Source organism: Arctopsyche grandis, chromosome 13 (genome assembly GCF_051622035.1).
Source record: "Arctopsyche grandis isolate Sample6627 chromosome 13, ASM5162203v2, whole genome shotgun sequence".
NCBI lineage: Eukaryota > Metazoa > Arthropoda > Insecta > Trichoptera > Hydropsychidae > Arctopsyche > Arctopsyche grandis.
The window spans coordinates 2,021,261-2,165,439 of record NC_135367.1 but is presented as its reverse complement, the minus strand read 5'-3'; the positions used below and the strand labels follow the sequence as shown (position 1 = coordinate 2,165,439).

Sequence of the window (144,179 nt, the reverse complement as noted above, 5' to 3'; positions counted from 1 at the left end):
GCTTAACCATTTTAATGTTTATATGAAGCACATTTTAGCTCATATTTTCTCATAGTACTTGTATGTATGTAGCTCACATTAACTGCCACACATATCTTTAAATGAAATACATACGATGTAAACGTTTCCATAATACAATATATGCTGATTATATAAATCCTTATGTGCATACATTAGATAGAGAAAGAGTACGTAATGTGATTCATTACGAATTGCATATTTGAAATTGATTTATTTAAAATATTCCGTTTTTCGATACTCTGAATACGTGCATTCAGAATAAGTGGCTGAATATTGAATCGAGCTTTCAAATTATACACGCTCTCGTTTCGAAGGAATAAAACAGAACCCGTTATTGAATTTACTAGTACTTTTATTCAAACTTATATATCATATATATAATATATGTATTAGTTCATCATGCGTTGCAATCGCTTCAAAATATCACGATATTTTCAAAATATCCATTTGTTTTCAATCTTATCATCCTTCAATAAGAGGTCAGATATGTATAAGCTTCATTATGTTCTGAACTTACCACTTCCTAATCTGATTAATTTCATAAACCGGTTATTATTAATAATGAATCATATTGAACTTAATACATACATTCGTACTAGGGATTGAAATTTACCGTATAATTTAATAAACCGGTAAACAGTAAATGATTTTTACTACTACCGGTATTTACCGGTAAATGAAAAAAGTTTATTTTATGTGTATTACATAACTATATGTATGTGGTTACTTTTTCAAAAAGCCTTTAACCTACATAGATTGAATCGTAAATAATTAAAAATAAATCTTTGAAAAAGACTTTGTATGTATGTATGTATGTTTCTTTGTTTGGTTCGTAGAATCCATCGAACAAATCAAAATTCCTATGCCAACGATATTAATATCGTTGAATATTATTACAATTTAATATTTACTATAAGATTAGCCATTTGTTTATGCGGTTTATAATACAAACACTGAGCAGAGCCGGGTAAAACCACCAGTGTGATATAAATACATTAAAGTAAATTCGTAATATTAAATAAATTTTAGTCTTTTTTATTTTTTATTTTCTAATTTATAAGCTATCATATTCATTTATTTAAAGTCTGAACCATTTGAAAGTTTATATCATAATTGAAACAACTGTATGAATGCATTTATTTCGGGTTGCCAGTGAATATTTCAATTTGAAATTGCTACATTTAATACTGAAAATAGACAAATTCCACACAACCTTAATCCACAATACGCCATTTGCATCGATTTTTATTGTAATATTATGCAATTATATGCCTATGTACATACATACATATGTATGAATGTTTCCGGCGAATACCGGTAAATTTAAAATTTACTTGTATTTACCGATGGCAAAAATTTGTCGATTTACCGGAAAACCGGTATTTATTTATTTATTTATACAGGTAAAAAATCCATTTAAGTAAATTACATTAAAAAAAACATATAATGAAATCTTATAATATAAAATTAACAATGAAAGAAAAATTAAGGAAACACGATATATTCTGAATGGATCCTATGAACCGACCAAGAGTAACATTAAATATGTCAATGTCCGTCTGATTAGCTAAATGGTTAAAAAAAAACCTATGGCTGAGCATATAGTAGTATTTAAAAGAATTTTTATTTTCGCTATAATTGGCGAAAACAGAACACGTTTGCGTATTCTAAAATATTTTTTTGGTGCATAGAAAGTGAATTCGCTAAGAATTGGTGGATTATAAATATTTCCACGAAGAACAAGGAACATGTGTCGTAATAATAAAATACGACGACGAGTTTCCAGACTGACTAAGCCCGTCATTCCCAAAATAAATTTGCTTGGATATAGCCAAGGGTAGTATCCATACATTTTATAATAGAGATAGGTATAGCGTTATTGCAATCCTTAATTCTTACATATGTATTTTATTTTATTTTATTTTTACATAGATTGTATATACATTTTTACATAGATATTTATATTTTGTTTTATTTTATTTTACTTTTTTTTTCTTCTCCTTATGTACATTTTTATGTACTATTTTTCTTTTTTTCAATAAGAAACTAAGAATGTGATTTTTGGATTTTATTTTTGATTTTTACACTTTTGTACATTTATTATTTTTTTTTTTGTTTTCTGTTTTTTTATTTTTATTTTTTCATTTTATCATGTTTTTCTGCTTTTGCATTTTTGCTTTTTATTTTATGTATATTATTTATCTGTTTTTCATAATCAAATGTAGGCCATTGTGACGCATTAGGTTCTTCCTGTAAAGCCACAATGGTCCAAAACTACTATAAATAAATACCAGGAAAGCTCGACAGGAAGACCCCATTGCGCCTTCCTGGACAATTAATTGCCAACAATGCAGCATTTTATTATTATATAAATCACTGTATTTCGAGAAGCTGAAGAACACGAAATAACAATTGATTACAGAATTAATCCATTGAGACATCTATGGATTTAGATTTTGTACACAATTTTCACAAATTATACACACGATAAATACAGAAAATTTGTGACAACAGGAAAGATGATTTTTTGCCAATTTTTAGGAACCGTTTCAACAATAATCAGATAAAATTGGCAAACTCTGATAAGAAACGACCGATTTGGATTCACAAATACCCCCAAATCTAAACAGCAGTATGGCGGATCGAACCCACTGATCACTTGGTGCTAAATATACACGCTACCATTAAGCCATACTGTTGGCTAATATGTATGTATGTATGTATGTCCAGATTTTTACTTAAATATGTACAGCAGTTTCTGCATGCAATGATGTGAGGCTTAAATTGGTGCAAACTAGTCTCAATCGCGATATTGAGCTCGAAAAAGGCCAATTTAAAGGCATCAAAATCATTGGCAAACAAGTTCGATGTCATATTATAGTACAGGATATCAAAATGGTATCGTGATTATTTCAGTGCGTGTATTAGATTTGCACGTGGGTCACGTCTATAGCATAAATCAGGGGTGTGCGCCCTTTGACAAATGCGAAGGGTGAGGAGATGTCCTCTGGCTTCCGGTGTAGTTCTAGGCTGAAAAACACCCACCACAATACACATCAAAATTCCACCTCTGACTCTGTAGCTTTAAACGTACCTCCCATAAGACGTGAAGGGTGGGAAAAAAACGAGTCGACGGCCTTAAAGATATACCAACCCTTTCGGAATTCTGGTCGGGGGGAGGGTTTTTGAAGTGGCGCGTGTCACTCGTGTAAAGAGACGAAGGGCGCGCAAATACTCGCCATTTTTCACCTGAACCGTGGCTTTTCATTCTATCCTTGCGATATATTATGCGAGGTTAATGTCGGAATGTTATTTCGTATCAATGTTCAATGTTTTCGGCGGAAATTTACATACTTAAATTTTATTCGACGAAATTAGGGTTGCCGACTGTAATTGCTGTATAATTTAATCATTCCATACAACGTGACATGAAAAAAATTCAATACACGTAAAGATATATTTATACTAGCACAGAACAGACGAAAAATATTCTTTAGTACATTATATTTACATTTATTTATTTATTTAACCTTTTGAGTGCTGACGTGTTTTCTGTTGGAAGCCCGCCACGCTGAAAATTTTGCCAACATTTCCAACTATGTAGAATTATTTAGAAATCCGATAGAAAGCAGGTATCAATATTGTAGGTAATCCAAACAAGCCCTAGATAACTACCGCCGAGGATTTTGAGTTTTATAAAGGTGTGTTTAGACTCTCTAATATATCTTGCAAGAATATAAAATAAACAAAACAAGTCTATTAATGAATGTATTCTTCCAAAAATAGTTCCATCTTCTTCATTGATGTTAAAATGTAATGCAAACAATCTAAAATACTCAGCAGTTAGGGATTTCCATCGAGAAACTCTGCTATGGTTATAAATTCAGAAACTCCTGTGTAAACCAGTCTTTATAAACATTGTCACGGATTACACGACCCATGTTCAATGCATTTTTTTTAAATGCTACCTGGAAAGGCTTAGCGGGTAGTATTCTTGTTTATTTTTTACATACTCAATATACAACGCCTATTGGCGTATTTCAGGCTCATGGACTTGTTGACAAAACTCCGATCGGCGTTGGTCAGCGTTCGAAGGGTTAAGTGCCTAGATAATAGACACATTAATGGATCGGGGAAGCTGCGCTGGGCAACATGTCCATTATAAGGAGGCAGATATGGCAGATCAGATTATTCTGAAGGAGCGGTGGATCCGTGTGGACATGTTGAATCGTCTGCTATGGTTATAAATTCAGAAATTCCGGTGTAAACCAGTCTTTATAAACATTGACGCGGATTATACGACCCATGTTCAATGCATTTTTTTTCATTATTTTATTTTGACCTTTTAAATTATTTTATTTTCTTGATATTTAACGTGTATAATAATTATAGTGATTTTAAGTAATTAAAAAATGCCATTCATTCCTGTTTTCCCGTTCCCGTTTCCGTGTTTGGGCGATTTTTTTACAAAAACTATCGCGGGTATGCACACAATAACTCATGTAAGTTTCATCGCAATCGGTTGAAAGGTATATATGATATACTAGTTGTTCATTCCAGCTTCGCTCAGTATATGCACGCTTTATGTGTTCATGCGTTGTTGTTTATTTTGTACTTGGTTATGTATAGTGTGTGTGTTTTTTTTTATTAGAACAGTGATGTGCGGTTGTTCTTGTGCGATATTCATGAACAACCGTCTCGTTCTCCGACGAAAGGGTCTCTTAAACTGTATTCGTTGGGGGGGTGGTGGCCTCATGTTGAGGGCTTTAAGGGTCAAAGGGTCCTTGACCTTTAAAGTGGGCTTAGTATTTGTAATATAAACAGCTTAAATGTGGCGAATCTAATAGTAAATATTCATTTGTTTTTTTATTAAATGTATCTGAATTGAAAAACAAATATCGAATCGTCGGTCAATAAGCGGTCATTTTTTATATCCCTTATCTCTTATCCGATCGTTTTCATACTTTGCCATATTGCTCATTTTGGTCATCAATATAAGTTAAGGTATCATCCGCAATTACGATAGTGAAAAAATATCGTATTAGACACGTTTGAAAATACTGCATCGTATTACACGGTGACGTTTATCTGTCACATTCATCATTCACATCGGTAGTTTCATTACTTTTCGCCCTGCCATCTCGCTGTCAAATTTTAATTATTTAAACGCCTATAACTTTTTCTTTTTTCACTATATATTTTATAAAATTTGCTTTATAGGTTCTCGTTATCTCTAATATATAACTATTTATAGTTTTATGGAGGCTTGCTGAGCCAACGGTCTTGGGTGTTGCCACAGCGGCCTTTAAGCAGGGTGGCAACACTGTTCGGTGAATCTGACAGAATGACGTTTAGCCCATAACCTCAAATCAAAACAAAATTTATAACCAATACAGGCTTAATATATGTACACAGATTAAACAGTGATAGTTTTATTTTTAGTTATTAGTTATTATTAAATTTATCTGAATCGAAAAAAAAATATCGAATCGTCGTCATAGAAACTTTGTTTTGTTTCGAAGTTCCCAACGAAAAATACTTACATATATATATGTACATATATGTATATTTGATGCATAGTAAGTGTTTTTTGTACTACATAACACTCTTTACAACTGAAGGTCAAGTTTCGCAAACTGAGTGCGAACACTCTCGTTTTTAATAATAAATGAAAACGCTCTATCGGTGAAGTGTACAAATGCGGTCGAATTTCAGTATTGGTTATCATGTTTTGGCGCCTAACTTCCGGTCTAATATTACATATATATATAGTATATGTACGTGTGTGTGTGTGTATGTGAAGGGTCCGGAAACGCGTGAAGGGCCTGATGCGATTCCATAGATTCCAGGGCCGGCGTCGGCTTACCGGCGATCCCAATTTATTTCGACTGACGCACTTATTTTTCAATCAGCGACCAATCCACTTGAGCCGGACCCGCGCAGCCGCCCCTGGATCATTCTTGCGCGAAACTGGACCACACCAAATTGATTTGCGGCCATCACCCGTCCAATCTCTAATTTCGCACAACGGAAAATGGAAAACACTTCAAGTGAGAAAACCCCGCTGGATCTCGCCGAAATTACTGTTTCGCACAATAACGGTCGACTAATATATATATATATATATATATATATATATATATATATATATATATATATATATATATATATATATATATATATATATATATATATATATATATATATATATATATATATATATATATATATATATATATATATATATATATATATATATATATATATATATATGAACAAACATTTATTTGTTTGGTTGATCCAATCTTCAATTACGTTATATTCTTTGTCTATTTTCAAATAACGGTTCGGATTAGTCTTTTGTTTGAAGTACGCGGATTATAAAGTAGTAGTGTTGAGCCCGATGACATACGAGTATGTATCATTGCATGGGTGTTGGCTAAGGCTTTCAATCCCGGAATCCCGGTGTTTTCTGGTACCGTGAATCCCGGTGCTGAAACTTGTCCAAATACCGGGATTGTGCTGCCCAACCGTCCGAAATTATATGCGAACCAGGCAGTATATGTCGGAGTATTTCATCAGGTAAAAGTTGAGTTTATTCAGGGCACGGCAATACTATTGGCATCGCAAAGAGTAGCCAATCACAAGAAGGCGCGGGTTGATCTAGCCTCGCTTCCAAGCCTAGAGGGTCCGCTATGTCGAGAATTCCGACCGAGACTACCGATTAATGTACAAAAAAATGTACATATTTTAGCCAGCAGTTTGGCTTAGTGGTAGGGTATATATTTAGCACCACTGAGGTCAAAGGTTCGAGTCCTCGCCACTGCTGGTTAGATTTGGGGGCTTTGTGACTCCAAATCGATCGTTTCTCTATCAGAGTTTGCCAATTTTATCTGATCATTGCTGAAACGGTTCCTGAAAATTGGTATTAGATCTAATCCTGTTGTCACAAAATCTGCCTTTGTAATAATTATACACAGTAATCTGATATCTCTATAATTTCGTATTTATTATATGTATAAAAATTGTATACAAAAAAAAATCTAAAAATAATCCATAGATATCTCTATGATTATTATTTTTGATTAATTGTTATATGCTATATATTCTGATTGTATATGTATGTATTACTGTATTTCTGATTTCTGATTGTTTATGTTTTCTGTATTTCGCTAACGTACACCCGTCGCATTGGAGTAAATCTGTAATGGCGAGTGTATATTGATTTGTAACAATAAAATAAAATAAAATATGTAAAGTTCATAGATGTCTCGTTAATTTGCGAGTTTTCAGTGTCTCTTAATTCAATTAAATCAATTAAAATAAAATAAATAAATGTAAAAAATATAATATACCAATAGAAAAAATAGGGAGAGGCAGGTAACTTGTTTCAGTCATCAAGCGGAGAGAGATGGAGTACCTCAGACACATGATACATGGTCCAAAATACGAATTTCTCCGTTTGATAACCATGGTGAAAATAGAAGGTAGAAAATGGAATGGCAGGAAGAAGTTGTCTTGGCTTCGAAACATGCGCCTGAGTTCCGAGCCGCTGATGACAGAAATAATATTTTTAGCAATATTACAATATCAATAGCAACAATAGCACAATATTTTTAAGGAACAAACTAATATAAATACCGTTTTATGTTTATACTGACTGTACCTACATACATATATGTATATAAGCGATCTCCGTGACGAGCCGGAATGTGAAATTACAGAAAACACAAATATCGGAAGGCAAAGATCGAAAATCGAAAGATTAACAAGAGGAACCGGCTTTTCCTCTCGTATTAATGTGCGCGCGCTGAATACGGGAGGAAAAGCCTGTTCCTCTTGTTCCTGTTGTATCCTGCTCGCGCAAATTAATTGAGTATGTACCGTTTACCATGCACCCTTTTTTTTGATCTTCCGACTTAAGATCTTTCGATTTTCGATCTTTGCCTTCCGATATTTGCGTTTTCGGTAATTTAACATTCTGTCTCGTCACGTAGACCCATTTTTTATATTTTAACAATGTTTTTATATTTAAATCGCCAAATTTTGAAATACTGAAAAATTCAACTATATGAGAGGCATTTATGGACAAATTTGATAGTGAAACTTGCTAATTGAAAGTGAAAAGCATTTCAAAATATCATTCGGTCAAATGTCCGTCGGCCCAATGTCCGTTGGACCAAATGTGCATGCGACCAAACGTCCGTCGGCTAAGTGTACGTCGGCCAAGTATCCGTTCGGCCAATAGTCCGTCAAACCTTACACTGAATCGTGCCCATAGAAATAAAACATCAAAAACATCGATTTTCGATCTTTGCCTTCCGATATTTGCGTTTTCGGTAATTTCACATTCCGGCTCGTGAGGTAGACCCATATATAAGATAGCCTCTGGTGTTAAGATTCTCCAATTAAAAGTAAATTCTTCGAGCAGCTTATATTTTAGATACTTTTTACGAAAGATAAACTGCAAACAACTTACATAAACACAGAACTATTGATTTTGTTGGAACTTTTCATATCCTTAATTATTCCAACTTACTATTTCTGTGTGACAATCTTGACCATTGAAAAACTTATTTTGAGGACAAAACTGCTTTTGTAAATTGATATATCCTGTGTTTTACACCCTGTTCAAGTATACGCAAGTAAGCTGTGTGCCTTACGGGTATGTGTGCGAGCAAGATGCAGGATACAAACCAATAATATATGTAATATAATATAAGAGCACGATTTTAAACGTAACTAAATCATTCTCCAGAAGCAAAGCTCGGCCTTCCCAATATTTTATATTGTAAGCGCATACACATGGGAACAAAAGAAGAGGATAACAATAAAACACGACAGTACAGATTCATCAGCAGAGTTTATTGTTGAAAAGTGCTGAGTTTTCCATCCTCCATCTATATGTATTATACATATGTACATTGTACATGTATCGATGAAAAGAGTTGCATCAAACAATGCAACGCTAGGAACAATAAACAGTGACAATTTTCGATTGCAACTAGTGCATTGAACGTGAAAAAATTGGGCCAAAAACGTTTTCGGTTCTTGGAAAATCCTTCATATGCTAGCTGATGGAATTTTTAATTAATCCTTGACCCATCTAAATTCATGTGTGTATCGTTTTGAAATTTAGCACACGCTTTCAGAGTGTGCGGTGGTGGTGGTGGTATCAAAATTGGCGAACATTAGGCGTGTGCGACTTACATAGGTATAGCCGCGTCTTGGGAAAACCTTTGAAACCCTCCTTCATTAATATTAAATCTCACTCCAAAGTGACCCTTACACGCTCCCACAGGAGTGTGTAAAGAAACTCTGCGTCTCCTCCTTGAGTGGATAGTTAAAAGTTATAAGGTTTTCCGCTTTGTTCTCCGGGAAAGGGGGAAATAAAATGAGGAAAAGTGCACTGTGTGTGCCCTTCCCAATGCTTGGCCACACATCATTACTTAGCCTGTCTGGAAGTTGGCATACTTGAAAATAAATTTAATGAAAACCATAAGCAATTTTTCATGCCAACTATATTTGTTCTAAGAGTTCGTTTAAAGATTAATTTTCAGATTTGATACACTTAAAATATTTAATAAAAGCAAATCTCGTATTGAAAGTCTAATTTTACATACCTCTTTTATACATCACTTACGATTACAATTCAGGAAAAAATTTGCCTCTTAAGGTCTAAGGTCCATGACTTTTATAGACTACCAATTTTAAGGAGTGGGGTTTGTTTTTATGGCGATGACAAAATGCGTGTCAAATCCTTCGTCTGAGCGGTCCTTTTGACCCTAGTTATGAGAAGGAGATCATCGTCCTGGATTATAAGCGAATGAGATTTGACCTGAGTCGTAAAACATAGTTCATTGATTTAGTGACTTTGATTTTTACATACCTCCTTTTAGCTTTACTTTACAATTCACGATTACGATTCAGGAAAAAAATTTCCTCTTATCCGATCGTTTTCATACTTTGCCATATTGCTCATTTTGGTCATCAATATAAGTTAACTAGTGAATAGCCCGATGAAGTATCATCGCATGGGTATAAAATTATTATATACCCGTATAAAACTAAAAAAAAAATCCGGAACCGGAACCGTTATTTTCGTAGACTCTCATAGATAGTATTCAATTCTTTATTTGTAATAATTTTTAATTCTTAAAGTTAACGTTAACAAAATGTTAATTAAAGTTAACAAAATGTAATATTTTCCGATTATACACAAACGGTCATTGACCTCGTAACGTTGAATATTATTATTACACATAACAAATTACGTGCATATACATATGATGTGTATTTACAACACGTATTCTGGGCGAGGATATGGCGTGCGGCGCGGAACTCGTGGCGTTCGTGAGAACATTTCGTTTGGATCGGAGGGTCCGAGGTTCAATTCCCGGCGCCCGCGGTGAATGAAATCAATTTTTTTCTCGAATATCGTCAAAATATAAATAATTTAAATTTAAATTTAATTAAAAATAAATCTATAAAAAAATGGTTCAAAACCTCGCTAAAAGAAATTATTAAAATTACGTATTTTTATATGGCGATAAGGATTATTTTAATTTAATGTTTAAAAAAAAAGGCGAAATGAATAATTGGATTTGGCGTGATGTACGTGACCATTAGCTCAATTTAGACCTATATTTAGGCTATTTGGGGTGATCGGTTCGAGTCGCGACAAAGTCGTCACGTCGAAAAATGAATTTATCGATTTTTATCGATTCATTCATTATGTTCGGCGAGACTTAGGACACACACACACACACACACACACACACACCCACACACACACACACACACACACCCACACACACACACACACAGATTACCGTCTTTATATATATGATGTATCCTCCGCCATTACGATAGAGAAAAAATATCGTTTTAGACGCGTTTGAAATTTGAATTTCTGAAAATTGCCTGACGTTTATCCAGTTTTTAATTTTAAACATAGATGGCGGTAGTTAAATAAAATTATTGGTATTTTTATTCAAAATAATAATTTTATATACAAATTATAGAAGAGGTATGTTTTTAAAAAAACTTTTTTTTATATAGTGTTTTTACTGGTATAATTGTTCATTGACGTAACAATACTTTTGATGGCTTTTAATTTAATTTATTTTTTCAAGTCCCAAATAAACGTAGTTATGAAAGTATAATACAAAATTGTATACTTGCTTCTTTAAATTAAAGCAATTATAAATTCTTTAGACGAGTATTAAAAATGGTTGTTGAATTTTCATAATCGCTCATATCTCGGCCGCGTTTTATATACGCAAAGGGTGAGCTTTCAGTTCTTGGGACGCTTTGTCGAGAAGCCCTTCGTTTTTTCTCTCTTGTTTTAATACTGAAGGCTTATTGTGGTAATTGTTGGGCCACCCTTGCCACACAAATTGTAATCTCATTGAGGGGGAAAGGGTGGTTTTAGAGATGGAGAAGGGTGGTGGGAATATGACGGTGGTGTTGTCCCGAGCTCCGGTGACTGATGGCTGCTCGCTGCTATCTAGAACCACCCCCTACCCCTCCCCAAGAGCGCCATTTTAATTTTTCGAAATTAATGATGCCAGATGCCGGATCACGTGATGCTGACGCCTTTTTTTATATTCCGGTACCCATCCCTCCCTCTCTCTCGCTCTTCTGTCTGTGTGCTTGGCCCGTTTTTCAACTTTGTTTGAACCTCGAAGTCACTTAAGCGACGTTGATCTATGACTTTTGCGGATTTTTAATCCGCCGCCGAGAGGGAAAAGGATCGAGGAAATTTTACACGTTATATACAATACTAGTGTATTTCAAAGAATCAAATTTAAATATAAAATTTTGGTCAAATTGCTCGGTCAGGTAAAAGTTGGAAACAACCCTTTCCAAAGGTTCCCGATCCCAATTAAAAGCAATCTACGGTTGAAGTCATAATTAAAGAGTATAAAAAGATTTTACATATGTACATACATATATCAAATTTGGTGGTTCAATATTGAAAAATGTACATTTGTATGAAAAATAAATAAACATACAATAAATGACCAAAGATTTTGATGAAATTCCTCATATCTCATAATTCCTGGCCTAAAAATACTAATGAAATGGGTCCATAAAAATATAAATAAATAATTTTACATTGTTGAATTCAACCCCATTATAAACTACATAGATTTCAAATTCAAAAAAATAAAATAAATTAATTAATACAAAATTTGAAGGGATGATTGGCAAACAAATCTCGGTTTTTCTGGTATATTTCTTATCTCATAAAATAGCTCCATTTGCATGGCGTTGCTTGAGCGAGTAAACGTTTAAAAAATAAATGACCAAAGTCCAAGTTAAAATACTGTGAAATGATATTTCAAATTTGACAAATCTAAATTCAAAACTGTAGATTTGCATGGCGGATAAATAAATATTCAACTATATACGAGTATATATGTATGTAGTACATCTTATATATAAAACCGAAACGGTGTCTGTAATTCGTTTCTGATTGGTTGTCATCAAAGTCGTTTCTGATTGGATGTCGTCAAAGCCGTTTCTGATTGGCTGGATTGGTCAAAGACGTTTATGATTGGTCGATTGTTAAATAATATTAATTCTTTTCGATTAAAATAAACTTAATGAAAAAACAAAAGAAGATTTTTACATGCATTTCCATTTCAAGTTACTTTTAATATATCCGTGCCAAAACGGAAGAGATCGTCAAAAGTGGAACCGAGCGAAGCCGGGTAGTACCACTTGTAATAAATAAAAGACACAATTGAAGTCGATGCATCAAATGTATGCGGGACCATGCACGATATTTAATTTAAATTTTTTATAGATATGTACATACATATATATCAGGAAGGCCTAACAGGTAAACCCCAATTTGTCTTCCTGGCCAATTACAAACATCGATATTCAATTTTAGAATAATTTATCAAAGCATCATGGAGACATGTATGGATACATTTGACAAACTTGATAAATTTACATATTCGGAGCATTTTTTTTCTATATTTTAGCAATGTTTTTATATTTAAATCGCCAAATTTTGAATTACTGAAAAATTCAACTATATGAGAGGCATTTATGGACAAATTTGATAGTGAAACTTCCTAATTGAAAGTGAAAAGCAATTCAAAAAATCATTCGGTCAAATGTCCGTCGGCCTAATGTCCGTTGGACCAAATGTCCATGCGACCAAACGTCCGTCGGCTAAGTGTACGTCGGCCAAGTATCCGTTCGGCCAATAGTCCGTCAAACCTTGCACTGAATCGTGCCCATAGAAATAAAACATCAAAAACACGACTTTCAGGGTTGTTAACAGTCGCTAAAGCCAGCAGACCGCGAAGTTAAACGTACCGTTTAAGTATATAGATTATTATTTATTTTGGCGTTGAAATTTCGGCATGTTTGTGTACGTGTACGTTTTGCACAGGGGGCGTTAGAAGCGCACTCGCAACTCGAACGTACAAATACACATTTCACTTCAAAAAGTGCGCACGAAAACAAACATGACTAATGGAAGTTCCACTTCATACGGATAGAATGTATGGGGGTTTCCCTTCAAAATTCTATCGAATCACGCCAGCGAGTGTTTTATGCCAACACTGTAAACACGTGAACGTTCATGTGTGACGAGTGACCCACACGCGACTTTCATACTTCAAACTCGGACGAAAATATCTATGGAAAAATACGAGAAAATTTTGTGGAAAACTTTGATTTTTCCATATAAAAAGATGATATCTATAAACAAGTTTAATTCCATGTACTTAAATGATTTAAGTACACCTACATATATAAAGTTTACTGTACTGGAAAATTCATAGCTTCCATAAAATTTTCTTGCCAATTTAGTATATTTGTATAAGCTTAATATAGCGACTTGTTTCAAATACCAATGAAAGCGTGACACAATTTCTTAAACCAATAAAATAAAGTAAAAAGACATTTTTATATCTTGTAATAAAACACGGCTGTATTTTCATTCGTCAAAATAATATTACCAAATATTGAATTATCAATATTTTTTACTAAATATTTAATTTGAACAGTGGAAAAATTACCATGATTGGATGTGACCAAACCATGATTTTATCTTTGTATTTGAGGAATATTATAAGTAAAAAAAATAAAATTCACTTAAATACATATATTCACTTTCACACATACCAGCTATGAGAGCATTTTCGATACAAATTGAGCGCAAATGTAGGGAAACTTACACAAGACATATATGTAAGTTCTACTTCCGATTGTCATATTTTGTTCAAAAATTTTTAATTACTTGACATTACTATAAATATTATAAACAAAAAATATCAAGAGGATAGAAATAATTTAAAAGGTCAAAATAAAATAATAAAATTTTTTTTAAAAAAAATTACTACATACTTCCAATTTCCGAATTCCAACCAAGATCTTGCCAATTGTTTGTATGTAAATAAAACGCGATACGTTTAGTGGAGTAAAAAATCGTGTGATCACAACATTTTTTACTATTCTAAGAGTAAAAAATCCCACTTCTGGTTTATTAAATTTAATGTTTTTTTTTTTGTTTTCATCACACTGATACAAGGATTATACTTAAATTTTCTTGTGAATACCACATATGCTTAAGCGGTCGAAAAAAATAGTGGAAGAAAATTGAACAAGAGTAAACTGCCACTACCGGTTGATGATTGCTCACCAAATTTTATATATTTATTTATTTATTTTAATATACAAGTATACCACAGAGTCTTTACAGGTCACCCCAACTTGATATTAAGCATAAACTTCTAGATATGAAATCTCGGTTCAATACGGCCAAAGGATTCCGATAGAAACATAAAACACCTCGATTCTCGAGTAAAAGTACTACTTCCGGTTGAGTTAAAAATAATTAAAAAATATTGAAGTATAAAATTTATAATTTATATTACATGTAAAAAATTTCAGTCGAATCTGTTAAGCAGGTTTGGGAAATAATTGAATACAAAAACTAAATAAAAAAAAGAGGATAAGTTTGTTCAGATGTGTAACCATAGATGTCGTGTTTACTTTAAAATGGCGCACCGACATCTCAGCGCAAACCAACTTAGCGCCGACCTTTCGGCGCAGACAACTCAGCGCAACGACAACTCAGCGGATGACAATTCAGCGCAAGGACTATTCAGCGCAAAATCATTTTTTTCAATTAATTTTAAATGCGTTTTCAAAAATAATTACTGTATTGAAATTGTCGTTCATATCTACATGATAATTTCATAAATCCGAATAAATTTATTTGATACTCTTTGTGTCTTTAAATATAACGCAAGCAGGGTTTCTCAACTAAGGCCGCAAAAAATTATTTTTAAGCAGGGTTTCTAAACCGGGCACAAAGGCACAAAGAGTATCAAATAAATTTATTCGCATTTATGAAATTATCATGTAGATATGACCGACAATTAAAATACAGTAATTATTTTTGAAAACACATTTGAAACTTATTGAAAAAATTGATTTTGCGCTGAATAGTCCATGCGCTGATTTGTCTTTGCGCTGAGTTGTCTGCGCCGAAAGGTCGGCGCTAAGTTGGTTTGCGCTGATTTGTCGTGCCACCCTTTAAAATATATAATTAATATTTTTTTATGTACCATATACATATAAAATTATTTATTAATTCTTAATATGCATAGCATGATTGATTAAATAAAATAAAATAATATATCAACTTATTTGTGGTTATTGTTAAAAAAAAGAGTTAGTCTTCTGGATATTTTAATGGAAAAGAAAGGCGTTTCTGTCAGTAGTTGAATATAAAAAAGAAAAAAGGACAATAGGATGTATTCATACAAAGCAACGGGATCGAAATCAATTCAATTTATATGCAAAGCTTCTTTTATCGATGATATCTTTGAACTGTGAGCGCCTTTTGTCGATGGAAAACAAGGGGATGGTAACCTAAGGGTTAAAAGGTAATTTCTTATCTTCCCCCATTTGCCAAGGACAGACTCGCTAATTTGCAAACACCATTTGTCTCCTCCGCCCCCGTTTTAACGCTATTTTCCAATATATCCAAAAGAACAAATTGTTTTCATTTCGAATAAGGGAAACGTTCTCCCCTTTCGGCGGGGATAAATCTGATATGAACAATGCGCGGCTCGACTCGAGCACATAAAAGCGAAACGGCAAACACACGACTTTATTTACACGAAACGATTACACGCACATCGGTGTAATTGAATTATCAAAATTAAATTTTCCGACAATGAAACCATCGGCTTGCCTCGGCCAGGGGTGTGCATTAAAAACAAAAGTGATAATGGATCCGGTTTTATAGTGGTCCCTCTCTACGTATTTACTTACTGACTTCACCCGGAAGGAGATTGCGTTAGCTGATCTTCAAATAAAACGGATATGAAAGTTTCAAAGCGCGTAGTTAAGCACTTATCGCTGAATGGGGGAAGTTGCCACCATGGAATCACCCCTTGTTCACCCCCCCCCCCTCAAATACACCCACCCCATCGCCCATACACCGACCCCTTTTATAACTTTTTCGCTCATATAGACATTCTACAATTGTGCCGAAATCGAACGCTTTTATACTCTCCACATTTTAATTCAGTGGTCGATAGCATTTCGGTCAAATTTTGACAACCGCAACATATTACTTTTGAGATCCTATACTATCAAACGAGCTAATCTTGTAAATGTATATACTTCTTCATCTTCATCTTCATCTTCGTCATCTTCTATTAAGGATCTTGGTGTAATACTCAATAATAAACTAGATTTCTCTGAACATATTTCTTTTATTACCAACAAAGCATTTAAATCTCTTGGATTCCTACTCCGCTCAACAAAACCCTTTAATGATCCTTATGTACTAAAATTACTTTATTTTTCCTTTGTAAGGTCTCACCTTGAATTTTCATCAATTATCTGGTCACCTTTTTATTTATCCCATATTAATTGTATTGAGAAAGTTCAACTTAAATTTATTAAATCCTTACGCTACCTTTTTCCTACCTATACCCATTCTACTGTTTCCGACATTTTAAAAATCCTTTCTTTTAACAATCTTTCTGTCAGGCGACGACATTCTGATGCTATATTCTTCTTTAAGCTCATAAATGGTTTCCTTGATTGTTCTGATTTACTGAATAAGGTTAATTTCAGAATCCCAGTTCGATACTCTAGACGCGTTGCACTCTTTTCACTTGATCCTTTCAATACTAATTCCCAAAAATATTTTTATCTGCAGCGCGTTTATCGTATGTTTAACGGAGAGCTGAATGAGGTTGATCTGTTTGGTATTTCCCTACATCAATTCAGGTCTAACATCAAGAGAATCTTGACCGATTGATTCATTTTTTCTCCTATTCTATTTTTCCAATATTTCCATTATTTTTATACTTTAGTTTAGTTATGTAATGTGCTATTTAATCATATTATAGCTTTCATTCTTTTCCTTTTCATTTGTTTATTTTGTATTTACCTTTTTCATTTGTTTTTTATATTTGTAAATTTCAATTTCTTCTTATATTCTATCTTATAACCTTTTCCAAATATTTTAATACTATAGTTTAATTATGCAATGTACTACATATTTTGTCATGCCTTTATTCTTTACTTTTTAATTTGTTTTCCTTATATTTATCTTTTTCATTTTTGTAAAAATCTATTATTGGACTCGGATGTTACATATATTATTTATTTACTTTTTGTTTTTTTTATACCTATCTCTGTACATCCTGTCTGTTGATTTTTCAATTAATAAAATAAAAATAAAATAAAATAAATAAAATACTTATCTGTACTTTTTCCTTCCAAACTAGACTAAAATTTCTAATAGGTCTCAACCTTGAGAAAAATTATTTGGGGGGGTTAAATCACATTTGAAAATTCAATATTTTTCGCAAGACTATGCAAGAATGCAAGCTGTGTCCCTTAAACATGTAATATAAACGTTGACTGGGGTATCCGGATATGTACCCCCTGGACACATACCCCTCAGACACATACCCCTCAGACACATACCCCCGGCCAAAAACCACCTGGACATTAACCCCCGTGCAAATAACCCCCGCCATGGATAAAAATTGTTTAAAAATAGTAATAATTAATAATTAAGTAAAATAATTAATAAGAATAAATTAAGTGTGGTAGAGCGTATTGAATTTCAATTTATATACAATATTTAATTTCAATTTATTTTTGTAAATAGAATAAATATCAATTTAAAAGACAATTTTAGTCACCATATACGTTTGTCATCCTACATCAGAAGGACAATATTGTTCGTCATTCAAGTATCCATTTGGCCAATAGTCAGACAACCCCTTAATCTTCACTTGCGGCATTATAGCCAATAGTTTAGTTCGGTGATTGCATTAATTCTAACCATCGAGAGATCCCGGATTCCAGCCATAGTTTGACCTCGATTGAAAATAATTTATAATTTTATTTATTATATGAGTATTTCTACAGTGCTGTTTGCAGTGCTGTTTGAGTATTTCTACAGTGCAGTGACCCCAATTTGATAGTTACCAACTATGGCTTGCCAATTTATCTTATTTAATTGTTGAAAATTTTCTTCGCGTAATTAGCAACCAACCTACCAACTATTTGTCAACACTATTTAGATATAATTTCAAATTTATATATTTACAAGTTTAAAACCATATGTGTCACTTTGGGGTAACCCGTAACAGCACCATGCTTAAAATATTTTTTTGAAATTTAAAGCTTTTTATTATTACTAAATTATGTTCACAATACATCTGAAATCTATTTTAATAGCTACTGATCTACTGATCTACTGATCATTTTCCATTTAACAATCTTAATTTAATTTTGTTGATTATCATATTCTAATGTTAATGCGGGTTTGGTGCATCCGCTCTAAAATCGCCAGATTAACAGAACGGCAGCTTTAAACGTAATTCTCGTTTTCTAGAATGATAGATTTGCACATCAGATGACGAGTAATCTTTCGATGTGCACAGATGCAATTATTAAAATTGAGTTGGATCTTTCTGGCGAGTTTAATAAGGCAATATTCGGAACTTATCGAATCTTCCCTTATTAAACTCGCCTGAAAGATCCAACTCAATTTTGATAATTACCATTTTAATAATTGCATCTGTGCACATCGAAAGGTTACCAGTCATCTGATGTGCAATATATCATTCGATAAGACGAGAATTGCATTTAAAGCAGCCGTCCGTTAGTCTGTCGTTCAATTTGTCTGGCGATTTTAGAGCGGCTGCAACGCATCCTGTTAATGCACAGCATAATAGGAAAAATAGCTCAAGAACCTATTTACAATTCTTATAAATGCTATAAATATAAATAATATTAAAGACTCTCTAAAGTCGAAGATCTAAAGCAGATTGTGTTTAGATAATTTGTGTTTATACCTGAAGGGTAAAGACATTTTGTTGTAATCACCGAGACTCTTCACACGTGTGTTAGTATGGGTGTTTCTATGATATGTATGTCCAACTTGTCTAAAGTCAAAAGTATGGTTATTCTAGTTGTGCATGTCGTTTTTTTAAAGGTCTCAAAATATAATATTATTAAATAATGAACTTGCAATTAAATATCTCCCATCACATAGGTTCATCATGATAATATGAGCGCGCGATATACTTTTATTATATTTTGAGTAAATAAATAACTATGGCGATTAAATATTGGGTATATTGAGGATATACCCCGTATCACCTTGTATTTCGCTGCCAAAAATGTTCATAAATAAATACAGTACATTGTCCTTTCAACTTTCACCCACCCAAGCAATGCAGTGTTATACTTAGAGAGCTACATTTCAACGTATATCTATACTATCACAGCAAGTACCAGCAAAAGCACGTAGCCAGCAGTACGAAAAGTATTCTTTGGTACACTTTGTATGGACACGTTCATGTCTAACGTAGCGTAGACGTAACAGCAATACCCGATACAATCTATTCATAAGATACAACAGTATATGTCACCGTAACGTATCGGGCCAAATTTGGCCATTGTGAAAATATTCACGCACGACGTCATAGTGGCAAGTGCACGCGTACTAACGAAGATGCGCATGCGCATGTGAATATTTTCGGAAACATCATATTGTGATAATATTGACACGACGATATGACGCAAGCAAAATTGCGCCGTGTTGTCACGCTCTGTAATGTACATATGTAAGCTGATTGTGCCTTGCGCTCGGCCAAAATTGATCTGAACGTGCTGGTATCGTGAGGTGCTGGATAGTATGAATAGAAACTGTCGTTTACATGATATTCTGTGCTATACATACTGTAGCTGTAAGCTGCTGCTGAGAAGCGCGTTCGGCCACGGAGATGCAGGCTTCAGAACTTCTCGGACTGTTATTTCTTCATATATATTTAATAAAAGTTCCAGGCTTCAATTTGAAATAAACATAAATAAATAAGCTGGCGTTTGTGGTTGTGTTGTGTTTGCGGATTTTTCCTTAAGTCGTTTCAGTATTTAGATTAATGCGACACTAACAAGGAGAGTTGCCCTCGAGGATAATCAGGTTTTTCCGGCGGCCGGTTTTTCCGAAGTCACGATGAATAAAGAATGAGCGGCTCGGTCCGATAAGAGTTAATAAGTTTCGTAATTCCTTTTTAGTGCGGGGTATTTTGAGTTAATTCGAATTTAATAAGGTGAACCCATCACACGTTCGAATTAATTTCACCTCACGACCTTCCCGATACCCAATTATGATAAAAAAAAACAAACGAGGGAAAAAATGAGTTTTCCTAGCGAATATTCTGCCGCTTAAGTTTTTCAATAAAAGTGCTTTCGTCTTTGTAACGCTTTAAAACAATTTTATCGACACGAGAAACGTGCTTTATATATCCTAGACTTTTAAACGAGCTACTTTTTATATAATTTATACATATGTACATACATATTTATACAAAGGTACATTTTTATATACATATATACATGTATGTATATAAAAATTCCAGCAGTATAGCTCGGTCGTTAAACTTCTGCCTAACACCGAGAGGCGCCGCGTTCGATCCCATGAGCTGAGCTCGATTGAAAAGAATTTTTCCGACTATATCTATAGTGTTGCTGGTCAGACCTGGATATTTGTGACTCCAGGTCAATCGTTTCCTATCAGAGTTTGCCAATTTTCTCTGATTTCATTGTTGAAACGGTTCCCGATTAAAAATTTGCTTAAAACCTTTCTACCTTCTATATCACCACTATTTGATTAATGTACAATAAAATGTATGTAAAATTCATAGATGTCTCGTTAATTGGCGAGTTTTCTGTGTCTCGTAATTCAGCGACTGGTATAATAAAAATGCTGTATTGTTTGTAATTGGCCAGGAAGGCGCATTGGGATTTACCTGTAAGGCCTTCCTGGTATAAAATGTAATAGAAAATTTTTTAAAAATGGTTTATTTATACACCGGTGGCATGTGTGCACAAATCCCTAAAAACATAATTTCTGAAAATAATGCGACCATTAAACTTCAAAGCGATTATTTTATGACTTGTGTGGATGTGGTGTTATTGTGTTGAAGCTAGAAAATATATTTTATCTAATTTTGGCCATTGAAAAAGGTTACGATTTAATGATATACATATTTAGAAAAACGACTTTGCTCCTTGGAACGAATCATTTGTGCATTAAATAAATATATTTCTGTTAGATTAAAAATGTTATATTGTGCAGTATTTTATTAATAGTATGAAATAAAATAAAAGTTTCGATAATTTAAAAATTGAAAAGTGCGCGGTTAAAAAACATAAATGATAAATAAAAAATATGGTGCTTATAGCGCTTTAGAAAACAACCGCTATAGTGCTTATAGCGGTTGTTTTCTATTTTACTCTTGTAAAAATAACTTCAAATATCAAATGTAAAATTCAAATATTAAAATATCAAACGCCCGCATTTGATTTATAATGCTTACTAATTAAATCAATGGATTTTTAGTTTTTCAAATGATCGAGTATTTTATTTATTTATTAAAAGGCTTAAGAGGGCTGTACACCCGAAACCTTAATTTTGTTACCGTTCCTTTCTTTGATATACATATATATTGAGTGTATGTATATATTGAGTGAATGCGACAATATATATCAATATATATATATATATATATATATATATATATATATATATATTGAGTGAATGTGACAGTTGCGCTTCGACCAGATAAAACGTATTTTAAATTGACAAAATCGAGGTTTCGTATTCTCCTATTTTCTCCTCCAAAACTGGTCCAATTTTTAAAAAAAATTCATCATCGGTATGAAAAAGATATTTTATGTGCATCTATCGGCGTATTTTTTTTTAAATCGACCGTTAAATAAGCACGCTGGACTCGTTTCGTGGGTGTAATTTTATATTATATAACGCGATTTTATAGATGTTTGGCGGCTCCTAGCTCCTATAAAAAATAATTAATCAAAAAAATAAAACGATAAATGCACCCCAATGCTGGATATCCATAGCATATTAAAAAATAATTTCTCTAGTGCCATAATTGAGGAAGGGAAAAGTATAGTACGTTTGTATGGACAAGGCGCTGCTGTCCTCTTAAGTATTATTTTGACTGACAAAGTTGGACGGTGCGGCCCGGCCCTTACATATTATACACCCGATCAACACCCCCGTGGCTCTTCACAGCTGGAATCCGTCTCGCGTCGACTCCTGCTTGTTTGTCTTTTAAACCATAATAAATATTTCCAATGCTCACTCAAAACATGTGTGTTTTATATAATCACCCGTTACATACGGAGTCCATAGAGCCTTTTCATCGGGAAAATGATCAATCGTTCGGTTAATGAAAAGCGTTTTTGTGAGTTGTGCTAGCAATTATCTGCGATCGTAATAAACACCGATTTGAGAGCGAAGACGTGCATAAGTCTGCTCGTTTAATCTGGACTCCTCGAACAAAGGCCATTCACACTCGTTTTGGGGCAAGAGAGCACTCAGAAACGATCGCCGAAACTAAACGAAGGCCCCACTAATGAACAGACGCCATTTCAAAGGAAGCTCCCCGGCCATTATGGGCGGCTGGTCCTCGACAAAAAGCTGCCGAAAAGCTCAAGTTTTTAATTTGAGAAGAAAGCGGCCGATCCAATCGGAAATCTCGTGTCCAAAGAATCCAAATGAGACCCCCTCCTCTGCCATTTCCTCTATCCCCCCCCCCCCATTCGACATCAACTTCCCCTTGAGTGAATCATGCCCGAATACCTTTTTATTTCAACCCCTTAGTCTGATCACTTAGTTTGAGCGGCGAATTCGCAGAATCGACACTATTGACGTATTTAACAAGAAAATTCGGAGGAAGAGTTTTTCCCGAGGAAAATTTGGCGAACTATCGAAAATAATTTTTTATTTTGACATGAAATGAAATTTTATACTATGTAAGTGCATATGTACAAACATACATGTAAGATTCGATTCGTGAAAGGACACGTGGAATAAGCTAATGAGTTAATTACTCAATGTGCCAGTTGCTGAATACCAACTTAAGCATGCCACCATTATCATTCATAAATGCATTTTTTTTATTTGATTGACTAAATTCTACATACTATTTTTACTACATTCTATATGTAATTTACATTTGTGTACGCTTAGGGGTTCCAAAAAACCGCCTGAAAGCAAAAGCCGGTTTTCAGCTTATTTACAAATTAAAAGCCGGTTGACCGGCTTTCACTGGTTTCAGAAAATTAAGAAGTTTTAAATATTTATATCGAATAAAAAAAATTTAAATATGTATTATGTTATGCAAAAAAATAATTGCTTATAAATTAAATTGAGATATAAACATTATGAACGTTCACAAGATCATTATTACATTTATATTATTATTAGTATCACAGATCAGATCCTGAATATGCACAAATAATTAAATGATTTAAATGAGCTCCTATCAAAAATAAAGTAAAAAAGAAGGCGCAAAAACTACAAATTATGGAAAACCCAATTTTCCGAAATTCTAAAAGGCCTTATTGTTATTGAAAGGTAGGTTATTGAAACTACTTTCAATAATATTTTATTGGTTTAAGACCTGGTCTTCGTCCATTACTATATCTCAAAGTCACCGCTAAGTGACGTACTTTTTTTTGTTGTTCAAAAATTTACGTCTATTCCCTAAGAAAGTTTGGAACCAATACACATTTTTTTTTTTGAACTTTCATATAAATTTGAAATTCATAAACCTTAAAAAGCCGATTGATTGAGCCAAAAAAGCCGGTTTGCGGTTTTTTGAAAGTTGGTCTAAGAACTGGTTTTTCAGTTTAGGTTTAATCCGGCTTGGAAGTGTATGCTAAACCAGAGTATGCTAAACCAGAGTATGCTAAACCAGATAACACAAATAAAATAATTATTTTTAAATTTTAATTATAATTTGTTTATTTAATTATTTTTTTATTATAAAAAAACTGGATACAACTTGATTTTCTACACAAACCAACTCATACTCGAGCATTGCTTGATACTTGTTAAATAAAAAAACTGACCGGTGTAAAAAGGATATTTCTAGTCTCAAATTTCAAGTACAAACATTTATTGTATCGTGGGAACATGAGAGAGAGAGAGTATCCACTGTCTAAGTGGTTTCGTGGGTGAACAATAGAGGCCCGAGATAAGGCTAACGGGACTCTATTGTTCATGAACAAAGGATAAGTTGGAGTTCTCACAACCCTAGGCGAGTTCGTGCGTAAAAAATATACTCACCAAGGTAGACCTTTACATGCCTAGAAAATAGACTGGTCTGGGTCACTGCATCGAAAGTGATTTGAAAACTGTAAACAGTACTATATACGTACTACCCGCTCTTCATATGTATGCATGGTAAATGAACTATTTCACACTTTTATAAAAACCGGTAAATGATCTTTCGACTTTCGTTCAAGTCACTTTCGATCCAGTGACGGCCAACGACAATAGACATACTAACGGATCAGGGAAGCCGTGCTGTGCAACTTGTCCTTTATAAGGAGGTACACACGGTAGATCAGATATTCTGGAGTGAGTGGTGGTTCTGTGTCGATCGTTGAATAAATGCTGTGGAGGGAACTTGGCCTTTAATTTGAATCCTGAACTCACCCCTACACAAGAAAATGTATCATTCAAATGTATTTTCAGATGTTTTTCTTCTCTTATTTGAAGTGTAAACTATTGTGTAGTTTCAGTAGTGCAAATTCATATTAGAAGTACGTCATAACCAAATATTGGCGTTGGATATTTTTCAAATAACAATAGAGAGCAAAAAAGCATTGTTTTTCTAAGAAATTGACAATAGTGAACCATTTTTTGTTGCAAAAAGCATCCATCAACCACTTAAGACTGGTCATGACTAGAGCACGGATAGAGACCGTGCTTTTTCCAGGAATCGGGGCGGTCTGGCTCTATTTACAAAGCTAGAGTGCAAAAATAAAGGTTCGGTGAATCTTTAACAAAGCATTTACAACAATTGAACAATGAACGGCGCGCTCTGGGTCCGCTTTTTAGTCATGGCACGCAAGATGACGTGTGTAACTTAATCCTTGCGATTCCTTTAAAAGTTTGACAACCGCTTAGCATATCAGAATATGCTAAAGTAAATTATTCATATATCTTGCAATTTGAGTGGAGGCTTTGCGTTAATAAGTGATACGGAGAAGAAAGGAGAAGAAAAGGGAGTGTAGAGAATGTGAGAGATTCGATTACCTTTATATTTTTTAATAAAAAAAATATTAAATTTTTAATTAATTTATTTGCGAATATTTTTTACAAATAGATGCGCATTGAACATATTATTTAAATTATGTACAACAAATTACTTTGTTAAGTATGTAGACCAAATATCACAGCGGTTAATAAAAATATTTTTCTTTTTTTTTTTATTTAATTAAAGTGCATACATTTTACATTATATACATGGTTCTTTGTCGTCATTCATATGAAAAGACAATCGATAGAAAATTTATTATTAATAAATTACTATTTATTAAATTTACTTATTAGTCAGATATTTTTCAATTTTATATACAAAATATTTTTTCTCTTCATTTAAATAGATATATTCGATAACAAACACTAAAATAAATTCAATATTCATCATCATCATTATTATATAAGAAAACCTATGGCATCTTCAAACGTTACAGTGTAAAATGTACCCCGTCGCAAAGTAAATTAAACAAATTAAAACATGCAACGATCTGCTCGGCCCGTGGAGATTATTCGATCCGCTTCCTGAAAATAATAATATAAAAGATTAATAATAACAGGACTTGCATTTAAATGCACATAATTGAACGAAATTCAATTAAGTGTCATTTTGACGTTTGGCCACCGAATATTCGAATTTGTAACATTCACTTTGTACCGTGTAAATTACACAGTCCCCGAGGTTCCATCAATTAAAAGGTTAATTAAATTTTGACGTAAATTTATTAATTAACGTTGAAAAAATTGATTAAACACATTTCGGGAAAAATTCGAAAAAAAATCGATCGTCTTTCATTACACAACATGCATATTATTATTTTCTCTGCGTTGATGAGTTCATGGTAAATTTTATACATCCCATGGGTTTTTATTATCTACGGGTACGTAAAAAAATTTAATTAAATTCGTATATATAATAGAATATTACGCGTTCGAAAGCATCGCTCAAAAAACAAACTCGGCGTATATAAAAATAGTACACAATAAACGTTCAAAATATAAAAAAAAACGTGGCGGCCTGTGGTTTCCGAAAACACATCCACATATATAACAATAGATTTTGTATTCCATACAAAATTATCGTTTTATTTATATTTTCTGGATATTATTATTTTAAAAAATAATGTACTAATTTTGACCCACTAAATTTGAATATAACAATGATATTTATTGCTTTGCTCGTGATTGTGAGATATGAACATTTAAAAAAATGCGAAATTTTTACATTTTTTCAGCTTTTGCAGCCTTTAACCCAAAATTTAATACTGCTGTGGCAAAAGTGAGGATGGAAATCAGTAGTCTGATGTATTTCCTATTTATTGTGATTTTTTATTGCTTTAAAATACGTTAAATTTAATAACTTAGTGAATTATAATAGTCAAAAAAATTATATTTTTACTTTTTTTAGATTTTTTTCATCTGTAATTAAAACTAGCAGTTACACAGCTTTTCGGTAAATTACTTGAAATATAAGAGTTCAAATAACTCGAAAGCATCAAATTTAACAAACAGCTTTTTATTTAATATATGTTTATTGTTCAAAAAAAAAACAAAATTAGATAAACCAAATATAAAGAAAAAAATATTGCATATAATAAAATGGAAATACACTCACTTATTATCATAAATTGAATGCTGTTGATTTTTGGAAACGTTTCATTTTATAGCAAATAAAAGAAAAATGGATGATATCTTTAGTAAAATATTTTACGAAAAATATTCTCAATTTCAAACATTGCTGCTTCAATAATTCCGTACGGAACCAATCATATTACATTGTCAAATTTAATCCGGATATATTTTCGACCAAATTTTGTCAGAAATATAATAAATATATCCGATACAATCGAAAAATTCGATTGACTGAAAATAAATGTGAATTACATGCTATATTTATCCGTTTAATATATGACACGTCAAGTTTATTATACTCATATGCATAAAACATATCAGTACGCAGTTTTTGTATAAAATCAGTGTTAGTATAATTGAAAGTATCCCATTGAATAAACGTATTGCCAGATATCATGAATGAATTTCTTCGAATTTCTCCACATTAGTTAATCTTACGATGTTTTTGGGAGATGTTACGAGTATGAGTATGAGTAAAGTGTATGAGTAGTGTTAGTATAATACTAGATATGAATGTATAGTAAATATATGTATACATGCCAGAGCGGAAAATTAAAATTTTAAACAATATCCTGTGCCTTCAAACAATCGATTTATCTCGACAAAAATCACGAAGTATGCCATTTTAGCTTGATTATATTACATAAAATTAGTATATTTTTTCGTAATTTTTTGTATTCCAAAAATAGGTAAATACCAAAGGAAGCTCCCAACAACTTTTATAATTCAAAATAATGACGAAAACATGAAAAAATAATGATTTTTCGAATACACCACTTCCGGAATACAAATGGCAGTCGTAGGCGTGGAGCGTTTTGTATGGAAATTTTTGGCAAACGGTGACTTTGAATTGTCTTTTATCAGTCAAAACTAATCAAACTCTACCCAATTTAACTGAAATAGATTACAATTGAATATCTTATTTAACACTTGCCTTACTGTGTTAAAAAATCCGCTAGCCACTGTTCTGAACGTCAAACATCCAGATAAAATGTATTTTTTAACTAAAAATAATGCAAAATCTTCTAGGTTTATTATTTAATTAACTATAAAAATCATTTTATCGTGTATTAAACGTTGAATAATATAAAATAAGTCCAATAACTGAAAATAATAACGGTCATTCCAAGGCGGATGTCATTCTCATACAGACGCACATGTACATACATACAAGGGGCTACCCGTGAAAATAATTATTTCTGTTGATATTGATCAATGTTTTCATTTCGTAATGACATCATTTGAATCATAGAGCTTTTGAAGAGGAAAACGTAAAATATGAAGACCCTGCATTCACTATATTTGGAGAAATAAATTATGTCCTGGTCACTCGCTATCCATCATAGTTCGGCAAGTGCTAAATAGTAAATAGACCAATCCACGATTTTATCTATATATTTGATGAATATAAGGATAAAAATAAAATTCGATAATGCAAAATACATACATACGCGTTCACACATACCGGTTATGAAAGAATTTTTGATACAAATTGAGCGCAAATGTAAGGAATCTTACACAAGATTCCTTACAAGCTCTAATTATGCTTATCGGATTTTGATCAAATTTTTTTTATTACTTAAAATCACTTTAAATATTATATACATTAAATATCAAGAAAATAAAAATAATTTAATAGTCAAAATAAAATAATTAAATATTGTTTAAAAAATTTACTACTTCCGGCTTACTAATTCTGACCAAAACCTTATCAACTCTAAGTTACTACATAAAACATACAAATACAATTTTTCAGCTTCATTTGTTCAGGTGTATTTGTTCACATACTAACACACACAGATTAATAGACACACATTTTTTTCTAGATCATGAAAATGTGATCAGTCATCGATTCTGAGTTCGAATCAGTCAAAATCTCGAGTTCAAACTTTCAAACTTCATCTTTTGTTACTACGTACCGTTATGTACCTCGCTTATCAATGTAATTCCCACAATAATCGAATTCACTTTCTCACATTTATATGCATGAGTAACAAGTCCATTAAAATTCCTGTAAAGGGATTGTCAAATAAGATAGGAGTGCCACACTTTGCCCAACCCAGGAATGTCGGACTTTCCCCAAACCCAAAAGATAAAAATCATTTATATAGATCAGGATTCGATCACATAAGTTAATGAATCATAAGTGGTAGGCATTAAAATCAACCCCGAAAGTGACAGCGGTCAGCGCAGCAGCAAAACAAAGTGAAGCAAAGTTAATTAGTAAAACAAAGTTCTACGTATCTCACTTTAAATTCATCATCGTTCCATAATTAAATCTGTAGTTTTCGAACATACCAACCAATAACATAAATTTAACGTTTTTATGATAATGTAGCGTATGCTAAAAGGAGCCGCCGTTATAATTAGTTTCGAGGATTATCTCCAGGCTTAAGTGCAAGTCGGCTAACAATGAGAGACCCCCGAATGCACTTAGCGGCGGTAACGGCACTCGGTCGCATTCCCGTGGAGTTCTTATAACTGACAACGCGAAAACGTGGGACTGCATATCCGAGTACGTGACTAAACAATGGGGAAGTAACCGGACGTCGAAGATGCCCTGAGCGACCTGTCCTTTATAAGGAGGTACTTAGACTATATCAAGGCATTCTGGACGGAGCACTGGTGGTGCATGTATTTCCTGAATCACGAATAAATGCTGTGAAACAACTTTGGCCTTTTACTTGGATCCTCCACCCTCCACTACGCAACAATAATATAGAAATCTTGGTTTGTTAACCAAGTAATTTCAAAAATATATAAACTGCTTTTTGGAACACGACAGTGCATAGATAAAGTAATAATATATTCTAAAAGATATATGAAGGTATATGAAATATACCTACATATATATAAAAATATATATATATATATTTTTTTTTTTTGACCATTGTGGCGCTTTAGGAATTCCTGTTATGCCACAATGGTCTGTTTAAAATAAATAAATAAATAAATGAAAACAATTCATTTTTCGAAATAAATCGGTTGATTGGAGACACAGGATACTGTTTAAAATCGATGATTTTTTCATTTAAAGTTGCCTCGATACGACGCAATTTTTCCACTAGATTAATCTTGGGAAATCTAGAATTAGAATTTTTTGCTCCCGCCTCACATGTATTTTCGTAAAATTGCTTATTTCATGAAATTGTCAAAAAGCGGTGCAAGTCCGTTGCTTTTTTCATGAAATTGGCAAAATATTTGACAATTTCACGCAATGAGCGATTTCAAAAATTGTTTATGACATATATATATACATACATATATTGAATAATAATAACATAACGATGATAGTAACTTGCCTTGCCCGTGCACTTCCAAAGCGTTCTCGACAGCCGCCGTGAGCTGCGCTGTCGGCATTACTCCTGCCAACGCGCATGCAATTTTACCAAACTATCATAAGTTATTTGCTATTTTATTAGGTTAGTCAATTATTTTCGTAAATTAGCAATATGAAGATCTGAGTGCTATGAAAAAAACAAACAAAAGACAATTGAGATCAAGCAGATTCGATATTGAAATACTGTAGTGGAACTTCACACATATTACATATACGCATTATATTCGTAATTATCAATTAGAAAGAATAAAAAAATGGAATTCATTTTTGGATATTATAATACAAACAATACGTCGCTTGAAAATATGTTGCCTTTAAAACCGATATAAGTCCGAAATTATTTGTCACAAAGCAACAATATTTTCATAGTTGAATATTGCAAAAATAGTCCTTTGTATAAACAATAATTACTTGACCTGGTGATGAGTAGTCAGTTCGCAGTATTGTGTCAAAGTTATGCAAAGAATGTATGTACTTTCGCAAAGCAATAAATCTCAGCAACAGGAGTTTTCAATTTTGTAAGAAATCTCAATCTTAGGCGTACGTAATTCTACGTTTAAACACATTTAAATGTTACGAAATATAATATGTGTGAATTGTTAAATTTGCACCCAAATCTTCATATGCAATTAAAAAAAATTGTTATTGATAAAAAAAATTGACCTCTTTAATATGAAACATATACATAGCAATAAATACACCTGAGAGGTTTAAGGTTTTATATATTTTTTAATTCGTGTAATCTAAATTAAAAAAAAATACATATGTTTATCTGAAATTTTTTGCAGATAAACAGACCTATTTATAAAATAGATCTCTTCTTAAATTGATATTTACAATAAATTTAATTATATTATATTTTAATAGGAAAACAATCCCCTCTATAGAAAAATATAGGATTTTTAAGAAGAAACAATAAAATGAATCATTTTAATATTTTAAAATTTGAAGGTTTGGTAAAATAGATTATATTTATTTGCCAATAAATTCTCAGGTACAGATACTGAATTAAACAAATATTTAAACTAATGTAACCCTCTTTTTATGATATTTTTTGTTAGAAATATTATATTATAGATATAAAAAAAGATGTACGTAAGTACAAATATGCATATTGCGCCAATGAAATCAAATTTTATCTCACGTTTATATATTTAAAAAAAATATCATATGCTATAATAAATTGGGTCATCGTAAATATATGTCTCGTTTTATAACAAGAAGCAAATTTTGTTAATAAAAGCATGTTATAACTATTTTTTTTTTTTTTTTCAATAAAAAGTCAGTAACTCTATTGGATGTACTGACCAAATAAATATCATCAAACAAAACATTAAATATTAAACCACAACAATGATCTATTCATTCGATTCTATATTTAAAATGAATTCAAAAGACGTCAAATTGAGATTAAGAACTCTTTCAAATAGTAAATCAAACATTAAATTAATAAAATAAATAACGAAAAATTTTAATCGAGTTTTATATTTTATTTAAATTTAGTACAATTCAAAACTAAAAAGAAAGTACGGCATAATTATAACCTGGATAATATATGGTTTGCTTTTTCTTCGTGTAGTTGGCTTGAGGCAATCTCATCTCGCAGATGAACTCTTCTGCATCACTGACATCCGAATTCTTCACCAGAACTGATGCCACCACGTCGAAGAGACCTTCAGCTCCAGCAGCTACATCTATCTTTACATCCTTCAGATCCAAACTACATCAAATAAAAATCATTAATAATGCATATGTAAAGCATACTTCTATAGCATTTACTTAATGTACTAGCTGCAAATCAAGCCCACAAGTTAAGTGGCAATACAAACACCCACAACCACAAATCATAACAATAACAGTTCACTCTTGAGTGACCACATCACGAATGTATTTTTATTGCTACTCATCATGCCAGATAGCTAGGCAGAACATAAAAAAAAAACGCAACTGCTATGAATCAGAAAGATATCTGGTAAAAAACTACGTAATATGCGGGTATACGCGGTGGGTACTGGGTAAGTAAAAAAATATAAAACATCCTGCGAGGCCCAAATGGAATTGAGAAGATCAAAATTCCACTCATACACCACATACAATTATAAAAATAATGATGAGCGCAGGCTACCAAACTTTAATAACACTGTTCGACACAAAAAATGGTTCAGAAACGAGATATGAAAACCGTGCTCCACTAGTATGAGTTTTTAGCTCGATATTTTACCGATTTAAAATTCAGCACACTTCCAATTAACCCTTTTAAAAAAAAAAAATAGTGCGGCCAGAACACTATTCTAATAAACATTTTTCAACAGAAAATACTCAATATAAAATAGTATTAACAGTGGGAAAAAATTATAAAAATCCCGAGTGAAAATACGTACTTTTGACTTTTGATTTGAACTGGACGACTACTTAGAGAGATTTGAAAGCTGAAAAGTACTACAAATGAAAGACAAAATACCCGACTATAGATTCCAATATCCATTTTAAACAGAAAATTGACAGATTTTGAGACATTGACCGAACAACACCAAGATATATATGTAGAAAAATCGCGCGATTTAAAAAATACATATATATCCGAATCGCGAGCCAATCAACATTTTTAAATACCAGATTCGTATTCAATGAGCATAGATCTATAAGAAAAGTCACATCTCGTCTCTGAATAAAAAAAAAGTCGTCATTTGTCGGACAGTGCAATGTAACGTACAGATAAGTGTTTCGATAAGTGAATGCCGTGTCGTCATAAACCAACTGGTAACGTGGTTACCAACGAACACATTTTCTTGACTAATGGCGCTTCAAACTTTCGCGTTGGTAAAATCGTAATTACGAATATTATTATTAAGAGGTTTTTTCCCGGTTTTTTTTTTCACAGTAAGCTTCCCGGACATGCATACAAAAAATCCTAAAAGTTCCATCGTAATCGGTTGAGTGGTTTAGGAGCCTGTACGAGACAGACAGAAAAACAGACATTAATTTTTATATATAATATATATAGTAGATATGATGTCTGGTATTCTGTAATGTCACTGTGACTAATATGTAAATAATAAGTTTAAATGTCCTTTATATTGATGAAAGCCTTTTTTCAAAGGGAGAAAATATGTCGTTGTAATATAAAAACAAACTTTTCAGAATTCCAATATCGTATACATATATATAAGTGTGCTATTGCGTCAATGAGAAGTTATTGGGATTGCGTGCGAGTTTCATAGCAAAATTCGTCGAGCAATATGAATCGAGATCCACATTGTTTCTACTGCCCAATAATATGGAACAGCTCATATGTATTATCGTCAAATAACCATAAACTTCCTTACGATTGTGATGTGATTGAAATGGTGGGCTGCGGAAATACGTCCTCGGCGAAACAGACCAGCTTCACCGAATCCGCGTCCTTCTTCTCCTGACGCAGCTGGAAGTTTTTACCGGGAGCTGCACAAAGCGAAAGACCAAGTGTCAACAATAATGGTCCAGATATGGGCCAGATAAGCTGTTACCAATTTGAGTTTGTCTCACTAACTGAATATCAACATGGACTTGGATTTGGTGTCCTCGTCGTTGAAAGTGGACACAACGCAAGAGTAGTTTCCGGACATGTCTGCGCCAAGCTTCAGGATCTTCAAAGCTCGGTATTTTTGAAGGGGGTCCTCTGAAAAATATAGTCAACAATTCAAGCAGGCCTTACACTTGACTTTTCGTATGTAATATAATTAATTACCAGTTGTATAAATTCCAGGTACGAAGAGTACTTTTTTCATTTGAATAAATAAAAGATTGGTAGGAAAAGTCTTACAGCCTTATTTTATTATTTTAAATTTTTAATAATATATATATGATATCTCAACCTTTAATGAATAAAAGTATTTATTTTCTTCAAAACACTAAAACTTCAAAACACTTTTGTAATACAACATAATCAAAAAACACAATATCATGACATATTTGGCCAAAAATCAATATATATCGTGTATTACATTACATGAAGCTAGACGCCAAATTTGAAATTTATATATACATATGAGAGTTAAAACTATAAATATTTAAATATTAGAGATAACGAGAACCTATAGAGCAAATTTTATAAAATATAGAGTGAATTATAGGCGTTTAAACAATTAAAATCTGATATTGCCATATCACGGCGAAAAGGTTGAAGATAGATTATAGTAGCTTGCCGTCACCGTCACGTCACCGTATCCGAAATTGTGGATATTTGATACGCATTGTATACGATATTTTATCTCCAACGTAATGGCAGACGATACATTAACGTATATTGATGACCAAAATGAGCAATATGGCAAAGTATGAAAACGATCGGATAAGAGATAAGAGATATAAAAATTACCACTAACACGAAAACCATGTGAAATGCAAAGGAGGTATGTAAAAAAAGTTTTTTAAAAACATACCTCTTCTATAATTTGTATATAAAATTATTATTTTTAATAAAAATACTAATTATTTTATTTTACTACCGCCATCTATGTTTAAAACTAAAAACTGGATAAACGTCAGGCACTTTTCAGAAATTCAAATTTCAAACACGTCTAAAACGATAATTTTTCTCTATCGTAATGGCGGAGGATACATTTACTTATATTGATGACCAAAATGAGCAATATGGCAAAGTATGAAAACGATCGGATAAGAGGCAAATTTTTTCCTTAATTGTAATCGTGAGTGAAGCTAAAAGGATGTTTGTCAAAATGAGGCTCTCTCTGATGCAACGACTTCCAATCGCGAAAAAATATTAATAATAACGGAAAAGCATTACAATCATCATCTTTGACTTTTCCGCGTACTATATTCGACAAATCTAGCATGAGATTTACGAAAAATGTAAAATATATCGCATTCACCCCCCACTGGCCAATCACATTTCGTTTCGGTTTCACGTTGCATTTTAGTCAAGAAATACAACATTGTTCGTGCGTATAGCGGTCGGTAGAATTTGACTTTTATTTTTTGTAAGTTTCAAGTTCGTTTTTCGTATTTTGAAATATTTACCTACATAAATAAAATTTTAATACAAAATACTTATTGTTGATATTATTAATTTATTGTTGATATTATTAATTTATTTATGGAATACGTATATATTTTATATTAATGGAAATTTATATTTTTTAGACGATAAAAGTAATTGTCAACGTCATGTAATCGACAGCAAAACTTACAGTAATATTATTAAAACCTTGCATTGAATTATATTGTAATAATATTACATAGTTAACACATTCAATACTAAGCCCAAATCTGTTGTTTTCGTACCATGCTGATATTTTATATAATAGCTCTGTCTTGCAAATGTTTTGACTGTCTGCGCGTCTAGACATTTCCTCGCAAGTGCGTCTACCTGCGCACTTGCGTAAAGCAGGCACTACATATATTTATTACACTACATATATTTATTCACATAAGAAATAATTTTAAAAAGTAAAGAAATTATTTTACGTGCTCGTATGTCTCACGCTACATCGGATCGAATATAATGTTGCTCATTTATAAAAATCAACTATAGATTTATTAAATATTTTTTAGAAAAATTTAAATATAATGTGTAAGAGCCGAAAAAAGTTAGTGGACAAATTTATATTCAAATCATTCGTACATATGTACATATAAAGGTCTATTTATACTATCCCATACCGCACGGCAACAGCCCGGCACAGCAGTGCACTGAAAAGACTACTTTTATTCATTCTATACAGCAGCGCACGTTCAGACAAGCTTTGGCTAAGTGCGAGACAAAATCGGCTTACATATTCATTACAGAGCGCGACTCAATATTGTCACAATGTGACGTTTCCGAAAATATTCATATACGCATGCGCACAAAGAAAAATAGTTATGCTTGATACGTTTCGGTGGCATGTGCTGCTGTATAATAGGAATAGATTTAATCGGTTACTGCTGTTATGTCTACACCACGTACATAATATAACGGAACATGTTAGGGTGTCCACATATAATGTACTAAATAATATGTTTCGTACTGATGTTGCCAGTCTGTGCTGTGTCAGTATAAACAGACCTAAAGTTTAGCAAATGTATGTCCAGTCTAATTTTAAGAATATAGCAATTTGAGCAGTACATATGTACATATTTCCAAATATTTGTCCATATTTGTTGTATATACATATGTATGTAATGCTTCCAATAAATGGAAAAACCGTAAAAAAAAAACGCATTATATAAAAACATGATTATGATCGTAAAATACAAAGCATCAAATTTCGCAACGCGCTGACTCAAAATAACGAAAAATGACATAAAAAAAGGATATTAAATTCAATAATTTCATTTTACGATATGAAATATCAATTTCATTTCGCTCCTTTGTTCTTTCATTCGTAAAATTACGAATCTGTTAAAATATTACATCAGTTTTCATTCATATTCCATACTGATTGGATTCATACACTTTGTATCAGCGTAGCGGTCGGAAACATTGAATGGAAAACTTCGCCAAACCTTACTCATTCTTCGTTTTGCAATGTTGAAATTTATGTAGCATATTTCATATTTTCAAATTGAAATTCGTTTGCTTTGGGATTTTGAGCGAATTAAATTTTTATCTACATACAATTCTATAATAATGGGATATTTCGTTTGGATCCATTTGTTATATATGTATGTATGTACATGTAACTAAATATAATTGAAAAGCTTTTGAACAACAAAGTTGGCGTTCCCTAAATATTTTTCGAAATATTTCAATGATTCTAACATATCAAGAAAAGGTTGAAAATCTGCCGATCGATAACCTATTTCGCTAATTATGTACATAATCCGACATATTCAAAGCTGATAACATTTGACATTTTTATATACCTCTTTTATACTTCACTTACGATTACAATTCAGGAAAAAATTTGTCTCTTATCCGATCGTTTTCACAATTTGCCATATTGCTCATTTTGGTCATCAATATAAGTAAATGTATCCACCGCCATTTCGATGGAGAAAAAATATCGTTTTAGACGCGTTTGAAATTTGAATTTCTGAAAAGTGCCTGACGTTTATCCAGTTTTTAGTTTTAAACATAGATGGCGGTAGTAAAATAAAATGATTTGTATTTTTATTCAAAATAATAATTTTATATACAAATTATAGAAGAGGTATGTTTTTAAAAAACTTTTTTTAACATTATATAATAAAACGAGTGTATGTATCAACCAAGAATAAGTATACCGGGCGTCGTCCAAGTCAATATTTCTACTTGATAAGACCAAAGAAAATAACAAAAAATATATATAAAGAAATAATAAACATCAAATTTAGTCCATCAGAAATCAATTTTTTTTTAGAATGTTTTAATACTTAATATACATATTTACGAAATATATTTATGTAGGCATATATTTACCTATGTACATACATATATAGGTTGGATAAATTGTCCTTCGCTTTGCCGAAATTCCTTTTTTTAATTTCCGATATGTAAAAGTTTCTAAGTAAAAGCCTCGTATTATTAATTAATCAAATTTATATTTTATAATTTACCAGTTGTTTTACCCAACTTCGCTCAGTATTTTAAATATAAACAGCGTAAACATGGCGAATCTAATAGTAAATATTCTATTGTTTTTTTTATTAAATTTATTTGGATCGAAAAAAATATAATATTTAACCAATTGAATTGTCGTCATAGAAACTTTGTATTTTTTATGAAGTTCCCAACCAAAAATACATACATACATACAAAGTCTCTTTCGAAATTATATATTAGATATATAAATAATTTTAAAATATAATAATAAAATATAATTTATATAAATATTAATAAAATTTAAATTAAATGTAAAAATTAAGAATAAGAATATTTTATATGCATATTTACATATGTACATATATTCATATATATCTGACCCCTACATAAAGCTTGTTACTCTATATATGTTTTTATTTTTTTAAATTAAAAATACAGTCTTAGACCTTAGCCTAAGAAGATTTAGTTACTTTCTCCAATTTATAAATTGAATTAAAATTTCTACTGCTAAAAAAATAAAAATAAATCTAATATATAATTTGGAAAGATACTTAAAATATATATATATATGTATGTATGTATCCTTCGTTCATAGAAATCCGTGACGTCATCGAACAAATAATTCGTTTTTTTCCGATTCAAAGGATTCGAAGTTCCCGGGGGTGTAGGCGCCGAGGGTGAAGCCCTAGAGGGCGGAGCCGCCGGGGGCGCAGACGTTGGGGGTACAGACGCCGGGGGCGTACATATAATTTTTTACAAGAGACTTATATATGTATGTTTGTTTGTTCGTGACAGTCAATTTAATAAAAAAAACAAATGAGTATTCAAATAAATTTTTATAAAATAAAACTATTCAAATAAATTTAGTAAAATGTATACTATTAGATAAATCATTTATAATATAAACCGCTTACTATTAGATTAAGCAGTTTATATTATAAATACCGAGCGAAGCCGGGTAATACAGCTAGTTAGATATAAACTTTAAATGAGCGTTATTATTTGTTTCCTTCAAAAAAAAAATGCGTGTTTTTATATTTGAGATATTGTTTTTTATGCGCATCGTCTGCACGTCTCTTATAAAACATTAAATACATTATTATAATTTATTAGTATTTTACTCGTTGCGAAATTACAAAAAAAAAAAGATTTTTAACACAGTAAGAGTCACTCAAATACAGTAGATAAACACTATCTTTCATATATTTCTTTACACAATACCAAATGAAACAAATGAAAACATTTCTGAAAGTTTCCACCAAATGAAACAAATCTCAATACATGACCGAATACTTCAACTTACAACTTAAGTTTGACTTACGCGAGGCTCTGTAGTCCAAGTCCAGCTTCCCCTTGAACTGGCCTATGTCCTGGGGCTTTCTCGGCGGTATCCATTGATACACTAAATTGCTTTTATTGTTCAGAAACCACTTCACAACTAACCCATCACTGTCCCCCAACGTGTATTCGCAGTCTAAGACCACCGACTCGTGACTACCCAACTCCACAAGTTGTGGCACGTCCATATTGTCGATATGCACCCCAGCACATACTGAAAACCAAAAACAAACAATAAATTGTAACATTCGTGTAAAGATTGGTCGACAGACAAATCTCTTGCAGGGTCTCTGGCTACAACATCTGTCCTAACTAGAAACCCTACGAGAGAAAAGTCTCTCTTTCATCCAAACCAGTTTTTACACAAAAAACTATTTGTGGATGCATATGTACAGTACGTTCCAAAAACATTTTTTACAATTGAAATTATAATAAAATATATGTATGTATGTAGAATTTAGTTTTCGCATTTACATACATATAAGAGTGCATTTATACATAAATGATTAAGTCCGTGTGCAGTGTAACTCATATAAACCAAAGGTAGTTCATTTTGGTAAACGAGTCTATTGACTACCTGTACCACGTGTCCCTTTAAGAGTTGAGTCCTACGTATTTGTATGGTATTTGATACTTTGTTGTGGTAGTAAAATGCAGCAACGATCACCCAACCATATGTATATTTTGATAACAGATAACAATCGAACATGTACACTCGCCATTATAGATCTCTCCAAAGCAATGAGTGTACTAATACAGATACAATACAATTAATACAAGCATTTTATTCATACAAATATCATCCACAGTGACATGGATTTTATTATATAAATTGGCAAACTTCAAGACGCCGAATAACTTGAGATTTTCAAGAAAAATTGGAAAGGAGATGCCAATTTACAGGAACCGTTTCAATGAAAATCAGAAAAATTGGCAAACTCTGATAGGAAACGATTGACCTGGAGCGAAAACCTAGGTCTGGCCAACAGCTATTAGTGGGAATCAAACCGTGACCACTCCGTTCGAAATTATAATATGCTAACCACTAGTCCACGCTGCTGGCTCATGATTTCATCAACGAAAAAAACCAATTTATAACCCTCCTGCAGACCGATATAGAATACATAAATGACAAGGTTATTCCGGATAGGTACTAGATTGATGCCCCGTGCGCATCCATCAGAAAGATCACCGATCTCTAAATTTCAAAACTATTCATCTAAGACATTAGCACCATATTTTTCTGAGCAAGTCAGAATAGCGACACCCGATCAAACCCCCGCGACTCTTCACAGCTGGAATCCCTCAGGCGTCGACTCCTGCTTGTCTGTCTTTTAATTTACAATAAATATTTCAATAATGTACAATAATATGCTAACCATCAGTCCACGCTGCTGGTTGATCTTAAGCTGTCGTATGATGGTTACTTATAAAATGAAAATTATGTATCCAGAATGTTATTTAACTATGTATGTATATATTTTAATCTCAAAGCATATTATTATGTAGGCAAATAAATGTTCAAACATTAAAAAATAAATATTTAATAATATTAATATTACTATTATTTAAAAATATTAATATTACTATTATTTAATAATATTAGCATTAATATTTAATAATATTTAATTTAATAATAATTTTAATAATAATATTAATTATAATATTTATATTAATTGTTATTTATATTATTTTTTTTTATTTTAAACGTTATTAATATTTGTATGTTAAAAACAATACAAAGAAATATCATAAAGTTGCAAAGTAGATTTTTTTTTAATTTAACTATTTAAAAAGCCTAGCCTAACCTCTCCTTACTTTATTGAAAGAGGCGGAACTTTTTACTTTTTAAATTTTGAGGATTATGTTATTACCTTGAAACATATTATTTTGCAGACAAATATTTTTTTGAAAATTCCTTAATAGAAAAGCATGTAAATTTTAAATACATTTCTGAATTTTAATTTTGGAAAAATTTCAATATTCTTTACCCTCCCTCACCGAAGTGGGGTATGCAAGTGCCTCAATTTTTACGTTTTTTGTAATAACTATGTGGTTTACAAAGCTATACACCCTATATTTCTTGTATTCCTAGAATGAACTATAAGAAATTTATTTTAATAGATTTTGTAAAATTTAGAAAAGGGATACATCGTAAAAAATACATTTCTACGTTCCAAAGTATGATTTAAATACGGTAGCGATAAGTCATGTTTTTGACTGTTCGATTGCATATTCTTGTCGATCAATGAATCAATGCGAGAGAAAGAGACAGCTATATTTTCGTAAGCTATTGTTTTCGTCGCTTTTAGCGCGTGGCTATCGAGTCATGCAGTCACTTGTTGGCCTTACCTATATGCGTTTGCGTTTTGATGCTTGTCGTTATTTTTTAATACAAAAATAGTCAAAAACATGCTATAGGACTAAAAAAAATTTTTACTTGATGTATAAAATGATTATATATTGAACCTATTTGTATAGAGAAAAGTTGTATTTTGATTAAAAAATACTGGCGTCTTACTCGACCCTAGTTCGAGACACTCGTTCGAACTTGAGGCCTTATCCTTCTTATCTAATATTATCCTTATCGTATCCTTCAAAGGTTAAGATTGTTTACAATCATCAATACCTTGCATGTAATAGTACACAAAGCTATTTTCTGGTTTTCAGGCCAAATACCACTCTGTGTGTCGGTGCGTTTATGTCGGAATGCTGAAAAATCAGTAACAAAAATTAAAAATTAATCTCCCTTTCCTTGTCTAGCTTCTCTTGAATGTCAAATTTCAAGACTCATCTGCCGATTGGTTGCACATAATTATGTACGTGAACACCTACCTTAAAACATCATTATCGAAATGGAATCATTACGAAAAAGTTGAAAATAAACTGTAGTAAATGTGACGAAACTGGGCAACGGCAAACACCCGCTGAGATACAACTATAAAAATAGACGTTGCCAATTCTCGCACGAAAAACATGTGGTTCGTATTTTTAGGGAACACTTGGACTGGTCAACGGCCCGTTAGCCCATGCGAAATTTTATATATAAAATATTGTACGTGTATAATTTCACATTATATCGATGGAAATGTATTTTCAAATCGATTTTTGAATTAAATATTGTGTTTATTCTGGCGTCGGCGCGGCTAAAAATGGGTTTTCCGCTTTGCCTGCAAGTCAGATCATTCTTGTATTTAGCGTGCAGATTGGTTGCAGATTTATTTTGGTCCATTTTGTAAATATAGATCAAGGTTTATAGGTTTAGCGATGACTAGACACGTGCGAGTGGAAGTCAACCGACTGGAATAATCTCGTTCCTAATTTTCGTTAATCCAATTTAATATCGAAGAAGTTTTAAACTTTGTAAGCACTTCGATTGCTTTGTACGAAACGATATTGATTCTTTCCTTATTCCGATATATATAATGTATTACTTTTATATATATTATTCATATATATTACGTTTAACTCTCAAATGAAATTATTCAATTGAAAAAGCAATTTATCTTCCACTTTAAATCACCTTCAAGTACAAGCAAATTTTAATATTAGTCATTACATTGGATTTTTACCATTACAAAAAAGTTTTTAATAAAATTTTACATTACTCACATATATATATATATATATACATACATATGTATGTATCAAAACGAACGCTTTATATTTTATTTTGTATGAAATTAAAAAATTCATTTTATGGTTTTATTTATATTTTTTATTCACACAAAGATATGTTTTAATTTTTTAGACGTTCACTAAACTTTATTGTATGATATTTTTATTTTTTAACTACGCAGTAATAGCATTTTTTTTCTTCGCATTTTACTTCTACTATACTTATGTGTATTGGAATAAAAAAAAAAGATTTTTCAGTATTTTAATGAGTACAATCATTTCGTAGAAGTTTCATAGTCGTATGCAATAAAATTAAAAAATATATATTATCCTTGATGTACATTTCTTCAGCAACGCAGGGACTACTTATAGATAGTATATAACTTATACTACTTATACATATAACCAGGGGTGTCGACTAGTGTTTAGCATATTATGATTTCGAGCATAGTGGTCGCGGGCTCGAGTCCCACTAGAGTCCCGTTGCTGGCCAGACCTTGGTTTGTGACTACAGGTCGAGTTTGCCTAATTTTCTGATTTTTATTGAAATGGTTCGGGTGAAATTTGCTACTCCTTTCCTATCTCAAGTTATTCAGGGTCTTGAGGTTCACCAATTTGATTATAAAATTCTTCATAGATGTCACTGTGGATGTTTGTATGAATTCGTATTGTATATATTGCTTTTATTGATTTATTGTATATATTTAAGTACACTCGTCACTTTGGAACGATCTGTAAAGGCAATTTTTCATGTTCTATGAAATAAAATAAAATATATATTATAAATAGATATTTTTTTATATAATATCACTGGACAGTGATAATTTAACACATCAAAACCCATTGATTTAATATTTAACTTCATACAATTGCCTAATCCAATTTTTTTTCCTCAAAATGGACACTTTAATAAACATCATAAACGTCTTTAATAGACAGAAGAGTATTTTCTTTTAATTTTCACATATTAAATATTTAAAATATTTTGGATCAATTTTATTATTTCAATTTTTTTTAAATCGTGTTACATGTGAATTTTGGACGAATCTCAAATATATACATACATATATTAGAAGTTCATTCATGTTTCGAATTAATCTCTCGTATATGTACATACATATGTACTTATGAGTATATTCCAGTATCATTTTGCATTCGGTTGTAATATGACATTATTTATTTTGTACTTCGTGTTCAATCCAATTGCCTTTTTTTAATATTAGAACATTTATTTACACAACGTCCTTTTCAATTTGGCAATTTCGTTTCACTTCATAATGCAATGATATTTTATTCAATATATTCCATATAAATCGATCGCGCGTTTGTATACACACAGAATTGAATTGATATTTTTATTTGTTCTGTTCGATATGTCCATACATTATCTCGGCAATGTAAACATCGTAGACATTTCAACAAACAATACGAAATAATCACCCGCTGTCAAAATACCTGTGGAAATTCCAACAAAGAACCATCAAAAGTTCATCGTATCGAAAAAAGTTTTATAATACTTTCTTAACAGCGCATTCAAACCTGTTAAAATGGGTTACCGAAATATTATTTCACATCTGGAGTGTCGCCAAAATACCGAAACGATGAAAAGTTTGCCGATTCGCTAATAAACTTATAAATAAGTGTGATTTCAGCTTTATCAATATAAGATTATGTATTACCGAAATGTGTGTACATTTATCTCTGCAAATTTAGATAAATGGGTCATGGTTTCCTTCCATCATCAAAAAAATATTTTCGATAACACGGATCACTATTAAAAATAGTTGTGTAGTCAAAAACATCACAACTAAGCTTCTCAAGTGTCAGTTTTGAGATTGGTGGGAATTTTAATGCAAACTCGTTCAAAATTGACGCAAATCAGCTGTGCGTATTAGAGTAGAGCTGTCTGTCATATTATAAAATACCATTATTCAATATATTTTTTAAATACATTTTATATTACGCACATACCTACTATCAAAACAAAAATTAAACTGATTTAAATGCAAAGTGCATGCTATTTCATTTAAATGGTGTGCGTGGCGTACAGATTAAATTATAATATATCATTTAAGTGATGAGAATTTTTTTATATATGTATATATAAACATAACTGTATTGTATGTGTATGTGTATATATATATGTATATAATTTTTTATAATTCAAAATCAATATTAAAATTTAATTGCACTTTGCACTTTGATTTAAATGCAAAGTGCACGCTTTATTTAAATAGTGTGCATGGCATGCAAATAGGTGTGAAATTTTCTGTACAGATTTAATTATAATATATCATTTGAGTGTTGAGATGTTTTTATATACCTAGTATATTTATATAAACAGAACTGTATTGCATGTGTATTTAATTTTTTATAATTCAAAATCAATATTAAAATTACAAACCTGATAAGCAAAACGCTCCGATGGCGACATACAATAAAAACGGAAACTTGTTTAACGATAACATTTTTTTAAATATATATATATTTGATTTAAATAAGTTTATCTATTGCATACAACTGCACTTTAACTGTGAAAATGTTATGAAAATTTGATCTTTTTGAACTTGTTCATTTTTCAGCAAACACTCCAGTTGAATATTACAAACGAGTCGTCAGATTCGAATAAACTTCAACTGTTACTGAACATCTTCGATTTAAATAGATGATTTTTTTTAAATCTTATTTCACACACACACACACAATGAAGTTCAATTCTATCGAATTTATAAATTTTCGATAAATTTTGAACAAGTCTGTAGGACAAGCGAACGCGAAGAGTTGCGAATGCGACGGCTCTCAGTCGCCGACTGACAAACTGAAGACCTCAGCAACAGGTCAACCCCCCACCTCACAAACCAAGACTGAAAACATCCTGCAACAACAACATCTACCCCAATTTACACCCCCAATCCCACCCTACATTTACACCCTGGCTGAAAGTCAAAACCGGCGAGAAAATTCGTAAAAATCGAAGCAAAACTCCATATTTACGGCGTGCGTGCGTTGACGCCGTAATCAAACGTGCTAAAAAAGTGAAACTCGCCCCCTGTGAATTTTCCCAAGCCAGGGTGTATTATTTTCATTTTTGAAACCACCCCCCACCTCCCTATGCTTGTCCATTTTACGAGTTGCGGTTAAGGTAAATTTTGCGGTGTGTCAGTTAGTTCAATATTACACTTGGCAGAGTATCCGGTAAATAGCTCGATTACAATTGCTCCACATTTTATAATTTGCTCGATAAGAGTTATATAATAATAATAATGACTTTTTTATTCCATACGATAGGGACAATAGTGCAGTCCCCATCGTCCTTATAAATAATATCATATATAGATAATAAATACAATAGTATAGAATAATAATAAAAAATAAAGTTAAAAATACATATATAGCCAGCAGCATAGCTCGGTCGTTAAGCTTCTGCTTAGCGTCAAGAATGTGCCGGGTTCAATCCCTGAATGAAAATGAATTTTTCAGAGTATGCTGTTGGTCAGACCTGGATTTGTGACTTTTTTTTAATATATTTTTTTACTAAAATTTTTTATATACATTTATTTTTTATATTTTAGTACATTATTTTTTATATACATTTATTTTGTTACTTGAGGTTTTTACTAAAGTTTTTTATATACATTTATTTTTTTTTACTTGAGTTTTTATATATCTTAATATTATATACATAAGAGGTAAGTAATTAAAAAACCTTTTTTTACTAAGGGTCTTTTTATTTTCTACTTTTTAGTGTTACAGAAATTAGTATAATACTGAATTATAATTATTTACAAACTAATTTAATTATTATTTATAATTATTTGCATTGTTGAGTAATATCGCATTTAAATGACTTTAAAGGCACTTTATAATCTCAATATGTAGTATTTCTATAAATCATAGTCATCAAGTCCAGTTGCAAAGATGTTTGAATCTTAAAATTGTATATATGCATCTACGGAACGAGAGTTATGTATACTCATTTATGTATTATGTATACTCATTTATGCCGGATGGAATTATGTATACTCATTTATGTCGGGAATCTTGCAGTTTAGAATAGTTTATTAATACTAAGATTGCTTTAATGATAAAATTGAAGTTGTAATCATATTAACAATGAATATGTAATGAATAAAATTGTAATGTAATCCATACAGTTAAGAATAGTTTATCAATGTATGATTGTCCATAAATGAGTTTATGTATTTACAGAAATGAACTTTTCAATCATCAGATAAATTAAATCAGCTGATAACTAATAATGATTTGCTTTAAGAATAGTTTATCAATGTATGATTGTCCATAAATGAGTTTATGTATTTACAGAAATGAACTTTTCAATCATCAGATAAATTAAATCAGCTGATAACTAAAAATAATTGTATGTGATGTTTATATGATAAGTATTCAATAAGAAGTTATATTGTATCTAATTGTTAATATGATTTACAATAAGCTTACATACATTTAGTTTTTTACAATAAGCTTACATACATGTGATGAATAGAGGTAGGATAGTCACAGTGCTATCCATTGTTCGGCATACCTTTAACAATGCATTTACAACCTTTGAACAATACACGGCCCCCTCAGGCTCCGGTGACTAGTGATGAATATGTATGTAAGCTTATTGTAAAAAACTAAATGTATGTAAGCTTATTGTAAATCATATTAACAATTAGATACGATATAACTTCTTATTGAATACTTATCTCGCAGATAAAACTCCGTGAAGAGTTTTTTTTTTAGCCGTGAAATATCAGATTTGACATATTTGGCCAAAAATCAATATATATCGTGTATTACCCTACAAGAAGCTACACGCCAAATTTGAAATTTATATATACATATGAGAGTTAAAACTATAATTATTTAAATATTAGAGATAACGAGAACCTATAGAGCAAATTTTATAAAATATAGAGTGAATTATAGGCGTTTAAACAATTAAAATCTGTAATGGGCATATCAAGGCGAAAAGGTTAGAAGACAGTATAACGCGGTTGACGTCGGCGTTGTAGACGTCAGGCAACTCGATGAGCTCGAAATTTGAAACCCGTTGTATACGATATTTTATCTCCAACGTAATGGCAGACGATACATTAACGTATATTGATGACCAAAATGAGCTATATGGCAAAGTATGAAAACGATCGGATAAGAGATAAAAATGACCACTAACACGAAAACCATGTGAAACGTAAAGGAGGTAAGTAATAAGTAAAAAAACGTATCGGGTATGTATTCATACAGAAACACTAGGAAGATGTATACATACATAATAAGTATGCATAATTTCATATTAAAATCGTATAATACTCTCAAATTCTTCAAAAAAAAACTACTTACGTACTAAATAATAAAATATAAGTGATTGTTAACATCAATAATTCGAAAAAATAAATACCAAATAACAAGTAACGAAACCTCCCTTATTTATCTTTCAAACTTATTATAAAATAAGTAGAAGCGTTTACTTGAAATGTACAAATTGAAAACGGTTTTATTTTTCATGGATACATTTGTATTATATTTATTTAAATAATCAATATTCACGAGCCTCTGCGGATTCAACCTCACTACGAACATTAATTTCAATAACATTGATGATTGAATCACACTCCGGAAGTAGAACTTTTGTCTTGTGTAAGTTTCCCTACATTTGCGCTCAATTTGTTTTGAAAATGCTCACAAGGCCGATATGTATGAACATACATACGTTTCATTATCGAATTTTGTTTTTTATACTTCTTATAGGTATTCCTCAAATATAACACATACATAGATAAAGTCATGGGTTGGTCACATCCGAATTTTTTTTTTTGCTAGTTTTGGGTTCGTGTTTCGTATTTTGAAATATTTAAATTAATAAAATTTTAATATAAAATACGCAAGTTGTTGATATTATCAATTTATTTGTAGAATACATATATCTAATATATAATTTCGAAAGAGACTTTGTATATATGTATGTATGTATTATGTAACATTCTATGACGACAATGTTAATTCCGCTTTCGACTTCGATTCAAAGGATTCGAAGTCCCTGAGGGAGAAGGCACCGGGGGCGAAGCCCTAGGGAGCGCAGGCGTCGCCGGGGCCACAGTCACCGAGGGCGAAGCTTCTGGGGACACAGTCGCCGGATTCTGGTATACATACAATTTCGAAAGAGACTTACTATATATATTTGTTTGTTCATGACAGTCAATATTTATACTCCTAGGTGATCGTTTCTTGAACTCCTGGGTGATTGTTTCTTATCAAAGTTTGCCTCATCAGAAGCCATCCTATCCATATATATTATGTCACCAATGTTTGAATATGTTTTTAAAATTTATAATCCATAAAAATTATAAATGTGTGGGTAGAAGTATTATACCATAGTTATCACCCGATAGGGGCACTTTGGCAAAGTATAAAATTGGGGCCATCGGCAATGCCGTCTTTCAGAGCATAAAATAATAATAAAAAAAATATCATATAAATTGCACATATGAATGTACATATTTATTTATTTATATATAATGTTAGCTATTAGCTAATTTACAAAAAAAAAATACATCTCAATAACTTAAATCTAAAATTCTATATTTAACTTATATGTACTGTCCCTCACAGAGGTGTCTCTTTGCTCCTCGCAATAATGCATCCATGGTCTTAGAAGACCTGATGCACTCAGGGAGGGCGTTATACATTAGTACACCCCTTTGAAAGACACCCCTAGCTGTCTTTCTTTTTCTTACTCTACCTACAACTAAATTATTCTTATTTCTGGTGTAATGATTATGAATATCTCTATTTCTTATTCTATTATCTTTAAAATAATCGGGTAATAACTCATGATCTAACTTATAAACAAACGATAATGTGCTTAGCTTTAAACTATTACTAATACTCAACCATCCCAATTCATCTTACATACTTCTTATACTTTTTAATCTACCAACATTCAAAATACTTCACATAGCTTTATTTTGTAATTTTTGTATTTTCCCTATATCTTGGCCACTAAACAAGTTAAGCACAGTGGCACAATATACTACGTGTGGAAAGACAATTGTATTATAGACTAAAACTTTACTTTTTCTACTTAAAACATTTCTTAACCTACATAAAACACCAACTTTTCTAGCCATTTTTTTACATACCTCCTTTAAGTTTCACATGGCTTTCGTGTCAGTGGTCATTTTTATCTCTTATCCGATCGTTTTCATACTTTGCCATATTGCTCATTTTGGTCATCAATACACGTTAATGTATCGCCATTATTTATAATATTTTCAGCGTGTACCTTAAAATTCAGTCTTGTATCTATGTAAATACCTAAATATTAAATGTTATCGACAATCTCTATTACTTTGTCATCCATTTTCACTTCACCTACGCCAGTTTTATTATTTATCCATATCATTCTTGTTTTATTAATATTAATTTTTAATTTATTTACACACAACCATTTATTTATATTGTTCAATTCCGCATTCAAAATATCACACATCTCTTTTGCATTCTTACGTAATATATGTATATACTAATATATCATCCGCAAAAGGATAAATCTTACAATTATTTACTGTTTTAATAATATCGTTAATATATTTCATTGCTGAAACGTTCCCGATTAAAAATTGGCTAAAATCCTTCCTATCTACTATGTCACCACTATTTGAGTATGATTAATGAATCTATATATGTATGTACATATATAAAAATGAATGTCTGTGTGTGTGTGTGTGTGTGTGTCTCGAATAGGCTCCTAAACCTCTGAACCGATTACGATGGAACTTTCAGGATTTGTTGTATGCATATCCGGGAAGATTACTGTGAAAAAAAATCGCCCAAAACGGGAATGAGTATCTTTGCAACGTTATAATTTCAAATGTTTTCGCATCGCGACCAACGTGTTCGCTGTCTACCTTTTTCCGACAAGTGGGAACGGGAACGGGAACATTAGTGTGGCACAACTTTCAGAATTTGTTGTATGCATGTCCGGGAAGATAACTGTGAAAAAAATCACCCAAAAACGAGAAAAACGGGGGAAAAAAAGGTCATTGCAACGCATGACCATCATGACCTGCGTTGTTAGGTGAAATAAACAAACAGTTGAATTATTTCAAATGTGTTCGCTGTCTGCGTTTTTCCGACAAATGGGAATGGTAACTAGAACGGGAACGAAAACGGGAACCGGAACGGGAACGAGAACGGGAACGGGAATTGCATGCGTTATTGTGGCATTGCAACGCATGTCGGGCTAGTGTACAATAAAATTTATGGAGAATTCATAGATGTTTCATTAATTTGCGAGTTTTAAGTGTCTCGTAATACAGCGACTTGTATAATAAAAATGCTGTATTGTTTGTGATTGGCCAGGAAGGCACATTGGGGTTTACCTTTCTGGTATAAAATAAAAATAAGTAAAATGTGTGCATTAGGCTGGAGGCGAAATATTCAAATTTTGAATTTTCTACAATGAACCTAGTGGAAAACTAATAATTGTTTTGTAGTTTGTAGTATTCATGTAAAAAAGTTTGACCATAGATGTCGCCTTGGGGCAACCTGTCATGGCACCAATGGTTGAAATGTGTATATAATTGATTTTGGATTTTAAAATGCTTTTTATTATTACTAAATTATGTTCACAATACATCTTATATGTATTTTAATAGCTAATGATCTACTGATCATTTTCTATTTTAAAGTTTTAATTTAATTTTGTTAGTAAGCATAGTGTTATATTATTCTAATGTTAATGTACAGTATAATTGGAAAAGGTTTTCAAAAACCTATTTACAATTCTTATAAATGCTCATAATACATCTAAATACATAATATTAAGTCGACGATCTAAAGCAGATTGTGTTTAGGTATTCTGTGTTTATACCTGAAGGGCATAGACATTTTGTTGTAAACACCGAGACTCTTCACAAGTGTGTTAGTATGGGTATTAGTGATTCTGTCAAAGAATCTACTGGTTAGTTTATAAGTAATGTCTGTAACTAACGGAATATTATTTATGGCATGCAGTTTTTTTCAAATTAGTATATATGGGTGTATTATAAATTATTTTTAGGGATTTATTTTGTATTAATTGGAGCTTGGAAAAGTTAGTATTCGAGGCGTTATTCCATACAGGTGAAGCATAGGTTAATAATAGTAATATGAACGCGCGATATATTTTTATTTTATTTTGAGTTGATAAAAAACTATGGTGATTAAATATTGGGTATATTGAGGATAAACCCTGCATCGCCTTGCATTTCGCTGCCTCAATGTGAGGTATATATAAATAAATACATATATCTGTTCTATGTTAATTCAACTTGTAAGTCTACGACTGATCAAAAAGGTCCAACAAAATTCAATATATTATAAATCAATTTTATATAATAGTATTGTTGATCATAAATAAAGGTATTTAATATGAAATTTTGAATCAAATCGTTTAAACGATTCAATCATAATATTTCTTAATGATTTATATGAAGTTATATGCATTTTTATTTAAAAATTTAAATCGCTCGTTTTTCACTTCATTTTTCCGCATACTATGCGTGCAGTATAATTTTCATAACTATATTTCCCATACTGACGGGTTTGTGACACGCAAAACCTTTTTTTCCAAGGTATTTATTACTGTTATTATTATTATTATTATTATTATTATTATTATTATAATTTTTATACCTTATGTTTCGGCGTGTTTTATTTAAACTTATTTGAAATTCCAATAAACGATTTATGTCATGTATTGAATTTTAAATACGATCTATATATATTGTATGTATCAAAACAGAAATGAATCATGAATTTTAATTTCAATCCATTTATGGCTAGCGCCGTAGCTTATATTTATTTAAAAGAAAATTCTTACAACAGTGACATCTGTCGAAAATATATAATATGTATGTGGAATTGAACGGAAAATGAAAAGCGCCTCGTGTTGAATTCGCTGAAAACTTGCAAGCGACGTGAATACTTTCATGTTTTATTCAGAAATATATATTTAAATCAATTTAAAAGCGAATATTTTATTTTAATCAATTTAAAATTTGAATATTAATATCACATCAATCATCGTAGTTAATTTAGTAAGCGGGTTTGAGAAAATAAATTTAGAACGCTTTGAGGTAATTCATCAAAGAAACTTTTATTTTTATTTATTTTATGTATTTTTATTGTATGTATTTCATTTAAATTCAACGTTAGCATAATCGAAATATGTTAAGTCGTAAAAAATTTCCCGGAAAATGTTTACATATAGTAAAAGGAAAACGGTAGTAAACGATCTGCAGATCAGAGATGAAACATGGCACGTGCGATAACAGAACACCTCTTATCTTGTATGCAGATAACTCACGACAGGGGTCACCAAGCATTTCCAATTTTTTTCATTAATTTTCAATTTAAATTAACGCCTATAAGCCAAATCAAAATCAATGCAATTTTCCTAAAATATTTTTAAGGCAAGTTGGCCTAATATATTCGAGATTTTTTTCTTCATTGCATATTCGATCGAAATTTGCAAAATTATTTCGAAAGTAAGCCTTCCGTGGCAAATACACCATCAATCATGTCTGGACCAGAAAGCCAACGTGTACGTACGCATTTTCTTCGTATGATAAGTAGCTTTTCCTCGGCTTGTTACAAGAAAATAATTGATGAATTCGCATATGGTATTAACATTTAACCACAAGATTATAATACTATATGATATATATTTAAAAATTTACATAAAAATATACATATTTTCAACTTAATATTTATATTATCCATTGTTTCGTTTTAATCACTACCTTATATATTTTTATAAACATCATTATAACTAACAATTATATCGCTTCATATACATATATGAATGTATTTTTCAATAGTTAATAGTGCTGTCGGCTAACAATGAAAACACCCGAATGGACTTAGTGGTCGGTAACGGCACCGAGCCACTTCCCGCTAGAGTTCTCAGAATTGACAGCACGAGACCATGGCACTGCATATCTGGTACGTGACTATAACAATAGGTAAACAAACGTGTCGAGGAAGATGCACTGAGTGACCTGCCCTTTATAAGCAGGTACTTAGGCCATACCAAGGGACTCTGGACGGAGCACTGGCAGTGCGTGGATCTCCTTAATCACCCAATAAATGCTGTGAAGCGACTTTGGCCTTTTATTTGGATCCTCCACCCACCCCTACGCAACAATACTACGTATAAATAACAAGAAAATTAATGTGTTAAGTAGATAATGATCACTGGATTAGTAGCTACTAAAATAAACTTAAGATGTATTGTGCATATATTTATTTATATAAGATGTATAGTATTAGATATTATTCTAACCTATTTGCCTGTCAGCCTGCGCTCATCATTATTTTCATTATTGGATGTGATGTATGAGTGGAATTTTGATTTTCTCGCTTCCATTTGGGCCTCGCAGGGATGGTTTGTTATATATTATATTATAAATTTTATTTTATTCTTTTTTCCCCTTGTGCTCATTTTTACGTACTATTTTTCTTTTGTTTTTATCGTATTTTTCTGCTTTTTCCTGTTATTTATTTTTATTCTATGAATTAATTTAATTGTTTTCTCTCTTATTTAGGCCATTATGGGGCATTGGTGTCTTCCTGTGATGCCACAATAGTCCAAACTAATGCTTAAATAAATAAATAAATAATTTATGAGCAAAAAATACATATTTTTCGAATAAATTTGACAAAATACTGCGGACTTACTGTGAATCAACAGGGCATTTAATTAATACATCGTCATATGAATATTACATTCTTAACATGAAATGCTATTGGACTTTTATCGGACTTCATACAAAATTTCATAAATTTTTCGCATAACTTTGACTCGTTACTGCAAACTAAGTCTAAGTTACCAGCCCAACTTATGTTATTTATTATAAAGCCTGAATTATGCTCTTTTTAACGATGTGAGTATTTTTGTAATAATTTCAATAGGTATCTCGATTTGTAGCAGTTTTAAAGGTGACATGTTTTTCAGTCCCAATTTGACTACATTTGTAAGTAGATATGTATACATAACCTCACACAAACAAAATTTCATTGCAAAATATAGATCCAAATTAAGAATACAATTCTCATCTTCAATTCACATTTCATCTAATTAGGACGTCTGTTTAAGCGCAAATTTCATCCAATAAACGTTTCAACGAGTAGACACATTGTATAATAAACAATTCATCCGATCGACACTTTAAAAACATTCTTTAAGAAAATAGTTCTTTTTACGATCAAATATTTTTAAATAGTAGAAAACTGTCTATAGTTTTGGTCTATCTCATTCTCTCGCTTGGTTACTTTCTGTTGAATGATTTATTTAATCTGTAAGTACGTATAGCTATCGTTCGAACAGGGTGAGGCTTAGAGGAAAACGACAATGTTCCAGAATCCTTCGAAATTTGCGGTCAATGTATACACACACGTACGTTTTGTAGAAATATACATACTTATTCTGATTAATCCGTGTTCTGCTGACAGATTTGTGGCTCACTGGTAATGATTTATGGGTAATATTCCTCTACTCGATTAATTAAAATGAATTTTTGAGGTTGATATAATATACATACATACATACATATGTATGTAGTAAGAAAGACAGAATACTTGTGTATTATTATTAAACTCATCAGATTCGATTGTAACTGCTTTTAGAATCAGTAAACCAGATGCTAATTGAAATTTTTGTTTTATTTTAAATCTCAGCTTTTTTCCTATAGTAAGAAAGAATATGACAAATAAAAATACCAATAATTTTATTTTACTACCGCCATCTATGTACATATGCTTAAAACTAAAAACTGGATAAACGTCAGGCACTTTTCAGAAATTCAAAATTCAAACGCTTCTAAAACGATTTTTTGTTCAAACCTTGGGCCTCTGAACCACAGCGTAGTTGCCAAGTAAAGCGATTTTTTACTAATAGATCTTTGGTTCAAATCCGACCAGAATTTATTCAATTTTCTCAAAGATTACAAGTACGTTGCTGGCAAGATCTGGTTATTGAATCCAAAATGACTGACTTATTTTACTTAATTATTGTGGCATATCCAACAAAATAAGCATACCCTTCCTGTCTGGAAAATTTGGCTAGGTGTAATTTGTTGATAGTCACAAGTATGCGTTTGCTTGCAGTTTCTAATTAATATCTATTAGCCCGATTAAATATCATCGCATGGGTTATGGCATATTAAGTTATTAAATTAAAAAAAAATGTACGTGAATATGTGATCGCGCTAATTCTCGGTAACAGACCTGTAATATAGTGATAGACCCGATGAAAATTCAATCGGGTGTATTATAAGTAAAAACTACCTACATATGTATATGCAATATAAAACCGCAATAGAAAAATTCTTTAATTAATTTTCAACAGATGGCGCTAGATGGTCTGAAACTATTTTCCTAGAGGAAACATTATTGCAAACAGTATATAGAAATGTTTTTTCTTGATCTGTTATTATGTTCGTATTATATACGTACATTTTGTTGGCAGTATTTTAACTACGACGTACATATGTCGAATCGAAACGACTATTATAGTACAGCAAGCGTTATCTCACACACACACAAACTTTTTTTTATATATATAATTAGTGTTTTACTTGATTAAAAATTATTTGCTTGGGTGTTGGCATATAAAGTTATTAAGTAAAAATAAAAATAAAATAATTGTATCGGTTCTGTGTTCGATCCGCACGCAGTCGAATTTTTTAATTTCAAATCTACACTTAATTTTTTAATATGAAAAAAAAGGAAAAAACTATCTACATATGTATAAAAATATAAAAAAATACTCTTGGTGCTAAATTCTCAGAGACGTAGCGCTTTCTATTAGCCTAGAGGAAACATTGGTAGCAAACAGACTATATAGAAGTTTTTTTCTTTCGTTATTATATCGTACGTTTTGTTCGCAGTGTTTTAGCTGTGAGGCACATATCTATGTCGAATCGAAACGACTATTATAGTACGGCGAGCTTGATTTTACACATATACAAACACACACAGACAGAATAGCGATATTATATATATATATATTTGGCAGCAGTTTGGCTTAGTGATAGCGTATATATTTAGCATCACTGAGGTCATAGGTTCGTGTCCTCGCCACTGCTGGTTAGATTTGGGGGTTTTGTGACTCCAAATCGATCGTTTCTCTATCAGAGTTTGCCAATTTTATCTGATTATTGCTGAAACGGTTCCTGAAAATTGGTATTAAATCTAATCCTGTTGTCACAAAAATCTGCCTGTGTATAATTTGTATTAATTATACACAGTAATCTGAAATCCATAGATGTCACTATGATTATTATTTCTGATTAATTGTTATATTCTATATATTCTGATTGTATATGTATGTATTACTGTATTTCGCATTGGAGCCAATATGTAATGGCGAGTGTGTATTGATTTGTGACAATAAAAAATAAAATAAAATAATATATATATATATATATATATATATATATATATATATATATGACGTACATGCATTGCATAATATGTTTAGATATTCCTTCGATTTTATTTGAATTTTAATTTTCGGCGCCTGAGTGCGGTAGAGCTTTGCGTCATCATTTACTTTTCCAACCTATTCCTGCGAAAACGTCTGCTTTCAATAACTCGTCTCTTGTAAAGGCTATCCGGTTCTTTAATGTGATTGTTGAGCATTTTGAACCTGTTCAATTGTCATGTTGATGAGCTGGTTAGGTTCTTTAGATTCAACACGAGACTATTTGAATGAGATGAATGATTGGAGATTTTTTTGTTTTTATTTTGTTATTTTCTTTTATTTTGTAAAACTAGTTTGACGCTTTGGGGCAACCTGTCAGGTCACACTGGTCATTTCATTGTTATTATTATTATAAATAATAAATCAAATAAATTTTATTTATTTATTTTATTTTATTGTTAAAAATCAATATACACTCGCCATTACAGATTTGCTCCAATGTGACGGGTGTACGTTAACGAAATACAGAATACATAAACAATCATAAATCAGAAATACAGTAATACATACATATACAATCAGAATATATAGCATATAACAATTATACATAAATAATAATCATAGAGATATCTATGGACTATTTTTAGTTTTTTTATTGTATACAATTTTTATACATATAATAAATACGAAATTATAGAGATATCTATAGATTTCAGATTACTGTGTATAATTATTACAAATTATACACAGGCAGATTTTGTGACAACAGGATTAGATCTAATACCAATTTTCAGGAACCGTTTCAGCAATGATCAGATAAAATTGGCAATCTCTGATAGAGAAACGATCGATTTGGAGTCACAAAGCCCCCAAATCTAACCAGCAGTGGCGAGGACTCGAAACTTTGACCTCAGTGGTGCTAAATATATACGCTACCACTAAGCCAAACTGCTGGCTTAAATATGCATATACCTACATAATTATCCATAAAGTGGTTTTAGGGTGACCTATCATATGCAAAAAAAATGCTTTGTAATTCAGGAGTGCCGCAAGGTTCAGATCTTAGGACTATTTTATTTAACCCTTTAATTTGTGATATCTTATTTAGGAAAATTAATTTGAGACTTCAAGGTTGTCTTCGTATGTTAAAGGTTCTTGAGGAAAGTTCTGGAAAATGGTCGCCAGGGGTGGGTGGACTTCTGGTGCGCGAAATCCGATCTATAAAGGTGGGTTGTCGACCACTGTCTGTGGCTGTTGAGTGGCGCAGGCGCGGAGGCGGGCGCGCGCTCCGGGGGCCACTCGGCAGCAGGCGGTCGCGTCGACAGAGCGCGGGGCGCCGGCCGCGCCCCACCGCGCGCCCCCCCCTTTCTCACCACCACCACCCCGTCCCGTCCGGATGAGGCAGCGCCCCCCAACACGCCGCACGCACGGTAACCATCCATCACCACAATCATCCACCACCCCTCGAGACCGGATCACCCGCCTCGGAGCGCGCGCCCTTCGCCCGCCCCCACCCCACCCGACTCGAACCACCCCCGAAAACAGCTGACCCTCTATCCCCTCCCCCCCATTTTCCCACCCCGCTACCCCCGACCCACGCGAATAATCGATTTCCCATTTTTACTTCGGCCGTTTCCCGCGCCATCAAACATTCACACGCCGACACCGACCCATTATAAAACGGTTACACGAAAACTACCACCATTCATTTCACACACAAACGTACATTGTGCGCAAATTGAAAAACACACATGCACAATGTGCATTTCGAATTAACAGTCGCTCTACGTTCCCCGCTTGTATCGTTCGTTTGACCTCTACGATCCCGCTGTGTGTATATCTTTTGTATTTTATATTCTAAATATACAAAACATATACACATTGAAAATTGAATTTTATACAACAATTCAATTCCTAAAAAATAAATTATAATACAATATTTTTATCAATTAACAAACATATTTTCAATTATTTATATCAATTCAATTTAATTGCGTAATTGATTGTTTTAAACGATTTTTTAAACATAAACTTTTCATTTTTCATTTTTAATATTTAAACCATTGTTCTTATCAGTATCATTTGTACAATTGCGTCGCGTCAAAACAAGATGGAAATCATCAAGTAACCAATAAAAAAACATCCGAAAAGTGCATTGCAAGTTTGGCGCGTTATGTAACGTTCAACTCGTATCTGTTGCACCATCTGAATGTCTGAAAGCTTCGCACATCTTCGTCGTACATCTTCGCATGGAACTTCGAAACCATCCCCCGTCGAATATAGGCGGTGAGTTTTATAAAATGTATACTTAAATTCGTCGCTGGAAAATTTCAGGCCGAATTTTCCGGACGCGTGTCGCTTTCCTTCGCGAAAATCGTCACGCGTACTTTTCTTTTGTCATAAATTAAAATTTTCATCACCACTACGCTTGGACACGTTTCAACACGATTTGACGTGTTTGTCTGTATGTCTGTTTGTGTATGTGTGTGTGTGAGTGTGCACGTGGGTTTTGCGTGTAAATTTGCTACTATAGGGGTGCGTGTTTCAAATGCGTAATAATGGCGAGCTTCGTTTTAACGAGGACAGACTAAATTGCCCGAAAACAAAAGCGAGCAGAAGCAATCGCAGACAATAAAAGTAGTTGTCGGCGATATTGCCCACACACTAATTTATTATTGTTTTGCGATAAAAAGCAAGTATATATGTATGTATGTATGTACGTACACGTTTATATAAAAAGTCGTTATACAATTGTATGCTTTGTATAATAGCATGCTATGAATTATCCTTTTAGGTCTAATAATGTAACAATAAAATCCTCTCCTGCCAATTCAGCTAGTCTGAATTTGTTGATTGTTGCAAGAAATGCATATGCTTGCGGTTTGTAATCAATATCATTGTATTAAACACATTTTTTAATGTATTAGGATAAGTACACGGTTAGCCATAGCGCCGATTTGGGGGGTCCATGTTGTGACACTATGGCAAAATTAGAAACAAAGAAAAAAATAATATATGAAATTGTATTGGTTGGTCATGATCAAAATTTGCGGAATCGTTCCTTGGATCTATTTACGTAGCTATTTATTATTCGAATTTATCTAGGAAAATTGCTCGAATGTCATTTTGCTCAAAATATATTTTTTAATAGCTAAAAAATCAAACTTCCCAATAATTACTTTGCCCAATGTTGTGGAAAAACTTCCTAAACTCTTCCGATTGCTTTGAAACATTACCATTTTTCAAAGCTTGGCCCCTGATAGAGACTTTAATTGTTTCGACGTTGACAGCTTTTGATTACGTTCGGATGATTGCCCATGCATGTTTGACTTTCCGCCACCCACTCGTTTTGTCAAATTTTAATTGTTTAAGCAACTATAATTTATTAATTGATTTTGTACAAAGAAATGTGTACACAAGACAAAGACAAAAATCGTAAAACAAAATTATATAAACTGTAGATAAAAACGCAATATTATACATATAAAGTACAATATAAAATATAAATACATGCTTTTAATATGATAAATTGATTTGTTAAAATGTTTCTTTGTATTGCATTAATTATAAAAAATAATTAAATTAAATTCATTTTTTTTATATTATATAGTTTATTCCTTATATGGGTAGTTTATTCGGTAAACTTTTACATATTTTGAACAATATGATATTTGAGCAATTGATTTCCGAGCAATAAAAATCGAGCAATTGCATTCATTCAACTTATAGAAAGTTAGTTAATACGAATATGTTTATAGCGAGATCTCGACTGATACATAGAATTAACCAAATTCGATTGGTTAAACCTTCTATGTAGTGTCTGGATTTTATAATTTGAGCAATTGACTTTAGAACGATGTACGAGTATATCAAGCAATTGCATTCGATCAATTTACCAGAAGAGACTAATTCAAATTTTATATGGTTGTTTGTCGTTCAAAAATATGGTTATTTTACACTTTAATCATAAAATTGACTTATTCTGAGAAGTTGCGTTGATAAAATCACAGTTTCAAACTCAAGATTAATAAATATGTAGAACATTATACAGCGTTGAATACATCGGTTATGAAATTTCTCATTCTCTGAAAATCTCATTTCATTTACAGATTTTTTAAATATTATACATTCAATTAGAATCAAATCTTCTCATTAAAAACACGTCTATTGATTAGTGAAAAGTTGAAAAAATTAGAATTTGGGTATTTTTACAAAGCCTTTTAAATAAATATTGTTTAATATTTAGCGTGTTGCTATTTATTCAGGTATATTAAAATAAATCGAATGTGGGTATTGTAATATACAACAAAAAAAATTAGATAGTTTTAATTAATTTCAGATATTATGAGGAAATGCTTTCAATCCCTCGAGTCCGTAATATTTCGAGTTGGACTGAATTTAATTTATTTTTCTTTGCATATCATTTTTTCATTAATTTGAATAGCTTGTGTAGGGAAAAATAAATGATTTTGTTTTTTTTTATTTAAAAAATTACGTATTATATATTCTCGTTTGTTTGGTTTGTTAAGAGAGAAGCTTAGACACTTCGACTGCATTAAGAAATCTTCTTCTAAAAACTGTTGCCTGGAGTCGGGCACTTCAAGCTAGTAAGGTACAAGTATTGATAAAATATTTTCTAGACTTATTCATTACACTATGAAGGAAACAATGAGAAGAAAATAAAAAAATAATACAGCACATTTGTGATTATATATTGAAAATTAACTACAAACATGTCTTCGGTTCAACATATGTACATATATCTAATGTGGGCATATTAAGAAAACTCCTTAGCTTATTTTTTCAATATACATATTTTTAATCCATATTTAAATCCCTAACAGAAAAATTTCCCTGGAAAGTGAGAACCATTATATTGCGTTCATATATGTAGATAATGTCTTTTATACATTGTCACTGGATTATTTTAATTTACAATGAAATTATAATTTTACCTATTCTTCTTCTTCTTGTATCCTTATCAAACGCATATACGTCAACATCAAACATACTACATAGATAGCTTTCATATAAAACATGTCTTCAATTTTTTGTTTATATATAAAATTTAATACTTGGTAAAGGTGGCATAACCGATGGACCCAATTTTATATTTTTATGGGGACATTATTGGGTTTGCCCCTAAGTGATATCTACATATAATATTAAACTTGTACAAATGTATAGATTATACCTACGTATATCATTTTGATCATAAATCATATTCAAATCTCGATGCCGAAGTTCAGGTCGATGTATACAGACTTAGAGAAAGCCTTAAAAAAAATCAACCTTGGTATCCTTTTACGAAAATTTATTAATTTTGGGTTTTATGACAATCTTATCAAGTTATTTACTAGCTATTTATAAACACTCCCGCCGGCAATACGTTAACTATGGTCATTTTTCTATAACTAGTTATGGAGTCTATATATATAGTTATGGAGCTATAGGTCCATAACTAGTTATGGAGTCCCGCAAGGCACATACGTTGGGCCTCTTTTATTTTACCTCTTAATTACTGATATTTCATATTCTTTTAATCATTCGTAATTATTACTATATGCTAATTACTTCAAATTCTTCAGATCTATTGAAGCGATTTCTGAATGTCATTATCGTTTATAGGATCTCGATTCTTTGAGAATATGAAAATTGTCTCCCTCTCAATTCTAAAAAGTTTGACTTGGTGTCATATTTCGGGTCGCACGCGCCTATATTTCACTCTTACGTTATCGCTGAAAGTGATCTAAATTGAGTGTTGTAGACTTAAGATTTGGTAATAACATACGTTTGAAGCCGGTTAGAGATTTGATCGTCACATAGATTTTTTATGCAAAATGCTTATCATTTTAACAACCCATTTGTGCTGCATGTTCTGTGTGGCACTCTGATTTGCAGTATCTTGGAGTCTGGTTATGAGATTTAATACTTTTCGAAGGCCAAATACCGTTTACTCATTGAGAGAGTGCAGAAAAAGTTTTTTCGCCACTTATACCTATGTATATATGAATGAGTATGGTATTTACTCCTATTTATATCCCGCAGCGTTTTTATTAGATGCTGAGATTTATTATAGATCATTGGAAACTTGGAGCCAAATTTTCCCAGTGAAATTTTCAGCATATTAAAAGGACATGTAGACAATCCGCAAATTCACGAGTAACTCCGTTTCTGGGCTCCAAAACGTTCCCACATCACGTTCGCATTTTTTCTTCTTGCTTATTTTCACACATATGTACGTGCTATGATAAGGAACCGTTCCAACAATGAAATCAAATATATTGGCAAACTCTGGCAGAAAATGACCGACTTGGAGTCACAAATATCTTAGTATGACCAGCAGCATTAAGATTATACTCAAAATAAATTATTTTCAATTGAGGTAAGCTCATGGGATTGAACCCGGCGACCACTTGGTGCTTAGCATCAAAGCAACCACCAAGCTATGCTGCTGTCTAAGAGTTGTAACACTATCAATGGCTTATTTTGTGCCTTATGCTATATAGCCACAGCGTAGTGCACTGGTAGAGCTATTGCATACCAATAGAGAGGTCGTGAGTTCCGGTCCCGGTCTTAAAAGTCCCGGTTTACACTGCTGGCGAGATCTCGCCATGGTTTTATAAAAAAACAGATAAATCGTCATCCTTAAGAATTTTCCGTTTTTTCTAGCTTAATTGTCTGAAGCAGCACTACAGAAATACTCGGAATAAATCAATTTTAATCAAGGAATCGAACCCGAAAATCTCTCGGTGGCTAGTATGAACGCAACAACCAAATTTGCTGCTGACTAATTTTATTAATTATTCAGGTTGATTGCTCCAATTTAAATTACAGTTGAGAAAGTTCCTTGATTTTTTATGTTGAATTTAAAAATAAAAATAAATCTTGTGACTTTTACTATACCTATACAAAGCTTACATTAAAAGCTTACTGTTTATTAAAATATACATACATATATATACAAATATACCAGGAAGGCTTAACAGGTAAACCCCAAATGCGCCTTCCTGGTCCACATAATTATTACATAGATACATGTAAATCTAAACAATATCTGACATCTAAGGTTAGATATTACAAACATCGTATTAATACGATAAATAACGATGAATAACTTTCATGTAACAATACGAATTTTATATTCGATAAACAACCACAGAGACATCTATGGTGAGCAATATAGCGAAACATAAGATATAACAATAACTAAAGGTTCGCAACAGAAAATTGGGAAGTAAACGCCAATTTTACAGGAGTCGTTTCAATGTAAATCAGAAAATTTGGCAAATTCTGATAATAAACGATCGACCTCGGCAAACCAAGGTCTAGCCAACAGCGAGACTTAGCGGGAATCAAACTCGTAACATCAAGTACGAAATAATTCAACATTCACCACTAGACACATTTGGTATGTACAGTTACATACCAAAAACATCCGAAATATGAAATATATACATATCTAATATATAATTTGGAAAGAGACTTTGCATATACAATGTATGTATGTATATGTATATGTATATGTAACCTTCGTTCGTTGGTTCGTAGTTTTTTTTTTCGATTCATAGGCGCCGATTCGATTTTTTCCCCGGGTCCCTGACCCCCAAGTCCCCGGGGGCGAAGGCGCTGAAGGCGAAGCCGCCTTTGCACCAGGGGCGAAGGCGCCAGTGGCGCAGCCGCCTTCGCGCCGGGGGTGAAGCTCTAGGGGGCGCAGGCGCCGGATTCTGGTATACATATAATTTCAAAAGAGACTTACTATATGTTTGTTTGTTCGTGAAAGTCAATTTAATAAAAAAAAAACAAATGAGTATTCAAATAAATTTATATAAAATAAAGCTATTCAAATAAATTTAATAAAATGTTTACTATTAGATTAGTCATGTTTAAGCGGTTTATATTACAAAAAACGTGTTTACATATAATATAATCGTTATTTTAATACTTTTCATTCTATTATTTTTTATCTAAAACTTTCGAATAATTAACATTTCGGTTTTTTCCTCATGTATGTAGTATGTACATACATATGTATGTACGTATGTTCATACGTATAAAATAAATCGAAAATTTAAATATGCAAAAAGAAAATCGTGATGTAATCATCAATTCCTCGAAGTACAATGTTTCACCAATACATTTGCACATGTATTATGTACATGTATATATATATGTACATGTATTATGTACATACATATATATGTATGTATTGTATAATTTTCGAAGAATTACATCGCATATAATTTTATGGTTCACTTAAGCCGTCTGTTTGAGTATATTTTGAACACTTACTTAATATTCATTTCAGAATCCGGGAACGTTTTAGCCTCCGAACGACCCACATAAAAAAAAATCGTTTAATCTACACCGCAGATATTGATTTATTGCAAATTTTGATGTTAAAATTTGAACGTTTTTATTTCCGTCGGACTAGTTTCGCACACTGTTCGTCCCATTATTTTTGATTTGTGGTTTTTACCGACAATAATGAAACCGGTCCCGACCTTTTTGATCTTCATTCAGGCGCGTTCAAACGAGATCGGCAATACCAGATGATGATTGTTTGCATAAATAACGTAACAGACATAGTCGAATTTTTTCTTTTCCGTTTCGCTTTTTCTTTTTGTATTGCCCCACCGCCTCGTCAATATTTACGTTCGTGTCGATGTGCTTATTACGTATTTATCGACGCGAATAAGGAAAACTCGGGGGGAAAGTTTGCGTGAAAACTCCGAGTGACTTCGTCAAATCTTGTACGCGTGTACCGAATTAATAGTTTGGTAAACAGTTCAGAAACGACACGCCTAATTTATCTAGTTTTACAAGTATCGTTATATCGAAACTACATACATAGTTTATTAAGTCCCGAAATTTAACCATGCGAATGAATTTCCACGCATAATACATACATAGTTACATATATTAAGTGGTGTAATTCGATTTTCGTAACTACATGTTTCCAAAAATAAACGGCAACCTGATATTTTTTTACTGATGATGCTCTTCGAATAGGTTTCTAATCGAGATATATTTATTATAAACTTATCAATGATCATTAAAACTGTATGAAAATGGTACGAGTTTTGTTTGGGGATAATAAATAAACAAGTATGTACATATTTATAAACCAGTAGCGTGGTCTAGTGGTGAATGTTGAATTATCTCGTACTTGATGTTACGAGTTCGATTCCCGCCAAGTCTCGCTATTGGCCAGAACTTGATTTGTCAAGGTCGATCGTTTCTTATCAGAATTTGCCAATTTTTCTGATTTTCATTGAAACGATTCCTGTAAAATTGGCGTTTCCTTCCCAATTTTCTGTTGCGGACCTTTAGTTATTTTTATATCTTAGGTTTCGCCATATTGATCACCATAGATGTCTCTGTGGTTGTTTATCGAATATAAAATTCGTATTGTTACATGAAAGTTATTTATCGTATTGATACGATATTTGTAATATCTGACGATAGATGTCAGATATTGTTTAGATTTACATGTATCTATGTAATAATTATGTGGACCAGAAAGGCGCATTTGGGGTTTACCTGTTAAGCCTTCCTGGTATATTTGTATATATGTATGTAAAAATAAATAAATAAATATTTACTTTTTTCAGAAGCATTGCTATCAACTAAAAATTTATTTATGCAGACATGTATTTGATAGCAGATAACAGGAAATTTAAATGTGTAAGCAAAATAGATTGCCAGAAACCCTTGTGGAAGCCCACTAGGTGACTGTATTAGTGTTATATTTACAATACGTAATTACTTAAGTAACTTTTTTAAAGACTAATACAAAAATGTGGCTTACATATATCATAGGCTTGATAATTCTTCATAATTTTACTGTTCAATTGGTTTTTATTTTATTTTAATTGAATTGGAACCGATTAAAGCATGAGACTTACATTAATAAAAATTACATGCTATCATATAATATAACTTTTTTGCTCTTAATATATATGTAGGATATGAAAATAGGAACGAAATTGTGGTAACAGCTCCATTTAGCCAAACTTTTCCACTAACGACTACTGCAATGATGCTTTATGTGTACGCTATATGTATAGTGGAAATTCTTGGCATACTTTTCATTAATGTTGAATGTAGAAAAGTGATTTTTCCCCGCTGGCAATTAATTACAACAGCCCAAAATTTTCCCCATTTTCACTTTCACCACTGCATCATTCAGCGACCATCGTCAGATGGAAAATTCAACACGTCGTAGCACATACACACACACACACACACCCTTACTCGATAACATAATCTTTAGTGCTCATTACGAGAGGTTTTCCCCTAATGGCACTTTCGCACGAGCGAGTATGCGTCTACTTTTCAACGAAATAACCGCAGTGTTTGACGCCGTATGTGCGCCGTGAAAATTCTAGACTCCTTTGAAAGGCTTCCGAGACACGTTTCGATGAACAAAATATGCGAAATTGTTGTTTTCCGCTTTAAAAACACAATGACGTCACTCGCGTATGTACGTATTTTCTGGCTGCGTATTGAAATTCTTTTATTCCATTGACATTCAAATACGCAATCGTGTTTCGTTTACCGCGTAAAATATTTTATCGGATGTAAAGATCTTATGTGCTTTTTATTTTTTGTGCGATATACGTATTTTATTTTCAACATCGCATTGAATTATAAAATGGTATGTAATTCGAAAAAAATATATGAAAAACTGTTTCCCATAAATGTAGTTTTGCGTATTGAACTTTTTTTTAAATCGATGAATGCCTGAAATTATTTCTTCCAAGTAACGATATGGTTTATGATTTAAACGTTTTGGAATAATAAATATATCCAACATAATTGAGGCGTTTTATTCGAAATAGGCGTAAGTCCACTTTTCTTCATTTCGAGAAATATTTTGCCTTTTACAATATTTAAAAATAATGTTGGCATAAAATAAGTTTTTTTTTGCTTTTCCGAGATTCTGGACATATCGAATTTAAAGTAGTGATAGCAGTTTGTGAATTAAGTCAAACTAAAATAGTGTTTTTTGGAACTGAAATTTGGACTTCCGCCACATTCAAATATAACGGCTCGTGTGACTGAATCTGAAGCAGAAAGAAATGTTAAGTTGAAAATACATTTATTCAATTTGTGTCGGTCTGTGTGAATAATTATTTAAATTGAAAGAAAAATGGAGTAGAATAAATGAGTAGTGGAGTAGAATAAATAAAAATGCTTCGAACTTCGAAGTGTTGAATTTATTATTTAGTCATGTTCTTGGAGAATTATTTTACAAATGCTTTTATTAATATACGCATAGACTTATGCTGTACTATTTAATCAGCTAATTTTATAATACATACATGGAAAATACTTAAGAACGGCGGCATGTCCGAGGGACTCGGTATTATATTTTCCCATGATGGTTTAGATGGGATTTATATGGTTGCTCCTGTATGAAATCTATGGTATTAAACTTAAAATCGTATTCAAATTGTGGTGATATAATTTGGTAGGTTGATTTTTTCCAATTTTGGTGAGGAACCGTTTCAACAATGAAATCAGATAAATTGGCAAACTCTGATAGGAAACGATCGACAAATGAAACAAGTCTGACCAGCAGCACTACAGATAATACTCGGAATAAATTATATTTAATCGGGGTCTAACTACCAAGCTATGCTGCTGGCAGTCTTGAGATATTCAAAATAATGTAGAAATAAATATTTTATTTATACTTATCAGTTAAGAAATAAATATTTTACTATTTTAATTCATAGAAAAAGAACACTCGTCTTTACAGATCGCTCCAAAGCGACTAGTGAACTTAAACATATACAATGCAATCAATATACATACATACATAAGAATTTTATACAATGCGAATTCATTTAACATCCACAGTGACATCTATGGAGACATTTTCGCAACATTTTATAATCAAAACGCTGAATAATTTGAGATTAGCAAGAGAGATAGGAAAAGAGATGCCAATTTTTACAGGAACAGTTTAAATTAAAATCAGAAAAATTAGCAAACTCTGATAAGCAACGATCGAAGTGGAGTCACAAACAATAATCTGGCCAGCAGCGGGACTCTAGTGGGACTTGAACCCGTGATCACTCTGCTCGAAAGCATAATGTCAACCACTAGTCGTGTATTTGTGATGGCCTGAAATCAGTGGACGTCTTCTGAAATGACATTACGAAACCTTTGAAAATATATTTTGTTTTTGGTTTAATCAATGTAAAATATTATTTATGTACCGAAGATTCCGAGGAGAGAAAGGACAGTTAGACAGTTTTTTCGACATCAAGCAATCAAATTTTAGTGCCCACTCTTGAAACGTCTCGAGTGTTGTTTATGTAACTGGAAAAGTTCAAAAATAATTAACGAAACAGTACCTGCGTTACTCAACTTCAATATTTATTACGCTCGGATTTCTTTGTGCGGATTCGGGTCGACTAAATTCGCGCAATTAAATTAATTTAAGTGCACGTCGGGGGCTCGACCCGAAACGAAAAAACAGAAAGTACAAAGCGAGATATGCAAAATGAAAATTACGCCTCGTTTCGGGCATGTCCATGTTTATAGCCGATGATTATATTAGCATATTTAAATCGGAGTTTTCCGCACGATGTGTCGTCTCGCGCTGCGTGGGGGGCGCACGCGGGGGAAAACTCGTTCGAGCGATTTTCCTAATCCGATAAGAAAGCATGAAAACGTAAACACAAAGCCGTAATTATGCACGTGCCTATACAGCCACATGCACAAGCGTACGTATCGTATTATACGTTACATATATACGTATGTACGTGTATATTCGGAAAACGTCAAACGCAAACGGCAAAAAATCAAACCTGCATCGAAACACGCAACTATTAAATCAAAATTATTTTTAGCACGCATGCTGAAAGAGTTCAAGTTTCGTCATCCCTATTTCCATCATAAATCACCGTTACAGTAATGACAAGTCGTTTTTATTATACGTTCAAACGTATATTACACATAACGGGTGACCGAGCTGTGCTTGGTAAAAAGGTGGTTAGGGAAAATATGATTTGTTTGCAACATATAGCTAGCAGCGTGGCTCGGTGGTTGGGTTGATACTAAGCACCGAGTGGTTGCCGGGTTAGATCCAGCGAGCTGACTTCGGTTGAAAATAATTTATTCCGAGTATAATCTTTAATGCTGCTGGTCAGATTTGGATCCAAGTCGATCGTTTCCTATCAAAGTTTGCCAATTTATCTGGTTTTATTGTTGAAACGGTTCTTCCATCAAATTGGCAAAAAATATACTACCCACTGTGTCACCACTGTTTGATTATGATTTCAAAAATTTATTATCTGTAACATAGATGTCTCGCTTATTTTCTTGTATATAGTATTTGTACTATGCTTATATGGCTGGTCATAGTGACGCGGTAGAATATTCTATAATGTCATTGTGTCTAATATGTAAATAAATAAATAAATATGTTCATATTGCTTAGTCTAATGTCAAATGGTTTGCGTCCTGCATCCTGTCCGCAGGATACCAGTCTTACTTGCGTGTGCACGAGTAGGATGCAATTTATCGAAGATTTATCAGTTACAAAAGTAATATAGCAACCTTAATGAATTTTTAGTTCTATTAGTAAATTTAAGCCAAAAATAAGCGAATGAAAATTTTGGCAAACTCGCCGGTTTTAACGGTAAAATCGTCAGTTCTTTAAATAAATGGTCAGTAACATTTACGAAAATTCGAAAAAAAAATGCACAGGCAGTTATTATAGTTATAACTTTTTTTGTTAAACAGACAATAGTTAAACGGTCAATGACTGATAATATAACTTACTGACCGAATCAAACGAAGTTATTAAATAAATATATAAAAGCTGTGTATTTTTTTAAAAAATTAAAATTAAATTGTGTAAAATTAATCAATTTAGATTTTTTAAATATATAGTATTTTATAAATTTCTCTAGTATTATCACAGAGCAAAAAATAAAATCACGTTTTTAGTAACCAGACCGGAGATTTAACAATCCTTACTAAATTTGACCCATTAAATTCAAATATGATAATGATTTTTGTTGGTTTGTTCTCATTGATAAGAGCATTTTTTTGGCTTTTGTTGTCTTTAGCTCAAAATTTAGTATTCTTGTGCTCAAAATGAGTATTGGTATCGAAAATCAGATATTTTTCCTATCGATTCTGATTTTTTATTGCTTTCAAATACTAATAGCTATATATCTAGCGAATTTTTAAAGCCAAAAATACATTTTATTTTATTAAACATTTTTTTCCTATTTTCTTATGAATTTTCACTTTACCGCGTTTATAAGGATTAGTTTTCTGTTTCAATATTTTTTTAGTCTCACTCAATCTCCATATTCAATGTAATATAAGATATTTTTAGAAAAAAACATCAAAAGTTTTATTGTATCTTAAATTTTGATTTATGGCAAATTTTATTCAAATCATCGCAACATATGTATGTATATATGTATGTATAGGCGATCATATAAATGCCGAATTTTTGATTGATAAGTTTTTGCAATAAAATTGGATCAGTGGCATCTATGGCAGCTCAAATCTTGTCTTTCAAATTTTTGTGAACTGTTGCTATACTATTTTAATACAAAAATAGTCTTACCAGTCAATTGACGTCACTCTTTCATAAAGTGATACTATTATTGAGTGCAATGAAATGATTTTTTGATGACTTCTATGTGGTATGATGGCGCCTTGTTGAAACCAGAGCTATGTATGTAGTTCAAATCTATTTCATTCAATTGTAAATACAGACGATAAAAATACTTGCTTGACTGTTCAATGATCCTATGATTTGGATTAAAAATTGCTCTAGACCTGAGTTGAAATATGTCAATGTTTTAATATTATGAATGCTTTATATGAAAGACAATGACATTCAACATCCGTTGGATCAAACTTTATATTGCGGAAAATTTCCCGGCGAAAATTTTTGCCCGTTGCGAAAATAAAATAAGGTAATATACATATGTAGGTGAAAAACTACGCAATTATTCGAGCACCTGCCTACTGGTAATTTTTCGTCCATCACAGGTCTGTTTTATCACCGAAAATATTATTCGCGATAACGCCAACACACACGATGGTAAGAGTATTTTACGAGATAATAAATTAAATTAAATGTATTTTTAAGGCTCGAGCGTTTATTACAACGGCTTTTTTATTGTTTTACTTTGTACTTTACTTCAATGAGTATTCTTTTTATTGCTTGTAGGGGTGTAGTGTGTTGCCTGATGGCAATCAGCTCACCCATTTCCGAAAAATATGTTTTAATTCAAACGTGTTTACACTTTTTTTGGAAATTCAAAAACATTCAATGAATTTAAACATTTATGCATACCATATTACTTTATATATATACCATATTACTTTATTTTAATTCGTGCATCAATTCGTTTCCGAAACCACCCGTTTCGATTTATATTTGCGGTAGCCTAGGGTCGGTAGCATCGCGGCGGCTGCCAAGGGGTGACCACTTATGGGCGGCAGCCTCGGGTTGGTAGCCTAGGCAGCCTCGACTACTGTTTTAGTTCCGATTACTGTTTCAGTTCCGGATCCCGATTCCTGTTTCTGTTCCGGATCCCGAATTTTTAACAGCTCCGGATCCCAATTACTATTTCAATTTTGGATCCGGATTCCTTTTTCAGTTCCGGACCTGGATTTCTTTTTCAGTTCCGGTTCCCGATCCTTGTTTCAGTTCCGATTCCCGATTCCCGATTTCTATTTTGGTTCCGAATCTGATTAATTATTACTATTTGTATTGTAACTTTATTTTAAATCATGTATCAATTTATTTCCGTAACCACTCGTTGAAATTTCAACGGACACACTAGTTTATTATATAAATCTGATGCCATAAAATTAATAAATACAAGATTATACTACATATCCCTATCAACTTCAGCTAGGATTATTTTCTTATTATGCTTATTTCTATCAATTTTATCTTTCATTGTATTTAGATACTATTTTTTTAATAGACCTTATCTTTGTGTGTCGTCATATTCAATCGTTTTGCTACCATTACTTATACTTCAGCTTGAACATTTTTTTCCTTCGATCTTGTTTTTCTGAATATACATATGTACATATGTATAGGCACAGTTTCTTATCTTTCTTAGACATTTGCAAATTATAAATCATGAATACCACCTTATTTTGTTCTAAATCCCTATTCAGCTCGAGCAGTTTTCGGTTGAGTTTTTATTTTTATTTTTCCATTTACATACTATTTGAAAATTTTGTATTGAGTGAAGAGAGGGTTCCATGACAACTGAACACATGACAAAAGAACATGATTGTTTTGTAATTTATTTTACTTGCATTACGTAGGTATTATTTGACCTCGATTGACAATAATTTATTTTGAGTATTTTCTGTAGTGCTGCTGGTCAGATTTTGATATGTGTGACTCCAAATCGATCGCTTCCTATCAGAGTTTGCCAATTCATCTTGTTTCATTGTTGAAACGGTTCCATATCAAATTGGCAATAACTATCCTACCTATATATGTATGTACTTTGTCACCACTATTTGAATATGATTTCAAAAATTTATAATCTATAAATGTATATACATATGTATAAGGTTAGTAACATATATTTCGCTGAAGGATAACTCAAAAAAAGACATAACGGGAAAATAATTGGATTATGCCACCTTTCTCAAGTAAATAAATAAATATTTCAAACTTTTTTCAAGTTGTCTTCAATAGTGTATAAACTCACTTAAAACCGTGTGTAATTGATGCTGTGTTTAACGGTCGTGTATTCAGTTGTCACGCATTTATTAGTCGTGTCTTCTCTTTTCAGTTGTCTGATCACCATAGAAAGACCCATACTTTAAGAGGGCTGTACACCCGAAACCTTAATTTTGTTACCGTTCCTTTCTTCGATATATATATTAAGTGTATGTATATATTGAGTGAATGCGACAATATATATATATATATATATATATCTATATATATATATATATATATTGAGTGAATGCGAGAGTTGCGCTTCGACCAGATAAAACGTATTTTAAATTGACAAAATCGAGGTTTCGTATTCTCCTATTTTCTTCGCCAAAACTGGACCAATTTTTAAAAAAATTTCATCATCGGTATGAGAAAAATACTTTCTGTGCATCTATCGGCGTATTTTTTTTTTAAATCGGCCGTTAAATAAGCACGCTGGACTCGTTTCGTGGGTGTAAAAAAGAAGCGATTTTATAAATGTTTGGCGGCTCCTAGCTCCTATAAAAAATAATTAATCAAAAAAATAAAACGATAGATGCACCCCAGTGATGGATATCCATAGCATATTAAAAAATAATTTCTCTAGTGCCATAATTGAGGAAGGGAGAAGTATAGTACGTTTATATGGACAAGGCGCTGCTGTCCAGCCCTCTTAAGCATTTCACTCGAGATTATTTTGCTATTTACTATTTTCTATTACTATTTTCTCTAGATTATTTATCTCCTAATAAATTTCATGAATAGTATTGAAATCGGTATATATTGTGGTAATTATATCTAACTGAAAGATATATACGTTAAAACTGAACACTCTGTTCGTTGAAATGAAACATGAAAAAAATGCTAAAATTGATAAAAGACAGATGCTATTGTAAAAATACGAATCTTATACGAAACATATACGAGTACCGATCCCTCACGTGTTATTTTTCGACATTTGCAATTCATAAATAATTTTTGTACGATACAAAATTATAAAATTTAATAATAGCTGCAACAACAGCAAGAAATACTATTGTTTACGTCGTTATGTTTATGAGTGTGCTTTAATACTGTACAAAAAATATTTATGTCAAAACATTACTCGTGTGCGTTGCTTCCATTAAAAAAAACTAACATCTGTTTATATGAATAAGTGTAATATATATGATTTTAAATTAGCGCCATAATATATTATCAGAGAGAGAGAGATATTTTTTTAGTTTCTTTTTGGCAGATGTATGTATGTACATTTACCAGACAGGCGTACCTTTTTTGTATCAATAAAAAAATAGCACAGTAATTCCAAACACTGAAGGCAAACGGTCACTGAAGCAAATACTTTGACAAAGGACACACTGTATGGAGTTGGAACAAAAAAACCTTACAAAATGTCCATGTAATTCGGTATCCGTTTTCCTTGGAATTACACAACATACAATTGAATTTCTGAATTTTTTTTTTTTGCCTAGACGTTCTTCCTTCTATCCTGTAGGATTTTCCATCCCTTACTTGAATGTATGTACATATGTATATACATTTATATTTCGAGAACTAATTCAATCCCTCAAAAGGACAAAATAAAAGCTTCACTTAACACCAACACCAAACTTTCAAATTTTTTATTTTAATATTGCACAGTAAAATAAAATTGACAGTTTTAAAAAATTTGGATCATAGCTATGCTATGACTACACGTCCTTTATTTGAGAGGATAATCCTCTTTTCACTATATTTCACTGTTTGTTCTTTAGATTTATTTATTTTCTAAAATTGCCCTTTTGTCCTTTATTTTGTAACATCGACTAACATTAAAAGTATTAACGGTGGTACATATCAAGATGCAATTCATAAATTTTGTCAATCTTGTATTAATTACACTGTGACAAATACTTTAATATATAACTCATTGAATTCAAATATTGCAATGATATTTTTTTATAAAAATTATGCGATATGGTATTTAAAAAATGCGCAACTTTTACAGTCACAGTATAGTCTTTTCGGTAATTTAGTCTTTTCAGGCTTTTACAGTCTTTAACTTAAAATCTAGTGTTGCTATGCCAAAAGTGACTATTAAAATCAATGGTCAGATGTTTTTCCGATTGCTTTTGATTTTTATATGCTTAAAAATTCTTAAAATTGATTATCTAGTGAATTTTAAAAGTCAAAAATATACTTTTTTTGCCCATTTTTTTTCCGCGATGTATTTAGCAAATTTTTCACTTTACCAAGTTTATAAGGAATAATTTTCTTTCTTAATATTTTTTATCTAAATGTACTAATTCGTGCGGTAAATTTCAATAACGTGTAATAAAATTCTATTGTTTAAAATTCTAAATTTTGTATGCGTATATTTTATGATAAATGTTTTAAACTTTAAGCATTTTTTTAAGTTATAAAACTTCTTAATAACTTCTTAATGATTCTTTAATGTCCTTCAATTTCTCCGAAGAATATGGTCAGCGTATTCATAGCATCTAATATATAATTTCGAAATAGATTTTGTATGTATGTATGTAAGTTTTGGTTCGTAGAATCCGCGACGGTAAATTTAATATAAAATCAAATGAATTTAAATAAAATAAAAATATTCAAATAAATTTAATTAAATAATTACTATTAGATTAGCCATGTTTAAAGCCGGAGCCGGGTAAAACCACTAGTACCTACTACATATAAAACAAACCCTACTAAAACAAACCGCTGTAAAACAAACCCTATTATAAAATCATTTCATATTTAGCTTATTATTATTTTATAACATTTTATACCCGGAAGGCCTTACAACAGACCTGGATATTTGTGACTCCAGGTCGATCGTTTCCTATCAGATTTTGCCAATTTTCCGATTAAAAATTGGCTTCTGCCGATTAAAAATTGGCAGAAGCTTAACAACCGAGGTATGCTGCTGGTTTAAAGTATACAAAAAAAAAAGTATGCAAAGTATACGTTTCATAATAATTCCAAGACTTGATCTGTTTTATTACTTACCTCTTATACAGTTCACATGGCTTTCGTGTTAGTGGTCATTTTTATCTATTATCCGATCGTTTTCATACTTTGCCATATTGCTCATATTGGTCATCAATATACGTTAATGTATCGTCTGCCATTACGTTGGAGATAAAATATCGTATACAATGCGTATCAAATATCCAGAATCTCGGGTACGGTGACGTTTATGACGGTACGGCAAGCTACCATAATCTTTCTTCAACCTTTTCGCCTTGATATGGCGATATCAGATTTTAATTGTTTAAACGCCTATAATTCACTCTATATTTTATAAAATTTGCTCTATAGGTTCTCGATATCTCTAATATTTAAATACATATGGTTTTAACTCTCATATGTATATATAAATTTCAAATTTGGCGTCTAGCTTCATGTAATGTAATACACGATATATATTGATTTTTGGTCAAATATGTCAGATCTGACATTTCACGGCTAAAAGTATATCTCTTCACGGAGTTTTATCTGCGAGATAAGTATTCAATAAGAAGTTATGTTGTATCTAATTGTTAATATGATTTACAATAAGCTTACATACATTTAGTTTTTTACAATAAGCTTATTCTTATTCACTGAAACACACACACACACATACACACAAATAAATGCAATCAGATATGTACATACATATGACTCGCTCACTTCCAGACAGAGAGAATCCAAAGAAAAACCGTTGAAAAATACGGTCGAAGTTCAATCCTTAAAGTACGCAGGCGACCGAGCCGGTAGATATACCGCTTTTCAATTTCCCAGCTTTTCCTAGCGGTCTATTTTATTTGTGCGAGCCGAACCGCCTTCCGCAGATACGTGGCAGATAGTCGAATCTAATAGTGAGCCCAGAGTAGACTAGTCTACCTTTAGTACGTACATATCGTAGGCCAGGGCACGTTTGATTTCGCGAGTTTCGGTCACATAAATCAAGTGGCTATACATGCCTACATACATATGTATGTTTGTTTGTATGTATGTATATATGCGTAAATACGAGGAGCGGCCTATTCCATTACGGGCGAACTTTCAGCACGCCCCTCAGGAAATGGTTGTCGTGTTTCACAAATGTAAAAATACTGTCGGGGTGCCATGCTCATTATCAATCCGTTACGGCACGCACACTACGTGTAAATATATCGCTTGTGCTCTAACGATCAGATTTTCCGTTACGTGAAAATCTGGCAAAATAGAGGTTTGAGTATTTTCAGCGTCGGAAAATTTTTCACCTAGGTTTGTATGTATTATATGTATGTACGTACGTAGCTCGCGTGATAAAGAAGCCAGCCAACAAACTTATATTGAACGTTTCTCATGTGTGATTCAAATCTATTCTGCAAATTTAAACGCACCCCCCCCCCTTTCCCCTCCCTCCCCTATTTAACCGATCAGTAAAAAATTCACATTTTGATCAGTAAAAAAAACATTTGGTAGATGAAAACAATAGATTGATCAGTGAATATAGGTATTAACCCCCACGTTATTACGTTTTTCGTAATAACTATGTATGTGGTTTTCAAAGCTATACATCCTATATTTTTTGTATTCCTAGAATGAACTACAAGAAATTTATTTTAATAGATTTTGTATGATTTAGAAAAGGGGTACATCGTAAAAAAATACATTTATACATTTCTACGTTCCAAAGTATGATTTAAAGGTGGTGGGCGATAAGTCATGTTTTTGACTTTTCGCTTGCATGTTCATGTTGATCGATGAATCAATGCGAAAGTAACAGACGGCTATATTTTCGTAAGCTATTGTTTTCGTCGCTTTTGGCGCGTGACTATTGAGTCATGCAGTCGCCTGTTGGCCTTACCTATGTGCGTTTGCTTGTTGATGCTTGTCGTCATTTATTAATACAAAACTAGTCAAAAAAATGCTATAGGACTAAAACTTTTTTATGTTGATGTATAAAATGATTAATAAGATATATACATATATTGAACCCATTTGTATTGAGAAAAGCTGTATTTTGATTAAAAAATACTGGGGTCTTATTCGACCCCGGTTCGGGACACTCGTTCGATCTCGACGCTCCGTTCTTCAAAAGTTAAATAGTATGATAAGTATTTAAATAATAAGAGGAGTAATTAAACCAAAATGATCAATTCAAAATGAAACGATCAGTTTTACGAATTCTGACAGATGAATTAGAGCCAATGTTTCCAATGTTATGGATCGTTTTCGGTAGTGTATTCATCACCCATTTACGCCGGACCATGCGTTGATAAAATCTGACATTCACTGGTGTTTTGATTTCTCGCTTTTCTCCTGGACGTCGAATTCGTTTTTCGAATGGCTTTCTTTCATTTACTGACATTATTGGCTTCCTGGTTTTTGTTTTTTCCCTTGGACTGCTTTTTCTCGGATATGTGTTTAACCCGGCTTTAACAACTTGAACACCGTTCATAAACTTAGCCCCTCTACGTTTTCAACACCCCGGTCCTTGCCCCTCGCTCCAGGTTCATTTCAGTCTCACTGTCTCATTGTCTGAATTAATAAATACGTGTCTGTTGAATTAATAAATACTGACCCTAACAACCTAATCTTAAATTAATATGGCCAACCCTAACTTAACCTAACCTAACCTGACCCTCAAATAAAGTGTTGTCTGCTAAGATCTAAGATGGGCGACGCGCTATCATCCTACTGTCAAAAATTATAATTTATTTGGTTTAACTTATCATTTATATTAATTAATTACGGATCGAAAATTGTTATTTACTGATCGAAAAATGAATATTTACCGATCATTTATATTATTTAATTGATCATTTTAGCTATTTTTCACCCACCAAACAATTAGTTCCCTATTTTTAGTGAAGCTATTCCCAATTTTTTTTTGATTGCATACTTTTTGTTAGTCTGTTTCGAAAAATTTCAGCCTTCATTTTAGATTTTGTTTCAATTTGGGTAGATTTTATTTATTTTTACATATATTTATATTCCATAAAGGTCTAACAGGTAAATCACAAATCACCTTCCTGACTGATTACAAACATCGATATTCAATTTTTAATAATATTTTTAAATTTATATTCCTATGAACAATATAATTTTTTTTTATTTAAATTTAATTTCATTTATATTTTACCATGATACGGACTTAGCCCCTGGTCGACACTAATGGTATTTAAATTATACATAAATTTATAGATTGTAGATTCGAAATCATATTTAAATAGTGGTAACATATAGTAGGTAAGATTTTTTTTACCAATTCTATTGAGAAACCGCTTCAACAATATAAAAATCAGATAAATTTGAAAACTCTGGAAACGATCGACTTACAATTTTTTTTATTATTATTTCAATAATAAAAAATATGTACATATATAATATTTAATACGAGATAGTCAAAGTTCGAATTATATTTTTTTAAATAATGTATGTTTGTTCCCTGATGTATTTAGACCAAACTATTCTTAAAGATTCACCGGTTGAACGAAAAACATAAATTCATATGGAATATTTTTCGAAGAATATTTTCCGAGAAGCGATTTTAAAGGTCTAACCCTTTTACTGTCTGCATTCTTGTCATCTAATAGATATCACATCTTCTCTTGATAAAATCTATTGAGAGCTTACGACCACCTAGCCAAAGGCTTCTTTGTCATTTCAAACCAACGAAAGTAAAACTTTTCCCGATCCATATTCCTATAGCATAGCTTTTTTCTGATGGTTTTTCCCGTCGAGTTTGCTTTCCATTATTATTTGAAAAATGATAGAACGTAGTTTTATCTAATGAACCCTTTACTCTCTGTCATTAAATTTTCCGAGCTTGTTTTACATATGTACATACAAGCTTATATTTCAAGAACGTTGATCTGAATTTAATTATAACCAAATTCTTACAATCTGATAAAATCAAATACACATTTTCAGGATTTGAGCCTATCTTTCGGTTTTCATTATCCTATTGCTGCAATAAAAACATCAAATAAAATTTTACGAATTTTTGTAATCTAATGTCCATATCCATAAAATGGACCAAATTGAACTGGTTAAATCGGATATAAGTACGTACATACATATGTATGTATGTACTGTAATACAAATTTGTAGATTATATTGTGTACAGTATTTTATTGTATTTTTAGTAATATTTCTAGACATGATTTTTATAAAGTACTAGTGTTGTGCTGTTGATTTCAACGGGTGGGTTCCTTCGGAAAGGAATTGATACACGAATTAAATATTATATATAAATATAGTTTAACATAATTTATAGGCGCGCTTGCGTATTACATAATGCGCCGTTCGCCCGAGCAAAGTTATGAATTAATGTATGTGTGTGTGTGTGTGTCTTCGTGGATGTGTGCGTGTGTACGCTCCCGCGCAGCGCATCTGACGCTAACGCCACCCGTTACAAGCCAGGTGCTCAATATCAGGAGCATATATCAGACGCTTCACACCCCCTACTTCCCTGCTTCCCCACTTCCCGGCATCTTCTACATCCCGCCACATCGTTATGAATAACTATGCCACATCCCTATGTATACTCCTGGCATTCTTAAATTGTTTTTTTTTAATCTCAATACTTGTCCACGCGTCCGCTACATACTTACCCACATATGTACATCGCATCCGTTATATATATATATATATATATATATATATATATATATATATATATATATATATATATATATATATATATATATATATATATATATATATATATATATTATTGACTGAGCTTTTTTCGGTAAATATTTGATTAGGGAGTGTATGGTTAATTTGCAATACATGAATATATGGATAAACGGACTATTCTGCAAAAAGTGATCTCGCGCAAATCACTAAATTCTCGATCACGGAACATCTTGTACTCGAATTCTCGTTAGTACAATATTTCACGTGGGTAGCTTTCGATTGATGGAGTTTTTGGGTGACTTGTTTGAGTTTGAGATTTTAGTGACTTGCGCGAGATCGCTTTTTGCCCAATAATCAATGAACCGAATATTTGTATGTATGCATGTACATACATATGTATGTATTTATATTGATTGAGAAAACAAATACATACATATGTATGTACAAACGAATAAAAAAATGACTCAACTATTGTCTCGACACGTTCGGACATGTCTGGACACATCCAAACTTATCTAGACCTGTATGGATATTATATGTATGTACATATGTTACATGCTCAAGGCACACAGCTTTGCGAAAAACAATGATTTTTTTCAATTTTCAAATGTGATTTTGGCTGCCAAATCTAATAAATAATCTTGACCTTTTCTTGCGTGTGATCAAGCATGTAAATATAAAAGGTTTTTTCTCAAATCGTGAATATTTTAAGGTCAAATGTAAACATTAAAAAATCATTACTTAAGTTTTCGAGAAAAAAATGACTAATATACATGTACATGTAATACAATACTGGCTCGTTTCATAGTATAGGATATAATATATAATATTTTGAATATACATGCATATGTACATATATATGTATATGTACATGTATACGTGTTTGTCAGTTCTTGGAATACTTTTTCGTAATCCGTTATCTTTTATCGCATAATACCACTACTATACATGCAGTGGGAAGAAAAGTCGCGTGACGGCTTAATACAGGTGAAGTATACAATATATTGAATATAGGTATGTATGTATATTGTATAATGTATGCGAATTTAAGGTAGTATTAATAGTGAAATGGAAAATGTTGCATTCGTTATGCTTCCTGTAATGAATTTGCCCTAAAGTCAATATTTATTCAGAGCGGTGGGCTGAAAGGAAAAGTTTGTTTTATATCCCTCAGTCTGAAAAGCTGGTCCGAAACACGACCAAATATTATATTACGTCCGTTTAATATTGCAAAACATTTTGAATGGTTTCGCAACGTTGAAATTAATACGGAAAGGTGTAACGTCGTAGTTTGCGCAAAATTTCAAAATGTACGCCTATTCAAAAATAGTAATTTTGACTTACCTACTGGAAATTGACTTTTGCTCTACATACATATAATAACAATATTTTCATCACTCACTGTGCGTTTTAAAATTGTAATAAATATTGATTTATTTATCACAATTCTTATAAGTTGACCCAAAACGTTACCATTAAGAAGGCCGGACACCAACGCCTAGTCCATACAAACGTATTACACTTCTCCCTTCTTCAATTATGGCACTAGAGAAATATTTTTTTAATATGCTATGGATATTTACCATAGGCATGTTTCTGTGGTTTTATTTTTTTTTATTGGTAATTTTTTTTAGGCGCTAGGAGCCGCCAAACATCTATAAAATCGCCTATTTTTTACACCCACAAAAAGAGTCCAGCGTGCTTATTTAAGGGTTGATTTTTAAAAAAATTCGAGCATACAAACATAGTAAATATCTTTCTCATACCGATGATGAAATTATTTTTTAAATTGGTCCAGTTTCGGTGGAGAAAATTGGAGAATATGAAACCTCGAATTTGTCGATTTAAAATATGTATTATCTGGTCGAAGCGCAACTGTCGCATTCACTCAATATATATATATATATATATATATATATATATATATATATATATATATATATATATATATATATATATATATATATATATATATATATATATATATATATATATATATATATATATATATATATATTGATATTAACTCAATATACATATATATCGAAGAAAGGAACGGCAACAAAATTTAGGTTTCGGGTGTACAGCCCTCTTAACATCTATCAGGGTTTCTTAACCTTTTTGAATCGTGACCCAAATTAGGCTAATAATTTACTATGACTCCCCAAGAAAAGATACATACAAATAACAAATAAATCAATTTTAACTACATATGTGATATTTAATTTGACAAATTTGAACCTTAGCTTTGAGAAAATCAAACCTTGATGTTATTTCAGACAGGCTAAGTTATATTTGAGGTACAACTTTGGTTCTTGTTATATACTTAAAGCCTTACCTCGTCTATGTAAAAGTATTATAACAGATGCAAGTATCCAATTACGTTTGAATATTCAAAGAGATCTTCTTCGAAATGTTATTTTATTTGTAACGTATCGCATGAAATTCATCTCAAAGATATACATAGCTTTTCTTGAAAAATATTTTGTGATCTATTAAAAATAATTGAAGCGTGCAGCCGAATAAAGCTATGTTTATATATATTTTACAGGAGAGCCAAATAACAAAAGTGCTAATACGCTCTGTTATGAACGATAAAATAAGAACCCAATATCTTTATTCCACTTGGGCTCTATAATAATATAATACCAATTTGTATTAAAACAAACAAATTTAAACAAAAATACAATTTTCTTTTTTAATTTTTATTTATACGATCTACATATAAAGTTCAATTAATAATAGTAGTATTTATTTTAATAATATAACGGCCACTCACGACACATATATCTTTACTCCACTGAAAAATTCATACCTAATCAAGAAGCATTTTGAACCCCTTGTACGTACATTTGAAATAAACTGTGGATGCAGATTGTTAGAAGATTAATACATGTATTATTAATCAATTAAAAAAATGGTTTTGTAAAATTGTAACATACATACATATGTATATCATTATTTAGCCGCACACTACTATTCATGATTCATAAGCTAAGAACCCCTGCAATAGAAAAATACTCAATGTGTTGTTAATAATTTTCCAATAAGACTTTTTCCCTTGATGATAGTCTCATGAACAAGGTGGTTTATTTTAGATATAATTGCATCTTAGCATTTGACAAACGCAGATGATCTACATTGCGAATATAATTGGATAGAATTGACAAATTGTAACAGTCGATTTAGACCAAAATACAATATTCAACCAAATATTTACAACAAATATAAAAGAGATGGTTAGGTTTGGAAATCGAATCTTCTAAGGAGGTACTAGCACCTTAGAATTTTGATATTATATAATACAATATATCATCAAAACATACTGGCTTATATGTACATAAATGTTAAACTGTATATTTATGCTGATGCTCAAATATTATAGAATAGACAAAGTTTTCCGAGTAATGACCCATTTGTAAAAATACCGCGTACTAACTTTTAGGAAATTATTTTCATAAAGAGTAGCTGGTTCACTTTTGCCCGTAAAACGTTTATACCCAGAAGGCCAATTTATCGATCTAACTTTTAACCAACCAACCATCGGTTTCCTCCTATGAAAGTCCAGACGAAACTCGAGCACACGCCGTTGATTAAAAAAGTTCAGTCTTTCTCACAAAGGACTACCACAATACATTCGATTGGATAAAAATTTATTTTAAATTCACTTAAGCTTTAGTGTTTCATTTATTGTTGTTTTTTTTTTCATCTTTTATTGACATAATAAATAAAATTCTATAAAGCCATGTACTACTATATACATACGTAGAATATCCGTATACCATTCTAATGAATTGAATATACGCATGTTATTATCTATATACGTTATACATATGTAAGCACATGTCTAGGACATGTATACATATGTGTATGTGCGTTGTTATACGAGCATTATGTATATATTTATTTATAGTAGATAAGAGTTTACTCTTGCCGATCACGATAAAAATGTTTACATGCGTTCTAATTGTACATTCCGCTAGTGGAAATTAACCAGTTGCCGTTCTCGTTATATCTATGTGCATGTATAATAAGTATACACTTAATATAACCATGTTTTTTTTTTTGTATTTACATGTTCGTGCTGTAATTATAATATTTTTGATGTGTTTTACATAATATGTATGTAGTAGTAGACCAAATATGGTACAAGTTAATCTTGGTGGAAATTTATTATATTATATAAGCATTAAGCAGCGTATGAGTGTGCTCTTGTTTGGTTTGCAGTATTGGTTTTATTAACTTTAGATTAGTTTAGGTTCCCTACTTAAATACCAATTTTCATATAAGTCATCAAATTTTACATATTTTTGTTGATTTTTGGGTTCAATAGCATATTTTAAGATTTTTCGCTAGTGTTCCATCCATTTTGTCACACCTCTGTATGTATTCGTCATTTTTCTTAATTTTCCTCTCACAAGGCTAAATAACTGTGTTCTCTACGTTGAAAATTTCTGACGAGATTCAAAGTTAAGCTTACTCTTCTGATAAATACAAGTCTCTTCGTGGAAGCTTCAGAGTATAATATTTTTATTTTAAACATGTAAAATAAGTGTAAAAAATGTATGGGCATATTAAATTTTTTTCGACGAATTTTCCAAGTGTTGCATCAATAAAAATATAATATTTTACGATTTCACGCTCAAACTTGTCTTACGTTCATCGAGGTACGTATTAGTCATAAACTGCTTGAAAATATTAAATGTCATATAAAATTACTGTATCAAAATATAAAATTACTGCATCAAAATATGTTAATTAATTTTATTTTATTATATCTAAATCAGGAAGTAAAATTAACACTGTATTTATTAGACATATTGTATGTATGTCTACATATGTAAATACAAAAATAAATTACAATCAAAAGCATTCATTTCATACTGAAGTTGTCAACAAGTCAATTATCTCTTCTCGAATATGAATATATGAAAAATCAAAATATTCAAAAAATAATTGAGTATATTCGTTGAGGTTATTATTCATTAGTCTATTTGTTTTCTTGTGTGAATATATTTATATTTTGCATAGTATTTTTTACTGACCTATATTTATTAACATATAAGCTACAGTGACATTATAGAATACTCTAACGCGTCACTGTGACCAGACATATAAGCATAATGCAAATATTGTATATAAGAAAATTAGCGAGACATCTATGTTATAGATAATAATTTTTTTAAATCATATTCAAATAGTGGTGACATATTGGGTAGTACGGTTTTTGCCAATTTGATGGAGGAATCGCTTCGATAATGAAATCAGATAAATTGGAAAACTCTAATAGGAAACGATTGACGTGGAGTCAAAAATATTACCAGCAGCATTAAAGATTATACTCGAAATAAATTCTTTTCAATCGCGGTCAACCCACGAGATTGAACCCAGCAACCTCTCGGTGCTTAGTATCAACGCAACCATGCTACTGGCTATATACATACGTATATATTAATAGTTTAAATAACCAATTTCATGAATTCAATATAACACTATTTGGCTTTGTATAGCAAAATCAAATAAACGTACTTGGTGGGGATTTGTAGGTATTATTTTATAATAAAATAAAAAGGGATAATATTTTTGGCACGGCTGTAAAATAAATTACACGACAAATGTCTAAACGACATTTAATGTCAAATTGACATCTTTAAAATAGCTTGCACGACAGAATCGGCGTTCGCCCGGCAAATCAAACGTCAAACGAGTTGCCAGCAACAAAAATAAAATTTGCCGTTTCAGTGAATTCATAACCAGTTACAATTTCACTGGGTATTCGTAATATCTTAGCAGCCAAAACTTATGTATTTAAGGGTTAGGTTAGGTTAGGTTAAGTTAGGGTTGGCCCTATTAATTTAAGATTAGGTTGTTAGGTCGTTATTTTTTTTTGTTCAAATTTTATTTTTGTTACTGGCAACCCATTTGTCGTTTGATTTGCCAGGCTAAAACCAAATCTGTCGTGCAAGCTATTTTAGAGAGGTTAATTTGAAATTAAATGTCGTTTTGACATTTGTCGTGTAATTTATTTTACAGCCGTGACAAAATTTTTTTATAAATATTTTTTATTTTATTATAAAATAATACCTACAAATACCCACCAAGTACGTATATTTGATTTTGCTATAGCCAAATAGTGTTTATTTTTTTTATTTTACATAGATATGTTGTATATACCAGGAAGGCTTGACAGGAAGACCCCAATGCGCCTTCCTGGATAATTGATTGCAAATAATGCAGCATTTTATTATTACATAAATCACGGTATTTCCAGAAGTTGAAGAAAACGAAATAATTAATTAATCAATTACAGAATTAATCCATTGAGACATCTATGGATTTAAATTTTGTACATAATTTTTACAAATTGCACATACAATAAATAGAAGATTTGTGACAACAAGAAAGATGATTTTTTGCCAATTTTAAGGAACCGTTTCAACAATTATCAGATAAAATTGGCAAACTCTGATAAGAAACGACCGATTTGGAGTCACAAAACCCCCAAATCTAACCAGCAGTATAGCGGATCGAACCCACTGATCACTTGGTGCTTAATATATACGCTACCGTTAAGCCATACTGCTGGTTAAAGTATTATAATGAATTCATGAAATTGGTTATTTAAACTATGAATATTAGAGAGGGGCATTTTTTTTATTTTCCGGGCCGATAAATGGTACCCAAATAAAAATATGCATAGTACATAGCATTATAGGTGTAATTTAATTCTATACGACAAGCGACATGGGAATAATAAACTACTTCCAGTCGATCGATTTTAACGAGATCCTAACCACGTATACTGTACGTACATAAATACACGCATACAAGTTAAGCAAGGACTAAAAACATTATATGCCTACATATGCACATATATTTGTAGTTAAATACGTGTACTTTTATAAATAGATAACACCGACCGGAATCTCGAGATCTGAAAATCTTTGTCCACGATATAAAATTACTTATGGATGTGAAAAATCCGTAGCACTAGTAACATTGGCAAACACAGACGCGAATGTGACAAGCGCACGTACAAGAAGCCACGTCAACACGTTTTCCTCGCAAAATCGATCGTATCTTCTTTCATAGTGTTTGCTCTTGGCACACGCGTCTGCCCTTGTTTATTGCAAACGAACCGGCTCACTGCTACGCCACTTTTCCCATTTCTGATTATATTCAACCGTGTATATGTATGCATGTATCGTACATTAGACCAGAGCGATTTTCCTCGATGAACCTGGCATCAAGGAAAAGTTCAATATAAAAAATCGTCCATTTTAAACAATGTGCCGTGCCTCTAACCTAGTGGTTCCCAACCTTTTTGGCTCACGTCCCACATGGTAGTATGTAGCGCTAAATTGTATCACCATATAGAAATGATTGTATTCCATGAAATTTGTTTTTGCGAGTGTAATTACACTGTTCGACAAATGAAGGGCTCGGGGCAAGATAGTGTCAACCATCATTTTGGTCCAAATTTTCCTGAATGGCATATTCAGGAAAATTTGGACCAAAATGATGGTTGATACTATCTTGCCCCGAGCCCTTCAAATGACGGCCTTTTTTTGGTTCAGAGACCAGATATGCCTTTTTTTATAGATCTTTGCCCTGTGAATACGAATCTGGTAATAAAAAATGTAGATTAGCTCGAGATTCGGAGATATACATATGTGTTTTTTAAATCGCGCGATTTTTCTATATCTTTGGTGTTGTTCGGTCGATGTCTCAAAATCTGTCAATTTTTCTGTTCAAAATGAATATTGGAATCTATAGTCAGAGATTTTATCTTTCATTTGTAGTACTTTTCAGCTTTCAAATCTCTCTAAGTAGTCGTCCAGTTCAAATCAAAAGTCAAAAGTACGTATTTTCATTTGGAATTTTTTCCCACTGTTAATACTATTTTATATTGAGTATTTTCTATTGTAAGATGTTTATTGAGATAGTGTTCTGGCATTACTATTTTTTGTTTTCGTTAAAAAGGGTTAATTGGTAGGTTTCGACAGATTTCTCTCCATAGACGTCTCTGTGGATGATTATTGAATGTAAATATTCGTATTGTTACATGAAAAGTGTTATTGATCGTATTGTTTACAATGTTTGTAATGTCTGACCATGGATGTCAGGTTTTGTTTCGATTTACATGTGTATGTATGTAATAGTTATGTATTTAGATGTCTCGTTAATTATTAGTTTTCACAATGTCTTGTAATAAATTGGCTATAGTCACGACCTGGAGCTAATCTGTAATGTCACAATGGGAAATCGTAAAAAATAAATAAATCTATATATTTATATAAATGAATATCTGTCTGTTACTGTGTCTCAAATAGGCTCTAATATATAATTTCACGAGTCTTAATCTGTTTAGCACATTCGCCGTTTTGGAGCAATCTGTTAGGCGAGTGTGCATGATTAATGGACTTAAATTAAAATTAAATTTAAAATATTTTTATTTTATTTTTACTTAGATAATTACCAAAAAGGCTTGACAGGAAGATCCCAATGCGCCTTCCTGGACAATTAAATACAAACAATGCAGCATTTTTATTGCATTGTTTGTCATTATTTGTGTTAATATAATGTTTGTAATTTTTTGTGTTTAGAATAAAAATAGATACTGAAACATGAATACATATCATTTTTTAATTTAAAATTTTTGATTATAATCAAGCGTACATACATACATACATACATATATTACATATCGCGTAGTTGAATTAATTCGACGTAGCAGAATGAAATTGCGAGTTTGTGTGTGTGTGTGTGGAATTTTGTAATGAGAGAACACCTCGGAATCCGGCCGTGGAAAATACTCTCGAGTCTCTCGCGTTCTAGATTTTCAGCTGAAAAATAGTCCGTAAACGACTTCGTGTGCAGTTCCGAGGAAAACGTTCTCCGAGACGTAGAGGTACACTCACTTTATGTCCTCTTAATTAAAACCATCGCGAGCGTTATTCATTGTCGTACCCCAAGTAATAAAACTTTGGCTACACATACCTATTTACACATTACGTTATATTATTTGCTAGTATGCGGGCGCTCAACCATTCTAAAGTATTTGCATTCAAAACACGAAAACACTTGCGACTAGTTTTCATAAAAAGCAGTTCAGTGTTTGTTCAAGTCGAATTTACATGTATTTTTCTTTTTTTTTTTGTAGTCGGAAGTTTTTCTTTGTGTCGAGGAATCGCTCGATAAATCGGTGTCCCGACAATACCGCGCGGGACAAAATCGCATCGATGAAACCGCACCGATAAAATTGCGCAAATCAAAATAGTGCGGCTACAAAATAGAGCAACGCATATACATATAAACAAATATAAGCAAGAAACAAGTTATATACGTAATAAAACAGGTCTCACGTATAAGAAAGATTCGATAGAACACAGTAAAATGATATAATAAGAATCATTTATGAACTTATTCAAACTTTATTTGAAACTTGAATAACAAGAATAGACATATTAAATTTAATTATATGTCCTAAATTTAAAAAAAAAACTAAGGATCAGTACAAATTCACTTGACAGAATCGCTTGGACGAAACCGAGCAGCGACAAAATTGCGCAAATCCAAAAAGCGCAACGACAAAATCGCGCAACGCATATATAAACCAATATAAGCAAGAAAATAAATACGAAGACAAGTAATATAAATATTAAAAACAGGTTTAATGTATAAGAAAAATCCGATAAAATACAGTTATGATGAAATGAGAATCGTTTATTAATTTTGAAAGTTTACTTTTGAATTTATTCACACTTTATTGAATCTTGAATAGTAATTCGAAATATTGAATATAAGCTATATCCTAAATTTAAAATAATATCAAAGGATTAGCACAAATTTGCTCGACAAAATCGCTTGGACGAAACCGAGCAGCGACAAAATCGCGCAAACCAAAATAGCGCCGGCGACAAAATCACGCAAATATAAACAAATATAAGAAAGAAAATAAATATAAAAACAAGTAATATGAATATTAAAAACAGATCTAATTTATATGAAAAATCCGATAGAACACAGTAATTATAAAATTTGAATCGATTTAAATATTTGTTCTAAATTTTAAAATAATACCGAAGTACACTTTCAAAATAAATAAACGATTCTCATTTTATCATTTGGGGCCGGGCCGCACCGTGCAACTTTGTCGGCCGACTAGTTGCGCGACACGAAAAAATGTATGGAAATGTGTGCGCCAAACAAGTTGATCGGTGTAGCATGTCCCATCTACCTGTATGCATTGGCTCGAGCATCATGGAAACGTGGACAGAAGATGTTTGTTTGCAATTAATTGAATTATATCAAAATAATCCAACGATATGGGACCCAAAACATGAGAATTACTATAGAAAAAAATAAGAAGATTGATGCATGGTCTCATATATCCCAAGACTTGGACAAGGATGTTCATATCCGCCACGAGCCGCGAGCACACTGCGGAAAACTACGTTCGAGGAGAATGATTGTTGTAGGCTCGTTGTACGTGCACACTTGACACCGCGAGTAGAGCCGCTCGGCTTGTGCTCAACTCGTGCTTGGCTCTCTAGCGTAGACCCACCTTTAGATATAACAATAATTCAAGGTTTGCAACAGAAAATTAGAAAGTAAAAGCCAATTTGAAAGGAACCGTTTCAATGAAAATCAGAAAAATTGGCAAATTCTGATAAGAAACGATCGACCTCGACAACGAGAGTCTTAGTGGGAATCGAACCCGTGACATCAAACACGAAATATAATAATTCAATACTCTCCACTAGACCACGCTGCTGCTTATATGTACATACATTAGACCTGTTTTTAATATTCATATTACTTGTTTTTATATGATTTTTTTTGTTTATATTTTTTTATTTATGCGTTGCGCGATTTTGTACCGCGCAGTTTTGTAACGGCGCCCCATAAATCACAAGAAAAACCTTTGAAATACCAAACCAGTAGATCTGCCTTTAACTATATAAGTTTCGTCAAATCCTTCTTTCGTCCATCTATTATTTTTTAGTCGGTTTATATATGTACAATTCTAAAATGGAATTTATCAATCTACCGTATTCGTACAGACACACATCGCTTCTTAATTTATTCATCAACTTGCTCAAATATTAACTGGAAAAGTATGACAGTTAAACGCGTCTCGTTTGGTACAAACGGTGTGCCGCAATTAAACATTCAAGATCTTTGCTCCTCTAATCGAAAATTTATATTCTCCAGAACATCGATTCCCAATGGAGAATTTCGACTGAAGAACACGAACATTTATCCCTAATGCCGATATTCACAGCGCTCGAGCACAATAGACCTGAGACTTAGAGCTTAAAGAGCTTTGATATAGCCAACGTTCGGTCCCTTATATAATATGTAGGTATGTATGCTAGTTATATCACGCCGTAGCTAACATAATATTATAGTTAAAACTTATACAACTCAAAGTAAAACAACAATTGGGTGGGTTTGTTTATGTAGGAAACGTTTCAAACTTAGGCAGTAGAGTGTAAATCACGCGAAATAAATATTAGTTACTATTTTTGGCTTGAAAATTTGACTTTTTTTAGATTTATATTTGACGTTAGATATTTCGATAATTAAATTCAAATTATATCGTTGCCTTTACTATAAATTTATCACGAATATTGATGGACTTTTGAGCCGTTTGCTTAATGTCGTCCTTCATATTGTAAATAATGATCACCATTTTTCAAATAGAATAATTTAACTGATCATTTTTTATTCCGTATTCAGTGTTTAACTAATAGTTGACATCAAATTTGAATGGATGGAGAAGAAAGGACGTATTTGATTCGATAGGTCTATAGATAGACTATAATATAATATGGTTGTTAGAAACTGGGTCTTTTTACACCAATTTTTATGTTCAAAAATTAGATGTGTCTTAACAAAGACATTGATTTAACAAGTATGTATATATAAATATATATATATATATATATATATATATATATATATATATATATATATATATATATATATACGTGAAACCATAGATTGTCAGAACCATATATTTATGAAACCAATTGGTTGTTAGACTCCAAGGAAGTCCGCGAAAAAGATTATCTGCAACTGGTTGGATGGAAGATAAGTTGAGACTGGAAAGATGACATATTTCATCTGGAAAAGCTTAGTGGAAACATATTGGCCAGACTATAATCTGTTAGAATATACATTCATATATTTCAAGTCGAATAATTGGTATATTTATATGTAGTTATATGATTATAGGTTAACAAAAGCATTGCTGTATTTAGTAAAGCCTTAAATAACATTACGTAAGGTTATAATAGATATTTTTTCGTTTATTTTTGATAAGCATATACAGTTCTCTTTATACAATACATATGTATACTCAATACGTAATATGTCAAAGGCATAAAATTTGAGAACCCAAATGTCATCTAGTCAGTAATTTCCTAAGGGTCTTAAAAGGTAACTTTGGCAAAATTTGGTTCAAATCGGTTGAATAAATAGACTTTCTGCTTTATATAATAAAAGATACTCATAGATATATGTATATGTAGATGAATTATAACTCAAATAAATGATGCAAGAAACCAACTGCACAAAATAGTCTCAATTTAAAAGTATAAAATAATGTCTGTAAACCAACGTTTCAACTTTTTCCTTTCGTATATCATTTTGAAGAGGATTTTTCTTATTTTATTTGATATTTGAAGTGTCAAAGTACATTTGAGATCGCCCTTTGGTGTAGTTACCTACCTTATTTATAATGTTTGTTTAAAATCTATTTCAAAGTATAAACGGTCATCAACTGAAAAAATTTAAACTATTTATTTACATAATTACATATTACTAATTTTATTTTATTTTTACATACTATGTATGTAAAAATAAAAATAAAATAAAATAAACAGGAATTATCCAAAAGCGACACATATGATTAGACTATTAGAGTACAATAGAGACATCTATGAACAGTCAAAAAATTTAATACACAACAAATTTGCGAGAAATACATAATGACGCATATTTTTATAAGATTCGACAAATTCGAGATGCTAATAACTCGAATTTAGGATAAATTGAGGGAGCTGATACCGATTTATTGGATCCGTTATAACAACTAAGCTAGAAAAATCTTAAAATTCAAACAGAAAACGGTTGATATGTGGTTTTTTAATAACTACAAGGTCTCGCCAGTAACGTATTTGGCCGGGAATTTAACCCACGACCTCTCTATTAGTATGCGCATACGCTCTAGAGATAATGATATATATTAATAGCGATTTTAAAGGCAATTTTTCATGTCATGAATGGCGTAACTTTACGTCAAAGAGATCACCAATGAATACATCTACCTCATAGCCATACGTATAAGATATATAGTAATATGAAATGGTTCGATCCAATTAAATACGAACAGTCTGCAAACGGGTAACAAAATTACACTCGGAAACACATTTACTCAATCAATTGCGGGGCAAAAAATGTCAGCGAAATTTTCCACCACGTACTAATGAAGCTGTGAACAAACACACCATCCAATAGAAATATTAAATCGCTTTTTTTTATATACGAATACGCAAACGTGTTCTGTTTTCACCAATTATAGCCAGAACTAACATTCTTATAAATACTCCTATATGCACAGCCATGGGGCTTTTTAACCACTTAGCTGATCAGACAGACATTGACATATTTAATATTACTTTTGGTCGGTTTATAGAATCCATTCTTGGTTTGATTTTTAAATGCTTTTTATTATTACAAACTTATGTTCACAATACATCTTATATCTATTTTAATAGCTACTGATCCACTGATCATTTTCTATTTTACAATTTTAATTTAATTTTGTTAGTAATCATAGTATTATATTATTCTAAAGTTTATGTACAGCATAATAGGAAAAAGAGCTCAAAAACCTATTTACAATTCTTAATAGAATCCATTCAATACATTGTGTTTCCTTAAGAGGGCTGGACACCAGCGCCTTGTCCATACAAACGTATTAGACTTCTCCCTTCCTCAATTATGGCACTAGAGAAATTATTTTTTAATATGCTATGGATATCTTCCATTGGCTTGCATCTATCGTTTTATTTTTTTGATTAGTTATTTTTATAGGAGCTAGGAGCCGCCAAACATCGATAAAATCGCCTCTTTTTTACACCCACGAAAAGAGTCCAGCGTGCTTATTTAACGGTTGATTTAAAAAAAAAATACGCGCATAGTCGCACAGAAAATATTTTTCTCATACCAATGATGAAATTTTTTTAAAAATTGGTCCAGTTTCGGAGGAGAAAATAGGAGAATACGAAACCTTGATTTTGTCAATTTAAAATATGTTTTATCTGGTCGAAGCGCAACTGTCGCACTCACTCAATATATATATTGATATATATTGTCGCATTCACTCAATATATATATCGAAGAAAGGAACGGCAACAAAATTAAGGTTTCGGGTGTACAGCCCTCTTAATATTTACCATCTTTTCTGATTTTCTTTTTTCTTTTATTGTTAATTTTATATTATAAGATTTCATTCTATGTTTTTATTATGTAATTTACTTAAATGCGTACCTGTATAAATAAATGAATAAATAAATATGTGTATATTTATTTATTTCAACTTCATACAAATTTTATAAAATGTCTTTGTACTATATTATATCTCCGATTGTACGTTTTCCACTCGATCCATCGTGGGAAATCAAAATTCTCATTTTCACCCTAGCCTAATGTACATATAATACTAGTACGTGGCTTAAAACAATAAACACCCAGCGCGTGATACAATAGTAATATACATATGTATATAGTATGTACGTCGCTAATGACGTTCGCCGTGCCAGTATGCAAATATAATATATCCACACTTCGCTCATTAGGAGAGAGCGATTAATCTGACCCCGCCGGATAATCGAGTGTTGACTGTATTTGTCCGTTTATTGTTTCAGATCGGATGCGGGGGTGAGAGTGGGCACGATGGGGCGGCGCAGGCAGAGCCCCAGGGAGCTGGGCTAGAGCCGCCCCCCACCGATATGGAGCCCCACGACGTCGTCCGACACAGACCCTTTGTTTTCGACAAGGTAACTACCCCCTTGAAAAACCTCCCCAGCTCGGTGAATTCCACTTTTTAATTGGCGCTTGCCATTTTCCACACACCCACCCTATGCCTCCCTCCCAGCTATATTTTCATACATCGTTGACTTACTATTGTGTGATAAATTGATAACCTTCTAAAAATCGTTCCACTTAGCTAGACAGTAGACCAGGGTCTTTTAACCAGTGGTCCGAAAACTGATTTTGAATTAATCATTGCAAAAATCAACGTATCACTTCGACTTACCTTGAAATCGCTTAAACGTCGATCATTGCATGTTGCCTTGTCAAATACTACACCACATGTTTTGTAATCTTTTTCAAGATAAATAGCAACATAAATAACAATTTTTATTAGTTATTTATTATTTTATTAAGCCGATAGGCGTTTTGCCAACAAGTCCATGGGCCTGAAAGACGCCGATATGCTTTGTATTTGGAGCATACAAGAAGTACAAAGTAAACAAGAATAATACCCGCTTAGCCTTTCCAGGTAGCATTGAAAAAAAATGCATGTCAATGTTTGTAAAGACTGATTTACACCGGAATTTCTGAATTTACAACCATAGCAAAATTTCTCGATGAAAATCCCTAACTGCTGAGTATTTTATATTGTGGCTTGGCATTTAGATTGTGAGCATTACATTTTAACAACAATGAAGAAGATAGAACTAGTTTTGGAAAAATATATTCATCAATAGACTTCTTTTTTTTATTTTATATTATTGCAAGATATATTAGAGAGTCTAAATACACCTTTACAAAACACGAAATCTAGGGTTTGTTTGAATTAACTACAATTTTTATACCTGCTTTCTATTTGATTTGTAAATAATTCTAGTTGGAAATGTTGAAAGCAGAAAAGACGTCAGCACGCAAAGGGTTAAACAGATATTCCAATAAGCATTTACTTTTTAAAATCCTCATCAGGAAGCTTTTGAATAAACCTTTGAAAATATGTTAGAAAAATTTGCTATAAAGAGTGCTTCTTTTTCATTGTATATACAATATAACATCATCATCTACAGCCACTCGACAACCACTGCTGGATGAAGGTTTCTCCAACACGCTTCCAATCGTCTCTGTTTTGCACAACTCTCGTCCATCTTACACCACACATTTTCCTTATTTCGTCTACCCATCTTCCCTGCGATCTCCTTTTACCATTTTGCATTCTCTCGGGTACCATTATAGCACTTATTTTGTCAAGCTTTCGTACATTCTTCTAGCCACGTAGCCCGCCCATCGCCAATTTCAATTTCTTCACTCTATCCACTATGTTCACTACCCTTGTCATATGTACTTCTCACCCACGTATTCCACTTCCTATCTTTCTTCGTTATGCCGAGCATACAGCGTTCCATACTTTTTTGAGTTCATTGGACTTCGTGTACATAGCATCATGGCGATCATTGTCATCACTGGCAAAACGCATAGATCGAAGATCTTTTTCTTCAGGTGGAATCCATGGTATTTATTGGCTTTATTTGAAGATAGTGTTATGCCAGTTATTAGTTTTTAAATATGATATCAGGCATATTCACGCCATCTGGAGGTCTAATTTTCAACCACTTTTTCAAGCAACTGGAGCCGTATATCGGCAATAACACGGCTTAGGCTTCCAAGTCGTCCATCGTCTCTGGTTTATCGGAGTATACTGGTGACTTCACATATCCTCACAGAAAATAATCCGAAGGTGTTAAATCACACGATATTGGAGGCCAATTCACGACCGTAAAATGGACGTAGCACACGGTTAGTTTCACGAACTGAATCATGATTTTCGAAATAAATTTGCACAATTTTCAAGCATTATTCTGGCGTTAGTCTGTTCATGGTAAAATGGCAAGCTAAATTGAGCACAAATCCATTATTAATCTCAAATTGGCTGTTGCTGGAAAAAGTTTTGCTGATTCTAAAAATAAACCTCTAAAAAACATAATTTACATGTCAAAGCACATTATACAATATACATAGGTATACATATATATTAATTACAAACCGTAGGAAGCATACATGTATTTGCTTGCAACAATCAACAAATTTGATGAATTTGCGATAGTGGGATTTAATTGAATCTGACACAACACTTATGTAAGATAAATTGGTAATCAAGTAAATCAAATAAATTTTTCGATTCCGGTCGGCATTTTAGCCCATGACCTCTATACTGATAAGCAACTGGTTATGTATGTATAATAGTTATAAGGAGCTAATTTCTTATATATTTTAACCTTCGTCGTTTTTACTGGTAGTAATTCCAGTCCGTTTCCAACATAGGTAACAGTATTTTTAATAATGTTTTTTTTTTTTTGACAGACGAAGCACTTTGCTTCTATATTCTCGAGACTTTCTTCAAAAGCTGTAAATCGTTATAATCTAACAAAATCACCCCATAACTTTGCTTTATACCCCATAAGAGATTAAATGGTCGAGCACCCCCTCTTACAGTTTCAAAAGCGCTGGCCAAGCCCCTCCTTTTCCCCACAGACTATAAATCTCCTCGACTGCTACTTCTCATTTGAACGCATTTTTTTTCGAATAGAACTAACCAAAATGAGTTTTTTTTTTTGTATTAGTAATAGTAGCACACTTTCACACCGTACAAAAAAGATTTATGAAGTTAGATTGGTTCCGTTCGGTTAAACTACATACACCAATTTGTCAATAATCCGTGTACACGGTGCTCACTAATTTGGCATACGTGTTGTGTGCAATATGTCATACATAATACGTTGGAGAGTGGGTAGTGTGACATCACAGGATGCAATCGCGGTTGCAGCTTTGTGTAAAGCTTTGAACTATTGCACAATGCACTATCTACATATATATACATGCATACACAGATGCAGGTAGCTGGGCTATAGAAAAGCTACGTGGTTCAAACTCCGGATCGAACTAGTCCATGTTCGATAGTTGGGTAACTGTTTGATGTGGTTTCGGGGATGAAGTGGTCAAAGACGGTTTTGATGAGGCTTGTGTAATCGTGTGGAATTTCATTGGTATTATATAATAAAGCCATTAATTAGGCTTTGCAACTGTATTATTTGAAATAATTATACAACATGGAAATTCAAATTTTACAGTTCTATACTCTATATTATACGCCTGTGCTAGGATCAGAGAAATGTTATAATAATAGAAGTGGCTTTAGGCGTCATATTGTTGTCAAGTGAGAAATGTCCACAGACCTTTTCATATAATTTTAGCGTCAGTCGTATTTGTTGATTGGTGCTCGACGATGTCCTATAAAAACTTCTCTGTTTGTTTATATTACTCGCAAGATGGGCCAAGTGCATCGTTAAAAATTGCACAATGCATTCAAAAACATACAATAAATCAAATGGGATACATTTTTATAAGTAAATTAATCATTTAAGTAACATATCATTCAATTAACATCGTAGTTCGACAGTTTATAAAAGCGTCATGTCGATCGCCCGCATTCTACATAAAATTTCAGGAGTGGCACCAGAGAAATGTAAAAAATATTTTTAAATTAATGTAAAAACATTTCTCTTGGTGGCGCCGAATATTCAATTATATTAATAACCAATTATTTAAGTTTAATCAATATAAACATCGTTCATTTTATATTATACATATTTTTGTTGAAACTATACATTACGCGTTAATTTAAGAGTTCCCAAGGACAGACAAATACAAAAAAGTGGATAAAAATAATCCGTCAACTGAGAAAATAAACGGATTGGCCACCAACGCCCAACACCACCATATACTCAAATTGTAAATAAATCTTTATCAAAATAAAACTTTAATTTCTGTAGTGAATATGTGATGACCCTGATTGTATTCCGTGCGTTGTAGCGTAGTTGTGGAGACGAACCGCGTATTATTGTAAAGGCACTTCTATTATTATAACATTTCTCTGGATAGGATTATCTACCGAATAAGCCCCCAGCCCCATCTATTATAGTTGCTTCCACGAAATATGTATTGCCCAAAATGGTATTCCACTTTTCTACGGTACATTTTCAAAGACTTTCAACCACATTGGAAGGAATTGCTTCTGTATTTGCTGTTATTTAAATCACTATTTTCAGCCCTTCGCCATTATGGATGAAAATCTCTCTACATTCTTCTCACATTTTCTTCAGATCCTTCTCGTTGTCTTCTGTGTTTTTTTATCCACTCTTCTGACTTCGTATTCAAATATCAAAGCTTTCGACTCGCTCTGTTATGTATGTATGTATGTGCATACGTACATATTTAGACACATCTACGGCCTGTATTTATTTGGTCATGATATGACAGGAATTATTCCAAGACGACACATATTGTTGGATTATATTTATAGATAAGTACAAAAAAAAATCACTTACATAATATTTAGGTAATAATATGTACATAATATGCAGAATAGAGACACCTATGGACAATCGACAAAAATTTTAATTCACATAACGTTTGCGAGAAAAATATTATGTAGGTAGCATATTTATTTCAGATTCAACAAATTCGATTGATTCAAATTAATTTATTAAACTCTTCACCATAATTAAGCTATAAAAATTAGAAAATTCTAACAGGAGACGGTCGATCTGTTTTTTTTTTCAATATCCACAAATTCTCCCCAGTAGCGTATTAGGTTGGGACTTGAACCCATGATCTTTCTACTGATATGCAATAGCTCTACCAGTACTGTTGTTTGATCTGGTCAGTAAGTTATATTATACGTAACTTGCTAACTACTTGACTATTGTCGTTTTGTCAAGTTATATTTAAAACAATAAAAGGTTTGCCTTTCATATTTATCTTTAAAGTACACTAAAGGAAAAAAAAATCGTAAAAGTCACTGACCATTCAATTTGCGGTATTTATCTGCTACTTCGGTCACGTTTTTCATCCACAAATTTTAAATTTGATATCTGATTAAATCAAATATATATTTTTTATATTATATAAAGCATTCTTAGATTCAATGTCCAGCTTCGCATCAAAAGCTTTATTCTTTAAGCATATCAGAATATTAGATTTAAAAACACTCCATGTTCTTTCTTTCAAAAGCACTCCAACCTAATTTCATTCTTCGTCTCATTTCCTCTTCTTTGCAACCATTTATACACAATTTTTGCTTACTATGCAGATTTTACATTCTTAAAATAAAAAAATTACACTATGAGATTTTCATTAACAAATTTGTACTTTCATAAATGTGAAGATCACTCTATTTAGTAGTTGGTTAAATTAAATTAATTATATAGGAATTTGAAACTATGCATACCTACATACATAGGTATACAATATCTATTTATAAGAAGGTATTGATATTTTGTTTGTACTCTTAAAGGCGAAAAAATTGTTTTTGCTAACACACACGTCAATATTTCATTTCGCCGAGGTCTTTTTGTATCCTGAAGTCGCAGGGCTATTAATAGATAATCATATCATAAATAAATACATCTATAGCTTATATTGGATGATAAAGAAATAAATAAGTAAAGAAAATCGGCAAGGTCGATTAATTTTCACCTTCGTTGTTTTGTTACATACATACATATTGCAAGGCTCTTACGGCTCTGGAAGCTGGCCAAATCACGACCGCACAAACAATGTCTACAATATACTATATATGTATACTTATATTGTAGAATTATTACTGCTAGCCTTTGCCGAAATAGTGAATCAAGTCCATTTGAAGATTTATTACGGAGCGGAGAGGGCAATTGAATTATCGATATTATTTTTACCCCGAAAGCTCCCTCCGGTGAGATTGAACGCCTGTGGAATATTCAACGGATTGTTATAATTGATTGTACAAGTTTAAGGACTCGAAGTTATACCATACCGGTGCGGTGGATGGAAGATTTGATTAAAAAGATATCTATCCACTTTATATGAGCCAATAAATTAAATTAGTTAAATTATCTTATGCCAGTAGAAAATATTCTATGCAAATTTAGACTACATGATACTGTTCTATAGGCACAATGTAAAAACAAAATCATTTTTATCACAATTGGAAACATTCCATATAAAAGCTAAGCCTCATTTTATAATTTACACTTTTTTGGGATCATTTTTTATACATCATCATTTGTTGGTTGTACCTTCTGCCCGCACATTTCTTTATCGAATGGCTTCTATTCCAAGAGCTATGCGACTTCTTAATGAAATCGTGCCTAAATTTTATGTTTTCTACCTCAATGAGAGAAGTTTTTTGGAGATTATTCTAACCTATTTTGTCTGGTAGTCTGCGCTCATCATTATTTTCATATTTTTTGTGATGTATGAATGGCATTTTGATCTTCTCTCTTCCAATTTTTAATTTTGATTTTCTCTTTGGACCCAATGTGTATGTTTTGTATTCACAACTAGTTATTATATACAAACTTAGGCGGCCAGGATGCTTTTACCCACAAAAATGGTTCACTATTGTCAACCTTTTCTTGATATCTTGCTTTGTAGGAAAATAGTAATTTATAATAGTCTGTCTGACTGGCTTTAGATCCAAGACGTTTTCTACTATGTATTCTGTTACTTAATATTTTTTTATTGTGTATTTTTTTCTTATGTTCATTTTTATGTCTTATTTTTTTCATTTTATGTAGGCCATTATTGATTCATTAGATTCTTCCTGTAATGCCACAATTATCCAAAACTGTAAAATAAATAAATTAACTATCCACATCCGATCTCTAATCATGACAATTTTCACCTTGAAGATGAAAGCTTTTGTACTCTTTCCAGACCAATAATTTAGATTATTAAATTCTGATATTCTCCTCCTTTCTGGTTTCCGTTTCAACTACATTTTTCTACATAATAAATCGTTGGATTATACACTTTTCATTTTTTTAAAAGCCTTCGTAAAATTCGTATTTCTATGAGAAATATAGCATCTGTTCGTAGCCCGAATTTAAGTCTAAATTAGATTTAAAAAATAAAGTTTGTACTATAATCAAAAATCCTTACATGAAAACTCTTACCAAAGCATCTATGTATGTAGATTAAACAAATCAATGTCGACGTAGTGCTTTTTCATTAGACTTTGATGTTGATAAAGGTATATTATATATAATATAATATATATATACATATACATAGCAAAACACCTGGGATATCTAAACTGGCTTAGCATCTAAGAATCTAAGGATTATGCATGTTATAGTTGACAGCATGACTCCAGAGAATTGAATATAACATTTTCAATTTGTTGCGTAACGAATTTCAAGGCGATTTTGTAAAAGATACGATCTTGATAGACCGCAATCGTTAAATTGAGTGGCAGGCAGGTTTTAGCCATCTAAAAGTTGTATTGTTCAATCTTTACAACTTGTAAATGCTTTTATGTACAAGTCAATAACTTAAGTATACGATATATTATATTTCGAGTGAAATTAGGGGGAAATTTAATGGTGAGTTTCGTTTGATATGATGTCGTAACTGTTGCGAAGTGTGTCGGTGGGTCACAGGGGAAAATATACGCGGTAAATAAATTGAAAATTAAAATGCAAAGTTGCGCTGCAGAGTCGTTCTCACTTTGAGGCGAAATTTAAGAATCCCCTTCAAAAGCACTTGAGCGAAAAGCTCTCTGGCGAGCTATTCCGTATGCAACGCTGGAAAACGGCAAAAACTGCATAATGGCAGTGCAACGCCAGATACCCCCCTCCCGCCTGTGCCGTGGAATGGGAAATGGAAAATGGAAAATGGAAGATAAACTGGGACGCGTACAGCCTTCGAGCCAGCCTTAAACAATCAACACCCACATTCAAACGACTTCTTCGCATATTCACAAACGTACCTAAAACGTAGTCATACTTTGTATATCCAACCTATTCAAAAACGTCTCTGCTTTATCAGTATACTGGAAAGAATTCTACCTCCTCTGGTGCTTTTTTTCAGTTACATAAATTTGTTAAATTAATAATCTGATATTCATTTTTACCAACTTTACAAAAAGTAATTATCAAAATGATTGCATCCTCTTAACAAACATTTAATATATTTTTCGAAACAATCATATGTAGATATTATGACTAAAAAAATCCTATCTACATGCATATATAGCCTCCAAACGAAATGAGACATTTATTTTATACATATATAAATATATACCACGAATTCCAAATAGATAAACCCCAATGCGCCTTCCTGGCCAATTACAAACATCAATTAACAATTTTAACAGAGCATCATAGAGACATCTATGTACAAATTTGACAAACTATTTTAAGGAATTTTACGAGAAAATCGAGATTCTGTAAACTCGAATTTTTTTCAGAGGATTTTTCTCAATTTGTTGGAACCGTTCCAATGAAATCATATACAATAAATGGGCAAACTCTGATAGGAAAGGATCGACCTACATATAGTCACATGTCCAAGGTATGAACAGTTGAAAGCATTATACCACTGAACAGAATGTTTTCTTATTCTAATTTACTTAAAACAGTGTTTATTTTCCAAAAAGTGATATAAATTTTGTATGAGAGATACTTAAAAGCAAAGATTTCACAGCCAAAAACTCAAAACTGTATATTTTTACGCTTTGACTCATCGTGACTTTCTTGGTTTTAAACTTTTCAAATACATATGGACATGGACATAGGATCTTTCACCTCTTCCATACTAATTTGGTATTTTACTATAAACTTGTTCAAAGCTGTTAGCTTCCTTTGAAGTCTTCCTTTCAAGTATTTTTTTGAACTCTAAGTTAGTACATAAAGGATAGAAATATAAATTTTCAGTTTAATACGTTCAGGGGTGTGGACAGAGTAGTGGGCACAACATTTTCAACCTTTCTAAGTGAAAAAAATCCCACTTCCGGTTTATAAAATTTAATAATTTTTTTTCATTTTCATCAAATTGCAACAAGAATTATACTTGAATTTTTTTGTGACGAACAAACATGTTTAAGGGGTCGAAAAAAATAGTGGAAGAAAAATCGAACAAGAGTAAACTGCTACTTCCGGTTGACGGATGCTAATTAAATTTTATAATTAACTTGGTATTAAACTTAAACTTCTAGATATGAAATTTCAGTTCAATAAACCAAAAGGTTTCTGAAAAAAACATAAAAAACTTCGATTCTCTAGAGTAAAAGTACTGCTTCCGGTTCAGATAGAAATATTTAAAAAATATGAGGTTATAAAAATTATTATTTGTATTATATTTAAGACAAATTCAGTCTGATTCAATTAGTGGTTTGGGAGATAATTGAATTCAAAAACTTAAAAAAAGAGGACACCTATAAGGCGAGGTACCATTTCCGGTCAACTTAAAAATTTACGTCGTGTCGATAAGAATTTCAGTAATCGATACTAAGTTTCAGTTCGATAGGACTAACGGTGTTAAAAATATCCCTAAAATACACACCCACACAGACACACACACAGACACACACACAGACACACACACACACACACACACACACACACACACACACACACACACACACACACACACATTTTTTCTAGATCATGAAAACGTGATCAGTGATCGATTCTGAGTTCGAATCAGTCAAAATCTCGAGTTCGAATTTTCGCATGATCACAAAACTTCATCTATTGTTACTACGTACATAGATAAAGTAACAATGAAAAACGGTACTGTACTAATTTCAAATTTCGAAGCTATTACAAAAATATTGAGCTATTGAACTTTGCGAGGTCTCGAATGTATGTCGTAAAGCACATAATCGCTGATCTAAAATTGCCAGTGACGACGGTTGAGGTGTTCGTGTACCGTGAGCGTTATTGTTTTAATCACGTACCCAGGTTCGGCGAGTTGAATGAGCTTCAGGTTGAGGGGCACTTGTAAATAATAGCACTCTTGAACTGCTAACCCCCGGGAGAGAATCTTCTTAAGGCATAGACAGCTCTAATCTGGGCTCTCCCTTCCTATCTGTGGGTGGGTCTTTATCTCGCACGCATGTGTGGGGACCACTCGTATATCCGATGGCAAATAATCGCAGGGTTCTTATCGTATTGATGTTATTCTACACTCGATGTTATGGGATTGACTTGTTTCAGATGGAGGCATTGGCTCGAGAAATGCAAGATCCGGAGAACGGCGTTCCTGTTCGCAGCCAGAAAATCTTCCTCACCTCCGTACCCTCTGCCTTCATGGGTATAATACTTTTTTTATTGCTTTCTACTTTCCAGTGGTTCTCATGTGGTCATACGTGGCTACTATAGTACTAATTTAGATGTATTACTGAAAAATTGTCTATAGATGGTCCAATGTAGGAAGACACTTAAATAACATATATGCTGTCCCCTACACACCATCTCGACCAATAGCATTTCGCACGTCCAATTTTCTATTGTCTGTACGAAATACTATGGGTCGAGAGGCGGTGTAAGGGACGGGATGTATGTTTTTCCTTCGTGTCTTTCTACAGCAGAGCAACTATAGACAATTTTACAGCAATACATTTAAATAAACTTACAATAATACTAAAGATACTTAAATACTAAAACTAATTTCTGGGTCAACGCTGCATACAAATATGTTGGAGAAAATTGAAACTGATTAAAGCCATCAGAAACTGTAGAAACAGATCGATTTACAAGTTTAAGAGGGCTGTACACCCGAAACCTTAATTTTGTTACCGTTCCTTTCTTCGATATATATATTGAGTGTATGTATATATTGAGTGAATGCGACAATATATATCAATATATATATATTGAGTGAATGCGACAGTTGCGCTTCGTCCAGATAAAACGTGTTTTAAATTGACAAAATCGAGGTTTCGTATTCTACTATTTCCTCCTCCAAAACTGGACCAATTTTAAAAAAAATTCATCATCGGTATGAGAAAGATATTTTCTGTGCATCTATCGGCGTATTTTTTTTTAAATCGACCGTTAAATAAGCACGCTGGACTCTTTTCTTGGGTGTAAAAAAGAGGCGATTTTATAGATGTTTGGCGGCTCCTAGCTCCTATAAAAAATAATTAATCAAAAAAATAAAACGATAGATGCACCCTAATGGTGGATATCCATAGCATATTAAAAAATAATTTCTTTAGTGCCATAATTGAGCTAGGGAGAAGTATAGTACGTTTGTATGGACAAGGCGCTGCTGTCCAGCCTTCTTAGGGTTATGTATGTATATATTCGCCGATGACTGTCAAACGAAATCGATGACACACCATTTTTTGTACATACATATCTCGCAAGTTTTATTATTAAATGTGTGGATGCATTTTCTATTTCACTATTTCAACAACGAAGTTTTGATAGCTCTAACCATCGACTGTCGGATGACAAAAACGATGCGGAATGAAAATGGCTTATAAAATCTAGTATGATAAAAGGTTCGTAAAATATCGCAGTTCAGAATAGACGCTCTCAGTTCTAAATCAATCCAAAGAGTTGAAAACAAAGATAGATGACATGATCGAAAAGAGAGACGTCAAACAAGCGGCAAAAACGCCTTGGCCAAAGAACGAACAACGCATCGGCCAATTTTATAAAAACATATTTTTATCATTCATTATATAATACAATCTAGTAGTATAGAAAAATATATAATATGAGAGAAAATGATAGCCTATAATTCAAATGTTATAATATATAGTGTGAAAAAGTTAAAGTTATAGGCGTTTAAACAATTAAAATCTGACAAAACGAGGGGGGCGGAAAGTCAAACAAACAAGGCTACTGGCTATTGACAATGGGTTAGCTGTCACCGTCTCCAAACTTTTTCTAATTCTTAAACGTGTTTATTGCGATTATATTTTACCATCGACTTAGCGGACTCAATTGAAATCTCTATCGGCGGCCAAACCGCGCAAAATGGCAAAGTTTCGATCGGGAGAGTGTAGGAAGTTTGTCCATACTAACAGACGAAGTGAAGGTTTTTACCTTGTAAAAAAAAATAGCTGTAATTTTGAATTGAACCACTAATCCCGATTCGGCTACGATAAAATTTGACATGAGAACCACTGCTCTATACGACTTTTATTCGATGCTTCAATTTATTTGCTTGGTTTTCAGGTTACGATCTTATAGAATGGCTAATGGAACGACATGGGATAGAAGAGTCAGGTAACTTTAACAATTACTCCACTTATGTAAGTCCTAGTAGGTACTATGTAGTATTTGAAGGAAGTTTGCTTCTAACGATACAATTAAAACAATTTAATTAAGCTGAGAATATTTTTGCACTTGCTGAAGTTATATGCGCTAAAACTGCCACCACTTACTCAGCAGTCACATTTAATGACTCAGCTCGGAGTCTGTCGACACTTCTGATTAAATATAAAAATTTACCGTTTACACTTTTAGTGTGTACTTTTTTTATCTATAGTCAAAGCTCGCTTAATAGACAAGGACATTTCATGGAAAATGATTTTTTTCCGTATAACGAGTTTGATCTTGGATTGAATCATTACACGTTGATGGAAAATCTCTTGGACTTGAGTAATGCTTGTTCACATTTTTGGGATTTTCTTATATATATATGTATATAGGTGTTATTCGTTACCCTTCTACTTAACATCTCCATTTCGTAGTTTACCCCTGTCGATTCTAATATTATACATGTCAATCAGATAGTGTTTCTCGTGAGTTTATTTATTTATTTATATAGCAAACTGCTAATACATATAACACAAAATAACAAAACAACAACAAAAAATTATAAATCATCTTCCACAAAGGTATCCATTAACACCCTTCAAGTTTGTGAAATATTTTAAAGATTTCTACAAATAAAAAAAGGTTGGGAATAATGTATTCGTTTCCGAGAAAAGGCATAACATAAGTAGATGAAGAATATTTATCTAAATTTGATAATTCAGTTCTCGGGATATTGTCAAATTTTAAAAGACCCCGAGGATTTTAAAATCAAATGAGTTAATGATTAACTGAAAATTCTTTTCTTAGTTAATACTTGCCAAACTGTGCTAGAAAAATTCCGTTAGACATGGTGCTGGACGCCAAATGACCAGCTGAAAACGTATGTTTTAAGTTAAAATAATGCACAATTTTCGAGTTTAATTATTGTTATTAGCTATAAAAATCATTTTATCATGTATTAAACGTCGAATAATATAAAATAAGTGCAAGAAATGAAAAAAGTAGCGGCTGAAGCAGAGCTGTCATTCTAAGGCAAATATCATTCTCACACTGACCGTTTAGCGCGGTGCATACTGAATTCCCCCTCTCTCTTGCATCTGTGAGGCACGTGTACAATGGGCTTTCTGCGAAAATAATTATTTCTTTTGATATTAATCAATGTTTTTATTTGGTAATGACATAATTCGAATCATAAAGGGTTTTGATGAAGAATACAAAAAATATAAAGACTCTACATACATTCAGTATATTTGAAGAAATAAAATAAATTATATGTCATGGTCACTCGCTATCCATCACAGGGTATCAAGTGTATGACAAACAATTCCAATAAAAAGAACAATCCCTAAAATGTTTAGAAGCATTCGTAACCATCAACAAAATTTAAACACTGGACGTCAGAATCGATCGTCAAATGCACTTACGTATTATTGCGTTAATTATGACTTCTTGCAATTTCAAATGAATTAATATTGTCAGTGTATGTTTTGTTTGTCAGTAGAGGCGCTAAACCTCGCCAATCAGCTCTGTCAATATGGATACTTCTTTCCCATCGCCGATTGTAAAGTGCTCGTTGTCAAGGATGATTCTTCTCTCTACAGATTTCAGGTACGTTTCAATTCAAGTATTTAAATAAACACCCAAGGCAGCTAAATCTGCATACATCCGAGTATTTAACTTGGGCTGAACGCACACGGAGGACTTTTTACTCGATGTCACAAGACATCAAGGTCGAAATGTCTCCCGAGTGTATACCATACCCTTTGTACGCCAGCGACTCACGACTCATGACTCACGGGCGAGTCGTATCTATTTTTCACTTCCAAAACGTACAATATCTAACATTTAAAATGGTTTTACAAGCACTAAATTTGGATGAACTAGGTTACAAAAAAAATCGATAATGAACTTTTCAATATTTTATTTTATTTTAAATACATTTATATACGAGGAAGGCCTAACAGATAAATCCCAATGCGCCTTCCTGGCAGATTACAAACATCGATATACAATTTTTTTTTAGAATAATTTTAACAAAGCCTCATATGGACATCTGTGGATAAATTTTTGATAAACTTTAATTTTCGGAACCATTTTTTTTTTATATAAATCGTCAAATTTCGAGATGCTTAGAAACTCAAAATTTATGAGACATTTGTGGAAAAATTTGCAGCATTTTAATACAAATCAGCGAAATTCAAGATGCTGAAAACTCGAAAATCGCAAGAGTTTGCCAATTTGTTGGAACCGTTTCAATGAAAATCAGATAAATTAGTAAACTCTGATAGGAAACGAACGAACTGGAGTCACAAACCAAGGTCTGGCCAGCAGCAACTAGTGGGACTCGAACCCGTGACCACTATGTTCGAAAGCATACATGCCAACCACTAGTCCACGCTGCTCACCTAATTTAAAAATCGCTGGCGTACAGGTGAAGGCCAAGTATTTCTCGAGTGGCAGTTAATTGGTTATGGCGTGTTTCCAAAATGTACGACCGTAACTAGTGACAGCGCCAAACACATAAATCTTCCCGACTTCCCGAAGTTGGTTCTGGAGCTGAAATCTGGAAACACGCCTTTAGGTGCTGTGATATGTAGAATTTATGTGATTATTTGTTTGTAATCAGTCACCATACTACTGGCCGTGGCAGCAACGCAGCGCGGGGGGTGGGGCAAGTGGGGGAGTTGGGGGCTCAGTGCCTCCGCCCCCGCCAGCACCCCCTCCTGCAACCCACCCCGACAACGTGGAGTACGCCATCTACCTATGCAAACGCACCAAACGTAACCGGCAACGGCACGTGCTTGATGAGTACGAGGCGGAAGCATTAGCCAGCCTGCGCAAAAACCTGCAGGCCAAGTGGGACTTCATCAACATGCACGCCAACGAACAGGTCAACCACACTTCAATACCATAATTCATCACCATGCCTCAAAACGGTTACCTAACAACTAGTTCACATATTTTCCGTAAACCGAGAATGCGCTCCAGACATTACGTATACGGCCATCTCTTTCTCACCCCGTCTGTTCACCAAGATCTCGTTTACTATGACATTACGTATGCAGCCATCTCTTTCGCAGACCATCTGTTCACCGATAACAGACGGTCTGTGAAAGAGATGGCTGCATACGTAATGTCATAGTAAACGAGATCTTGGTGAACAGACGGGGTGAGAAAGAGATGGCCGTATACGTAATGCCTGGAGCGCATCCTCGGTTTACGGAAAATCTGTGAACGAGTTGTCGTGTCACCCCTCTATGACACTATGAAACCATCATGAAAATTCAGCTGTTTAAACTTTTAAAACGATGACTCCAAATATTCAATATCGATTAAGACTAGGGCTGCCAGATTTATTGATATCCAAACCGGGTCATGAACAATGAGAGGTCAATAAGCAGCTATCGAAAACCCGCAGTCCCGAAAGGTCCCTTCGGGACGCCGGGATGAGAGGCTTGAAGCCGGGACAAACCCGGAATACCGGGACGCCTGGCAGCCCTAATTAAGACTCGACTTTCACTCTATGTATATGAAAATAAGACTTTATGCTTTCAAATCTACTAACATGTGTGATAAAGAAGATCATGACTATATTTCTTACCATCAAAAAAAATAGGTCATACCCCTAAATTTTGTAAAAAAATCCAGTGCGGTGCTTTTTCTCTCGGCTGAACCGCCTCAAAAAAAATATTCCCATGCCGATGATCGTGATTAATTTGATACGACAAACTAAATTGGTAATGGCATTCTGTAAGATATTTCCTTGAATAATTTCATCATACATAAGTTCTCTATCTATTCGACCAAGCATACTTCTAACTAAGGATTGCAATTTATCGTCAAATTTCATAAACCGGTAAATGGTAAGTAATTTTTCCTACTACCTTTATGCCGCTATTTACCGGTAAATGTACAAAATATTTTTTTCGTGGATTTACATAGCTGTATGTGGTTACTTTTCTTAAAAACTTTAGCCTAGATCAGTGCTACTCAAACTATGGTCCGCGGCCCAGTACTGGTCCGTGTACCGGCGGTAGCCGGTCCGTGCACAAAGAAGTAAATAAAAAATTGAAACATAATCTTATGCAGTGCCGGCCTTACACCCAATGGCGCCCTCGGGCAATTTTTTCTAAACACCCTTAGAAAAAAATTTCCGCCATTGGCGCTCTAATCTAAAATTTTGTATGGCTTTTAGCGCCTTTGACGCATCGAGCGGCGCCCTAACTTATTTGGCGCCGCTCGATGAAAAATCTGAGGTGAATAATATCATCTATATATGTATATAAAAATCAATATTTGTCATTTTGTCTGTCACGTATACGTTCCTATTCCATTCAATCGATTGTGATTAAACTTACAGGAGTTTTTGTGTGTATGCCCGGGATGGTTTCTGTTAAAAACATCGCCCAAAAACGGGAAGGGAAACGGGAAAAACGGGAATGAGTGGCTTCGCAACGCAATAATTTCAAATGTGTTCGCGTCGCCACCTGGGTTGTTAGGGTAAAATAAACAAACACTTGAATAATTTCAAATGTGTTCGCTGTCTGCGTTTTTCCAGCAAATTATCATTACTGTAATTTAATTTGATTATTAAGTATTAATTTGAAACTGAAGCATTCACTTATCGAGAAACGGGAACGGGAAACGGGATTTGCTTACGTTATTGTGGCATTTCAATGCATGTCGAGTTCAGCTAGTAATAAATTCGTAATTCATAATATTTATTTAGTAAAATTTGAACCATTTGAAAGTTTGGATCATAATTGAAACAACCGTCTGATCGCATTTATTTCGATTTAGTTGGTCATTGAATTTATCAATTTGAAACTGCCGCATTTAATACTGAAAATAAACAAATTCCAGACAACCTAATCCACAATACGCCATTTGAATTGAATTATGCAACAATTCAACTGCATATGTACTTAATTCGCCATAAAATAGTTTCCGGTAATTACCGGTAAATTTTACAATTTAGCAGTATTTACCGATGGCGAAATTTTGCCGATTTACCGGTAAGCCTTTAAGATTTACCTGTATTGCAATCCCTAGTCCCAACACGTGAACTGTGTGACTCAAACAAAATAACGAAAGTTTTCATTCGTGAAAATTTTAAACATTTGTTCAGTAGTTCTTCTTCTTCTAAACTTTCATTATTCAATATTCAAAGTCTTCGTCAAATTCTTTCAAAATATTCTATCTCATACTTCTCCCAGAGTTTACTACATACATACAAGCTGTAGATTAAATATTCAACAACTTTTTCCAAATTCGTTTTTATTCTCCCATTTATACGTGTACATCTCTGTCCTCGAGTTTGGCAGTTCAGATAATCTGTAATCAGCAAGTTTATCCTAATTCTTTCAATATACAGAGTTAGTTTTAACTAAAGTTAGTCATCTACACTATTTGAAACACTCATGTAAATATGATTTTTACACTAAGCTCATATTTTTCTATCGTCAGGGCTACAAAACTGCCAACTACATATGTACATATCTTGCTTTTTTCTTCTTTCCATTCGTTTCATCAATATTGAGAGTCGTTTGTGATGTTAGCCCCAGCGTTGTTGACGAAGTAATTCCACTCCTAACGATTTTCCGCTTTCTGCAAGACCGTGTAAATATTGACACCTGTCAACTCCTCACCTGGTCACTCTAACGAGTCAGTGACCTGCCTCTTCTTCCACTTTCAGGCACGTTGCTCGGAAGCCAATATTTATTCTAAATATTCTGGATCACGATCTTCAAACAAAAGACGTTATATTTGTTTTATTTATTTATATTATTTTATCTAGCTAATTTAAAAATACATTCTTAATTACTTAACTGTAAAATTTTATATATAAATTTAAATGCACTACATTTCATTGCACCTCGCAAGAATGCATCCACGGTCTTAGAGGACCTGACGCACTCAGGGAGGGCATTGTACACGAGCACACCTCTGTGAAAAACACCACCAGCTGTCTTCTTTACATACCTCTTTTTAGCTTCACTTACGATTACAATTCAGGAAAAAATTTGCCTCTTATCCGATCGTTTTCATACTTTGCCATATTGCTCATTTTGGTCATCCAATATAAGTAAATGTATTCTCCGCCATTACGATGGAGAAAAAAAATCGTTTTAGACGTGTTTGAAATTTGAATTTCTGAAAAGTGCCTGACGTTTATCTAGTTTTTAGTTTTAAACATAGATGGCGGTAGTAAAATAAAATTATTGGTGCTTTTATTCAAAATAATAATTCCTTACTCTACCTACAATTAAATTGTTCTCATTTCTAGTATATCTCTATTTCTTATTTTATAATCCTTTCAGGAGTTCCTCAAGGTTTTCACCTTGGACCACTTCTGTTTATTATTTTTATTAATGACCTAATCCCCCTACTGAAGTGTCAATGCTTACTTTATGCCGATGATTTTAAGGTTTTCCATCCTATCAATAGTGAGTCGGATTGCTTAAAATTACAATCCGACATTGATATAATATCTGAATGGTGTAATGTAAACCTTATGCATCTCAATATTTCTAAATGCTTCTCATTGACACTTTCCAGAAATCGTAACCTAATTGACTTTACTTACAATATTAATAACGTAGATCTTACAGCAAAAAATTGTGCCAGAGACTTAGGTATACTTATAGATTCCAAACTATCATTTAATGAACATATTTATTTATTTATTTATTTATTTGGAAAATTTACAGTTTATTAAGTTACATAGATTGATAGTAAAAAAATATAATTATGTTAAGTAAACCATTAATAATTTTCACATATAGGTAAAAAAAGAAAAGCTCAAACATTTAAAATAAGAAACAAAAATGATAATAGAGTAAGATAGTTAAAGAAAACAAAAAGAAAAAAAAATAGAAATAACAGTATAATAAAAATTATTATTAATTATTAATCATATTGTTACTAAATCTTATAAACTCTTGGGATTTATTTGCCGAGTTGCGAAGCCCTTTAAGAAACCCCATACTCTGATTCTACTCTATTACAGTTTAGTTCGTAGTAATATGGAGTATGCCTCAATCATATGGTCTCCCTATTACCAAACTCACATTGAGCATTTAGAAACAATCCAGAAGCGTTTTTTGCGCCATTTATCCTATAAGACTGGTCTTAAAAAACTGTTACCATCTTATAATGACAGACTTTCTTTTTTCCATATTGCAAGTTTGTCTCAGCGTAGAAGGGTTTCTGATTTGTTAATTTTATATAAGATTGCTAATGGTATTCTTGACACATCTGTTTTAAGCGAGATTAATTTTAACGTTAATGCCCGATTCACCAGATGCACAAATCTTTTTTATCCACCAATTTGTCAAAGCAACACCTCTTTCAATAGTGCAATCGTTCGTATATGCCGTATTTACGATAGCTTAGATGATTGTCCTGACCTCTTTAGTGACTCTTTTAGTATTTTTAGGACAAAGGTGAAGAAAATAATATGTGGTTGATTTGCTTCTTCACCCTTATAGTCTTTCTTCTTCTTTTTTACTTTATCTGTATCTTTTTCTTTATCTGTTTCTTTTCTTTTTTTTTAAATCTTGATGTTTTTGTAATTTTACTTTTTTATATCACCATGTGGTGCTCACTGTAAATGGAATATTATATTTTTATTTATGTTTATTATTATTTTTTGTCTCATTATACAACTTTCTTTTTATATTTTATTCTGTATGTGTGCCTATTTAAATAAAATAAAAATAAATAAAAAAATAAAAATAATCCTTAAAATACTTAGGTAATAAATAGCTTATGATCTAACTTTTGACGAAATTTCAGGTGAGACTGGCTAAGGAGCGCAAAAAGGGCGATAAGATAGTAGTGGATAGTCAAGAACGTGCTTACTGGCGCGTTTATAGACCTCCCCCAGGATACTATACCGCCCTTGAGTCTTGTCCTGTTCCAAGTCGTTGCCGAGCACGCTGCAAACGCAGGGACATTGCCTACTGCCGACAACAGGTTTGAATTATATGATAGCTCTACTGCATACATACATAAAAAAGCTTTAGAAGCAATGCTTCAAAGAATTGTATAAAAAATTGCATGTGCTTTGTGAGATACGCTGTGAATAGACACTTATTCGTCAAAATCTGCAATGCAGGGGGCATAAGTTTACGCATACATAAATAGACGCAGCTTCATATGTGCACTGCATTTCCAGGTGGAGTTCTTGAAGAGTTGCACGATCCGAACCCGAGTTAAAATGTCTGTTGCCTTAGACAGCATGGTCCAGCACGCGGAAACCTTTGCCGAATACGACCCCATGATCAGTCCACCGTTGCCAACAAATCCTTGGGTCACCGACGATCTTACATATTGGCAACTCAATGGGAGTGTGTGAGTATACAATTTCAATCGTCTCATCCACGGTTCCTTCGGCTCGGTTTGATTCTGGACTTTCTTGTTCTTGCAGAGTGGAAGTCCCTACGGAGAAGCGTGTTCGGCGATGGGCCGTTTCCATCGAAGAGCTGGTTTCAGACCCCACGGGACTTCTCGAGCTGACTGCCTACCTTCGCAAAGAGTACTCCCATGAAAATATACGCTTCTGGATGGCTGTCAACGATCTGCGTCGCAGTGCCGCATCCCAAATACAACGCAAAGTCAACGAAATTTACGAGTGAGTCGAAATTTACGATCTGGTGTATCTTCTATGTTCACTCTGATGGATATTTATCGTTTCGATTATTTCCAGTGAGTTCCTTGCCCCTGGTGCCCCTTGCGAAATCAACATCGATGGCAAAACTATGGAACGAGTCCAACAGGAGATCAAGAATCCATCTCGTTTCTCATTCGACTCGGCTGCTGACCACGTGTACGCTCTGTTGCTCAAGAAAGACTGCTACCCTCGCTTCATACGATCTGATCATTATAAAAACTTGCTGGCTGCTGGAAAACAACCGCTGCAGAAGAAAAGGTGAGTGGTGAATATACGAGTATTTGGGCACTCTGCAGTGAGGAAAATCAGTTTTAATCCCAACTACTAAATCATGGCGATCTATCAAACCAAAATCAAATCAAACTAACCGAGTCTTGTAGAGATTTCTTAAATGAGTGGAAGTGGATTAAGAAAAAATGTCCTTTCAACTATTACTTATAAGTGTTGGTTAATTGTATTTTATTAAAAAAAATATCCTCCAACACGTTATAGAATTTATATTTAATTTCTACCAGGAAGGCCTAGCAGGTAATCCCATGCGCCTTCCTGGCCAGAAACATTGTTCATTTGATACAAGTGTTATTAGTATTATACAAAGTAAAACATATCAATTACCACCCACAGATACATCTATGTATAGTCAAATTTGTAAATTTGCAGCATTTTTAAACAATTCAACGAAATTCAGTAAATTCGTTTTTGTAGAACTAATTTGTTGGAACCGTTTCAATGAAAATCAGATAAATTGGCAAACTCTGATAGGAAACGATCGACCTGGAGTCACAAATCCAAGGTCTGGACAGCAGAAACCAGTGGTATTTGAACCCGTGATCACTTCGTTCAAAGCATTATATGCTAACCACTGGTCTATCCTGCTGGTTATATGTACATATGTATGTATGTAAATACACAGTACATACATACATAAGTATATATAAAAGAAAAATAAAATTATTTAATTTAATTTGTATTCTGTAAACCTGACAAAAAAGGTATATTATCAAAGTACATAACTTTATAATAAAAAAAATTATTGTTTATTTTACAAAAAATACACAAGCATACATACATTTTTTCTTAGGCATTAAATGTGGTCAGTGATCAACTCTGAATCTAGTACCGTAGGATCTATTTTAAATGTCATGAGACATTGTTGTCATGAGGTGGCTGAGTAAAATGAAACTCATTGAGCGGTTTTCAATATTGTTCATTTGGCGGAGCGCCACAACAAAGTAATTCGTTCGACGCCTTACATGTCACCAACCTCATCGTTCATTCTAGTCACGCATGCCAACCTAAGCATTCATACATGTATTCTTCTACATACATATGTTATATGAAACACATTAAAAGAAATAAACTATAATACTAATAAAACGTTGTGGGAAAAAATTAATAAAAATACAGAATAAATTCACAACGTCATAGACATCAAAATTTTTATTTTACTATACTTATTTTTAATCATAAAACTATTTTTATTTTCGAAATACATAGACAAACCACTTTTTTTAATGTAAAAAATCAAAAATTCTAAAAGTAACAGAACCAAAATAAACCGTCCAGGAAAAAAAATTTGGTTTTCATATTTAATTCTGAAACATTTGTTAGGATTAACAACAATTTATAATTGTAAATAATTCTTCTTCAATGTCTTGAACGAATTACAGATTTTTTGGTTTCGGTGGTCCGGCAAAGAAGAAATCATCTACGACGGCACCACCGTTGGGTCTGCTGCAGCAAGGCAGCGGCATGTCAGGAGCGACAGGATCAGTAGCAACTGGAACAACAGTATCAGCAGGAGCACAAGCACTGGCAAGACGACGAGGAAGTGACAGATCACTGTCAGGATCTGCCCACGAACTGGCCGTAGCCGGAAGAGATACCCACGTGCCACACTCCCACAGCCAGTCCAACCTGAGCGACATACCCTACAGGTATCTCCCACGAAAAGTGAACATACATAAGACTAGTAGATAGAGCAATACTCAACTAAGCGTCAATTTAACATTCTCTCAATATACATACATACATTCGGATCCTGTAAAAGTATTTTTATAATGGTGACGTGGAGACCCACGCAAAACTATCATAAAATCAGTAACGTTACACATTTCAGGGGTGATCTTCCATGTCAATCAAAACTGAACCTTGTCGCAGTGGACACGTATGTGTAAGTTCACAATACCACTGTCAATGCAAAATCTTCTCATATTTAGAGTAATGTTTAAACTTAAAGTTATGTAAGTGTACTAGAAAGTGTACAGTCGTTATAATTGTACTTCCTTTTTATAATATATATATATTGAAATAATGATGATGATGTAACTGTAATGATATTTCAAACTAAAACTTCATACTAAATGCAAGTGATACAAAAGTATACCTTCTCATTCAACAGCCGACAATCTTTAAGTTGAAATATTATTGTAATATCTCCTTAATAGTGTACCGAAGACGGTTCTTTACTGTTTATCTACTTATTTCTACTATTTTATTTTTTCCTACTCCTTCTTACATATATAATGTGACATACAATTATCTTCTTACAGTGTAAAATATCACGTTTAAACTGTGTACTTCAGATGCGTTTATTTTTGCACAATATACATACTCTTGCTGTGAAATGATTGATTTAGTAATCAAAGGGTTAAATAAATTTGATGATTGTTTATACAAAAGATAATACTAAACAATAGGCAGAATAACCTTATGATAACTAGTTCATGTATGTATTATATTTATTGAACGTATTATTGGTGTTGTAACAATTGTTATTTCATACTATATTAATTTATATTAAAACCTCTTAATAATATTTTCACAATCATATATGTATATATGGTGACACGACAGCTCGTACACAGATTTTAAACTCTTTCACAGACCGTCTGTTATCGGTGAACAGACGGTCTGTGAAAGAGATGGCTGCATACGTAATGGCATAGTAAACGAGATCTTGGTGAACAGACGGGGTGAGAAAGAGATGGCCGTATACGTAATGCCTGGAGCGCATCCTCGGTTTACGGAAAATCTGTGAACGAGTTGTCAGGTAACCATGTATATATGTATGTTGTTTTTATGTGTGATTGAGTGAATTTATTTACCACTTCGGTTTTCTCGGTGTTGTTCTAATGTTATGTATTGATGTGGTTCCGTCAATCTATGCACAAAACAATCTTTAAATCATTTGAAATTGCGTATTGTATTACTATGTATATTGTATATATATATTAAGTTACTCAATACGTAATATATTTAATTACTTTTGCACATAAATGTAATTTGTTTCGTGTATTTCAACTATAGCTTGACATCTCCGTCTTGTAAATGACAAAATAATTTTATTTACAACTTTGCTTGAGCATGCTTTTGAATTCTAAATTGTACTACTAACTAATTATTTCAGTCTTCTGAATATTATTTTAGCTAAACTGAATTTTTCTCATACGTATCAATCTATGGGTCCCCTGGGAAACATCAATTCTCGTTAAATGAACTCTCTGTTTCTATACTTCTCGTCTCGCTTGGTACTAGAATCATCATAGTAATTATCCCAGAAACATTTTCCAATATCTCTACTAGATTACGACTTATCTAAACTATAAATTAAATGCAAATTAATTATTTGAAATAAAATTATTATCCTAGAATTTTAAATTTAAAAGGTTTGGGTTTCATTACATACATATGCAGTGTATGACTACATAAAAGTAAATAGAAAAGTTTTAAAGTCCTTTATCTGCTAAATAAAAATTGCACCACTGATTTTTTAAATTCAAAATCAATATAATTTTTAAAAATATATACTCGTTTTAAAAATATAACCATGTTTTCGAAACTCTGGTTAAATAATATTATTACTGTATTTTCAATGTACATTTATTTTTAAAGATACATATGTTACTATATTGAATAATTCATTACTCAAAATGTTAACTTGAAGTTAATTTATGTAAGTAATTTACACAAAATATGAGTAATGCTTTAAAATATGAATCGTTATGGTATTTTTCTATCTACATATAATGCTTGTTTAATATTATAAATACTTCATATCATTTATCAAAACACTAAGGAGATTCTTTTATTGGGAGGTTTGCTAATATATAGCTATGTATAAAAGCGTTTACTATTAATATTGTTCGATTAAAATAGTCGACTTTAAATTCTTGCTACTTACTAACTATTAGTTTAAACCGACTAGCAATAAATTGCAACAACATTTTGATCCATCACCGAGCAATTTATCGCGCGATGAGTTGCTAGCTACGATATTTACTATAGCAGGTGATTCTACGAGAAATTAATTTGTTCGATTTTGTTTTTTTTTATAAACATACATAGATGTAATGTTAAACGACGAAGCATATTTTTTTCTGGCAATGTGATAATAAAATTGCAGTTGACAACAGAATCTTCATTCGAAAAGAAATCTCAGTAACGTAGTCGATCAATTTAGCATGCAACTTATCACTCAATGAATTGCTCCAGACTCTGTGTGAGGCTTATTTAGAGCTTCTAAGAGCCGGGCCACACCGAGCGACTTGCGAACAACTTAGTCGGCCGACTTGTCGCGACACCAGAAAAATATATGGAAATGTGAGCGACCAAGAAGTTGACGGGTGTAACCAGTGGTGCTATCCTAATGACTTCCATGGGTTTCCGGAAACCCATTTTTAAAAATCAAAAGTTTCCGGAAACCCGTTAGAAATCTAAAAATTCATATAATTTTTGTCAAAAATTATACAAATCTTGAAAATTGTTTTCGACGGTTACAACTTCGAAATAGTCGCAGTTCCAAAAATGGGGGTGACATCACTGGGTGTGCAACGCCATCTAACTGCATACATTGGTCTGGTCGCCTTCAACCAAGTCGCTCGCAAGTCGCGCAGTATGGTCCGGGTCTAAAAGGCTCTTTAAAGCCTCCAGCCTTAGGGCTGGGCCGCACCGTGCAACTTTGTCGCCCGACTAGTTACGCGACACGAAAATATGTATAGAAATGTGTGCGACAAACAAGTTGACGGGTGTGGCATGTCCCATCTACCTGCATGCATTGGTCTGGCCGCCCTCAACCAAGTTGTTCGCGAGTTGAGCGGTGCGGCCCGGCCCTTAGCCCACCTTTACATGGGAAGGATGGATTGGACCGGCACCGCGCCTACGCCGAGTACTAGGATCAGTGTTGTATGGGTGAGTATGCAATGTTTCACACATCCTGGATGAATCCACGACCGGTGGATTCATCCAGGACGTGTGACATTGCATACCCACCCATACAACACATCGACTAGTACCCGTACTAGTACCCGACTAGTACATCGACTAGTATGATGCTCCAAAGTGGTTTCTTAAATGAAATTGGGGAATTTAGTAATATTGAAACAACACAGGGGGCTGAATATAATTAGAATTGATGCATTCCAGGGTGGAAGGCATCAGCGGTGGCAGCAGCAGTGGAGCAGACGAAACAGCCGGAGCAGTGTGCCCCTGGGACGTGGCCGTACCGGAACGGCTGGAACCAACACCTCGTTCGAGGAACAACTCGGCGATCGACTCTTGCAGCTCGTCGTCGGACATAAGCGTGGCCATAGTAGAAGTATCGGAGAGATTGAGGCGCTCGTGTGGTTTGCCCCAACAGAGTACTCTGGATGGAGAGAAGCGAGCCCCGCCACCAGCTCGAAGACTCTCCGCATTTGAGCCCCGACGAGGGCCACCCTCCGTCCCCGGCTTGCGCGATGAATTCCCTCATTGCTCCTTCGACTCTTCGACTGTGACCACCCTATCCCGTGACAATGACAATGACAATAACGCTAGTGAACCTGACGAAGAAGCTCAAGTTAAAAATTTAAAGAAAGCCCCTAGTTTGCTGAAATCGTTCTCGGTGTCGTCGGCTGCCCCCATGGTGGCTCCTGTAATCAGTGTCAGCTCGGCCCACGACGATGTTGCTGCGGCGGCAGACTTGAACGAGGCCACCGAGCAATCAGCAACACGAATCAGTGTTGAAAATGATACGCCGCAGATTGTAGAAGAAGCTTCTGACTCACCCTCGACGATCGGAATGCCGTCGTCCAACTCGCTAACTCCTTCTCCTATATCTCCAGTTTCCAACACTTCAACGGCCTGCGAGACCTCCAGCGAAACGGTCGTGGACGAACCCGACGACCATTTGACTCCTCTCTTGACAGAATGTGAACGAGTGGTCGTTTTGGTGACCGCTTTTGCTCCTTTGGCGGAGTCTGAAGATGCCGCCGAGGAGGACGAGACCGATGCGAACCCCGCTATCGACTTCACCTCGACTACTACTGCTCTCCCACTGGCCGTAACCGATAACACTATTAACACGCAGCAATCCTTGTCAAAAGATGAAAAAGACAATGACGTTTGCCCGTGGGAAGACGAGTAAGTATTTTTCCTGATCAAATTCATTCAAAATGTACACACATTCATAATGTTTCAGTTATATAACTTTGCTCGCTGGAGTATTCCTCTCTATAGTTTCTGCATACAAAAACCAGTTTATTTGGGGTGCTGCAGTACTTCAGTGCCTCAATTCCCAAGCACGTTACTGTAATAATCCAATTTTCTGTAATTTTTTATCGCTCAACGCTTAAAGTCGAACCGATCTAGCATGAGACTTACTTAAAATGTATATGCTATCGCATTCACCCCCCACTCGACCTGCGATGACCAATTACATTTCGTTTCAGTTCCGCATTGCATTTTAGTCAAGAAATTTTAGTCGGTAGAATTTGACTTTTATTTTTTGTTAGTTTTGAGTTCGCGTTTCGTATTTTAAAATATTTACATTTATAAAAGTTTAATATAAAATACGTAAGTTGTTGATATTATTAATTTATTTATGGAATAAATATATATTTTATATTAACGGAAATTTATACTTTTTGGGCTATGATAAAATTAATTTCCAACGTCATTTTATGGACATAAAAACTTACAGTAATATTATTAAAGGCCTTGCATTGAATTATGTATATTGTAATCTAATATATAATTTCGAAAGAGACTTTGTATGTAAGTATGTACTTATATATCTTTGGTTGGGAATTTCGTAAACAAGCCAAAATTTCTATGACGACTAGTCGATTTTTTTTATTCAAATAAATTTAATAAAAAAACAAATGAATATTTACTATTAGATTCGCCATGTTTACGCCGTTTATATTAAATACTGAGCGAAGCCGGGTAAAACAACTAGTAATATTATATAGTTAAATAAGAAATAATTTTTAAAAAATAAAGAAAATATTTTGCGTCCTTACAATGTTACAACACATCGCACGAGTGGGACAGCATGCTCGGCTCGAATGGGACAGCAGTCTCACGCTACATCGGATCAACTAGAGTTGCTATCTCAGTTAACAACACAGCTCAACTCCAAGAAAGTATTAATATTTTAGCGTGGACGTGTAGAGGGGCTTCTGAGATCGGAGTAAAAACGCACTAGCAGTGGTAGAAGTATGTAGTTTATTGTTGTTCACCCATCGGCCCGCCAGCTCCGAATGACCGACGATCCAAAACCGCCCAATATTTATACTCAGGCGGTACTCTCCGCACAAAGAGATGATTGGTCGATGGGTCGCGAGATCCTATTGGTTCTTGTATACAACTCTTTCATACGCCGAGGCCTTTTTGGCGCGAACGCGAGATCAAGCGATCAGCGCTAGTATACCAGTAGTTGACGAGCGCTAATCAATATGTTACAATATTTGTATTTCATAATCATAATAATTTTCTAATCATCAACTCTTAGAAGTATGTCAGAGTGGAAAAACTTAAAGGTTTGAACGCACTAAGGTCTGTTCATACCTAGTCAGCACGTACCGACTTCAGCAGGTATCCGGCCGTACGAAAAGTATTCTTTGGTACATTTTGTATGGGTATATTCATACCAACCGTCACGTTTACGCCACGGCAGGCTTACAGCAGTACCCGACATTTCCTGTTCATACCTTACAGCAACATCCGTCAACGTATCGTATCCATTTTTTTGGTCATCGTGGAAATATACACGCGAATTACGTGCCATGAGTCTACCGCTTTGCTGTTTTGGACCAATTATCGATAGTGACAGTTGACAGATGTTCAATCTTTCGACATGGTTTTTGCGCAAATATTTAAAAAATATTTTTAATTTTTTTTAATTTTTTACGGAAATATTTAAAAAAATTTTGTCCATCATCCACAAGCTGCTTATACAGTGTCCAAAACTCTCCTTCGGTTTTTCTATTTTTTAACATGGGATGCACATCAAAACGCCTCCGTGCTTTTTATTGCCTTCTTGAGCTTCTTCTTCCAACAACAGCGCGATTATACATAATTTTTCGTTCGATAAACGTCGAAACATTTTTGCTGACTTGTATTCTGACGCGTAGCTACGAATGCACGTGTATGCATTCATATTGCAAGTACTCGACAATACGACGTAAGCAATATTGCGCCGTATCGTCATGGCCTCTAATGTATAAGTAAGCCGATTTTGCCTTGCACTCGGCCAAATTGCTGTAAACGTGACGTGACCGCGACGTGTAGGTAGATATGAATAGAAATGTAATAAAATGACATATTTGAAACGGAGTCGTGCAGTGCTGTTAAGTATGAACAGACCTCTATGCGTCAGTCGACCACTACGACACGATACGACATGGCAAAGTTGATACAAAAGGCAACTCTGTCGCGTGACGCGTAATGCGTGATGTCTCATACAATTTCAAACAAACAATATTTGGTCGCGTACTGACGTGTCGTGTCGTATCGCTCGACTGACGCATAGTGCGTTCAGACCTTAAAACGATACATGAAACTTCAAGTTGGTAACTCTATCGCATACTGTGTAAGTGTTGATCTTAATTTCATATATAAATAAATGTATTTTTAATTTCAGGGAAACATGTAAAATGGACACACCCTTTGTGAAGACCTATGCCACATTTGGATATTTATAATTTAAAACAAATATATGTGTATATTTATGTAATTCCTTTTCAATTCAAGTATACACTTACATAAATACATGATGTTGATTCTTGCTATATCTATCAAATATGTGATTTCCTGCATTACGTATTTAGGAAATGGTTACGACAAGATGAGAATTTCTTGGTTTAATATTGTTATATTTAAATTACATTTAACCACTTAATCGCCACGCGTATTTTCAATTTAAAAAACAAATACTTTTACTAATAATTAAATTATTTTAATATTTTTAACTTACATAATTGGTGAGTATACAACTTATATGACAATATAAGGTGTATAAATTACATAAAAATAAACGAAACACGTGTGTATCGTCCGCAATGACACAGTAAAGAATCTGCGTCCCACGAAATTGCATTTGTATATGTGTTTAGTGCCAACTCTTGACACTACCTCTTGAATAAATCTTTTTTTTCAATTTCATTAGTATCACAGGATATTTTTAGATGTCGCTGTGAAGAAACAAAAATTAATTTCGAGCCATAGCCTTAAATACGAAGGCGCGCGCACCGGTGCGCTTATGGCAGAACCTCTTGATATTCGCAGCACACATTCTTTACGACTCGTAGAGTTTGTCAGCTACATACATACATATGTACTTCATCGGCAGTCGCTAGCTAGTCCCTACATACATCGGTTTTCTCCCTCGCGCGCGATCTCACTCGCACGCGTTAGTTTGAAGTGATGGTCGCGGCAGCAAAAATGCCGCGTCACTTATGTTACGATGCTCTGCTCTATGGGGTGAGCACCGGTGCACTTGTGGTGATGAAGTGGTTAAACTTAGAGAATGAGGTTCAACGAGTGTAGGGAGTATAATACCAACCAGGTCTTCGGCAGCTTAGATAAAATCATATCATATTATAGTCATTGCAACAGATAATTAAAATATGTTTGTAGGCAAACTTGTATGTGAGGAATTGAAGCTTTGATATGTCATTTTATTTTCACTGATATATGAAAAGTTTTTTTTTAACAAATATTATTGTTTTTTTTTTTTGATTATGGATGAATAATTTTAATGAGAAGTCTAGTGCATTTAGTGTTTCCATGAAGCTCACTACAAAAAGAAGTTTGAGGCTGTGAAACGAGCCCTTCACTTATGTTCTCGCCCTTTTCGTCTGAACTTCATGGATCCACTCTGAACCTCACTGCACTATGCGGTTGGCAGATGACGACAACCATGATACAGGTGCCACTATATATTAGAATAAGATTTTATTATTACAATGTCAAAATTAGTTGTCAATACATAATATACATATATATGTTTATTTATTATACTTAGATTAAAATTAAAAATACATATATATATATACATATATATATATATATATATATATATATATATATATATATATATATATATATATATATATATATATATATATATATATATATATATATATAAGGCAATTACTTGTCTTATTAAATTACTAAAATGTGTTAAATGTAAGTGAAAGAATCTTTCAAATGCAAAAATTTGCACCTCATGTCATTCTCCGACGTCGGTGATTGATTTGGTGAGGTGTGCTGCGGACTGCGGAAACATTGCAAAGCATTGATTTCAGTAAAGGGACATTGAAAAACATTGATTTCATTGCAAAACATTGATTTCAACCAGCGGCGGGGACATCCAGTAATCCCAGAGTACATACGGAATGTAATATTCAATTTATACGGTGTGAAAAGAGGAATGGCATAAAGTTACAGATCTGAATGATTCATTCAGAGACGGAGAGGTGTAAATTTTTGCATTTTTAAATTTCTAATTAATTGTTTAATATCAAAATATTATATTACATTTATGTATATTATCTGTTTGTAACCTGTATTGTGTAGAGTATTTTAAAAAAATACATATATTATATAAGAAATATTAGATTCGACGTTTTCTGGGGGAGATTAATTTTAATGTGTATTACATAATAGTATTTTATTCAGTGCACTGCGGAAAGGATCTAAATGAGAGCTGCAAATGCAAAGTGCTGAAAATTCGCACGCATGCACATTTGTATCAATTTATGGATGGTTCTGTGTGTGTGTGTGTGTTTGTCTGAAATATTGATAAACGTAACGTACACACACAGTAATTATATCATTATAATATATACATATGTATCTATTATAAATTTGCTTTGTTGAAAAATATATATACTGTATTTGAGATGTATTATTTATTAATTCGTATTGTTAATGGAGTGTATGTACTTTATTAGATGTATTTTTAAAAGTATATTATAGCAAAAAAACGGCCTTGTATCATTGTTGTTGCATCGTTTTCAACAAAACTAACTGTTGAAAATCTGGTGATGATGTGTTGATTATATTTGGTAAGATCTTTATAATTGCGTTATGATTTGGAAGGTTTATAAATTGATTTATTACCAACTGTTATACGTATAATGTCAGATTGCACGCATCAGTGAAAATAAAATGTGTATTAACACTCAAACCTACATATATACAACAGTTCTTTCAGGAAATGACAATTCATATGATGAATATATGTAAGAAATCTTGACTTGTCAGACCATTACGATGTTAGTAAGCCAACATTATACCATCTTACTTGCAGAACTCTGAATTTTTCGTTTGATTCGTTGACTAAATCATTTCATATTCGTCTTAATTAGAAAAATCATGGCGATATGCAATTTTTATGATATTTACGGTATATGATCCAGTTACCCGCATATGTATCACTTAATCCTTACCCCTCACCCTTTGCCCATCCACATATATTTAAAAAAATATGCCATTTAAAAACATATGTTACATAGGCTGTGATTAAAGTAATGTATATGAAACGCTATCGAATCGAAAAAAGTTAAAATTAATAGACGTTGATGTGTTCTGTGCTTAGCAAAAAAAAAATAATGATGATGGATGATGTCTAATTTATTGTAATAAATAGCAAGAATCAATTACTTTATATATATATATATATATATATATATATATTTTTTTTTTAATTTTTTGACAATATTTAAGTAAAATTATTATTGATAATTCAATTCAAACAAGAATAAATTTGAAAGAAAATTATTTAAATTGAAATGTGGCACATTTCCTTTATATTGAAATACATATATTATCTTTAAACGAATATGAAATTCAAGAAAATGTTATTGTAATAATTTGTAAATCTTAGAAATTTAGTAGAAGTAAAATTGTGGTATTTTTTTCTATGTCTGTTTAAAAAAAAAGTAAAGGCTGCTAAATTACATAACGTAAAGTAATTTCTATATTTTTTAGAATTTCATTAAATTATAAATTATAATCTTGATGGCATTTTTTCTTATGATATTGTTAGTTGATATAATAAATTACAATATACGTGCTCAATATACTTTAAAAAGTGGAATTTTTAATAAAAAAAAAAAAACATAAATATACAAATATGTATTGTATTGTTATAAAAAGGCTATTTTCATGAATATTGCATTGGTTTATTTAATTTTCACAAAAAAATATTGGCAGCCTTTTGACTAAATAGCGAACATTTTATGACCGTATAAAATACATACATACATAGCAAATACCATATGAAAGCTTTATATGTATATATATATTTAATTTTTTAGCACACTTTACATTCTGTATAAAAATTGTTATTGAATACATTTCAATATATGAACGCACTTTAATACAGTGCTATATTCTTAAAATTTACAATGATACTAATCAAAAAAAAATTACAAAATATCAAATATTGAGTCAACATCACATCACGCCGATGATGATGAGTATTGTAATATGTAAAAAAAAAATAGTACATTGTATAAAAGATACACATTCAGTGTAGATATGTATTTACATAATATGCGAATAGCTAGACAAATAATTTAACTATCAGAGTTTTAATATGAAACTATAAAAATACCATAAAATAACATTTTTTGAACAATTCCTTAAATGGTTTTGTTATCTATTGTATAAATAAATTTAAAAAAAAACCAAATTATTAAAGGAAGACGATCTGAATATTATAAATATGTAATCATTATATTGATCTTCCTTAAGTTGTTATTGGTAGATATGCTTTTACAATAATAATGCATTTGTGGCTTAAATAAAAAAATAAAAATGTGTGTATATTTTCATTATTATTTCTTTATTATGTTTTATTGATATTTATTTTACTATAACGAATATTGAAACAAATATTGCCTTAAATTGAACATTGAAATTTTGATCATTTTGTATCCATACCTTTTCAACAACTTTCAAATGATTTATTTTTATTATTATTTCTTTTTTGGACAAAAAAACGATCATTGTTTAGAAATGCATACATATAGTACTACATACATTGTATTGATATTTATAAAGAAATAAAATTAACTTAGTACTATGCATAAAACTTCACCGGTTGACATAATAGAAATAATAATGAAATATATATTCATCCACATTAAAGTATTGTTAGATATACATACATATATATTGTTGACAAAGTAATTGTCGTTAAAACTACTATGTGAGTGTAGACAAATAAATGGCCTAAGGCGTTCAATAAAATTTTCCTTTGATGAAAATATATTGAAATCTAAACTCTATACATTAAATATATAAAATACGATTCGTATAATTTATTCCTTTCACATTCTTAAATTACAATAAATATTAACAATGCATTTATTTTATTATCTTTGTTTTTTTGTCTCAAATTCGTAATATTATGTATTTTAGAATAGGTTATCTCAAATATGAATACTAACTTTATAATTCGAATATTTTTAGACAGTATTTTAATTAAAACCTTTTTTCATATTATTATTGTTTTCTTTTACAAGTATGATTTTATTTTTGTAGTTTTAATTATATTTTTAACATAAACGAATTATTCAACAAAATATATTATTATTACAAACTTGAGTACCAATTTTATTACTACATATATTATTTATTTATTATGATCTTATATTTATTATAATTATATATTGCTTACACACAATTTATAATGAAAATGCCATTTCAGCATGCCTTATTTACATTGTACAAAGGGCTTGCAATCGTTATCACAAATGCTATTTAACCCCAAATATGTTGTTAATTGTTGAATTTCAATAAATGTTATAAGTATTGTTTTATGCATTTACATTTTTTAACTTTCGCTTAGTCAATATATTTAGTCAAATGCATAAAAATGCTCATAGTTCTTACATATATATCAAATTTATCGACGATAGATAAATTATAAATACATATGTGCTAGAAATATATTCTAGTGTTGGCACATTGAAATTCAATTTAGTTTATTAGTGACATCTATATATTTATTCAAATTAGTTGTAAAAGATCGTCAGCAGACTATAAGACGACATCTATATATTATTAGTATAAACAAATTTCAATAAATTTTACAGTATAGAACATTGATGTACGTTTAGCAACGTATGCTATTTAAATAAAATTCAATAGATGTCACTTTATGAAAATAATTTAAAGACCTATTAAACAATATTACAACTAGCAACACTTCAAGCACATGGCAGCACTGATCTGTCATAAACGTCACACGTTTGTTTTGACAGCTGCGTTAGAGGTTATGCAGTCATGGAGTTGTTATCTCGTCAAGTATTATGCTGCACACCACTACCTCAACTTCATCTTAAAGTTAGACTCATAAATAAAACATATTTTAATTCATTGAATAAAAATTTATTCAAATACCAACATTAACCAAAGCATATGATGTATTTCATATAAAATTAACATACACTCACTTTATTTTAGAAAATCTTGACTAATATATCATGGGACGATCAAGTCATCTTACTCACCAAAACCGTCAAACATCCGATCATCGCCGAGAAACCTATAAGCATTACCTATCAAATTGCTTTCATGAAAAAAATCATCGAATTTCTCACTGAAGCGCAAATTGAAATCCATGACGACATTTACGACACACACTGTCAAGTATTACTGAAGGATAAATTAAAGAATAGCTATCATTATAAACATTACAAAGTCTCCGACGATGACTCTTCTATTATAAGCTTGAAGGAAAATTCTAACTTGATATCCGATGGCACTACCGGATTACACACATGGGAGGTTAATATAAACACATTTGTATTATATGATCTATTATATTTTCCTGAAAGATGGCAGCTGATAATTAATTTTAACATATCTTACTTTCAGGCATCGGTAATTCTTTCAGAGTGGTGCATGCAAAATGCTGAAAGTCTGTTTGATAAAAATATATTGGAGTTGGGATCTGGTGCAGGCCTCGTCGGTATCTTAACATACAAATTATGCCAGCCGAAATATATGTGTATGAGCGATTGTCATGAGGCCGTTTTGGGTCTACTCGAACAAAATGTTTCAATTAATCAGGATGACGATGACGAATGTTTAAATTTAGCACATGGAAATGCTATAATGCAAATGTCGAAAAGGAACACGACCAAACGCTTAGGTAATGCGTGTATTCAAATTGATATTAAATGCATGATTCACGAACTGTGTCATCTGCATGAATCACTTATGCAATAACCAATCATAATAGCCTCAATTTATATAAACGACTCTTTGAACTTGATACAATTGTTCGTCAATATTAAGTACCTACTAGTATTAACCCTTTGAGTGCTGACGTCTTTTCGGTTGAAAGTCTGCCACGCTGAAAGTTTCGCCAACATTTCCAACTAGAATTATTTAGAAATCCAGTAGAAAGCAGGTATAAAAGTTGTAGCTAATCAAAACAAACCCTAGATAACTACCGCCGGGGATTTCGAGTTTTATAAAGTTGTGTTTAGACTCTCTAATATATCTTGCAACAATATAAAATAAACAAAACAAGTCTATTAATGAATGTATTCTTCCAAAACTAGTTCCATCCTCTTCATTGTTGTTAAAATGTAATACTCACAATCTAAATGCCAAGCCACAATGTAAAATACTCAGCAGTTAGGGATTTCCATCGGGAAATTCTGCTATGGTTATAAATTCAGAAATTCCGGTGTAAACCAGTCTTTATAAACATTGACACGGATTACAAGACCCATGTTCAATGCATTTTTTTTCAATGCTACCTGGAAAGGCTTAGCTGGTAGTATTCTTGTTTACTTTGTACATGCTCAAAGTACAACGCCTGTCGGCGTATTTCAAGTCCATGCACTTGTTGGCAAAACGCCGATTAGCGTTGGTCAGCATTCAAAGGGTTAAATAAAATTAAAATTAAAAGAAATGTGTCGGTTCTGTGTTTGATCTGCACGCGATCGTATTTTTTTAAAATACCTTTAAAATATATTTATATTTAATTGATTAATATGAAGAAAAAAAATGGTAAAAACTACCTACATATAATCAATATAAAACACCAATAGAAAAATGAATTAAAGAAATTTTCAATAGATGGCGCTTAACCTTTCCACCGCGTCCACCATGTCCTAGCGAACATGCCCTCAGCGCGCGAGACACGCATAGATGTCTTGGAAGTTCCTACCTGTATAAAAGCCGTCTATTGTGTTAAAATTTTATAACTTGGTTGAAAATATTACTAAATGTATACTTTACCAAATTCAATAGATGGCAGTAGTCAAAAAAAATAAATATAGGTTGTAAAATTCAAAAAAATATTACAACCTATATTTATAGTCGAAAACGCGATAGCAAAATCCGCAAAAAAGCAGCCGCGTACAGGGCATGTTCGCTAAATTTGGTGACGCGGGCAAAGGGTTAATGCCCTGAGACTTGCCCTAGAGGAAACATTGGTAGCCAACAGTATATATAGAAGTTTTTTCGTGATCTGTTATTATATCCATATATTTTGACAGTGTTTTAACTGTAACGTATGGGTCTACCTCACGGCACCGAAAGTGAAAAGGTTGAAAAAGCAAATATCGGAAGGCAAATATCGAAAATCGAAAGATCTTAAGTCGAAAGATCAAAAAAAAAAGGGTGCATGGTAAACGGTACTATGTATATATAATAATATATCAGTGGCATGCGGTGAAATTATCTTTCTTTTTGTCATACAGCCTTGTTTAATGTGCGCGCGCAGGATACGGGAGGAAAAGCCTATTCCTCTTGTTCCTGTTGTATCCTGCTCGCGCAAATTAAGTGAGGATCTACAACGGGGGGATAGAGACTTTTACCGCACGCCACTGATATGCATATATACTAACCGTTTTTCATATGTATGCATGATAAACGAATATTTTCGACTTTTTCACGGTCACCCGTGACGTACATATGTCGAATCGAAACGATTATAGTACGGCGAGCGTTATCGCACACAGACACACCCACACACACACACTGAATAACGCTCTTATATATATGACATTATATTTTAGGTATAATTAAATTGCCCTGGGAAGAAGTTGAAGACTTCCCTTCAAAGACTGTGCCATATCCTGATTTAGTAGTCGCTGCTGATGTTGTATATGACTCTTCAATTTTCCAACCATTGATAGGAGCTTTCAAATATTTTCTCAATGCCAAAAGAAAATGTGAAATAATTCTAGTTAACACCATCAGAAATACAAATACTATTGATTTATTTTCGAAATACTTAGGTTTGTAGCCTTGTTATTTTAATATTCGTATTTCTAATCGTTTTACTAAATAAATGAATTCCATATTTCAGAGGAGAGCAACTTGGCAATATTGAAAATAAATCAGCCGGAACCTTTGCATTTTTATTGGCCATCAAATTTAAACACAATAATATATAAAATTTCAAATAAACAACAAATATAAAATTGAAATTTTGTTTATGTCTTTTCATTTTAAATATCAATAAACACAATTTTCTTAGAAAACTATTACAGATTATATTATTATGATAATTTTATTGCTGATGATGAACTTATATGAAATTGTTTATAATTTAGTGACTGGTAAAAATACCAGCAACCTAAAATTAACATTTAATTATTAGAAATTCGAATTATATGTACATAATAATATGCCTTGCGGCTTAAGGCTAAGCCCGGGGGATGATTTAAACATGTAATGAATGGCGTTTTAATTCTGGAAAGTTTTTAAATATACATATATACATATGTATACATAGTATTACGACAAATTATTAAATGAAGTCACTGTTTAATTGTATATATTAAGATAAGTAAGCTCGGTATAACAAGACAGAAAGCGAAACACACATGTTCTTATCTATGATTTGAATAACAGTGGTGTAAATGAAGAGATTAAAATGACAATGTTGTTAAAAGATATATGAATGTTACCCAAAAAAATATAAGAAAGATTACAAATGGAATGACTAGAAAAAATCTATGGTTATGTTCAGAACAGAATGGATGTACGTTAAATGAGCTTACATATATTCATGAATGTAGATAATGACGTGCTTTTAGCATTAACAATCTTTTTATATACTCAAAAGACGCCGAGTGTATCTGTCAATAATTAAATATTCGTTTAAATATTAACCTTAATATAAGATTTCATTTTCTAGAATAATTACAACAAGATTTACAGATTGTCAGATTGAGATTTAAAAATATTTCTAATATATGTACATACATTATAAAAAATAAAATACGGTCATAATAATATATCAGTCAACGCTTTTAGATTCTTTAACTTCTCTATGGCTTTTGGGACGTCTTTTGAGCGTGCCGAGGATGTTGCGCAGCTCCACCAGAGCGACGGGCTCTTCGCGTGGTTTCTTCTCCTTTTGTCCCGTCGACTTCAGTTGGAATCGACCTCCTTTAATTTGATTCACAATTTCGTCGATAGCACCTGCAAATATACATATTAAGTCTTCAAGAAATATGAAATTAACATGCTGAAAATGATTCGCTCGGTTTTTACCTCCGCTCGGTTTTGCCGTATTCGGACTGTTATCCTTGATGCCTAGGATATTTGCCATATCGGCTATTGCATTGCTGTTTGTCTTTGCGTCTGCATCATATACGGCTGTTCGTGGTGGTGGAGGTGGTGGTGGTGGTGGTGGAGGAGGTGGAGGTGGTGGCGGACGAGGAACAATACCCGGCATTACCATCGGTTTCACCTCAATCATATTCAAAATCTCCGGTTCAGTCACGTTAGAATTATTCTCTATATCTCCTTTTTGACTACTTTCAAATATCGCTATCTTAGAAATCATAGATTTGCGCTTATTGTCATGATCTTCAAGTAACTTTTCAGCTTTTTCAGCGCGTTCAATTGCCTTCCTCGCATCCTCTTCGGCCAGGTTGAGTTTTTCTTCCAATATAAACATTTCATCGCTCGTCTCCTTATCCAATATTTTTTCCTATAAAATAATTCATATTATTATTATTCATATATTGAAAAATAAACAGACAACAGATGTAGAAATGCATAAAAATAAAGAATAAATGTAACAAAATAACATCTGAGCACAATTATAGATTTTTACAAATTACATAGACAAATGAAAAAAAGAATAAAAATTAAAACAGTGCATAACTGAACATAAAGTGATATAATATTGGATAAAGAATATATAATAGAAATAGAAATGGATCAATCAATCAAAAATCTCCCGATGGCAGTCTTGAATTGATGCAAGGAAATACCGAATAGATCAACGTCATTCAGCTCCCCGTTAAACATACGATAAAAACGCTGTAGATAGGAATATTTTAGGGAATTGGTTTTGAAAGGATTAACCGTTTGCCCGCGGCCGTCTTCTATGGAAGCTTTGGGCGACAAGTCTGTAACGCGGCTGTCTTCCATAGAATTTCTGAACTTTGCACGGGATTTTCAGCCTTATATGCGCCTATTTCAACTGTTTTAAGGTTCAAAATTGGTTTAATATATTACTGAGAGTTGAATGCCATCTATTCAATTTGCTTAAAATGAATATATACCAGTCAAAATAAGTTTTTTGTGGAACCATACTGAAACCTCGTTTATGTGACGTCACGTCTGTTGAACAATGGCGACGATACGTCTCAATTGTATGAAGAATGATTATTTGACAATTAATCGATAACTACGAGATATATTATGTATTTTTTTGTTTAAAATAATACTTTATGTGTTAATTAACATATCTGGTTACTTGAGTAAATATTAAAATCTGTATTTAAGGTCGAAAACTCGATTGCCAAATTCGCGAAAAAGGTGCCGCGTACAGGGCTTGTTCGCTATATTTATTGCCGCGGGCAAAGGGTTAAGTGAAAAGAGTGCAACGTGTCTAGTATACATAACTGGGATCCTGAAACCAAACTTCGTCAATACATTGGGGTAATCAAGGAAACCATTTAAGAGCTTAAAAAGGAATGTTGAAAGGAAGGAGAGCTTGAAAGGAAATCGCCTGACGGAAATATTGTTAAAGGATAAGAGTTTTAATATATCGGGAACAGTAGTATGGGCATAGATAGGAAAAGGGTAGCGTAAGGATTTGACAAATTTTAGTCGTTCTCTTTCAATACAATTAATATGGGATATATAAAAAGGTGATCAAATAATTGAGGCAAATTCAAGGTTACTTACAAGAGAAAAATAAAGTAATTTAAATACATGAGGATCATTAAAGGGTTTAGTTGAGTGAAGTAGGAATCCAAGAGATTTATTCATATTATTAAATATACGTGAAAATATGATGAATCTGAATACTAACTTGTAATTCAACAATTTCTCTTGTATGCGAAATTCTTTCTTCTTCTATTTGTGCCCTCAATTTTTCAAGTTCGTTCAACAGCAGTTCTTGATTTTGCAGATGCATTTCACTTTCTTCTGAGCCTCCTTTGTATTCTGAAATAGTCTCCAAGTAGACGGAACTCCTGTCTGCCAAAACGTCTCGTTCTTTTCGAGTAGATTCGATTTGACATTTCATTCTAAAAAAATAATATTACAATCAAGACATAATCTAGTCATAAAATAAGATTATCAATAATGCAACTTACAGGTTTGCTTGATTTTTCGATTGTTCTAATTGATCTCTGAATGTTGCTACTTCGGTGGCTAAATGTCTGGCTAGTCTTTTAGTACGTTCATTTTCTTCGGTGACTTCATGCAAACGTTTTTCTAAAAGAGTGCTATGCTCTCTCTCCTGCTCCAATTCCTAGAATCAAAACAACGATAAGCTGATTTTGACATATACTTTATAGACGTTGAGTCGTACAAATATAAATATTTGATCGTTTAAAATGTTATCGAAAAGAGTTGTGCAAACTTTCATTGGGTACAAATCTTATCATTCAACCAACATCGACTATTTATTTTTTAATTCAATATACATATGGAAAAAATCACTACAAATAAAGTGCAACTAACCTGTGTGAGATTAACATTCAATTCGGTGGCTTCAAATTCTTGAAGTTTCAAAGAACTAATTTCCGTCTGCAACCTGGCAATATCTCGACTCAGTCCAACAACTGTTTCTCTCAAACCATCTAATTCTTCACCTCCGCTGGATTCTGATGCTGTTCAATTAATAAATTAATACAATAGCCAAAATAAAACATATGTTACAAATGCTTTTATATTCATACCCGCATCGATGGCATCTAAGGTGTCCCAATCTTGTAATGCTTGAGGAGGTAATCTTTGCAGAAGGGCTGCTGAACGTCTTTTCAATCGCCTATTTTGTTGATACCATTGTCCAGCACTTTGCATGGCTCTGAAATAACCCAAAATATATTTAATTTGTTTCATTTAGGTACTCGCTTCAAATAGAATCAACAATAATGTTTCAATACTTGTGCATAGCTTGTGTTTCTACATCGTATTGATTTTTCAACTGGTCATACTCTTTATATACTTTTTCCGACACTGCTCTAAGTTTACTTAGCTTTGCTTCTTTCTCTATTAATTGATTTTCAATCTGTCCATTCCGCTCAAAAATCAATTGATATCGTCGTTCCAAATCATTATATTCCCTTAAACCTGTAAGCGAACATTCATTTAATACATAATCAAATATATTACGCAAAATACTAAATAAAGAATGCTTACTCTTTTCATTTTTAACCAATAAAGCTTTGCACTTTTTGTCGGTATCTTGATATTTAATTTTCCATCGTTCGGCGTGGACGCTGGCGGTGACTGATAGTCGAATATCTTCACGAGACGACGTCCTTGACAGTGATTCTTGGAAGACTTTCAAAGACGACGAAAACTTTGAAGAAACCGGACTCGGTTGTGGACTGTTTTTACCCGACCTTAGTTGAGGTATCTTACTTCTGACCGACATCGGTAAACTGTTATTATTGCAGGTATCTTCAGACGACAATAATTGTATGTCGTTCATGTTGAACTGGTCTGTAAAGCGACATTCGCATTAATAAATAATCGAAGGTGACTAATAAAGTATTAAACGCGCATCGATATTCCACTTAAAAATTCGATATGGTGCTTCGTGTTATTAGAAATGTATTTCGAACGAAACTCAATAATGTATTGTTATTGTTCGGCCTATTTTCAGATATGTGACAATGATATATAATACATACGTATGACATCAGTTTCCTATTTGATAACGTTAACGTTAGTCGGAAATCCGTATGTCAAATTTATGTTAAATTATTGTCAATGTCTGATAAAAAGAGTAAACATGATTCGACGTACGATTTCAACAAAAATCTAAATCACCTTGATTAATTTGATTATGGAATCAGTCGATCAGAATTCATATACAAATTGTATTAATTTCAATATTAATTATATTATATGTATATTTAATTAGCATTTTATTTTTAATTTACCCATTTAGATTTTAAATCTGAATAAGCAATATGTTAATATTGTAATATGCTATCTTATCTTAGTTATATCAAAAATGTTAGTTCAATCGGATAATAAATATACATTAAATTAAAAAAGTAAAAAAACTAAAGCAGCACAATATCCGAGAAAAGGATATATATTTGATAAAATAATTCTTCAAAAAGGTTTCAGTTGTATTACACTATTATTATTTAAATCCAATGCATCTAAAAACAACAATCTTCTTGATAATCTGATATTTCAATCAGTTTCAATTGTAAATAGGTTTTTGAGCTCTTTTTCCTATTATGCTGTACATTAACATTAGAATAATATAATACTATGATTACTAATCAAATTAAATTAAATTGTAAAATAGAAAATGATCAGTAGATCAATAGCTATTAAAATACATATAAGATGTATTGTGAACATAATTTCGTAATAATAAAAAGCATTTAAAAATCAAAAAAAATCAGTTTCAAAGGCAATTCCAATATATTAATTAGCTTCGTCCGAATAATAACCCCAGATATTGTATTAAACGATAACATAGTTTTGTAAAAAGGATACAAATCACACAAGAAATATTTTAGCAAATTTGCACAAATGTATAAGTTTGTTTTTTTACATTACAAAATATAATCAAAATGATACTCATTCAAGTCGAATTGAAATCGTTCGTGGAAATTAATATAAATTGATTTTTATATGATAAAATATTTTTTTACTTGGACAGTATTTTTTTTATATTTTATATATCATATAAAATTGTTTAAATAAATATTCACAAATTATTAATATCAACGTCAAAATTTATTAGTAATTATATTTGTTGTATTTTTAAGTACTGACCAAATACTGCAATATGCATATTAAATTCAGTAACAGAGTGAATCTAATAAAAAGGTTGTAAAACGAAATAAGTAGTCAGCAAAATATAACAATTACTAAAATGAAAACAAAGCGCAACACGCAAGCAATGGAAAATTTGTCTTTTCGTTTTCGCTACAACAAAGATAACACACTCCAACGAACCAATATAAAGATTTAATCAATTAGACACTCATAATATAGTCTCGGCACGCGTAAACCAGATTCTCGGTGGGCGAAACCAAACCGAACAAGTGCACAATATAGTAAAAGGTATAAAACAATACGTGTTGTGCGCGTCACAGATCGATATAAGGTAAACAATGCAAACGTCGAACTCACCGGGCAGAACAAAGAAGTGCAAGTGTGCAAATGTGAAAATGTGCGCATGCAATATTTAGCCAGAAGCGATGTTAACGATGTGAGGATGTCAGACAATATGGTGTTGGGTTTGCAGTGTGGGTTTCGTTCGTTTCCAGTTGGCGACCGCGCCCCTCTACATCGGCTGCACTTTTCCCTCCAGCTGCTCTTAACCTTTTCTATCGCCTTTCAAGACCAACGACCCTTGTATTTAGTCTGTACCACTATAGAATGCAGCAGTTTCGTTTTACAATACTACTACTGTAATATGAACAAAAAAGGTCTACTATCTTCAGAGCTACTGCTATATCTACATATATCTGCAATAGCTATATATATGTAACTGTAGGTAATTTAATAAAATACGTGATGGACGGACTTTCTTATGCTTTCTAAGCCCTCAACATGAGGCCACCACCCCCCCCCCCAACGAATACGGTCTAAGAGACCCTTTCCTCGGAGAACGAGACGGTTGTTCATGAATATCGCACAAGAACAACCGCACATCACTGTTCTAATAAAAAAAAACCACACTGTACATAACCACATAAAGCGCGCATGCGTTAGGAAATAATACCTGAAATGTGCCGTGCGAATGCACGCACACCTCAAGTAAACTATATCTTATGCTATCGACTGTACATATAATAACTAAAGAGCGGAGCCAGATCGCGCCGTTCATTGTTCACATGTTGTAAATGCATTGTTAAAGGTTTGCCGAACCTTTTTTACTAAGCATTTACAATAATTGAACAATAGACGGCGCGCTCTGGGTCCGCGCTTTAATAATAACTATTCTTCGGCGGTGGAGCGTGCTTTTGGATCAAAAAATGGCAGTTTTGGGGCTATTTTCCAGGAAAGAGGGCAAACTACAAAGCTAGAGAGCAAAATAAAAAGGTTCACCATAAAAATGAACAATGGTGCGCAGGGTCACGCCCGCCTATGATAATAACCAGAGATAGGCGCGGAAGCGTGCTTTTTCCAGGAAACAAGGCAAACTACAAAGCTAGAGAGCAAAAAACAAAGATTCACCATAAAAATGAACAATGGTGCGCAGGGTCGGCTGGCCTATGATAATATCTAGAGATAGGCGCGGAAGCGTGCTTTTTCCAGGAAATAGGGCGTTTTGGGTCTATTTTCCAGGAAACAGGGCAAACTACGAAGTTACAGAGCAAAATAAAAGGTTCACCATAAAAATGAACAATGCACAGAGAACAATGAACAATGAACGGTGCAGGGTCGCGCCGGCCTATGATAATAATTAGAGGTAGGACCGAAAGCGTGCTTTTTCCAGGAAACAGGGCAAACTACAAAGCTAGAGTGCATAAAAAAAAGGTTGATCATAAAAGTGAACAAATCACGGCGAACAATGAACAATGAACTGTGCAAAGTTGGTCCGCTCTTTAATAATAACAAACAAGAAAACTCTCATAAAAAAGTCAGGAATTTATTTATTTTTATTTTATTTTTACCTACAAATTTTCTAGCTAACTTAACAGCAGTGGCGTAGCTAGAAAATTTGGGCCCGCATGTAAATGTTAGAAAAGGCCCCCTTTAGTATTTTCGACATTAAAATTAAATTGCTAATTAACTCACATAATAATTTAAATGTTTTTTTTCCTCCCAAGTTACAATTACATCTTTCAAAGACATTTTATTTTAGAATCGTTTTTATAGATAATTGCAGACGATTATTATATTACTGTACCATAACGGAAAACTATTGAATGCCGTGATAAGGAGTGCAAATGGGTTAACATTCGACACGCAATGTGTTGCGTATCAAATTTGGAGTATAAAATTTTAAATATTGTTTCCTATCAGTCATAAGAAAATTTTTAACGAGACTTTTATTTGAAAAATGTCTAGTATTCTTTATTTGAAAACCTTTTGGGCCCCTAAATCTAAAAGGCCCGCATGCACCGCATGCCCGTGCGGCATAATAGTTACGCGCCTGCCTAACACATATATATCCGAATCTCGAGCCAATCAACATTTTTTATTACCATATTCGTGTTCACTGGGCATAGATCTATAAGAAAATTTATATCTCGTATCTGAACCAAAAAAAAAGTTGTCATTTGTCGAACAGTGTAATCTGGATGTTATTATATTTTTTTTTTCGATATTTGCGGATCCAATTACAGTGTAACAACTCATTTATGTTTCCTCTCCATGCTACGTAATTTTTCCCCCCATGTCTCAACCGAAAGATTAGCTCGAAACATGTGTGTTGTAGGCGATCTAATTATAAATGTTGAATCACTGCACTTGTATCACAGGAAACAGTTGATGAGACATGAGGAAAAGGTTCAAGATCTCTGACTGTATTCAAGTTCTCGTTCATGAACCACAAGCGAATGAGTCATAGTGCTGTCTTGGTGCTTATCAATAACATGGTAGACGCAGTTCTGTTCAACTGGCGACCGCACACCACAATTATAATACCGCAAAAATAGAAAATTATTGGAACTTCTAGATAAGAAATCTAAACATAAAACATGATCGTTGATTGTCAAATGTCGATGTTGTCAGAATTTTTATCTTATAAAACAGTCTATTTTTGAG

At 32.6% G+C, this 144,179-nt stretch overlaps 4 protein-coding genes across 8 annotated transcripts; 2 read left to right on the top strand and 2 right to left on the bottom strand.

Annotated features, from left to right (window-relative positions):
* Positions 1 to 25,708: 25,708 nt before the first annotated feature.
* On the bottom strand, positions 25,709 to 45,919 carry LOC143921257 (uncharacterized). Of its 2 annotated transcripts, XM_077444469.1 has the most exons (7): positions 45,512 to 45,919; positions 39,473 to 39,703; positions 34,177 to 34,305; positions 33,974 to 34,088; positions 32,192 to 32,367; positions 30,606 to 30,672; positions 25,751 to 26,196 (listed from the first exon to the last, which is right to left on the bottom strand). In XM_077444469.1, the coding sequence occupies exons 1-7, from the start codon at positions 45,573 to 45,575 to the stop codon at positions 26,100 to 26,102; spliced, it is 879 nt and encodes a 292-aa protein (XP_077300595.1). In that variant the 5' UTR covers positions 45,576 to 45,919; the 3' UTR covers positions 25,751 to 26,099. The 2 variants fall into 2 exon arrangements, with proteins under 2 accessions (XP_077300596.1, XP_077300595.1); XM_077444470.1 differs by lacking the exon at positions 30,606 to 30,672 and having other exon boundaries at positions 25,709 to 26,200.
* A 12,944-nt stretch (positions 45,920 to 58,863) lies between these two features.
* On the top strand, positions 58,864 to 127,173 carry LOC143920792 (uncharacterized). Of its 2 annotated transcripts, none has more exons than XM_077443750.1 (13): positions 58,864 to 59,010; positions 96,845 to 96,976; positions 106,985 to 107,081; positions 108,959 to 109,009; positions 110,544 to 110,650; positions 111,669 to 111,932; positions 116,840 to 117,019; positions 117,222 to 117,397; positions 117,474 to 117,677; positions 117,753 to 117,974; positions 119,387 to 119,653; positions 123,141 to 124,115; positions 126,619 to 127,173. In XM_077443750.1, exons 2-13 carry the CDS (start codon positions 96,929 to 96,931, stop codon positions 126,677 to 126,679), a joined length of 2,652 nt encoding a protein of 883 aa, XP_077299876.1. In that variant the 5' UTR covers positions 58,864 to 59,010; positions 96,845 to 96,928; the 3' UTR covers positions 126,680 to 127,173. The 2 variants fall into 2 exon arrangements, with proteins under 2 accessions (XP_077299876.1, XP_077299875.1); XM_077443749.1 differs by having other exon boundaries at positions 110,541 to 110,650.
* Positions 127,174 to 132,190: 5,017 nt separating this feature from the next.
* Positions 132,191 to 135,955, top strand: LOC143920834 (protein-lysine N-methyltransferase EEF2KMT). The gene is made up of 5 exons (XM_077443816.1): positions 132,191 to 132,335; positions 132,456 to 132,779; positions 132,870 to 133,146; positions 135,029 to 135,250; positions 135,322 to 135,955. Exons 1-5 carry the CDS (start codon positions 132,276 to 132,278, stop codon positions 135,432 to 135,434), a joined length of 996 nt encoding a protein of 331 aa, XP_077299942.1. The 5' UTR covers positions 132,191 to 132,275; the 3' UTR covers positions 135,435 to 135,955.
* Positions 135,356 to 141,923, bottom strand: LOC143920833 (shootin-1-like). Of its 3 annotated transcripts, none has more exons than XM_077443814.1 (9): positions 141,417 to 141,601; positions 139,629 to 139,934; positions 139,373 to 139,559; positions 139,166 to 139,293; positions 138,948 to 139,096; positions 138,578 to 138,735; positions 138,292 to 138,508; positions 136,515 to 136,956; positions 135,356 to 136,442 (listed from the first exon to the last, which is right to left on the bottom strand). In XM_077443814.1, exons 2-9 carry the CDS (start codon positions 139,921 to 139,923, stop codon positions 136,258 to 136,260), a joined length of 1,761 nt encoding a protein of 586 aa, XP_077299940.1. In that variant the 5' UTR covers positions 139,924 to 139,934; positions 141,417 to 141,601; the 3' UTR covers positions 135,356 to 136,257. The 3 variants fall into 3 exon arrangements, with proteins under 3 accessions (XP_077299940.1, XP_077299941.1, XP_077299939.1); XM_077443815.1 differs by lacking the exon at positions 141,417 to 141,601 and adding an exon at positions 140,009 to 140,050; XM_077443813.1 differs by having other exon boundaries at positions 135,432 to 136,442; positions 141,594 to 141,923.
* Positions 141,924 to 144,179: the final 2,256 nt, after the last annotated feature.

Coding starts and splice junctions, on each gene's coding strand:
- LOC143920834 (XM_077443816.1), top strand. CDS start 132,276: ATGGAGTTGTTATCTCGTCAAGTATTATGCTGCACACCACTACCTCAA. Junction 132,780..132,869: donor CCGGATTACACACATGGGAG/GTTAATATAAAC, acceptor TCTTACTTTCAG/GCATCGGTAATTCTTTCAGA. Junction 135,251..135,321: donor TTTATTTTCGAAATACTTAG/GTTTGTAGCCTT, acceptor TCCATATTTCAG/AGGAGAGCAACTTGGCAATA.
- LOC143921257 (XM_077444469.1), bottom strand. CDS start 45,575: ATGTTATCGTTAAACAAGTTTCCGTTTTTATTGTATGTCGCCATCGGA. Junction 34,306..39,472: donor CTTGGACTACAGAGCCTCGC/GTAAGTCAAACT, acceptor TATATTTTTCAG/AGGACCCCCTTCAAAAATAC. Junction 26,197..30,605: donor GAAGTGCACGGGCAAGGCAA/GTTACTATCATC, acceptor ATTTTCAGGAAG/CGGATCGAATAATCTCCACG.
- LOC143920833 (XM_077443813.1), bottom strand. CDS start 139,923: ATGAACGACATACAATTATTGTCGTCTGAAGATACCTGCAATAATAAC. Junction 138,509..138,577: donor TCGAAAAATCAAGCAAACCT/GTAAGTTGCATT, acceptor TTATTTTTTTAG/AATGAAATGTCAAATCGAAT. Junction 136,957..138,291: donor GAGAAATTGTTGAATTACAA/GTTAGTATTCAG, acceptor ATTATTTTATAG/GAAAAAATATTGGATAAGGA.
- LOC143920792 (XM_077443749.1), top strand. CDS start 96,929: ATGGAGCCCCACGACGTCGTCCGACACAGACCCTTTGTTTTCGACAAG. Junction 117,398..117,473: donor TGGCAACTCAATGGGAGTGT/GTGAGTATACAA, acceptor TTGTTCTTGCAG/AGTGGAAGTCCCTACGGAGA. Junction 119,654..123,140: donor CTGAGCGACATACCCTACAG/GTATCTCCCACG, acceptor GATGCATTCCAG/GGTGGAAGGCATCAGCGGTG.